This window comes from Hyperolius riggenbachi, chromosome 1 (genome assembly GCF_040937935.1).
Source record: "Hyperolius riggenbachi isolate aHypRig1 chromosome 1, aHypRig1.pri, whole genome shotgun sequence".
Classification (NCBI taxonomy): Eukaryota; Metazoa; Chordata; class Amphibia; order Anura; family Hyperoliidae; genus Hyperolius; species Hyperolius riggenbachi.
In genome coordinates, this window is record NC_090646.1 from 255,340,231 (window position 1) to 255,484,409 (window position 144,179).

The 144,179-nt window shown below is 44.4% G+C and overlaps 3 protein-coding genes across 4 annotated transcripts in view; 1 reads left to right on the forward strand and 2 right to left on the reverse strand.

Annotated features, from left to right (window-relative positions):
- The first annotated feature begins 4,898 nt into the window (after positions 1-4,898).
- On the forward strand, positions 4,899-68,507 carry LOC137547585 (17-beta-hydroxysteroid dehydrogenase 13-like). Its single transcript, XM_068271104.1, has 7 exons — positions 4,899-5,158; positions 20,459-20,566; positions 35,297-35,428; positions 47,657-47,763; positions 50,586-50,723; positions 53,659-53,775; positions 66,525-68,507. Exons 1-7 carry the CDS (start codon positions 4,949-4,951, stop codon positions 66,619-66,621), a joined length of 909 nt encoding a protein of 302 aa, XP_068127205.1. The 5' UTR covers positions 4,899-4,948; the 3' UTR covers positions 66,622-68,507.
- Positions 68,508-93,606: 25,099 nt separating this feature from the next.
- On the reverse strand, positions 93,607-115,358 carry ODAM (odontogenic, ameloblast associated). Its single transcript, XM_068271105.1, has 9 exons — positions 115,253-115,358; positions 113,265-113,306; positions 113,139-113,174; positions 110,658-110,855; positions 109,737-109,784; positions 107,745-107,831; positions 105,720-105,866; positions 102,783-102,815; positions 93,607-94,402 (listed from the first exon to the last, which is right to left on the reverse strand). Exons 1-8 carry the CDS (start codon positions 115,304-115,306, stop codon positions 102,786-102,788), a joined length of 642 nt encoding a protein of 213 aa, XP_068127206.1. The 5' UTR covers positions 115,307-115,358; the 3' UTR covers positions 93,607-94,402; positions 102,783-102,785.
- Positions 115,359-139,734: 24,376 nt separating this feature from the next.
- The window catches only part of LOC137504547 (SPARC-like protein 1), a 107,114-nt gene continuing 102,669 nt past the window's right edge, over positions 139,735-144,179 (reverse strand). For both annotated transcript variants that reach the window (XM_068233137.1, XM_068233129.1), the window contains 2 exons: positions 142,781-142,929; positions 139,735-140,142 (listed from right to left, as the gene is read on the reverse strand). In XM_068233137.1, the coding sequence (XP_068089238.1) occupies positions 140,114-140,142; positions 142,781-142,929 (178 nt within the window). In that variant the 3' untranslated portion in view covers positions 139,735-140,113. The remainder of the gene's footprint in view (positions 140,143-142,780; positions 142,930-144,179) is intronic.

Sequence of the window (144,179 nt, forward strand, 5' to 3'; positions counted from 1 at the left end):
GATACATCTAAATATCTTCAGATGTGATTCATAACATTAGAAGACACTTCAGTACTACAATCTCCCATATACAGGGTAGAACATATATTGGTATTTTCAAGGGAACTCAGAGTCCAAAACAATACAAGCCCACATGGTCCATTACCCCAAGGAATCACTCTGCAAACTGCCACCATTCGCAAAGCATGCTTGCCCTAATGTTGCAGATATGGGACTTCTCACCACACCACCTCTGGTACCTAGGAGGAGATGGGATTAATAGTTATGGTGGAATATTGAAGCACCTGTGTTATAAGGGGACCTCAAGATTTCCACTTGTTGAGAATGTTCATGGAAAAGTGATTTTTAATTCAACATAGATACAAATTGAAAAATAATCTAGTTTATGTACAGCTGCGCTTTGGCATTTAAAGATCCAGCATGCCAGATCTATAAGCAACAACAATAAACAAGAACATTGTTCCCGCTTACTCCATCTATTGGAAGCCACTCCATTGTCACTACTTCCCTCTCCATAGCAACAGCACCCGTTGCCCATCTTAAGTCATAAATGATGTACAGTATATAATCATGTTCGGAACTAGCCAATAGCTAGAGGCAATAGTGATTGTTAATGCACCTTAAGTTCTTTCATCTGAAAGAAGTATCACAGCTCTGGTAATCTCTATCAGTTATGAAGAAATGCAGCAGACTTTTGTTCTGTCCAAAGGTCTGTCTGTTTACAATCTTGCATAAAATGTATGCACTTAATATTTTCTAAATACACACAATAAAATAATTAGGTTAAAGCTGAGGCCCAGACAGGAAATCAAATACATATAGGAAAATCCATAGAAGTCAAACTTCTTTAGCCTTCTTTTCCACACTGTGGTTACAAACTGACAGAAATTTGAGGATAAAGAGTACTGCTTTGTAAATATCTTTATCACTTTTACTGGTATCAGGTAGAGCAGCAATCATTCATTCTACAGGTGATTTAATTGTCTCTTCAAATGCACCAATCACCGGCAAGCGGGTACTTGCGGGTGCGGGTGCGGGTGTACAGGGTAATACAATGCAGAACATAGACTATATGCTCCATAACCCATACCTCCCAACTTTTTGAGATGAGAATGAGGGACCCTTAAGCCATGCCGCTGCCACACCCCTGATCACACCCTCACCACGTCCCTAGTCATGCATACCATAAAAATTTCATAAGAAAAATATGTTGTTTTATAATTCAAACCACTCTGGTCCATTCTATCCTAGTTCATTTTCCTTCATAGTAACATTTTAAAATCAGCAATATATCAATTTAAAGGATGGGAATAACGTTTACTGTCAATTAAACACATTTTTAGTAGAGAAATATATATATATTTAAATAGAAAGAGGGACAAATGAGAGGAAAGAGGGACAGAGGGAAAGGGCTCCCAAAGAGGGACTGTCCCTCCAAAAGAGGGACAGTTGGGAGGTATGAAAAACCCACTGGGGCAGGGGCGTAACAATAGGGGATGTAGCCGCACATCAGCGGGGAGGGGGGACAGTCCCCCCCTTCCTCACCTCGGGCTCTCCCATCTGCGCTCCCCTCCAGCATCAATTACTGGCAGCAGCTGTACACATCTCCATCCATTGCGGAGGTTCCGATCTCTAAGGGCTTCACGCTACTTCCTGTTTAAACAGGAAGTAGCGTAAAGCATTTACAGATCGGAACCTCCGGTGGTGGATGGAGATGGAGGTATGTGTCCTGCCTGCCGCCGCTGCTGCCAGTAATTGATGCAGGAGGGGGAGCGCTGAGGGGAGAGCCCAAGGTGAAGGAGGGGGGACTGTCCCCCCTCCCCACCAATTTACAATGCTCTCCCCTCATGCTATGACCCCTCCTTCCCCCCCCAAAACGTCTCTGAGCGGGCACCCGGGGGGGGGGGGTTTCCGTCTAGATTCTTGCAGGGGGCCTGGTGGCTTCTATATACGCCCCTGCACTGGGGTCTTTTTGATGTACAATCTAAGTCCTAAATTATAATTCTAGTCACAGATTGCCAATTATACAGAATACTCAAACAGCTCATTGGTGACCATTGGTGACCCAGAATCAACAGGAAAGTGTTGTTTTCCATCCTAAAACGGAAGGTATTTGCAATAATTCAGCTTTAAGTGAGGAACGGTGATTTCCCATGATACATCACTCAAATTATCTTTCTATGCCCCTGAAATATACTACCGGTATAACAAATAATGACATGTATAATCATTTCTAAGTACTTCACTGATGGAAAGAAAAGAGTTAAGTGGTCATTTAGCATTGAGCACTCTGTCCTTTTGAAAAATGCATGTTTTGTATTCCAGTTCTAAGTTCTAATCAACTCTGTCCCACTTTTTTTTTTAATCTTGCCACACCACCTTGGACAGTTGGCTTCAGGCACAAAGCTGTGCATTAGACTTTGACTTCTTCCAAAGGTCTGTTTACTTGCTTGTGTGAACACACATTTACTACTGATAATCTTAAAAACAGTGAGTGAGCAGAAATGGCGACACCAGACACCTAGTTACATAGATGAACGGTATACTGTTTCTAAAATGTCCAGGCTTGCCAATCCCAGAGGTGCTCTGCTTGCTATAACTGAATTGCTGTTGTTTATCCCCTGCTTATTGCCTGAAGAAGTGGGCTGTGCCCGCGAAACGCGTTGCATCTTTGGGGTATTTTCAATAAATGTGTATATCTATGTATTTACAGTCCTTGGTGTCTGCTTTAATGGAGGCGAGTCCACCACTTCCTCCCAGCAATTTTTTAAAAATTTTATGTACTTTTATCCTTCTGGCGCCTCTGTTCACCTACCAATATATTTGAGTCCACCCTAGGTGGAGGGGTGATCTACCCCCTTTCTTCCTATCTACAGAGAGCGACTTCTTAATCCTGAGTGAGGACAGGTCTAATCTCCTCACTTACCTAATGAGTGGTTACCTAGGTGGTAACCCGTGTTTGTAAGTATTACCATCTCACTGTTTCATTTATCCAATCAATTTTGACATACTACACCATATTGGGCTCTCGATTTCTCTTCAACTTCTGCTTGTTTATTGTTCCCTATACAAGGGGAAAGGGGCATCTGTACAAGAAGCCGCTCGTGTGGGGAGGAGCAGCTTAATTTTGTTAGGCAGTAAGCATGGTGGAAAAGCTGAAAAAACAGAAAAATATTTAATAATCATGTCAATAGAAATGTATTATGTGTTGAATTCATTTGAAATACACCCAAAACTAAAACAGCAGTTCCTTGCTTGTATTATCTGCTGGTTTCTTCTGCTGCAGCGATATGAAAAAGATTCACAAACAGTAATCCCTGCCCTCACCCCATGTTAAAAAGCCACACCTGTATACCTTATTTTTATATTACTATACAGTACAGAGATACACCAGAGCAAAACCTGAAAAGCATGCCTGAGAAATATATACTTGGGCTTGGGTGCAACTGTTTTGGGTTGGACAACAAGAACAGCAGAATCCAAATCTGCTGAGTCTCCTCAGGTCCAAGGACCCAGGGAGCCCGTGCATCCAGATATTTATAAGGTCAGCCATCCGACCCTGACACAGGAAACCTGAAGTGAAAAAGGAATACCGAGGCTGCCATCTTTAGTCATGCTTAAAAAAAGTCAGTTACCTGGTTGTCATTTTGGCGTTTTAGTACATCCAGTAAAACCCGAGTAAGAGCACCTGATCTTCTGCATGCTTTTTCAGGGTCTATGGCTAAAACTATTAGAGACAAAGGATCAGGAATACAGCTGCCAGGCAACTGGCATTGTTTACAAGGAAATACATATGGCAGCCTTCATATCCCTCTCACCTCGGTTTCCCTTTAACTCCGGCTAGTGGTGGGGAATACGGCAGTAAGTGAAGCTTGAGTTTGACTATAGAGTAGCAGAGCTCTGGCTATAAAAGCAGCAGTGTTACCAGTGGTATTGCAGAAATGGGTGCTAAGCTATATTATAGCCAAAAGCCAGGAGGTTCATTTGGGCACCGGAAGTAGCAATGGTTACTGGGCTATACTATAGCCAAGTGCCGGAAATATCAGCAGTGGGGGTAAGTTACCGTGTACACGGATTTCGGCTATTGTGTAGCCATACCCCACTTCAGGTGTAGTAGGTAGGAGGAAGGAGCATAGTGTTAGTTGTAGGTGAGGTAAGGTTAGTATGATAATCAGGTTAGTTAGTTATAGTTAAAATTACAAATGTTCTACTATTAGCATTTCACAGTGCACAAATTCTCAGGCGCCTTTTTTTTAGAATGTACCCCTTCCGCAATTGCGGGTGCCAGGGGTCTAACCAGTGCCTGTCGTGCCGTCTATAGGGCAAGAGATTTGGGGCACTTTCCTGAATCTCCGCCCATGGTGCCCCGGTTGTCCAAAGTGCTCCCTCCATAGCTGGCCCGGCAGAAGATACAGTGCTTCACAACTCACCAGGCTCCGGTCTCCATCAGACATGCTGGCTCCTCAGCAATCCCGCTCATATCACTTTCTGATTCAGAGTGAGTGGAATTGCGGAGGAGACAGCATGGACCTGGTGGTTGGCACTCTAGCGTCTGATGGAGGCCGGAGCCTGGTGCACAGAAGTGTGATTGACTTGGAGATATATATTGTATAGTGTGCGTGCGTGCGTGCGTGCGTGTGTGTCAAAAGCCAAAAGCACTGCATGACAGCCAGGGGTCTTGCATTATTTATAACTGAATGAAGAAGTCAACCTCTGTGTATTTCTCTCATGTCAGGTTTGCAGAGTGGTTTGCTATTAACTCAATATTTCAGTATTTATTTAGAGCATTTTATACAATGGGATATAGAACGATCACACACACACACACATACACGTAGGAAGAGAATGGGTTAAAACCTGGGCATGCCTTTCAGCAGTGACGTCGTTTGTAAACTTACTATACTCCACACTTCCTAGAACAGCTAACAGCGTTTGCTGCCAAGTAACAATGAAGATTGTTTTAGAAATCCTTGTACTGCTGCTCACTATCCTGTACTCCTATTTGGAATCCTTGGTGAAATTATTTATTCCTGTCACAAGGAAGTCTGTGAGTGGAGAGACTGTGCTGATCACAGGAGCTGGCCATGGCATAGGACATAACACAGCCAAAGTGTTTGCTAAGCTGCAGTCTGTGCTGGTACTCTGGGATATCAATAAGGTGAGCCGTTTGTTTTGCTTTACACAGCTGCGAGCAATTAGAGGCTCTGCAGTAAAGGAAGAATTACAAATCAAGTAAATGGAAGAATCTCGCATTGTAATCTTACACATTTAGGCCCCGTTCACATTACAAACGTGGGCGGCCATGCGTGCGGACCGCAACGCGTACGAACGCATGCCATCCGCGTTTGTATGCGTTGCGAGGCTGATCCCATCACTGAAAAGTGAATGGGACAGCCGTGCGTTTTTGCAAAAAATGCGTGCAGCATGCGTTCCTGGACCGCACAGGTCCGGAACGCATGTAGTGTGAACATCAGACAGTGCACTCTATGCACTGTCTGATGTCGTGTGTGTCGGCCTCCCGCACGCGTTTCCAAAACACGGCTGGAAACGCGTGCAGTGTGAATGGGGCCTAAGGCCTCTTTTCCACGAACTGTTGAGCTGTGTGCTCAGCAAGCAGTTACCAGGCAGCAGTAAGCAGTTATCATGCAGGAACAAGCAGTTACCAGGCAGCAGTGAGCAGTTGTGAGAGTTTGAGAGGCATTTCACTGCCTAACAACAGTTCCTGGAAAAGAGGCCTCACACAGACAGGGGCGGACTGGCCAGAGGGGAAGGGGGCCATCTCCCCCTAGCAGGCCGCTTTTCATTCAGTCTCGTTGGAACACTGGTCTGGTGTATTCAGGTTTGTTGTAAGGCAATGTGAAACTTTAGGCTAGCTGATACAAGTGCAACTGGAGGGCAGGCAAGTTGGTAAATTTACACAGCATGATGCAGAGCTTGCCTGGAGGGTCTGTGGACAAATATCTGTCTGGTCTCTCCCATATGTTATAATGACTGCATGTGTGGATAAAGTGTTAAACAAGTTGTAAAGTTTTTGACAGTCCCTAGACTCCAGGAGGGCTGCTTTCTGACTTGTGTGAGAGACTGGCGTCAAATTACAGGCAAGTAGCCTCTGTGTGATGTGGGACTGCAATTCTGATAAGCTCACTGCTCCTTCTCAGTCTCTCTCCACTCCTCTCTCTGGGCTAGTGCAAGCCAAAAATCACAATAGCAATCGCTAGCAATTTGTGAGTGTGATTTTGTGAAGCGATTTTTAGAGCGATTTTTTTTAATGAATTGCTCCAAAAAATGCTTCATGCAGTGTGTTTGCGATTTTGAAAAAATCACAACGCTGCTGTGAGAACACCGTCATAGGGTAACAATAGCCAATCACTTTTCAAATCACTGTCGATTTGAAAAACGCTCAGACACACTGTTGGTGGGCACCAGCTCCCCCTTATTCACCTTTGTTTCCCCCCTTACCCTAGTGCTGGGTGTCTGTGTCTTCTTGTCATACAGGAAATCTAAATAAAAGTGCAATCCTGGAGAGGGTTGCTTTCTGACTTGTGTGAGAGACTGGCAGGGACAGGAGTCAAATTATAGGCAAGTAGTCTGTCTGATGTGGGACTGCAATACAGATACGCTCTCTGCTCCTTCACAGGCTATTCTCAGTCTCTCTCCACTCCTCCTCTCTCTGGGCTAGTGCACACCAATAGCAATCGCTAGCAATTTGTGAGTGTGATTTTGTGAGCGATTTTCAGAGTGATTTTGTGAATGAATCGCTCCAAAAAATGCTTCATGCAGTATACTTGTGAGAACACCCTTATAGGGTAACATTAGCCAATCGCTTTTCAAATCACTGTCGATTTGAAAAATGCTCATACGCACTCTTGGTGGGCACCAGCTCTCCCACATTCACCTTTGTTTCCCCCCTTCCCCAAGTGCTGGGTGTCTGTGTCTTCTTGTCATACAAGAAAGCTAAGTAAGGCCTCTTGCACACTGCACGCGATTCCGATTCCGCTTTTTAATCAGTTTTTACATCCGATTCAGATTCCGATTTGCAGTGTGCAGGGAGCAAACTGCAAATCAGAATCTGAATCGGATGTAAAAACTGATTAAAAAGCGGAATCTGAATCGGAATCGCGTGCAGTGTGCAAGAGGCCTAAGGCTGCTTTCACAGTGGGACGTTAGACTTCCACGTTACAGCAGCACATAACGCAGAACAACTCACAGCAATGAATAATCAATGGGCTGTTCACAGTGCACACGTTGCGTTGGAGTATGCACGTTAAATAAAAGTGCAGCATGCTGTGCGTTATACTCGTAGTTAGCTGCGTTAGACTGTTTGCACATGCTCAGTAATGTTTTGTTTTTTTTAATTTGACGCATGCACCGTTTTCGTAGTAAGTATGGAACTAAAACGGCACACCAAGAGACGCATAACACGGCTCTTTATAACATCTAACTTCAACACCACCATGCGTTGCGTTAGGGGCACGTTGTGCCACCTTAACATAGCCCCAAACGCAATGTCCTAATGTGAAAGCAGCCTAATGCTGGGCATAGATCGGTCGTTTTTGCAGCTCGATTAGTCGCCGGATTGACTCCCGCCGCGTCCCTACGGGCACCCCTTATCTTCCGCTCGTTTTTCTTCCATTTTCTGCCCGCGGGGATCGAGCGCGGAATCGATCCGACGGGCAATCGGACATGTCGTAAATTATCAATCGAGCCTTCAGCAGCTCGATTGATAAAAAAAAAAAACGACCTGTCTATGCCCAGCATAAAAGTGAAATCCTGGTGAGGGTGAGGGAGTGAGAACTGTTATGGAAGGAGGGATACCGAAACTTTGGAAATTAGCATTAAAGAGGCAGGGATCATGGTGCCAGCAGGAATATCAGTAAGGATGTGTCTGGTAAAGGGGGAGGGGATATCCGAGGTGGAAGAAGGGGCATATTTGAGGGTTAGTAGAGGACACAAGTGGGGGGGGGGGGGGGAGAAATGAGCTTTGGGGAATTAAGGTGGCCATACATCTGTTGACTTGACAGCCGATCAAACAACCGTTTTGATATTATCGAATCGGATAAAAATTTTGGGTGGAAATTGGTTGAATGTATCAATCTGAGATGTTGGGAAATCTCGGGCCAATGTGGTTGTCAGGTGCGATAATCACGGCATGCGATAACCACTAATGATATACATGATGTAAACCCTGGCCGTTGTCCCTCAAAATGTATTTTGTGCCCTCCCCTTCATGCCTGTACTTTACCTGTCACACTGTCCCTAAAGTGTGCTTTCTGTATTTCCGCATTGGCGCTCCACGTGACTACTAGCATATACGACATGGGGTGCGTGTGTGATGTCATTTGGGCTGGGGCTGCCATGATAATGGGCCTCTAGTTTGTGTTTCCCCCCAGGCCAAAAGGTCCCAGTCTTCCCCTGAACACAGAGGTACTGAATGCCATCATTTTCCTCAATGCAAGTTTTGAAAGCAGTGTAAATATATGCCTGTTGTGCCTGCTAATGTGTGGGAAGTTCTTACATAAGAAAATATACAGGATGTAATTAAATTAATTATTTTATACAGTAAGTCACAGTAGGAACTTTTAAGGTGCCTATACATCACACAATGGGCTTGATTCACAAAAGAGTGCTAACTGCACTCTTTTTCACTCGCGTTTTCGCACAAATTTTCGCATTGCGCGCGCTCGCGAATTTTCGCGCTAAACGATAACTTTTCGCGCGCAAATGCGAATTTTCGCGCGAAAACGATATCGATTTCGCTGTAAAATTCGCGTTTGTGCGCGAAACCGTTATCGTTTCGCGCGAAGATTCGCGATCGCGCGCAATGCGAAAATTCGCGCTAACAGTTAGCACTCTTTTGTGAATCAAGCACAATGTATGGGCAGATCGAACAAAAGAGCAATCTCTTCCTGATCGAGTCTGATTAGGGCCTGAGCCCACTAACGCAGTTGTGTCCACTTCTGTCCGCTTTTCTGCAACTGTAACATTGATGTGTAACTGAAAAGCGGACCCACTGCATCAGTGGGCTCTGGCCCTTAGAGAAAGATCTGTTGGCTGCCTGTACACCTTAGCCAATTCCTGATTGATTTCAGCATGAAATGTATCGGGAATCAGCCTTGTGACACCACATCCGCCACCTCGATGCCCCCACGCTCTTCCCCCTAATGAAAAATGTGGTCCCCCCATCGGCACCCGTCGGACACCTGTCTGAAGCTGGCTCCGGGTGAAGTCTGCAATCCGCATACACGCTCCCCACATGGTCGCAGAACTATGGGCCCCAGTGCAAGTTTTATATTAGGCCCTCCTGTCAGGAATATAGCCGCTAGTTATGAGGCTGATAATGTTAAGGATAATAACAGAACATATTTCTGTCCTGTTTCTGTCTACAGGGTAAAACCTCAGATGTGTATTGTGCTTGGGAGTAATTGGTCACCTGGCCAGAGTAAACTGAAGTCTAATGTATTCTGTATGTAGATGTCCATTACCCCTGCCGCATTGTCCAGCAGGGGAAACTGTGTCTACTGCTAATTAGCTGATTAGCTGCCAATTGAGGAAGAATAGGCTGGTCGGCATGGCTTTTGAGTCTGGTGTCAGCCATTGTCCCATTATACAAGGCAAGCCTGCCAGAGTCTTGGGGACAGGGGGGAGCTGACACCTGAATGTTTGAAATGTATTTGACAGCCTACTGGAAATGATTGAAGGGGTGAAGTCCTTTTGCTACCATTTTCTACCTGTGGAAATTAAATTATTGGTGGAGGTGCAAACTATATCCTTATCTTTGATCAGCTAGGAAATACTGTCAACAATGGGGTTGTCACCTGTAGCGTGGACTAGGGAAGTCTTTTTCATGTATGTGTATGTTAGATCTCTGGAAATCCAATTATGACTGAGGATGTAATTAAATCTAGGTCCCCCCCGTCCACACAGGCTTACAGCCTCTAGGCGAATATTTCATTATAAAAACCAGGGGACAGCTACCTCAAATCAGTCCCCTCCTGACGGTAGCGGCAGCTGGTCTCCTGGCCCAAGCTAGTGGACTCCTGGTCTAACCAGAATTGTGTCCGTCCACAAAAGTCCAAGGTTCTTCTATCTGGATTCCTGTATTTTGGTAAGCAAATTGCTTGGTGTGTATCTTTGTAACCTCTTATTTTTGTAACTTTTATCTTTGTAGCTTTTTTTTATTTTTGTACATCTTTTGTATATATTAAGTTCTGCATTGTTCCTCGTTTTTTATGGAATATTAAATCATTATTTAATAAGCTTGACTTCTGCTGTGCTAAACTAACACTCATAGCCTAGAAGAGATTGAAGTGCAACTGTGTATAAATCCATGCCCAATTGTATGCTTGAGCAACACTACCATATGAAATTGTAATTGCATAGTGTGTATGAGGCACTTCTGCGCTCGACAGCCGAGTGGGAAGTCTAACAGTATCGTTCGGAACGACTGTTAGTGGGTTTTTGCTTCACTACAGTGTAAGATTGCAACTGTGTGTGTGTGTGGGTGCATGGCGTTCCCGTAATTCGGCCTAAGCGCAAAGCTGACCCGAATACGAAAACGCGGAGTACGCGCTGAGGACTCGACAGCAGAGTGGAAGTGTCTAGCGAACCGCTAGTGGTGGCAGTGAGAGGTGTTCTGAGGGGTCCCAGCCTTGTTTTAGCTCGAATAAGGCTGCTCCCCGCTTGATCTGGTCAAACCCGCAGTCGGGAACCGTGTACGCAGGCGTGCCGCGGGCCGGTTCCTGACACCTCCCAGGCACTGTATACATAACAATGGATACGGCACACCAAAACCTGCCAAGGACAACCACAGTGTTAGAGGTGCAAGGAGGGGATTAGGAACAGTCATTATTTCCATCAAAGAGCTAAACTGCAGTTGAGGCAGGGCCTCTTGGGGCCCCTCTGGCTCAAGGGCACAACCTCTGCACCCCCTACAGCGCAGCCACTGAGTAAAGTATTCTGCACCGGGCACCCGGGGAATGGCACATTACACGTGGGGGTGGGGGGGGGGGAACAGCACCGGGGGTTTCCTTGTGTTTGTCGCTCGTCCTGATATCACTTGCTGTTACTGCCGCGCACCTGACCAACCATGACAGCCCGACATCTTACAGCATGTCCGATCGATACATGCAACCTATGTTGGCCTGAAATTGGTTGCATCGTCGATCGGGCATGCTCTTGGTGGTGCCGAGTTTAATTTCCATAATAATTATCAAATTGGATGGTCGATCGGCCACCAAGTCGATATATGTATGGCCTCCATTACTTATCTGAACAGACAACTCATCTGCAGCAAGTGCAGAAGTTTTCATTATACTAAACTAACAAGAATAAATCTGACTGCTCCTTCGTATTTTATTTATGTCATATTTTTTTCTCACTCCATATTTTTTGACTAATTATTGATGTATAAATGTGCAAATTATAATTATCTTATTCAGTAAACCCAAATGACTACCGTAGGTGAATTTTCACATCTTATCAATAAAATACTTTTTAAAGAGACTCTGTAACAAATTTTTCAGCCTTAGTTCTTCTATCCTATAAGTTCCTATACCTGTTCTAATGTGCTCTGGCTTACTGCAGCCTTTCCTAATTGCACTGTCTCTGTAATAAATCTTATCTCCTTTCCTCTGTCGTGTCTGTCGGGCGAAGGCTTGAATGTTTGGAATGTGCAGGGCTGCTTGTGATTGCATAGAAGAGATACACACCCTCTGCAGGCCCCCTGCACACTCTGTATGACTCACACACTCTGTTTATGTGAGCCTATAACAAGCTTGTTAGTTTGTTTGTAAACACTGCCTAAAACTGTTAATTACAAGCCAGGATTGCAGCAGAGAGTGGCAGAAACAGCACAGAGGGGCACAGGAGAAAATAAGGAATAGAATGGTATGCTTTTTAGTGTAAGAATATTAGAGTACAGATTCTCTTTAAGCCACTAACAAGCAAGCAAGAAAATACTCAGAACAATTTTGACAGTGCCTTTTCGGCTACTTTTTGGTACTTTTTTAATTGTAGAGTAATGAAAAGTTATTTGAACAGAAGATGAAAAATGATCTCCTAGGAAAAAACTTAGGAGAAAAAGTGAATCAGATCGGGCCCATTATCTGTTAACTTACAAAGGAACTTTACCAAAAATAGCAGTAGGGGAAAAAATAAATCAATATATTGAAAACTGAGGGGGGGGGGGGGAGAGATAAAAGCACTAATGTGATTGCTAAAAAGAGAAAGATTCTTTGACATCTCTGTGCCTGGCAGATATGCCAGTTATTTGGGTAGCTTTAAAGAGAACCCGAGGCGGGGTTCTAACAATGCAATCCACATACAGAGGCTGGGTCTGCCTATACAGCCCAGCCTCTGTTGCTATTTCAATCCCCCTAACTTCTCCCTGCACTCTGTAATCAGCCATAAATAACAGCCGCGCTGCTGGCACACAGCGTGTCAGAGCGGGCTGTGTTTACATCTGTCCTGTCAGTCTGCCGCTTCCCCGCCTCCTGCAGAGCTCCGGTACCCGCCCGCATCCCTTCCCTACAATCAGCGGCGAGGGAAGGGACGTGGGCGGGGACCGGAGCTCTGCAGGAGGCGGGGGGAGCGGCAGACTGACAGGACAGATGTAAACACAGCCCACACAGCGCGGCTGTGCTTTATGGCTGATTACAGAGTGCAGAGGGAAGTTAGGGGGGATTGAAATAGCAACAGGGGCTGGGTTGTATAGGCAGACCCAGCCTCTGTATGTGGATTGCATTGTTAGAACCCCGCCTCGGGTTCTCTTTAAGCTATTGAAAAATAACCTATACCTGTACTGAGTACTGAATTCCTGCTGACATTGACAGCATAAGTTCAGCACCATGGAGACCACCTGAACAACATTGGTGGAGGCGCCCCGGGTAGTTAATTGCTACAGCTGGTATATAGAAGGTAATGTGCCTTATCTCTCTAGATCCTAGGTTCTCAACGTGTGGTACCCGTACCCCTGGGGGTACTTCTGATAATTCCAGGGGGTACAAATTTAGAGTTTTAGAAAATGATACATCTTATTTAAACAACAACAAATTAGTATTTTAGCTAATTAAAAGCAATTGTAAATGTTTGGAAATTGTATAGAACCAATTATAATGTACTACAATTAAATATACATTTATCAAGGGGTACTTGTGATAATGTTTACTATGCTAGGGGGTACTTGGTGAGTACAGGGTTTTAAAAGGAGTACATACCAATAAAATGTTGAGAAACACTGCTCTAGATGACAACACCAATGAATTTGAAAAATGTTTGTTCAAGTACATTAGGGACAATGCCTTTTGTGATAACTAACCTTATACTGCTTAGATTATCACACTAGAAAATAAATTGTGCCAATGTGCAATGCACATTCATGTAGACACTAGAGCATGATAACTGAGGCTTACAAAAAACACATAATTACTTAAATTTAATCATATTTTGTGGCCCAGTAACTATTTTCACACAGTGCCACTCCTGCATATGTGGTCAGCCCAGGGTCGGATTTACCATAAGGCACTGTAGGTACGTGCCTACAAGCGCCTAATAATGGAAAGGCGGCTCACTCTGAGTGCCCCTCTCCCTTCTTTCCTATGCAGAGTCCTGATGAGAGTGTAAATGAAGGGTTACTAACTCTGCTTTTGGCATTCTACTGAAGAGATCTCAGTCAGGGGAACCTCTAGTTCCTTACTATAATACTGAGGTTCCTCTGGCTACCTAATACTTGGGGGCACCTCTAGCTACTTAATATTGTAAAAACTTCTGGCTACACAATACCATGGGACACCGGTAGCTACCTATGATAGGCAAGGGAAGTAAGGGAGAAGTGACAGCTGGGACTGCCAGGACACTTGCGGTACAGTTCGGTGGGGGTTTGAAGGTTCATGGAGGGCAAAGTCTAAAGTGCCACGACATTGTGCCTATAGGCTCCTGTGAGGTAAATCCAGGCCTGGGTCAGCCCGTCTTTATCAGTCTTACTCCATCTCTTACAGAACAGGATATACACAGACAGCAGTAAAAACCTGGCAGATATATGAGTATTAGACCTTCCCCATTCTATTCAGAGTGTAAAAGACTGTAAGTTTCCCTAGAGCTGTCAGCTTGATGTTAGTACTTGGAAAATATGCCTGCACACAGTTTGCTTCAAAACACAAGTATCCACATTAAAAAAGCCACTTACAAAAATATCCAAAGAAAGCCTCTACTTTACCTCTTCAGATTTTATGATGTAGTATTGCATAAAGTCCACATAGAGATAACTTGTTTTCTCAAGCTAGAGGAAAATTCATGCTGTTTATGGTAGTGTGGGGAAAGTTTTGAACATGCAGTCTCTGCAAGCTGGATGCTTGAGGCAGCTATAAAAGTCATGTAAATAACACCCACCACACCTAAAGTACCATATGCAGTAAAGCAAATCCAAAAAAATGTAAATCCAACTCTAGCTATAAAAAACGAAGGGTACAGGGGCGTAACTAGAAATCACTGGGCCCCCCTGTAAAACTTTGGATGGGGCCCCCACCGCCCCGCAAACAAACCCCACCCCCACTTTTTGCACAGGTAAACTGAAAACCAATGTTATTCAGTTGGATAGGGCACACTTGACTGTTTTCCCCATGCAGATAAAAACAGACAGCAGTGAAGCACTGGAGACATTTTCTCTATCAATTACATTAGCCTCTGTGATAAAACGTGCATGTTTTCACACATACAGACACACATGGTGTGCAGAAAATGCATACAGACAACTAGGAAGCTGACAAACAAGTGTGCTCCCAGCCTCAGCTTATAACACTCACTCTGTCCATCTCTGATGGAGCAGTATCGGCTCTGCAATCGTCTCCAGCATCCCTACAGTACACAGCGCTTGGGAAGGGGTAGAGAGGATGGGGTCTGGGCGCTGTACTCGAGAGCCTGCTGCACACTGAATAGGGACTGTTTACAAATCGTTGTCTGCAAAACTTTGTATGATTCCTTATCGGTGGCTGAGTAGATGCAGTCATTAGAACAATTGTGTAGAGAACAGAAAGCTTTTTCTCTCCGTGCCCAGACACCTCAATCATCACTACAGTACACAGCACTTGGGGAGAGGTAGAAAGGGCTTGGGGAGAGGTAGAAAGGCGGGGAGTAGAACAGTGCTGTACACAAGACCCTGCTGACCATGCTGAACACTGAACTGCTGAACACTGAACATGGGCTGTCTACAAATCTTTGTCTGCAAAACTTGGTATGATCAGTGGCTGAGCAGATGCAGTCAATAGAACAATTGTGCAGAGAGCAGAAAGTTTTTTCTCTCTGTGGCCTTAGTTGTCAGTCTCACAGGACGGGAAAAATACACTTTTTCTCCCACGGGCCCCTCCTGCAGCTTCTGGGCCCCCCTTGCAGATACATCCCTTGCAGGGTCTATTGTTATAACACTTTAAGGGTACATAAACATAGTAGATTTATGCAACAGAAGCATTAGCTTGTTTGTGATTCTTGTTGTCTCTTGCCAAAATCTAGAATCTGTACTGCTGTGCTATAGTTTTGTTTAGCAATACATCACAATGAATCACAGAAAATCCACGAGCGCTCAGTGTAGCAGCCTTTGCAATACACCATCAACTTCTCAGATCACATAACACCTGCATGAACATTACAAATAAACAAACATAGCGTAGACTGTATACATCATTACAAGCACCGTTAAAGTGTAGCCCCTAAACATGCAGCCCATAGCCACCAAGGTAGTTCCCGTCACCAGGGTGTCAGGGATCACGCTCCCCCCCTATATCCCCTGCTTACCGGATTTTGGCTTGTGCACTGACATATAATTGTGTCGCTTTGCCTTTAACCTCAGCTCTGCAGACTCAGCAACCCCTTAGCAGATGTCCACTCCGATTTGCCAACCACCCAAACAGCTTTTCTTGTATAAAACCACGTTTAATATAACTATCCCATTAAAATAATCACAGCATGTAGCAGCATACAATCACCATCCTTCAGAAGCGATCTCGGTCACTGCTGCACACACTTCCTGACTATCTTGGTTCAGCACTTCCTTCTTAGGCTCCGCCCTACCGGTTTCATCAGACCAGCTGACTCATCAGAGATCAGGGGTATGAACAGGTTAACAATGTATTATAATAATGGTGTCCCCCATCTCTTCGTGTCCAGTGAAAAATGGCGCCGGTTAAATAATGGCGCACGTTTCCGCCGATATTTGTTTAAAATGATATTTATCGTTTTAAAGGTTAAAATGGTGCAGACCTTGTGAACATAATTTATTGTTTTAAATCCTGCTTTTTTTGTCCTGCCTGAATGTTATTTATCGTTTTAAGCCCTGCTTTGCTGGCGTTTGAAAATATGTCTGCCTGCCGACTTTAACGTTTAATAGTAAAGCCCCCTTTAAAGCTAGAAACACCATTTTTTTATTCACAGGTGTTAGAGCCAGTCACTGGGCTTCTCTGTCCCATTTAAACAGAGATGGTGGAAGCCTAGTACTTTGTGCTTTATAGTTTGCACGCCTCTTTCTGGTCTGTCTTCTTCCAAAATTCCAACGGTTTCTGCTCATCAATTGCGTCCATGAGATTGGGTGGTCTGTGCGGTGGTCTTCCAATTAGAAGGCATTGTGCGGTTCGGCCACCAGGGGGCGTGTGACCCGGCTGACTTTAACGTTTAATAGCAAAGCCCCGTAAAAGCTAGAAACACCAAATTTGCAGGTTATGTTAAAAAGAACAGCGGGAACAAGAGGACATTTTTTTTTCAAAAAGACCTTATACTTTTTGAGAAAATCAATTTTAAAGTTTCAAAGGAAAAAAGTTACATTTAAATGTGGCAAATGACAGTTCTTAGAGAAACAATTCCCGCCGACTTTAGCAGTTAATAGCAAAGGCCCCTTACATCCTAGCAACGCCAAATTTGCAGGATATGTTAAAAAGATAGTGGGAAACAATATTTATTAAAAAAAATATTTATTTTTTTCTGTTCAGAGTGTGGGAAATTAAAAAAAAATGACGTGGGGTCCGCCCCTATAGAGCCTCTGTAACCTCTTGTCCCCCATGCAGGCTGGGATAGCCAGAATGCGGAGCCCCAGCCGACTGGGGCTTTGCACCCTGAGCTATACCATCCCACATGGTCCATGGTATGGGGGGGCTATGGGGGGAGGGGCGGCCAAGTCTTCCCCTCTCCACTGGAGCCCTTGCCCAATCTATGGACCAGGGGCCCTTCCCCACCTCCAGTGCCCCAGGAGGAGGAGGGGCGATGACTCCCTTGGGGGGGGGGGGGTTTCATGGCGGCATCTGGAAGTCCCCTTTAAGAAGGGGACCCCCAGATGCCCACCCCCTTCCAGGAGAAATGAGTATAGGAGTACAAAGTACCCCTTAGTACAAAGTACCCCTTACCCATTTCCACAAAGTGTTAAATGAAATAAAAACACAACGAACAAAAAAGTCCTTTAGTAATCTTAATTAACCAGAAATACTTACCTGTACCTTTAAGAAAATGTTCCCATGCCAATATGCCCGGAAAAGGTCACACGCCAATATCCTCTGTCTTGCGATCTTCTGAAGTTGATTGAAGATCACTGCGCACCGCCGCCACACACGTCGCTCCCCGCCACAGCTCTAAGCTTTACTGAGTATAGCACTGGGTGCCAGCATGGGTGAGGGTGATAGGCGTGGAAGGCAAGGAGGGCAGCAGGAGCCAGCGGTATAGCGTCTGCATAGGACGCGCTCTCAGCTATACTTAGTATAGATGAGAGCAAAAAGCATCTTTAAATTTCCCTCCAATGCTCCCCATGGGTTCCTTAGCGACCAATGGGGATCTACCTGATCCCAATTGGTCTGTTAAGGAACCAATGGGGAGCCTTGGAGGGAAATTTAAAGATGCTTTTTGCTCTCAACTATACTACAGCTGAGAGCAGTTCGGTGGGGGCGGCGTGTGTGACGGCGGTGCGCGGTGATCTTAAATCAATGTAACAGAAGATCGCAAGATAGAGGATATTGGCGTGGGACCTTTTCCCGTGGATATTGGCATGGGAACTTTTTTTAAAGGTGCAGGTAAGTATTTCTGGTTAATTGAGACTAATAAATGACTTTTTTCATGGTTGTGTTTTTATTTCATTTAACCCTTTGTGGAAATGAGTAAGGTGTACTTTGTACCACTATACTCATTTCTCCTGGGAGCGGGCTGGCGTCTGGGGTCCCCTTCTTAAAGGGGACTCCCAGATCCCACCATGAACCCCCCCCAGGGAGTCGTCGCCCCCACCTCCTCCTGGGGCACCTGAGATGGGGAAGTGCCCCTTGTCCATGGATTGGACAAGGGCGCCGGAGGGGAGGGAGCCCCCCCATACCATGGACCATGCGGGTTGGTATAGCTCAGGGGGCGAAGCTCCAGTCGGCCAGGTTCTGGCTTTCCTAGCCTGCATGGGGGGCAAGGGGTTACAGAGGCTCTGTACCCAAGTCATTGTTTTTTTAAATTTCCCACACTCTGAACAAAAAAAAACAACAAAACATTTTTTTAATGTTGTTTCCCACTATCTTTTTAACATATTTGATGTTGCTAGGATGTAAGGGGCCTTTGCTATTAACTGATAAAGTCGGCGGGAATTGTTTCACTAAGAACTGTCATTTACGCATTTAAATGTAACTTTTTTCCTTTGAAACTTTAAAATAGATTTTCTCAAAAAGTATAAGGTCTTTTTGAAAAAAATGTCCTCTTGTTCCCACTGTTCTTTTTAACATAACCTGAAAATTTGGTGTTTCTAGCTTTTACGGGGCTTTGCTATTAAACGTTAAAGTCAGCTGGGTCACACACCCCCTGGTGGCCGAACCGCACAATGCCTTCTAATTGGAAGACCACCGCACAGACCACCCAATCTCATGGACGCAATTGATGAGCAGAAACCGTTGGAATTTTGGAAGAAGACAGACCAGAAAGAGGCGTGCAAACTATAAAGCACAAAGTACTAGGCTTCCACCATCTCTGTTTAAATGGGAGAGAGAAGCCCACTGACTGGCTCTAACACCTGCAAATAAAAAAAATGGTTAACAGGCAATTCTTGGCTAATAACAACACTTTTCGGTAGTGAATCTTCAGAAAGCTAGGATTCGTTCTGTGTGGCTGAATAGTAGGTGTAGCCGAAAGAATAAATTACTTTTAGCAGTCTTTTATTAATAAATGCAATATAAATAATGAATATATAAAGAAAATCATTAAAATCAACAATTATACAGACAATAGTAACGCAGTATAAAAATAAAAAGGGAAAAGGTAAATGAAATCTTAAGTTCAGGTGAAAATGTCCTTTGTGAAGTCTGAGCACATGGAAAAGTCCTTTGTTCTAGTTCAGGAAAATGGCCGCCAGCCACATGGTCTTCTGGCTGGCTTGATCAGGTGATGTTAAACAAGGGAGGACAGCCCCTCCCTGTATGCATCCTGGTTTTATGGAATCTAGTTTTGGGGCGGGACAAAGCCGGCCCCCTCCGGTTTACAAACCAATCACATTTAATTTCCTTGGAGAGAGATTTTAGATTTACCTATAAAACGCTGCAATTCAAAAACGGGAAATTACAGATTCATATTCTTCAGAATATGATAATTCCTATGGCATCAGACTTAACTACCATATTATGTTTAGTTCCTGAGAGGTTTAATAGTTTATCGTGGCTTATCCCTGGCCCCCCAAGACTGGTATCAAAATGTCCATCAAGACACCACGAATCAAATGATATAACTCCCGTAACTGTCCTGGGCACGGTATTCCTTAGACACGCAAAAAAACATACATAGCATTTATTTTCCCTCTGCCCCAAGCGGAGTCAAAAAGTCTGATCTCCTGCTGGGTTTATTCTGTCCTTACAGGAAGCCAACAACACTTTGCCATGTGGGTTTACTGCTGGGAAGCTTTCACACCTAGGTGTCAGTGGTCCCTGATGGAACTTCTTTTGAACAAGTTAATTACACAAACATTAACTTCACTGGTCAACAAACATACTTCATGAAAAGAAAAAAATGTAATTCTGATTGCTGGAATGACTGTGCAGTCTAACCACAGTCTAACCGCAGTCTAACTGCAAGAAGCGATCAGAAAACCGACTGCGCAAATCTTCCCGATTCGCCTGCGCTTCTCACGGCTGTTCCGTGACAGGTGGGCAGACATATTTTCAAACGGCAGCTAAGCAGTGCTTAAAACGATAAATAACATTCAGGCAGGACAAAAAAAAGCAGGATTTAAAATGATAAATTACGTTCACAAGGTGTGCCATTTTTTAACGTTTAAAACGTTAAATATCGTTTGATAATGTGAGTGGATGGGGCGCCATTTTTATCACATTGGCGCTGTTTGCCATTTTTCACTGCTTCCGACCTCTGCTGCATTTAGAGTATATAGCATTAACTTTAATGAGGATTTAACTTTTATTTTGTTTGTAGTATTTTTCGTGACTCTAATAAGTAATGTTTCTTATGCATTTTACAGAAGGGAGTTGAGGAGACTGCTGCAGAATGCAGGAAGCTTGGAGCCAAAGTTTACACGTATGTGGTGGACTGCAGCAAACGTGAGGAAATTAAGACAGCTGCAGTAAAGGTGAAGTTATTGTTAGCTCTAGTGTACTGATTCTTAATTAATAAAATGTATTTGACCTCAGAAACACCAAAGCCCCTCACAAAGACAATTCCATATTTTCTTTGTGTAACTGATGCTGTTTTCAGGAGCAGGGCAGTTTCTAGGCAAAATTGTACCCAGGGCAATGGTGTAAAAATTACACAGTATAGGTTAACCAAGTCTAGTTGCCCCCAGTATAGTGAGTCAATAGCCAGCTATAGGTCCCCCCCCCCCCCCCCAGTATAGGTAGCCAGGCATAGTTTCCTCCAGTGTAGTTTAGCTAGGTAGGTGCCTCCAGTATAGGGTAGCCCATATAGTTGCCACCTGTATAGGTTAGATAGATAGGTGCCCCCAGTATAGGTTAGATAGGTAGGTGCCCTCGAGTATAGGTTAGATAGGTAGGTGCCCCAAGTAGGTTAGATTGGTAGGTGCTTCGAGTATAGGTTAGATAGGTAGGAGCCCCAAGTATAGGTTAGATAGGTAGGTGCCCTGAGTATAGATTAGATAGGTAGGTGCCCCGAATATAGGTTAGATAGGTAGGTGCTCTGAGTATAGGTTAGATTGGTAGATGCCCCCAGATGACATGCGGTCACGTCATCACAGAGAGTCACTGTTACTAAGGTGGTGGACGCCTGGGAGAGGAGGAGAGGCTGTGTGCATGCAGGGATCATGGCAGGTGAGTTGTAACTGCTATGCCCGCTCCCCCCACCGCTGCGCCCCCCCTCCTGCCACTTAATGCGGCGCCCCAGGCGATTGCACTATTTGCACGCCCATATAAACGGGGCTGTTCAGGATATATTGATTTTTCCACTCCACAGTCTCTATGCAAAGAGCTATGATGTGTCAACACACAAATACAGCAACAAGATGCCACTTTTGTAACTATCAGCTTCAGCTCCCCATTAATCCATTGGGGATTGTGCAGTGGTGGGAACGTAAGTAATACAGGCAAGGATTGATTTCCTTGCAGGTGGCCACTTTGGCTGGAAACCTACTGTATATTAACAGGAAAATGCCATCTTTATTCCCATTTAAAACATACCACCAACCTTAGGATCTAATGCACTGGCAAAAAGCCAAGAGGATCGGCTAAAAGGACAAGACAAATAACATTTATATTGCACTTTTCTCCTGGCGGACTCAAAGTGCCAGAGCTGCAGCCACTAGGGCGCGCTCTATAGGCAGTAGCAGTGTTAGGAAGACTTGCCAAAGGTCTCCTACTGAATAGGTGTTGGCTTACTGAACAGGCAGAGCCAAGATTCGAAACCCTGGTCTCCTGTGTCAGAGGCAGAGCCCTTAACCATTACACCACCCAGCCACCACTGGCTCCTCTATGGGGTCACTTTCTCACCTTTATGCTCAAGTCTGTTACCGCAAGTGTTGATACAAGTTTAGTGCAACAGATTTTAACCTGCTGGGAAAAATCAATAACTAATGAAACAGAAATGTTAATGTCTTTTGCTGCATAAAGTTTAACAGATAAAGCAGACCTTTAGCCACGAGACCTTTGAACTCCTATATCAGAATAATTTAGACCTGTTGCATTCCTTCTGATTACATGATAAGCTATAATCTTGCTGCTGGAAGACAAGATGCAAAAAATCCTTAATCAGATCAGAATCAACTTTATTCACAGAGAACAACAGAATTATTTCTGGTACAAGCGGCATTGATAGTAGTGCTTCTTAGGCATAAAGAATACATACATTTTAGACCTAGGTGGGGGCTAGAGTTCAGAAGGAGTTCCTGTGCCTGGTGGTTTTGGAGGGGATGGTAATGAACTGACAGCCTGAACGGAGACGGTTGAATTAGCGACTGCTAGGGTGGGAGGGGTCATTCAATTTCCTGTTTACCCTGGACCTCAGTCTGTAGGAGTGCAGGAGGTCCAGCAGCTGCAGGGGTGACCTGATGATCCTCTCGGCAGCGTTGATCACTCTTTGAAGTTTGAGACTGCCGCTAGCGGTGGCGCCTGCATACCAGACAACTATGGAGCAGCAAAGGATCGACTGAGTGGTGAATAAAATTAGCAATCACAAAAATGGTGAAGAAAAATTGGGCCTCTTGGAAAAACACTCCAGGGCACCTGATTCAACTGCAAACACTGCAGGCACCACAGGGGGTTGTATAGATCTTTCTTGCGTATACACAAATGGCAGATTCAAATGAATGAAAAACTACTATAAGAGTATATATACGTAATGCAGATGCTGGGCAACTTTCACACTGACACGTTGCAGTGCATTGAATATAATCACATGGCAAGTGCAATGCAATTATATTGTAACGGTAACAGGCACAATACTTGACAATGTGCATGTTACAGTTACTGTGAATCCTGCTTGTTATGCACTGTATGCTTTTCTGTATGCATCTCACATGTAAAGCATTATGCGACTTTTCCCTCTGTTGCATTATAATTCTACTGTATTTTTACAGGATGTGCAAGACAGCAGACAAGTGTGAAACTAGCCTTATTGTAGAGCGTACTTCATTGTAGCCAGCATATCAGATAAATATACACTGCCTGTTCTGGATTTAACAAAGCAAAAACATAGGAGCCTCCCACAGTAAAATTACTGCATTGACCATTATGTGACCAAAGAATTAGGTCAGCTGACTACCTGAATATACTGAATGACCAGGTAATTCCATCAGTGAATTTCGTCTTCCCTGATGGTACAGTCATATTCCAAAATTACAATGGCAGGATTTGTCAGGCTTAAATTGTGGTTCAGGCAGCATTAGACATCATTTTCACACACAGATTGGCCAACATGGATTCCAGACCTTAACCACATTGAGAATATTTGGGACATACTGGAAAATAATTTGTACAGAGGTCCAACTCTACCAGGTTCTCTATTTGCATGTGACTCTGGACAAAAATGATTGTTGAAACATTGCAATAGATGGCCCGAACGGTTCGCCCGCGAACAGTTCCCGGCAAACTTCCGTGGTTCGCGATCGCGGCGAACCGGGAACTTTTCCGGAAATTCGGTTCCCCCCATAGTGCACCATTAGGGTCAACTTTGACCCTCTACATCACAGTCAGCAGGAATATTGTAGCCAATCAGGCTACACTCACTCCTGGAGCCACTCCCCCCTTATAAGAGGCAGGCACCGCCAGCCATTACACTTACTCATGTGCCTGCAGTAGTGAGAGAAGGGACAGCTGCTGGCAGACTCTCATAGGGAAAGATTAGTTAGGCTCTTGTAGGCTTCTTAGCTTGCTTCTGGCTGATTCTTATTGCTAAAATAGCACCCCACAACAGCTCTTTTAAGAGCTAATCTTATTCTTGTGATCTATTTTTTTTTCTGTTTGTCCCACTGACACTTGTGTTGCATAGACAGCCTTGCTAATTCATACTGTGTGTGTGCCACTGCCAGGCCCAGCACATTCAGTGACACTACCTGTGTGACAGGTGCACATTGTAATACCCATTACTGCATATACCTACCTACCTGTTGTTCACAGTGCACCCACCTACCTAAGTGAGCGCACTTAGTGTCACTGTGCCTGTCCACTACCTGTCTGTGTGACAAGTGCACATTGTAATACCCATTACTGCATATACCTACCTACCTGTTGTTCACAGTGCACCCACCTACCTAAGTGAGCACACTTAGTGTCACTGTGCCTGTCCACTACCTGTCTGTGTGACAGGTGCACATTGTAATACCCATTACTGCATATACCTACCTAACTGTTGTTCACAGTGCACCCACCTACCTAAGTGAGCGCAATTAGTGTCAATGTGCCTGTCCACTACCTGTCTGTGTGACAGGTGCACATTGTAATTCCTAGTACTGCATATACCTACCTACCTGTTGATTAATTTCACATATACAGCAGAGCCTCGAAAGTCCTCCTGCATTCTTATTTTTGGTCACTACCCCGGGACGTGCATGCCATGCCTGCTGCCTTCCTTGGATGTGTGGTGGTAGCCGCTTCTTAGGCTCCCACTCCGGACCGAAATAGAACCCTGATTCTCCGGCCATTACCCGCCGTGGTCACTCACAATGGTAGACTTGTCCTCCATAACAGATTCTCTCCTCCTTGAGGAGGTGACCAACCTGGTGAGTCGCAGTGAAGGCACCATCAACTTGCCCTCCATAACAGATTCTCGTTAAAGGATTTAAAGTTGATTCATTTCACATATACAGCAGGGCCTCGAAAGCCCTCCTGTATTGTTATTTTTGGTCATTACCTCGGGACTTGCATGCCATGCCTGCTGCCTTCCTTGGATGTGCAGTGGTGGTAGCCATTTACTTAGGCTCCCACTCCTGGCCGGAATCGAACCAGGATTCCCAGGCCATTACCCGTGGTCACTCGCAATGGCAGACTTTCCCTCCATAACAGATTCTCGATGCAGGTACTGAACAGCAAGCAGACCAAGTATTTACAAAAATAGATGTAAGCTTTAACAATGGTAGGGAAAGAACCATCGAAAGTTGATAAGGCAGTCAGACATTTCCTGACATCACTGAGTGAGGAAGAGCTCTTTGGCCATGGTGTGCACCAGTCCAGCATGGCCGCCACTACGCAAACAGCTGTTTGTGGTGCGTTACACAGTGAGTTTGGTGTGTCAGTGTGAAGCAGTACTCTAATTACACTCTCTGATTGATGTATACACATGCAAGATGTTTTAAAGCACTTTAGGCCTGCAATTTAGCATTCAATGTGATTTCTGCCCTTAAAACGCTGCTTTGCGTCACATCCAGATTTTTCCCCGGGACTTTTGGCATGTATCCCACTCCGTCATGCCCCCTTCCAGGTGTTAGACCCCTTAAAACATATTTTCCATCACTTTTGTGGCCAGCATAATTTTTTCTAGTTTTCAAAGTTTCCCCTCCCCATTGAAGTCTATTGCGGTTCGCAGAAGTTCACGTGAACCGAACTTTTTGCGGAAGTTCGCGAACCCGGTTCGCGAACTGAAAATCAGAGGTTTGGGCCAACTCTACATTGCAGTAGCTTAGCCAGATAATGCGAGAACCAATGCTTTTAACATCTGCACTGAAAACACTATCCAAGCGTGACTCAGACAAAATATTAGTAGGGTTTTAGAAATGGTTTCAGATATCCTAGGTGCCCATACACGGTACAATAAAAATGGTAAATTTTCCCGTTTATTCGACCAAACCGATCAAATTGAATAAAAGTTTAAAAGAATCTCTTTTTCTATCAAAAAAAAAGAGTCAATTTATTTTTTCAATAAAAATCCGATCGAACATCTTAGAAAAATCTTTATATTTGATCTAACGGAATAATCAAACAAAATGATCTAATCGAAAAAAAAGAAAACATTGTACCATGTATGGGCAACATAAGAAATCACTAAATAGTGCAGATTCCTTCTTAAACTGTTAGGAATAGGAAGAGTTAGGAAGGTCTCTCAGGCAGTGCAGTGTGTGAGGGAAATTGCTGTTGCTGAGGTGACCAATACATCTGCTGTATTCCATCAATGCCTAGCACTGGAAGGGTTAAGCACAGAACAGCTTCACAGGACACCTGGCAGCAGGGGGGAGGAGCACTTCACAAATCATGCCTAGCCTGCACTGCTGCACTATCTGTAGAACTGCTATTAGGCACTTCTTAATATGCAGCAGTTTAGGGATGGATTTGCACTTTTCTTAACTGTAGTGCAGCTCTAGAAATCCACACTAAATTGTTACTATTATGTAGGATTTGAGAAGTTTCTTATTATCATTCAGAACAGTTCCTCTGCTGGTTAGAACAGTTTAAGAAGAAAAAAACTGTTGGTAATGCTTTGATAAATCTGGCCCTATATGTTTTCCATACACCTGAAACTTTCATTTAGAATCTACGTTGCTATTTAATTGCATCACTAAAGAGATGCGACTAAACAGCAACGTAATTCCTCCAGCAACGTAGATGGGATCTCCAAATTTTATACAGTGTGATATTATCACACCTTGTAAATAAAATGGTTTTTAAACAATCAGCACGGGAGAAAATACTCAAAATAATTTTGATAGTACTTTTCATCTAATTTTTAATACTTTTTCAACTGCAAAGTACTGAAAACTTATTTGAAAAAGAAGTTGAAAATTATCCCCTAGGAGAAAACTCAGGAGAAAAAATGAATTGCATATGGGCCCAATTATTGTTTCTGTTCACTTCAGAACACACAATAAACAAACATTGCCAGCAGTAAAGATGCCGCCACCAGTGATAAATTTAAAGTGTAACTGTAGCGAAAAAGTGCGCCTAGGGAGTTCTTACCTCAGGAGGGTAAAGCCATTGGATTCCTAAAGAAGGTTCCCTTGTCATCCTCCACAGCCCTGTTTCAGAGCTAGGAATCCTGAAACAGAGGTTGTCGACTCTTGTCGCCAGCTTGCGCAGGCGCACTTCTGTTAGATCCTGTTCTAATCACCTTTTTCCGGCACCAGCAACTTCTTATAGTTGCGTCTCACGGACTGTGAGATAACTTGACTCTCAACACAGCAAGCAGGAGATAGACTTTCTCAGGCTTCTTCAATATTCACGTTATTTATTCAGGAAACAGAAATACAGATATATACAGTTCATCCTATCCTAGCCACGCCAATCTTCATGTTGCGTTACAAGCTTCTTGATTAAACTTCCTGCTGAAGTCAATCAGGTACCTTCTTTCTAACCTACGTTACACTAGACTACCTATGTACAGCATACATTATATCAGATTACAGAAAGGAATGAACATACTTAGAGGTCCCAGTCAGCATTGCGAGCTAGTGTGGAAGTAAGGAGCAGAGTGAGCTCCCATCGCTCACTCAGGGTTTAATACCGACTAGGAAAGAGTTAAATATGACATCATCTTCGCCATCCCCTAGATCAGACTATTGGTGGACCCACTCATGGTGTCATCATACACACCTACTCGATTAATATTCAATGAGGCATTTGACATACATACAGGAATGTGGATATTTACAAAACATGGTTGATGTTTATTGTTCTACTGGCGGTACATGCCCAGGTCAGGGAGACCTGTGGCCTTGTCCATAGAACAGCTTCTTGGTATGTTCTAGTTCTGCTGACAGAACTGCAGATTTTCTCTCTAGAGAAAATCCCCTTAAAGGGCAGGTCTGCTCCTCAAGCCTTTTTGACTAACTCATTCCAAATAACTGAGGCCTGCTTAAATTCTAACAATCCCCCCTAAAAAGGCTTGACCCGCAGATCCCAGCTTCTGAACCCACCAGTACCTGGTTTCTTTTCTTTATGTTTCACTTTTCGATGTTCGTGCTCACACAACTTCTCTGCTCTCGGCGGTTATCCGTGGAAGAGAGAGAGCAAGACCTCTTGGTCTTCCTGTAACCAGGCTCTCTGGGGAGGCCCTACTTCTAAGTCCCTCTATACCACATGCTCAGCATTTGCGTCACTTGCGTATCACTCACAAACTTGCATGACCACAGAAAAGGGAAACTCGTTTGTTTGTTACTCAATGGAGCAGTGCCAGGTGCCTTCTAAAAGAGCGCCTTTATACAATCAGCTCCATCACCGGTACTACTGAACCTATACCCGTAACCCTGTATATCCCTTAATTTAAAAATATTGGTTCATGAGATTGTTTATGAGGCACCAATCTCTTGACCAGGTTAATTTGTTTTGCGTAATTTGACACACAACCTCACCTGGATAACGATGCCTAAAGTTGTCATCCCCATCCAGACGACCAGTGGGTGTAGGAAGAACTTTTGAACTGCAGAGGCCCAGTCCGAGTGTCCCTGGAACATCACCGGAAACCTTTTCCACCAGGTCAGACTGGAACTCACCTGCTTATTTTTGTGTTCTACCTCGTTAAGATCGCCTGGATCATGGTGAAATCTTACCTCTAACTTAGTGTACTGTTTGTTTAACCGTTGTATCAAAGTGTGGTCGTCTTGAATCAAACCCTGTTCCCCTTTGTCCCATGTCGTGTTCTCTTTCAGGATGGGAACTTCCCGTGAAACTTTGAACTTTAGAGTTCTCTTAACAATTTGAGAAATAACGTCATCAAACCTGGATGACTGGATCCATATGGGATTTCCGCTCACCCAATATGTTCCCCTTGACCGATCCCCCTTATCGGAACAATTATGAAAATGTACCTTGAATGTGTCCTTAGACATGATGCTAAAAAAACAAACCTTTCCTTCAACCACCGGAACTATCGATTTGGCTTCAGGGTGGATCTTTTGAATGGTAGCCTCGCCTTCTGTGTTATTGAGCCCGCAGGCTTCTTCACTAAATTTGACTTGCCCCGGCAAACACAGGTACCTCTGGGAGAATTGCCCGCATGAGGACAACTCTACTCGTTTCACCTCCCCGTCTAGCACCAAAAGTTTGACCTCTCAGGTCATGGTGTAAGACATGTGTTGAGGTGGGAACTAAGGAAGTGGCGGTGCCTAAAGGAATGTTGCACCGTTTCCATTTGTTCACCCAAACATCTTGAAGCTTCCATGCAAAAGATCCTTCTCCAGAAAAATCGATATACCTCCCCTTGTCCAATCTCAGTTGTACAGGATCTTCCTGACAAAATATGTCCTCAACTGTCCTGATTGGACCTCTTCCCCCCTTATGTCCTGAGGCACAATATGTACCTGAGGTCGGGAAGACGGTACTCTGCAATCTTTCAATTAAGAGTACCTCTTCACTTACCCAACTAGCATGAGGATAAGCGGCTGCATATGGACTGTGTAATATCGTCCCCTGTTGTGACCCGTGTAGTGTGGATGGGGTTCCCTGTGTTGGCTTTCCCTCCCCCGGGACCGCTCTCCCCACCCTCTTTGTCACCTGGAAATGTGGCTCGATCTCGATTTTTACTTCTTGTTTCGAGAACCACCACCCCTCGGCTTTCCAGCCTTTACGTGTGTATAGTTGTTTCAGAGGCACTCTCTGTTGGTAGTTCCAGAGTGTGATGTTGTCCCCTGCATCTCTCCGGCCGGAGAATTGACGCCTCCTGCTCGTTCCTCTCCAATTTGGAACCATCTCACTCTGCATAACCAAAACAAGGTACCCTTGAATCACACACTCCACCTATTGCATGTACCCATGTACCTTTTAACCAAACTTTGGATCGGTGCATCGATTCTGGGAGTGTGGCATTCAATAGCAGATTTACACTGCCATTCAATTCCCACTGCCCGCACACCTGACCCTTCAGACCTTTCACCCACCTTGTGCCCTGAAATTTGTTTTCTCCTGGCACAAGTGCTCTTTTCCTCCATCCCTGCTTAGTCCATCTGTGCCAAGCGGATGGAGGTGTGAAAGGATCAGTACCTTTGTCACCCAACATTAACATGTTTGGGCCTTGTATTCTCATTAACCCCTTATTATTCATGAGAATGTCCTCTCTTTGTTCTCCTAGGACGAAATGGCAACCTAGGATCACCATTAGCACGGTGCTCTTCATTATAAAAGCACCACCTTGGGAAAGAAAAACATTAGCAATTTGCACTATGCTTTGCTCAGTCAGTTTTTTTAGTCGTTTTCCGATCTCAGGGATCTCGTGTTTTAGTCTTTTTCCAATTTCAGGAATCTCGTGTTTTAGTCTCTTTCCAATTTCAGGAATCTCGCTGTTCTCCAACCTCAGATTGGCATCTGGAACCTTTCGCTTATCCGACTGACATCTCCATCTTTGCTGCCAGCACTGCAGCTGTCTCGAGTCCATATTGCCAAACTCCTGAAATCGAAATACAAACAAATCAATTCTTATTAATGATTTGGGATTCGCCCTGCGGCTTGTACTCTGTACACTTTAACTTGATCAATATATGCCGTAATTGATCTCGTTGCTTTATGGTTCTCATGAACTCTGTTTACTTTTTTTGGTAGATTGGAGTTAAACCTCTCTCCCCTACCTAAGTACTATCCGCAGTACTTACCTGTGTAAAATATGCTCCCGCGGACTTCACCTTTGGAAGCTCTCACCTCCTTGCAGGCCCCTTCCACATCCCCCCCTATCTGTCCATGCGCGGCCGTCGCATGCACAGATTACGGATGCCACACCTGTTGCTGCTTTGCAGGTGAGCCTGCAATGCTCTTACTCATTATCGCATTTACTTTTCTAGAACCTCATTGCGATACCAGCTCTGCTAGAAGTTCTGTGTGTTGTACCCTCTGACCAATGTTTGCCGTGCCACTACCCTCAGACTACAAAAAAAAAAGAAAAAATGGCTGCCTCCCTGTAGGAAGGAGCACTTTGCACTTAAACTACACAGGGTGTAGGGTGCAGGGCTAAGCATTCCAGCATCAAATGCCTGTATGCAGATCCCTGAATGCCCACTTGGTAGGTAGTCGTATGGCAAACCTGTCCTGATACACTGGAAACTGTCACTCTGTAAATGGCAATTCTTTCATTTGTAAAATTGCCCCATGAACTGCTGTCAGTTCTTGTTCTTTGTGCTACACTTGATAGGAGCTGGAAAAAAAACACATTTGACCAATCAGTGGACGGAAAAAAATGCACAAAAAAACAGCACCAGCCCAGCATAGACCTCTTAATCAAACTCTGGACCTGTCCACGACAAAAACGCTCTGCAGCAGCGGCGACGGACACCTGGATTGGTCAACTCCCTTTTTTCCAACTCCGGCACCTACTTGCTGCACTGTCCCCCCTTTTCTCTATTGGGAACTCATGCTGCATCACCCATAAAGGTGCCTCACTTAAAGGAATAATCCCATAAGCAACTCAGTACAGACCCTTTCCTGATCTGCGCTGTTCCTTGTCTCCCTGCACCTAGCTGGGAAACATTTCCTATCCGTGACCATGCTAGTCTCACAGCGACTGCTTGGTGCACGTATCCTGGCATTCCTATCCCTGGACTCAGGCTATGGGGAAATATACGGGATCCGAGATACTCAGTAGAATGTCTCATTATTTCTACCCCCCTTCCTTTCTGCTGCTCTGCCCGGAGCCGCGAGCACAGCCTGACGTGACGTGGATCCCCCAGCCCCTCCTCCCCCCCTGCCATGATGTGTGGGAGCCATGACTCTTGGGGGCGGGCCCTCCCCTATGCCGCCATTTTGAGTCCTGGACTGCCAGCTAAGATGGCTGCTCCCATAGCAACCTCTTAATCCTATAAACATTAGGAGAAAAAACAAACTCAAACAGAACAAACATTTTATGCATAATAACATATAGCATCAACACATATTGCAGAAAACCAGCATTCCGCTACCTACACTCTCTTGAAAACCGGAGAAACAAACCTTGTCCCAGCTGCAATTCAACATACTATACATCGTAGTATCACCCAGGGACATCGAAAGCTCTCTCTCTTCAGAACTATCTGATTAACACATACATAGCTCAGACCCACTAGAGCGTGCTGTGAACTCTAAACCACTTTAACAGTTACCATCCCAGCTAGAAACTTCTTCTGAGACGAACATTTAGCAGACGAAGCTGACCACACAACATTACACATATACAGACATTTAGAAACATTTTAGCAGCACTGACTGGAAATGCACCGAGGAAAGGCAAACAAAAAAAACAACTCACCCATTATCTCAGCTGTAGCTACAAACTTACTGTCACAGCCACCCAGAGCCATGGGCTATGCCTTCCTGTCTCCCCAGCTCCCCGAAGAAAAAAACATACATCTAAACTGCACGGCTTACAACTGTCTCTCTTCCCTCTCCCCCTCATCCACTACCAACAGAATGAAACACAGCTGGCTTCTCTCTGCCGCGGGTGACCCCCCCCCCCCCCCCCCCACACATCTGGCATCCTTCCCAGTCTCTGTAGAGAAGGGGAGGAAAAAAACAAAAAAACAGAGAGAGAGAAAGAAAAGAGAAAAAAACTTGTATACAGCCTACTAACAGAACGCAAAGGAGGAAAAAAAACCCAGTCAACTTGTGACCCGCGAAACAAACATTCCCGTGACAAATGTGCAAATGTGGATATAACCACCCCTGTAAGCTGTCACATACACCACAGGAACATTCAATCCCGTCCTATATACGCTTTACACCGAAGCTAAAGAAATACGCAGACTCCAGACTGCAATTAACACAAAACACAGAACACATTATCCTTTCCTTGTACCATGAAGATAATGCAATATAACAACGTAAATCATACATGCCTGATCTGCGGACTCTTCGCAATTCCTCAGCTTTCCGCAACTGTTTTCCCGCGAAACTAATAGGACCCCGGAACTTCTGGGGGGGGGGGGCCTCCCGCCTTCCTCCACAGCGGATCGACCTCCCGCAGCAAAGTTGCCAGCTGGCCGTCAGAGGGTTCCTCCCGATCCAATTTTGGCTGTGACCTGCAGTGCACATGCAGTCACAGTGTAACATCCAAGAGTTTCGCCGCTGATATCCTCGAATTGCAGCCGTGTGCTTGGCTCCCGCACACTCCCCACACCAGCTTATCCGCTTGATAAGCTTTACCGTCCGCCTCTATTCCGCTTGTTTTGCTGTGGAATATCTTGAAAACTTCGGCCCCTGGCCCCGTCTGTCTGTTTTGCTAGGCAGCGAAGGGTTTCAGCACCATTGTTAGATCCTGTTTTAATCACCATTTTCCGGCACCAGCAACTTCTTATAGTTGCGTCTCACGGACTGTGAGATAACTTGACTCTCAACACAGCAAGCAGGAGATAGACTTTCTCAGGCTTCTTCAATATTCACGTTATTTATTCAGGAAACAGAAATACAGATATATACAGTTCATCCTATCCTAGCCACGCCAATCTTCATGTTGCGTTACAAGCTTCTTGATTAAACTTCCTGCTGAAGTCAATCAGGTACCTTTTTTCTAACCTACGTTACACTAGACTACCTATGTACAGCATACATTATATCAGATTACAGAAAGGAATGAACATACTTAGAGGTCCCAGTCAGCATTGCGAGCTAGTGTGAAAGTAAGGAGCAGAGTGAGCTCCCATCGCTCACTCAGGGTTTAATACCGACTAGGAAAGAGTTAAATATGACATCATCTTCGCCATCCCCTAGATCAGACTATTGGTGGACCCACTCATGGTGTCATCATACACACCTACTCGATTAATATTCAATGAGGCATTTGACATACATACAGGAATGTGGATATTTACAAAACATGGTTGATGTTTATTGTTCTAGTGGTGGTACATGCCCAGGTCAGGGAGACCTGTGGCCTTGTCCATAGAACAGCTTCTTGGTATGTTCTAGTTCTGCTGACAGAACTGCAAATTTTCTCTCTAAGAGAAAATCCCCTTAAAGGGCAGGTCTGCTCCTCAAGCCTTTTTGACTAACGCAGTCCAAATAACTGAGGCCTACTTAAATTCTAACAACTTCTTTTGAAAAATCCAGGCCAGATCTGATTTGCACCTGCACTGTAGCATGGACTCGATTAAGCTTGGCTGTTCTGAGGGATGGAGCTAGTGCCTCTTCGGGGGGTCTCAGCATAGGGACGGGGCTGTGAAAGAGGACGAGGGAAGCCACTTTAGGATCCAGAGGCTTCCCCCTCCCGAGGTAAGTATCTGATTGTTACCTCTTAACCTCTTGAGGACTGCAGGGCTAAACTCCCCTAGTGACCAGGCCATTTTTAGTAAAATTGGCCACTGCAGCTTTAAGGCCAAGCTGCAGGGCCGCACAACATAGCACACAAGTGATTCCCCTGCCTTCCCTTTTCTCCCCACCAACAGAGCTCTCTGTTGGTGGGGTCTGGTCGCTCCTCCCATGTTTATTTTTTTTTAATAAATATTAGTGTTGCCTTTTTTTTCTTCAAAAAAACCCTGTTTCTTTAAATACCCTCCCTCCCCCCAGCCAGCCAATCATAGCGATCAGCTCTCATAGGCTTCACCCTATGAGAGCCGATCGCTCTCTTGTCCCCCAGGGGGACAGTCGTGTCACACGGCTGTCCCCAGGGCAGTGCTGCTGCTGATCGCAGCGCTGCACCGTGTAAATAGACGGCGATCACGCCGTCTAACAGTCTCCTGAGCTGCAATAGCCGCTCGGAGACTGAAGGCGGGGCGGAGCTCTGCCCCCCAAGCAGGAAATGCGCGCGCAGTCTGCGCGCGATCTCCTGCAAAACAGAGCCCCAGGACTTTACGCCAATCGGCGTTAGGCGGTCCTGGGGCTGCTGCCGCAGCCACGCCCATCGGTGTGACGCGGTCGGCAAGAGGTTAAAGAGTCACAGGTTTACTTTAACCACTTCAGGACCACATGCTTACACACCCCTAGTGACCAGACCATTTTTCACAATACAGGGCTGTGCAGCTTAGTCAGGTTGCTGCACAGCCCTACAACTTAGCACACAACTTGATCTTGCATCCTTTTATTGTCCTTCTTGCCTCCTTTTACACTCTGTCGGAGGTCTCTAATCGCTGCTGTGATCTTTGTTGTTTTTTTTCTATCTTAACAAAAGGGAGGCTTTTCCCTCCCTCCCTCCCCCTTGTGCCATTCTAAATCGCCATAGGAAAGCGATCGGCACTCATTCCCACCTCTCATAGGCTGATGCCTATGAGAGGGCTTCATTCCCCAGCCAATCCGGGGGACAGCCAAGTGTCTGCCGTACGGCGCTGCAGGAGATAGCAGTGCTGTACAAACGTAAACAAAGGGGATTTCTTTCCCCTTTCAGCGGAAAACAGCCTGCTAGCCACGATCGCGGCTGTACAAAAAATTGCACAAATTTGGCTACGATCAGTCGATCACATCACTTATAGGATGTCATAACATACCTGCATGGTGAAGATGTAAGGAGCAGAAACATGTGATTGTTGTTCTTTCTTATCCAGGTGAAGCAAGAAGTGGGAGAAGTCACCATTCTGGTGAATAATGCTGGAGTCATTTTCCCAGCTGATTTGCTATCCCTAGAAGATCATCAGATTGAGAAGATATTTGAAGTGAACATTCTGGCTCATTTCTGGGTGAGTTTACTTTAAAATAGAAATGTATACTCAGTCGGGATCAAAGGAAGATTTTGGACTGTAGTTAGGACTGCTGTTGTTAGAGCTTTCCTTTTAGGAGCTCTGTAAAACTGAGGAGGCCAAGCTTTGGCAGCATACATTGAATAAGCTCACACGTCACTCGCAATAGATGAAGATAGTTTACTGACATAGTGATTGGTATTTGGTGTAACTGTTCCAACTCAACTCACCCAAACAGTTGTGCAGAAACATTTGAATGAACAGTCTTTCTTCCATGGCACCGGACATGGACCTCCTTCCACTTGTTACACAGTCACTGTTGCTGTGTAGTGTGTCCATAAGTTTGTGTGGCCCAAACAGACATACAGTGTGACCGTATTGTGCATGGGCAGATCTACGTTTACAGATACGTAAACTACACATGCATGCATAGTTTACATACCTGCGTGTTGCCACGCATGTGCACAACAGACATGAATACAAGCAGAGGACGCAGCATCTTCAACATTTTATTACGTAAGATTTTTAGACCAGGGCAACTAGTCAGTCTCCATTGTATAAGGAAAATGAACGTATTCCTGTTTCTGGCATTATTATGCTCTTTATCTGAATACATACTATTTTTCAAAACAAGAATGACAAAGAACTGCATCAGAAGTCATTTGTACAAAAAAAATAAAAAATAAAAAAAATAACAGATACTTTAGTAGAGAGAAGCCTCTGGATAGTCCAGAGGCTTTCCAATTGTCTTAGATCCTACCCATCCAGCACTCCATCCCTCTTAATACATTCCACACATTTTCTGAATATATTTCTCGTTGCTGCACTTCCATCTAATGTAGCCACTTATGCACGTCTTTTTCCTCCATGCACAAGTGGCTTAATTCTACTGGGCCTGCACAGACTGTACTCATGCAGGCACAGGGCAGCCCTGCTCATACGGGGATGGGGTTGTGGCCACAAAAAAGAAGAGAGTCCCAGACAGCAGCAGTGGGGTCAAGGAGGATTAAGCAACAGTGGTGTAGCAATAGGGGGTGCAGAGGTAGCGACCGCATCGGGGCCCTTGGGCTAGAGGGGCCCCGCGGGGCCCACCCTCAACCACAGTATTAGCTCTCTGTTGGTCCTGTGCTGATAATATTCACTTCTATAGATGCTTTGAATAGTAGTGATCTTTAACATACTATTCCCCATCCCCTTCTTGCACTTCTGACACTGTGGTTGTCCTTGATTGGTTTGGTGTGTCGTATCAATTATCTATAGCATGCTTGGGGGGCCCCAATGCTAAACTTGCACTGGGGCCCATGGCTTCTTAGCTACACCACTGTTAGGGAAGCCTTTGGAACATCCAAGCACCATCAAAGTAATAGTATAAAGCAGCAGTTTATATCATGTCAAGCACAATACAGAATGAGCAGCATCGGCAGAACGGTGGTACAGTGGGTAGCACTCTTGCCTTGCAGCACTGGATCCCCAGTTTGAATCCAAGCCAGGGCACTATCTGCACAGAGTTTTTATGTTCTCCCCATGTCTGTGTGGGTTTCCTCCGGGCACTCTGGTTTCCTCCCACATCCCAAGAACATACAAAGAAGTTAATTGGCTTCCCCCCAAATTGCAACAAACACAATTGCTAACCTTCAGCCAAAGCAATATCCTGCCTCTGTCCGGCCAGCAGAGGCCAGTCAGCCAATCAGGTGCACTGTCATACACCCTTTGCCTGCTGTACCATACCTAGTAGGAATTACATAGATTAGCATTCAGGTGGGAGGCTTCGGTTGGACGCAATCGTGAGGTGCGTCGTTTACAGGGACGCCCCGTGTAGGCACATCTCCCACACGGTCCCCTCCCTAACCACTCACCTGTCAACCGCATCCTAGAAGCTTCAAAAAATAAATTTAAAATCACAAACACTGGTCCACATGACAGCCCAGGGGCCCCAGGTCTCTCTCACTCACTGGGGCCCCCGAACCACCATGCGACACCTAGAGGGAAGCGAGGGCAAGCCCTGTACCTCTCACCTCCAGGGAACTCACTCCACCACCTCTAAACTGAATGCCAACTGCAACAAACACGATTGCTAACTTCCAGCCAAAGCAATATCCTGCCTCTATCCGGCCAGCAGACGCCAGTCAGCCAATCAGGTGCACTGTCATACACCCTTTGCCTGCTGTACCATACCTAGCAGGAATTACATAGATTAGCATTCAGGTGGGAGGCTTCGGTTGGACGCAATCGTGAATTGCGTCGTTTACAGGGACGCCCCGTGTAGGCACATCTCCCACACGGTCCCCTCCCTAACCACTCACCTGTCAACCGCATCCTAGAAGCTTCAAAAAATAAATTTAAAATCACAAACACTGGTCCACATGACAGCCCAGGGGCCCCAGGTCTCTCTCACTCACTGGGGCTGGAAGTTAACAATTGTGTTTGTTGCAGTTGGCATTCAGTTTAGAGGTGGTGGAGTGAGTTCCCTGGAGGTGAGAGGTCCAGGGCTTGCCCGCACTTCCCTCTAGGTGTCGCATGGTGGTTCGGGGGCCCCAGTGAGTGAGAGAGACCTGGGGCCCCTGGGCTGTCATGTGGACCAGTGTTTGTGATTTTAAATTTATTTTTTGAAGCTTCTAGGATGCGGTTGACAGGTGAGTGGTTAGGGAGGGGACCGTGTGGGAGATGTGCCTACACGGGGCGTCCCTGTAAACGACGCAATTCACGATTGCGTCCAACCGAAGCCTCCCACCTGAATGCTAATCAATTTAATTCCTGCTAGGTATGGTACAGCAGGCAAAGGGTGTATGACAGAGCACCTGATTGGCTGACTGGCGTCTGCTGGCCGGATAGAGGCAGGATATTGCTTTGGCTGGAAGTTAGCAATTGTGTTTGTTGCAGTTGGCATTCAGTTTAGAGGTGGTGGAGTGAGTTCCCTGGAGGTGAGAGGTCCAGGGCTTGCCCGCACTTCCCTTTAGGTGTCGCATGGTGGTTCGGGGGCCCCAGTGAGTGAGAGAGACCTGGGGCCCCTGGGCTGTCATGTGGACCAGTGTTTGTGACTTACCCCAAATTGGCCCTAGACTACGATACATACACTGCACAGTACATACGCAGACATTTGACTATGGTAGGGATTAGATTGTGAGCCCCTCTGAGGGACAGTTAAAGAGAAACTCCAACCTAGAATTGAACTTTATCCCAATCAGTAGCTGATACCCCCTTTTACATGAGAAATATAATGCTTTTCATAAACAGACCATCAGGGAGCGCTGTATGACTGATTTTGTGCTGAAACTCCTCCCACAAGTAGCTCTGAGTACCGCGGTACTCTGGGCAAACTGCCACAATGTAACAATGTTCACAGACAGGAATTAGCTGTTTACAGCTGTCTGTAACAGCCAAAACAGCTAGGAGCAGCTACATAACCTGCCCACAGTAAAAATGTCACCATGTAATAAATGTCAGAATGTAAATCGGGGAGAGGAAAGATTTTACAATGAGCAAACACGGACTAAATCATTTATACATAATTATGGTAAAAAATGAAGCACTTTTTTTTACTACATAATTCTCACTGGAGTTCCTCTTTAAGTGACAAGACAAAATACTCTGTACAGCACTGCGGAAGATGTCGATGCTATATAAATACTAAATAATAATAATAATAGGCCTGTAATCACATATCAAAAACCAGAAAAGAAGGCCAATGATTGGCACCAGACTATAAAAATGATTAATCATAATTCCATTTTATTAAATAACATTCGATAAAAACACATAAAAGCAAAGAACTTTGCTGGGGCCATACAATCCCATAATAATATAAATGATGATCATATTAATAAGTATGGCAAAAAATCATATAGTCGGATAGGAGTAAACTACAGGTGTACTAGACACCAAAGTGCATGCTGTGCCGGCCACCAGTATAATAATAAAGATAACATGCTTGAAAACAGTTTAAAGGTAATAATTTACTTCAATACTGGAAACATACCAAAAGGTTGAAAATAATACAAACTTTTATTAATCATTTGATGACTTGTTTCAAAGGTATCGCCAAGCTCCTCCAAGTCAGTAAAAACTATAGTAATGAAATTAGAAAGGAGCTGATTGCCAACATGCTAAACATGTAATTGAAAAGAAAGCACATATTTTATCTATGGGAGCATTACATAGTTTATTAGAGGAATTATATGTCTTAAAAAAAAAAAATCCCCAGATAAGCCAGGCTGGTAAGAGGCAATCAAAGCATAGTATAATGTTGAAGTGTAAATATACAGGCCTAAACCCTATTGAGAATCTGTGGGATGTCCTTTAAACGGAAGGTGGAGAAGCCCAAGGTCTCTACCATCCAACAGCTTTATTATGGAGGAGTGGAAGAGGGTTCCACTGACAACCTGTGAAGCTCTAGTGAACGCTATGACGAAGGCAGTTAAAGCAAAGGGCCAAGGAAATTTTGTTTGCCTTGTTTTACATAACAAATACATCAATAAAAGATCAAAAATTGTGCTACGATATAAGTAGATGATCATCTCCATTTCAACACAGCGGATGTATGACAAGATGGATATTAATAACATCTTAATTATACAATGCATCACACTGACGAATAAAGGAGGACATCCATAAACAAAACCGTTTAAACCCCTTACCCTCCCCATCCTACCCCCTCCCCTGTCATCTCTGGTATACTTAACTAAATGAAAGCTAAACTTTTATGTCACCTCTAATTTGCCTAACGTACCCGTCAATTGTTCTGTTAAATACCACTTTGTATCTTTGAAAGGGGTCACTATTTCAACTATTTCTCTTTTGGAGAAAGACCTCAGGATAAATTGTTTCCAGGTTTTGAAGAACCTTTTTGTTTTTTTTAATCCTTGTATGTTAATGCTTCCAGCCTGTCTAGTCTGAAGGGTTTAATTAGTTCTTCCTTGACATCCCACTCCGTAAGGAGCACTTGGATAAATCCATTTATTAAAAATCACCTCACGGGCGGACATTATTATTAACTGAGCTAGTTTGAATATAGTGACACCAGCCGCTGAGGAGGTCCCCAAGGAGGATGTATTTGGTGGAGTATAATGGAATAGCATCAATAATGGATTCATTTCCGGTTTGATTTTACAAACTGAATCACTGTAGCGGGCGACTTTACCCCAACAGGCTAAAATTATGGAACAAGACCATAAACAGTGGAACAAGTCTGCATCTGGGAGGGTACATTTGGGGCATACTGGAGAATAGTGATGAGGGAGATTTTTGTATTTTATGTTAAATGCATACAGTATTTAGCTCTGTGAATGAGGTTAAGTTGAGATTCTCTCCAACTTTCTCCTGAAATTAGTTTATGGGATATACAGTAGCCTTCAATCATTTTTTTTCCTACATCCTCCCCAGGAATGTCCCTCGACTGCGTGTTAAGTTATTTAAACAAAACCTGTAATGAAAAAAAAACCTCCCCTGGGGGGTACTCACCTCAGGTGGGGGAAGCCTCCGGATCCTATTGAGGCTTCCCCAGCCTCCTCGGTTTTCCCGGAACGGCGGCGATGTAAATATTTACCTCCCTGGCTCCAGTGCAGGCGCAGTCTTGGCTCTCCGCACGGAGATAGGTGAAAATAGCCGATCTCCGTCGGGCCGCTCTACTGCGCAGGCACATGTCTCCTGCACCTGTGCAGCAGAGCAGACCCGATGGAGATCGGCTATTTTCGCCTATCTCCGTGCGGAGACTAGAGCCGCAAAAGAGCCCCCTGCTGGAGCCAGGAGAGGTAAATAAGTCAGCGCTTGTCAGGCTTGTAAAGGGAGGATTCCGGGACTTTTCGGGGGAGCCAGCGCTGGACTGCCTGCAGCTACAGGAGTGGGGGAAGCCTCACTGGGACCCTGAGGCTTCCCCCTCCCGAGGTGACAGGTGTTACAGGTTCTCTTTAAGGCTTTAGTAGAAATATACGAATTTGTTGTAAGATGGATTTTATTAAAGACAGTGACAGATTATCTGTCTGAGGGAATAGCAATTGATCAAGTTTGTTCAATTAGAATATCATTGAAGTTTTTCCCCCCTCATCTTGGACATATGACAGCAATTGACCATAATATAAGAAGGGGTGTTTGGGGATAGCATATTTGGAAGGGACCTCTAAAAAGGTCATTAACCAAACATTTTTTTTAAGGCAGTCTTACCTTAATCAATACTTCATTAATCGCACTTCTGAGCAGTGCGATTAGTTTGTCCCTGAAAGGCCATGTTAGGCTGTTTCTGGAGGAGGTCGGGTCCTCCGAACACCTGCGAACCCATGAAGGCGCAGTAAATCTTCCTCTCCTCTGTGGAACGCAGGCGCTGTAGTATGGCGTAGCGTGGGCAGAGCATGTGCAATGATACCTCTGAGAAATGGTGATGTCATGTCTGCCCTCCCTCTAGCCTATTAGGGCTATCAGAGGAAAAGAACTGATGAAAAGAGAAGGCTGACATGACGCGTACATTGCGCATGTCCAAAAGACAGAGAGAGACTGTGCCTGCATGCCGCAAAACAGGAAGTGTTAAAGGAACTTAGTGCACTGAACTACTTCCGGGGTCATGGGCCAGTAAAGGATCAATTTACTCCCGACCGGAGGGAGTAAGAAAAATACTTTTAATGCAGTTTGAGTCAGTGGAACAGGCAGAAGAGAACAAGGTACTTTTTATTGGTAATTTCATGACCATGATGTGTCCTTTAAGGCAGTGCTGAAAAATGATGGTGGGCACACAAAATATTAACACTTTTTGGCACAATTTTGCCATATTTCACTGGACACACACACAAGATAATAATAAGAAAGCCGGCACCATCCATTAATCTTCTGCTCTTTTTATTGCATAAAGAATTCCAGCAGATAAAGCAACGTTTCAAGGTTGCACACCTCTTTGTCAAGCTTGCTGAAAATCAAATTCACACTGAATACATGTAAACATCCTTATATATCATACATGGTTAACAGCAGCCAATAGAATTCAAATCTGTATGCCCAAATCATGAGAGTCCCTAGCTGATGGACCTGATGGACCTGATGGGGAACTACTACATGGCTGCTATGATAGGTTGCAGAGCTGTGGAGCCACCCACCTGTAATGCCCCTCTTAGCTCAGCCAATGCCGACCTCCTGGATCCACCGGACGTCACAGGGACTCCCATCACCCGCCGATGGCGTGCCTGATAGGTTCCCCGCGTGTAAACAAAACGCCGTCTCAGCGTGTCTCGGCGGACACTATAGGTGACGTAGGCGGCTAAACAGCCGCCCACGTCACCAGCTAGAATAAGGAGGGCGGCACCGCGAGCCAATCGGTGCTCTCCTACGTAGATACGACGTGATTGTCGCCTAGCAAAAAAGACGCTGCCAGAGCGGCTATGCATGGCTGCTGTGCATAGAAAAATAAACATCCTAAAAGGATGCTGGCATATTTGATCTCTACCTAAGAACGCAATACCTCAGCAATAGAGTTGGTGACAGGTACAAGGGAGGGAAGGGATGGGGGAAAGGGATAAAGAACAGGCATAAAATAAAAAATATATAAATATAGAGTCTAAGGAAAAAGAGGGAAGGGAAGGAAGGGAAAGGAAAAACAGGGGGGAGGAAAAACCTGTATCTATCTATCTATCTATCTATCTATCTATCTATCTATCTATCTATATATATATATATATATATATATATATATATATATGCAAAAGGCTAACAGTAAGACCCAATGTTCATACAGTTTTCTAACCATCCTAGTCCTCTAGGCTCCATTGTGTCCAGCCTTTTAATCCAATATGCCTCCCTCCACAGTAGTTTTTTCAAACGGTCCCCCCCTCTCCGTAGTGGTGCTATTCTTTCATTTACCATGAATCTAAGCTGACTAACATGATGGCCTGCATCTATGAAGTGATATGCCACTGCCTGATCCGTTAATGTTTCCCTAATTGCATGTTTGTGCGAGGATAATCGTTTTTTAAGTTTTTGTGTGGTCTGTCCAATATAGAGTAGGCCACATGGGCACTTCAACGCATAGACCACATAGTCTGAATCACATGTGTGCCACCCCCTGATTATAATTTTAGTGCACTGATGGGGATGTAACAATACCGGGCTCTTAATAACAGAACTACAATGGACACAATTAAGGCAGGGATAAGTCCCTCGCCTTTGTGTATGTGTAATATTGCTATTGGTACTCAAATCTGCATGTACCAACCGATCTCTGAATGTGGGTGCTCTTTTATACGATATGAGTGGGGGGTTCCTGAAATGTTCAACCTCAGGAAAGCTGTCAGATAACAAATGCCAATGGCGTCTGATAATCTTAGATATAGCTGGACTATGCGTACTGAACTTGGTAACAAATGGAATACGATTCTGAATCTGCTGTCTATTCCTCTGTCTTGTGCCTCGTGTATCTGCTCTAGTACGGGCCTTCTGTAGAGTTTCAGCTGGATACCCCCTATTCTCAAATTTACTCTGCATCTCATCAAGTCTAATCCTCCGCGTTCCCTCATCCTCAACAATGTGTAGGACACACACACACACACACACGCACGCACGCACGCACGCACGCACGCACGCACGCACGCACGCACGCACGCACACACACACACACACACACACACACACACACTCTATCTCCAAGTCAATTACACTTCTGTGAGATGAAACTGTTCACTTAAAGGGGAACTTCAGCCTAAACAAACATACTGTCATTAAGTTACATTAGTTATGTTAATTAGAATAGATAGGTAATATAATTTTTTACCCACCCTGTTTTAAAAGAACAGGCAAATGTTTGTGATTCATGGGGGCAGCCATCTTTTTGGTTGAAAGGAGGTGACAAGGAGCAGGAAACACAGTTCCAACTGTCCTGTGTCCTGATTACCCCTCCCAGCTGCACACGCTAGGCTTCAAATGTCAAATTCAAAATGTAAAAAAAAAAAAATTTGCACCAAAACAGCAGAACGAGAGCAACAACATCAGAAATCCCATCATGCTTTGCACAGCATCAGGGGGAAAAAGCCCGGGCAGTTTTCTTCTGTGCAGCTAAAAATGAGGCTTGGATAAGAGAAAGAAAGTTATGATGCTATGAAACTGTTAAAGAAACACCAGGCCTTTTCAGTGCTGCTGAGTCGATTTTTAGTCCGGAGGTTCACTTTAGGAAGCAACACTGATTGACAATCAGTTTCACATGCTTTTGTGCAAATTAAATAGACAACAGTTGAAAATTATAGGCCATTAGCAAGACTTCCCTAATAAAGGAGTGATTCTGGCTGATGTTTTGGTCACTTTTGAATGCTGCCGGTGCCTTCTCTCTAGTCATAGCATGAGATGGAGTGGCTCAGGCAGTGCAGCTCATCCAGCATGGCACATCACAGTGAGCTGTGGCAAGAAGGTTTGCGGTGTCTGTCAGCGTAGTGTCCAGAGCATGGAGGCACTACCAGGAGATAGGCCAGTACATCAGGTGACGTGGAGGAGGACGTAGGAGGGCAACAACCCAGCAGCAAGACCGCTACCTCCACATTTGTGCAAGGAGGAAGAGGAGGAGAACTGCCACAGCCCTGCAAAATGACCTCCAGTGGACCACAAATATCCATGGCTCTGCTCTGCTCAAACAGTCAGAAACAGACTCCATGAAGGTGGTATGAGGCGTACGTATTGCGACGGTGTTAAATTCTATTTCCCCTCCGAGCTGTAGCAGCTCGGAGGGAAATGTAATTCGCAGCAACCGCTGAAGCCCCAAATTATCCTCCACTCCGCATAACATTGGTGCTGTGGGGCACCTGGTTTTTGCGCCCGGTGGTGAGCTCGATGCACCAAAACCACCTGCTTCAGGTATGAGGGCCCAACATCCAAAGTTGGGGGTTGCGCTCACAGCCCAACAATGTGCAGGATGTTTGCCATTTGCCAGAGAACACCAAGATTGGCAAATTTGCCACTGCTCTTCACAGATGAAAGCAGTTTCACACTGAGCACATGTGACAGACAAGACAGAGTCTGAAGATGCCGTGGAGAACATTTTGCTGCCTGCAACATCCTCCAGCATGACTGGCGTCGCAGTGGGTCAGTAATGGTGTGGGGTGGAACTTCTTTGGGAGCACGCACAGCTCTCCATGTGCTTGCCAGAGGTAGCTTGACTGCCATTAGTTACCGAGATGAGATCCTCAGACCCCTTGTGAAACCATATGCTGGTGCGGTTGGCCCTGGTTCCTCCTAATGCAAGAAAATGCTAGACTGGCGCACGGAAGGGGGTGTTCCGGGTGTCTGGAACCCTCCCTCCTGCACCGAGACCGTATGTGTGTGCGGCGAGGCCTCACACTGCGGGGGCCTTGCTTGCTGCTGGCGGCGGGCGTACGGGCACCAGGCAGAGCTGCGGGGGAAGAGAAGACTTTCCACTTACGGTGCCTGGATCCTGGGCAGCTTCTATGTACTTCCTGTCCCGGCCGGCGTCTGTCACTATGGTAACAGCGCCCCCTGTGATGACTTAACCGCATGTCATCACAGGGGGAGCTCTTACCGATGTGATGCGCGGCGGGAGAGGCTGAAGATAGAAGTTGCATGCAGGATGAAAGCAGGTAAGTGGAAACTCCTCTCTCCCCGCTCCCCCGGCCTAACCTAACCTACCTATACTGGGACATATACCTATCTAATCTATACTGGGGACATATACCTATCTAATCTATACTGGGGACATATACCTATCTAATCTATACTGGGGACATATACCTATTTGATTTATACTGGGGACATATACCTATCTGATCTATACTGGGGGACATATACCTATCTAATCTATACTGGGGACATATACCTATCTAATCTATACTGGGGACATATACCTATCTAATCTATACTGGGGGACATATACCTATCTAATCTATACTGGGGGACATATACCTATCTAATCTATACTGGGGGACATATACCTATCTAATCTATTACTGGGGCATATACCTATCTAATCTATACTGGGGGACATATACCTATCTAATCTATACTGGGACATATACCTATCTAATCTATACTGGGGCATATACCTATCTAATCTATACTGGGGCATATACCTATCTAATCTATACTGGGGCATATACCTATCTAATCTGTGCTGGGGCATATACCTATCTAAACTATAGTGGGGCAAATACCTATCTAATCTATACTGGGGGCAACTATATGGGCTACCTATACTGGGGGGGAACCTATAGCTGGCTACCTATACTGCGGGCACCTATACCTGTCTCCACGTTGGGGGCGCATTTTACGCCCTCGCCCTGGGTGCAATTTAGCCTAGAAAATGCTAGTATTTGGCTCCATCCACACCATGTTTTGGCCACGCCCACACGCCGCTTTCAGAAATCCCCCCCCCCCTTGGAAATCCTGGATTTGCCCCTGACCTCATGTGGCTGGAATGTGTCAGCAGTTCCTGCAACAAAGGCGTTGATCCTATGGACTGGCCCGCCCTCTCCCCAGACCTGAATCCAATTGAGCCCATCTGGGACATCATGTCTCACTCCATCCACCAACACCACATACTGTCCAGGAGTCGATGGATGCTTTAGTCCAGGTGGGGGAAGGGCTTTCCACAGGAGACCATCCGACAACTAATTTGGTACATGCCCAAGCATTGTAGGGAGGTCATACAGGAACGTGGAGGCCACATACCACTGAGCCTCATTTTGACTTGTTTTAAAGACATTACATCAACGTTGGGTCGGCCTGTAGTTTTTTTTTTTTTTCACTTTAATTTTGAGTGTGATTCCAAATTTCAAATCTCCATGGGTTGATACATTTGATTTCCATTGATAGTTTTTATGTGATTTTGTTGTCAGCACACTCAACTATGTAAAGAACGAAGGATTTAATATGAAGAGAGAGAGAGAGTGTGTGTGTGTGTGTGTGTGTGTGTGTGTGTGTGTGTGTGTGTGTGTGTGTGTGTGTGTGTGTTTTTATGCCTACCGTGTATATATATATGCATTTATAGTCAGATGTTCGTTTGCACATTATTGAATGATAAGACTGCTTCTATTTATTTGAACGTTTATGTGTTATACTGTAATCTATCGCTGATTCAGATGCTCTGATGACAGGAGTGACTCAGAAAAGCTAATCCCATAATAGTATCACATTCAAGCACTCAACCTGTTGTGATACTGAAATAACACTTACGGTATATAGCTAAAGTCATCTGTTTTTTGTGATAGTTGTGAATAGTACTGTATATGCTAAGGAATGTTCCGTTTGTTACTGTAGACCACACGAGCCTTTCTACCTGCAATGATTAAGAGAAATCATGGCCACATTGTTACTGTTGCATCATCTGCTGCATTTGTGGGGGTGCCACGCATGATAGACTATTGGTAAGATTTTTTTCTCAGTCCTAAATGCTTATTTTAACATATTTAATGGTTTAGGGATTTCACCTCTAAGCAGGCTGGTGATTAGAAAATGTAAGTGCAATGTGAAGCTTACAGGACAACCCTCACAACAATGACATTTTGAAGAAGAACACCAAGGAGCCCCTTATAGCTGCAATTTATGAAACTGGTTATAACACCACACAGCATGTATAATATAACTATAGCTGTAACACTATACAAATAGTAAACAAGTTATATACTTAACCTATTTTGGTTCCTGGACGTAGAAACTACGTCCAGGAGCCATGCGCGCTGCTGCGCGCTCCTGCGGCCGATCGTGCGCGCGCACACGCACTCCCGGCCACGGATTCGGTAGTCACGGAATCAATGTATCGGGCTATGGTGCCCGATCACTGATTCCTCTCCCCCGCTGAAAAAGCGACAGCTTCTCTCGGAAGCTGTGCTTTTTCTGGCCGTTGCCTCCCCCCTGCGTCACTCTAAGCGTGTGTTACGCTTAGAGTGACGTTATGTAAACAAACTCATGGCAGCCATCTTGTGGCCAAAAAGTAAAACTACAACTAAAAGTAAAAAAAATTAAAAACAACACACAATTACATTATAAAACTATAGTTTACATCCCACCCTCCCAAAAATACTCAAACAAAATGTTTAATATAAAAAAAAAAAAATCCCATTACAATAATAAAAAAAAACATGTAAATATTTACCTAAGGGTCTAAACTTTTTAAATATCAATGTAAAGATGAAATATTTCTATATTTTTTTTATTTTAAACTTGTAAATAGTGATAGATGCAAAAAGAAAAAAAATGCACCTTTATTTCCAAATAAAATATTGTCGCCATACATTGTGATAGAGACATAATTTTAACGGTGTAATAACCGGGACATATGGGCAAATACAATACGTGAGTTTTAATTATGGAGGCATGTATTATTTTAAAACTATAATGGCTGAAAACTGAGAAATAATGATTTTTCTGTTTTTTTCTTATTCTTCCTGTTAAAATGCATTTACAGTAAAGTGGCTTTTAGCAAAATGTACCCCCCAAAGAAAGCCTAATTGGTGGCGGAAAAAACAAGATATAGATCAGTTCATTGTGATAAGTAGTGATAAAGTTATAGGCTAATGAATGGGAGGTGAACATTTCTCAAGTGAAAACGATGGAACGCGAATGGGTTAATTTGTCTTGTGTTTCCCCCACGGCCTCTACAGAATTAAACTGACTCTTTACATTAATAATTATCTCTGTTTAGTTGCTTGGAAGATCTGTAAACATTGCAGAGAACCAGGCTGCTGCTGAGTCATTTCTGTAGTGTCAGTAGAAGCAAGATGAAGTGTTATTATTTGTATTTATTATTTATTGAATGTATATAGTGCCAACGTATTACACAGCACTGGGCAGCATTGGAAGTAGAAGCAAAATAAGTAATGGAAATGTTAAGCACGCTTGGTTAGTACACTAAAGCGCACCTTGGTTGTACATAAAATCCTCAGAGGTACACTACTATTGGAAAGTTATACTGCCCTGGCACATAGTATATCTGACATAGAAAAGGCAGAGGCCAGATTTTGCAAGGGGGCAGAGATGCACACCAAAACCAGGCTGATACAATGCTTTGGTTAATCTTATATAATATATAACCTGTAGATTGTTGTACATTGGTATGTAATCCTGCCCTCCCAGTGATGTTCAGCCTGGGCTATGCTGTCATGTAATGTTCCTGCTCTCTTCACAAAGGCGAAAAATAAAACATTACCCACTGCCCAGTAGTAAAGATCCCGAAATCTCTGATAAATTTATATCCCTGAACCAGAGACAAAACACATGACTGAAGCTCATGGAGGACTAGAAGTGCGTTTTGTTCCCGGGGTCCCCCATTCCTGGCCCTTTTCATAATCAACTGAGTCCTCAAAGTTGAATATGAAAACAAGGAAGGGCAGTGACGACATGTGACTTGCTTTATCTCAGTGCGTAGGCGCAGTTTGAAACTGACTGTGCCATTCAGAATATCTCTGCGCCACTTAGAGGAACTTCTGGGATGTGTGGGAGCTATGAGGACTAGAGCTGGAGGATGAAGGGGACCCCAAGGACAATAAGCAGTGCCAGGATACTTCTAAAAAGGTAATCTAGCCCATCACAGGCTTCATTTAATAGATTTTCTGCCGATTCAGGAGAACTTTGAAGTGTACCTGAGACAAAGCTTTTACAAGGGTTTATACTTAGCTGAGGGCTCCACCTGTCTGCTCCCTCACCGTCTTCCTGGTCCTCTCCTTTGCACAACTGTTAACCCCAATAAAGACTACCTCTCATGTGCAACCCTTCCCCGATCATGCTGCCCTGGCTGGAAGCATTCTGTGCATGTGCAGCTTGCTAAGACTGTAACTGCAATTCCACAGAACGTACCCAGCTACAGGTGCATGATCGAGGAGAGGGGTTGTTGTTGGTGGTGTTGAGAATGGTGTCCAGACTACATACAGTGAAGAAATGTTTGCCATTGTACTGCATGCAATTTGCATGGCGACTTTGTACATTCTATGGGTTGCAGTGCATATTAGGCTGTCACCATACTGTTAGTGGTATTCTTAGTGATGCCACCATTTCCAAAACAGATGATTCATGCTTTTTATTTACCTCAGATATTTTTTTTACCTCAGGTTCCCTTTAATCTACCAGTGTGCCTAAGATTCATTGTGCACAAAATAGCTCTTAAAAGTACCATAAGGATACCACTTGACAGGTGTACAAATGTCCTGTCAGATTAATTGTATTAACTTTATTTGTATGAAAATCTTAACAGCTCCACAAAGTTTGCAGCACTGGGCTACCACAAGGCACTAACTGCTGAGCTGTCTGCTTTTGGATTGAATGGAATCAAGACAACATGTCTATGCCCTGCATTTGTAGACACTGGCTTTGTGAAAAATGCAAGCACAAGGTACATGCCTAAGAAATCTGAAATGCATTGTAGTTTTTGTAGTTTTATGTCATTCAAAACGGAACTTGGGTATGTTTTACAGATAAACACAAAATATTTCTTCACTATGCCATTTACAACTCACTGCAGTGTTTGGGTCCTTTTACCAGCATCTAATAGATACTTGCAGAAAACACTGCAATGGATACAAAGTCTGCATTCATTGGCTAACTCAGTAGATTCAAAGCAAGTTTTTGAAATATTATAATATTTTATAACGCTGCTTTGCACTTCTGTTCTATATACTTAACTGAATCTTAAAAGCACAAATTATACACACTTCTCACAAGTGACATTGCAATACTATGAAGGAATGCACATAGCTATATGCCAATCACTGTTCCGGTAGAAGAGAGAGTCATATGCAAATGATTAAAGAGTACCAAGATTAAAAAAAAATAAAACAATTAACATATAGCTCTATGTCTGTGCTGCCAGGATTAGCGGGTGGTAGGGTTAATAACTCACTTCCTGACCCATAAATTGTTAAAAATGTGACGCTCGACCCCCTACCCCAGCAAAACCGCTGCGGCAGTTTTTTTCTAAAGTGCTCCAAAACTCTATGACCACCCCCATCTGCATTGCCACAGCCCGTCATCAGCTCGGCAGCCAGATTGGTCATTGCTGAGCTGGGGTCGGGTGCGGCAACCCAGGTAGGAGTGGCCACAGAGCTTCAGAACACTTTGGCCAGCCAAAGAAGAAGGGGGGGGGGGTGTAGTATCTGGCATCTAATAATTTATGGACAAGTGGGTGAGTTATTAACCCTGCAATAGTATGCAAACTCTCAAACTGCCCTCAATCACCAATTTATCCACATAACTTATCCCAGGGAATCAAACCAGTAAGGTCTAGATCCCTGATGAACCAACAAATCCACATGAAAAAGAACTGGGATTGACGACCGAGACGCTGTGCATGCTGTTGCTGTGATATGTTATAAAGTAAAATTAACTGCAAGTTATCCAGGTAGAGTCCTTTTTTTTTCCTTCATACAGTATGGGTTTTTAACCGGGTGCATATTGATTCGGCACCTCTCAGTTTGGCGTGGTGAGAGCTGTCACTCCGAGGCGGCGTTAAATACTATTTCCCCTCCGAGTTGTCGCAACTTGGAGGGAGATGTAATTCAGGGTCTGACAGCTGCCAGAGCCCCGAATTACCGCTATGCGCCCCGTGCAGCATAGCATTGCTGCTATGGGGCGCCCAGTTTCGGCGCTCGGCTCTCAGTTCATCAGCTGATCCATTTTTTAACCCTACTACCCGCTGATCCTAGCAGCACCGAGCCTTACATTACAGGTTCTGTCACACATACAGTATCTTACACTCTTGGTCCTCACTAAGTTTTCATACAGTATGTATTGGGTCACCTGACACTTAGTTTCGGGCGAGACCATATCCTGGAGTTGCGTGACACGAATTTGTCACTGAGTGCAATTGCCACGCGTGTTGGGCTTGACATGAGGACCATCCAGCGATGTGCGACACAACAGGATGCAGGAACAATAGAAAACACACTGAAGAGGGAGTGGATCAAACATGACAGAGCGCACAGCCCAGCAGATTCTGTGAACAGCTTGTTGAGATCCATTTGCAATGGCAAGTAACATCTGACACAGCCTGTCACTTGCTGTCGGCTTCTCACTCTGACCCATATGCAATTAACTTTTCTCCTGAGTTTTCTCCTGGGTGATAAATTTCATTTTCGATTTAGAATAACTTTTTATCACTTTGCAATGGAAAAAGGACCAAAAAGTAGGTGAAAAAGTACTATAAAAATTATTCTGAGTATTTTTTGTCTTTGCTTGCTGGTGACTTAAAAGGCATTTTATTAGCAAGTTTGAAAATATTACCTGGGAGAAAACTCAGGGGAAAAAGTTAATTGCATATGGGCCTGTCTTATATTTCTAGAAAAGGTGATGATAATCTAATATGGGATGAATTGGGATTTTTTCGAGGTACTAACACAAATTCTCTCATGTTGAAAATCTTGCACATGGCGAGTTTTAAATAATAATAGTAATAATGTGATTACCTATTTTCTTCATAATATTGTGCTGAACTTAAAAATGAATGCTGGAAAATACTTACATTTTTGCAACATAAGCAGTAATGTGAAGACTTCAACCAAGTACTTCACCTACTTGTCACATAGAAGTAACAGATTGCCTCTTTCTTCATCACTAGCCTATAATACACCCAGGGCCGTTTCTAGACTTTTTGCTGCCTGAAACAATACATTGTGAGCGGGCACTTCCCCTCCATCCCGGAGTGTGTGTGCAAAGCTGAAACCAGAGAGGAGAGACACATGGGGCCGTGCATTGCAGGCACTGGCACTACGCTTATCTCCTTCTGCTTCCTCCAAGATAACATCTCCTCCTTGCTGGCTTCACCAGCGCCGCATTATTCACCCTCTCTCAGCAGATTAGCGATGGGATCACCAACCACATGTGAAGTCCTCTCTGACTACAGCGGTGCCTCATGTGACCCCGCAGCACGTAACAGGTCACATGAGACACTGTTGTAGCCATGGATACAAGACGCTGGATGGGGGGATGGAGATCCTATCACTGCAACCATGAGAGCAGGTGAGTGAAGCTGCGCTCCATGCATCTAGGGAGTGGGAGACGGGGAGTGCGAGGAGGCAAACATTAGGGAAGGGGAGGGAGCTGCCTCTTGCTGCCCTCTAATTGATGCCGCCTTGAAGCACGTGCTTCATGTTGCTTCATGGAAGAACCGCCCCTGGATACACCACAACTCCTCCAGAGCTGCAGGTAGTGGTCTGATAAACAACACTTTTTCTGCAAGAAGGGAAAAAATTCACTTATTTTTTAAATTAAAAAACAGGAATGAGCAAAAGGTGTAGATTAGTCATGTCCTCACAAACATGTTTATATTTCAGATTTGCTCCATTATTGGCACAAGAAGATGTAGCAAAGAAGCTGGTGGATGGAATTCTGATTGATAAAAAATTAGTTTGTATTCCACCTCATATACCTATAATTATTCTCATACAGATGTAAGTACAAAATTATTTTTGTTATTGGTAAAGCCCTAGTTAACCCTCTCAGATTTTCTATTCTTAGTACAGGTAAATACAGGACTGCACCATCATATTGATGGTCAAATAGATGCAAATAACTTTGAGTTGATGCAAATGTATGCAACTATTTATGCAAATTGATGCAGCTTGAAAACTAAACCAATCAAATCCTGCTGAGGTAAAATTGGATTGGTTCATTTTCAAGCGCATACATTTGCATAAAAATGTGCATACATTTGCATCAACTCAATATTTGCATCTACTTGACCATCATTACGCCATCATTCACAGAAAATGAATGATATGAACAAGGATGAAGATATGTACAAGGTTACATAAAAATGCTGCAACAGTGGCAGCCACTTGAGCAGCATTATTATGTAACCTTGTACATGTCTTTCATACAATATAAAGTGGATTTGATTGTAAAACAGCTGTGCTGGATTGTAGTGGATTCTGTTTGGAGGTGTGTTGATACATGGGTGAATCCTTGCACGCTCCAACACGCTGGCCATTTGAGTGCTGCTCCAATCTTGCGTTTGGGAGTGCATACGCAATCGTGACTTTTTATGTATATATGTATATCGTTTGGAACGGAGCTGTGAAATTTGCATAATTTTTTGCCCGGAGGACCTCCACTTGGGGCACCCTGCCTGTATAAAATATTGCATGTTACCTTGACAGCCCCATAAAATGGCCTTACCAGAAGCATAAAGAAGCCTCTTTTCTTGGCCTGTAGAGTGTTGTGCAGAGCTTTGGGAGTCTTGACATGCCTTTTTAAATGTACAATATACAATTCTATGGGCCTTTTCACAGTACTGCGGTGTAACTGATCACGCCATCCGAACTCGCTGTATGCAGGCTTTTTATTAAAGTCTATGTCCAGTCTCCATTTCAGTACAGTTTATTGTAATGCATGCGTTATGCAACGGACCACTGTGAACCTAGCTTAAGGCTTGAAACACCATGCAGATTAAAGACAGCAGAGAATTTATTGTATCAAGGTTCCAAAATATTGCTAACAGGAATAGCTTTTCACATCACTCTCTGAGGCAACTCTGTGCAAAAGTCATTTTGCCTCTATTTACCCCCCCCCCCCCCCCCCGAGATAAAATCTCTGACAGTTCATTGTATGTTAGATAAATAAACAATAAGGGTCCAGCCCTATTCCACTGAAAGTCTTAATCACAAACCTACTATGCAATATTTTCTGTTTGCACGATTTTTATGCGATCATTCATTCTCAGGGTGTGATTACATTATTTGATGGTTCATTAATATAGAAAACACTGGGAAATTGTAAGAAATTCACATAGCACCATGTGTACTTATGGTATTTTCTTGTGCACCCATTGACTTCAACCCTAGCGCAAACATAGGAAAAATGTAGCATTCCGCTGGGAGAAAATCAGATTGCATCAGTGGAAATGGGGCACTTAGATTTCCATGATAAGTATGGTGCCCTTGGAATCGGAGTAGCATGTGCGATCCAAAAATCGGATCAAAATGTGGTCAGTGGATAATGCATTGTGTTTATTGCATGATGCTCCAACAGTGATGGGCAAAGGAGAAGGGGCAAACATTCTTGACATTAAATTCATTAACTAGACGCAAAGGTTGATCTGATTCAAATGCCCTAAGTACAGATGGACCAATGGTTCAATAATATTATTACATGAAGTTATATATAGGTACCGTATATTCCGGCGTATAAGACGACTGGGCGTATAAGACGACCCCCAACTTTTCCAGTTAAAATATAGAGTTTGGGATATACTCGCCATATAAGACTACCCCTCTTCCAATGCACACACAAATAAAAAAAACATCATATACTGGTGCTATGTATGAACAGATTCTGGTGCTGTACTGTATATGTGGTACTCAGTATAACACAGTATATAGATTGACTGGTTGGATTGATCAACTCTCCCTCTCCCTGAGTGGATTGGTCAGCTCTCCTGGTCTGTTTATCAGAGAAGTATGGAAGAATAGATTGTGCTGTGCCCATAAAACACGCCTCTTTCACCCATCTGGCCTGCCCTTTTATCCTATTTATCTTCTTCTCTGCCTTTCAGATCTCGCACATGTTTGCCTGCGCCGCTTCACTACAGTCCTCAGCAGCAAGATCTGAGAGGCAGTAACAGGATAGGACGTATCACCCGGCATCAATGACATCCGGCGTATAAGACGACCCCTGACTTTTCAGAAGATTTTCAAGGGTTAAAAAGTAGTCTTATATGCCAGAATATACAGTATGTCCCTTTTAGCCCTCATAAGATGCTAATCTTGATATGGGCATATAGGGCTTTTGGGGACAACCAGCTTTACAATCTATTCAGAGATGCTAAAAAGAGTTTTGAGTCACATCATCTAATAATTAAAACGTATATTTTATTATAAACACATAAAACATATTTAAGAGAATACACATATAGCTAAAACAGACGAAAGCTGACATAGCCTTCACAGTAGTAAAGCAGAAAATTGAATACTCACCTAACGGTAATTTTCCTTTCCCGATGCATCCATGGCAGCACAACGGGTATTGGCCCCACCCCCAATACCCCACAGGACAATCCTATGGGACGTCCAGGAGGCCATGTGCCCTTCTGCGCGCTCCCGCGCGTGCACGCATATTCCCGACCCGCGGTTCGTTAGCCAGGGAATCAGTGAATCGGGCCATGGTGCCCGATCACTGATTCCTCTACCCTGCAGAAAAAACTACACCTTAATGTAAAAAAATATCAAAATAAACATATATTTACATTTAGAAATTACAATTTACGTCCCACCCTCCCAAAAATACCCACATAACATGTTTAATAAAAAAAACAAAAAAAAAATTACAATAAAAAAAATGTAAATATTTACCTAAGGGTCTAAACTTTTTAAATATCAATGTAAAGATGAAATATTTCTATTTTTTTTTAAATTATAAGCTTGTAAATAGTGATGGATGCAAAACGGAAAAAATGCACTTTTATTTCCAAATAAAATATTGTCGCCATACATTTTGGCAAATTGGCAAATACAATACATCGGTTTTAATTATGGAGGCATGTGTTATCTGAAAACTATAATGGACGAAAACTGAGAAATAATTATTTTTTTCCGTTTTTTTCTTATTCTTCCTGTTAAAATGCATTTACAGTAAAGTGGCTCTTAGTAAAATGTACCCCCCAAAGAAAGCCTAATTGGTGGCGGAAAAAACAAGATATAGATCAGTTAATTGTGATACGTAGTGATAAAGTTATAGGCTAATGAATGGGAGGTGAACATTGCTCGGATGCATAAAGTGAAAACGACTGAATGCGAAGTGGTTATGGACTCCATCTTGAACCTCTCGAGAAGAATATAGCAGTTTAATTTTTTTAGATCCAAAACTGGGCGCAGATTGCCCGACTTTTTCTGCACGAAGAATAGCTTGGAGTAGAATCCACGATGCCTTTCCGGAGGGGGAACTGAAACTATGGCTTGTTTGTCCACCAAGTTCCATGGATATGTCCCAAGTATGTCTCTCTTTTCCTGAGTGGCTAGAATGTTTATTGATCTGAAGTAATTCTGTGGAGGGCTTCTGTCGAATGTCCAAAAGTGCCCTGAGTTCACAGTTCTTAGTATCCAAGGTGACTCTATGTGCTGTCTCCTAACGTTGCTGAACATTTTCAGTCTGCCACCTACAGGGCCCTTTTGGACAAGTGATTTGTCAAAAAGACTTCTTGTTTCCCTGGATGGGCTGAGAAGGCTTTTGTTTTGACAATTTATTAATTGAAGCTTGAGTTAACTGCCAGTTATTTCTATAATTACGGCCTGGCCGATAGGACCTGGCATTCCTATACCTCGAATTCTGCGATCTTGGTTGTGAGGAATTAATCTGTTTCTTGGGACGTTTGTCCTGAGGTAGCAGACCCGACTTCCCGCCAGTTACTCTTGATATAGGTGAATCTAGTTTTTCTACAAAAAGTGCCCTCTGTCAAAGGGGATTTTGTACCATAACAGACGGGAAGTATGGTCCGCCTACCAGGATTTTAGCCATAATGCCCTCTTTCCTGTTACCGAATACAGCATCGATCTTGCTGTACCTCTGACTACATCAATAGCTGCTTCACCAACAAAGTCCGCTGAGACTTTTAGGTCTTCCAATTTTAGAATTAAATTCTTCTTTATCCATATCATTGATGATGCCCTGCTCAATCTTCTCTACCCAGATGCTAATCGCTTTCCCTACTGCTGTAAGGGCTATGGCTGGCCTGCAAGAGGATGTATAGACTTTTTTGAGATTTTGATCCAGCTTCCGATCTAGGGATTCAATAAAGGTTACTGAGTCTTCAATTGACAAGGTCACGTGTTTGGCTAGTCTAGCGACTGATGCATCCACACTAGGCGCCGTATCCAATAGTTTTGATTATTCCCGAGGTAATGGATATAGTTTTGTGAGTCTATTGCCCAGGGGAGGCTTTTTTTCAACCTTTTGCATAATATTCATAATTTCTTCCATCACCGGAAAGGCCAACTTTGTTTCATCCAAATGTATGTAATAGGTTTTCTTTGGTTTCTTTTTAGGACCATCCTCTTCTTCCTCTGAATCCTCCTATTCTAGTGCTTCTCTTACAGCTTTAATGAAAGGTTCCACAAGTGCGAAATCGAATCCTACATCGATATCATTGGCGACCTGTTTTGTCGCTGAAGTAGATGGTTGATCCTGTAAGGGATGAGCTGGAAGGCTAGCAAAATAATTGCTAACCGACTCCTGAACCACTTTTTGTATAATTTCTGTGATATCAATAGGATCCGAGGCTGATTCCTTTCCAATCTCCTTAAAGCATTTGGAGCACACCATCTTCCCGGGCATAACTGGATTACCACATGCCCAGCATAGCTTTTCTTTTTTATGATGTACTGGAGAATGGGATCTTGATCTCGATTTAGATCTTCTGTTTGATCTGTGTGGAGATCTGCTTCTGGACCGTCTTCTGTAAAAGTCCTGAGAGGCCGATCGATAGGATCTTCCATCTCTTCTCCATGTAGGGCTGAAAGTACAGCAAAGATGATATGTAAGCACTCCAATTTTTTATGCTGGCAAGAACCTACTTGTAACCCCCCTTACCATGATAATGAGCGCTGATCTGTGAAATGTAGTGGGACATCCATAGAGGTAGCCAAAACAGCTACACGCTGGAAGGAAGTATAAAGAAAGTCAGAAATGATGCCTACCAATAAACAGATAATACTGGGAGACAATCCTAGATGTAGTAGGGATGCATCCAGGCACCAGAGCACGCTGACTCCTCCGTGCAGCCAAGCCTGACTGCAACAAAACTGACAGTCGGCGAGCCTACAGCCTGACGCGCTTTATATAGCACCGGCGCCGCTCAGCCACGCCCCCCGAACCTACTTCCGTGCTCCAATGCGGCTCAACCAATAACTGAGAGCCGGAAACCGGAAACTCAGGGCGGCCATACTGGATCCTGCCTGTGGGACGCATACGAGCGTCCCTTGGAGCGCACGCTTGATCTAGGAAAGAGAGGGGAGAAAAAGTAAAGAAGGATACCCACATTAACCGCCCGGTAAACAAGGTATTTACTCTCCCAACTAGCCACAGAATTTAGTAAGGATCCAGGTGGGAGGAAAAATGTTTTGGACCCCAAGACCAGCAGAACAGGGTCCACCAGCCAGATTTACAGTCCTTGTGAGGTGGCAACGTAGCAGGGGAGGCTACCTGTGTGGAAGGCTACCTGATGCAGCTGGTAAGAGGGAAAAAATAAAACAAACCTGCAGGAATCTCCTGCGACAGTCCTGTGAGGTTGAGGGACAGGTAAAAAAGACAGGGATAGGAGGGTCAGTTAGAGCTTTATAGATAATTGTCCTGTGGGGTATTGGAAGTGGGGCCAATACCTGCGTTGTGCTGCCATGGAGGCATAGGGAAATGTTACATACAATTACAATAGTTCATCACACAATTTTTTGATTGCTCCCCAGTATGGGGGCTTTTAAACGGAATTCGCTCCCAAGTAGTGACCACCCACTGTATAAAAACAATAGACAGAAAAGTTGTTTATAAAAAAAAAAATGTTTTATATAATCTGTTATACAATGAATGCTTGTAAGGGATTTCTGCTGTTTCATGCTAAATTTAAGCATGTGTTCAGATTGAAATCATAGGACATATCCTTAAAATCTGGACCTGCATGGCATGAGTAAAAAACATACTGAAACCTGAGGAGTTAGGACTTCATTATGACCTAGTGCAAAGTGTATATGGTACTCATAAATATGTAGGGACATAATACATGGACTTTATTATTATTAGGATACATCAATAAAATGGGCAAATGACAGAGCATCAGTACCACTTTTCAGTTACAAAATTAATTATGAAATTTGGCCAGGACTGACCAAATGTATAACTGTATATGCTATACACTACGGAGCCCTTCAAACTTGTCCTTGCAAAAAACTGCATTGCGATTTTGGGCTCCTTTGTGATCGAACATACGTGAGCGTTTTTGCGATTTTTATGTGTGCGTAAGGGAAAATTCACATTGCCATTTTTCGATGAATAACAATGAAGCTAATGTACATGAAAAAAACATTTAATTAACTTCAAAATTGCATATAATATTTGAATGTTTAAGCCAGTTTTCTGTATTCCTATTGACGAACATCACACATGTAAAAAAGTAAACCCTCTGTCCAAATTTTAAAGATAGAAAATTTGAAAACACAATTTTGCACAAAAATTGGAAATTGTAATGATCGCTGCTGCAGCAGCTATTGCTGGAAGTAGTGCTGCAGCTCAGGCAGTTCTGATCTATTTCCATGCAAGCTGTATAGCTTTGTCTGTTTTTCCCTGCTGTCAGCTTGTGACTGATTATCATTCACCTGTGTGGGAATCTGCATGTCTGCTCCCATTGGATGACCTCAGTATAAAGATCTGCTTCCTGCAGGGTTTCCTTGGGTTTTCATAGCTTCAGCTTAAGCCTGTCTTGCTGTCGCTTTAGCCCCCGATCGTGTTTCTTGTTAAAGATACTTTGCTGGTCTTTGCATCATATATTGGTTCATTGCCAATATATATGCATACCAGCACGTTTATTATTTTCCTTGTATTTGTGTTACGTTAATATATCAGTGTTGCTGATATATACGTACACGAACTGTTTATTTCCTGTGTTCAGTTAGTCAGTTTTCCAGCACGTTTTGGTAGTTTGCGCGTACCGTGAACACCCGTGCTGAGCTAGTTATCCTGTTCCTGGTCCTGTTTGTGGATTGCGTTCATCTCTGCGAAGAGATAACGAATCCTTCTGAATCCTGTTCTGTTACCGTTTGTGGATTGCGTTCATCTCTGCGAAGAGATAGCGAATCCTTCTGAGTCCTGTTCCCTGCGTTACTCCATTCCTAGTCAGCGTTCCTGCTTATGTCATATATCGGTTCATTGCCGATATATACATATGTTAGTCAGACCTTACAAATAGTTTCATTGATAGCTGTAATTGTAATACGCTAGGAAAACATACTTATTGTATTTTTATCTGTGTTACGTTTATCTATCTTAATCCTGCTATTTTCTGACTGTCCTGTCCTGTCTTTGTGAGGCACGCCATCGCCGCAGCGCATTGGCTGCCTCATTCCAGTCTGTCTGGTTTTGGACGCTTGCTGTCGCTAAGTAGCCGCTGGCTAGCAAGCGTTCATTCTGTCTACCTGTCCTGATCTCCTCAGTTCTGGTTTGTGCGCTCAGCGCTACTTTGCGCTGAGACGTTATTACGAAAGCATTGTTTGTGGCTGTCAGATCTGCACCGGCTCTGTGCGCCACAATCTCCTATTGGAGTCAGTCCTCCCCTCCACTATACTAGGGATAGCCTGTTTCCTGGTGCTAGTGTGTGTACCTCCTCCACGCCAGCTCATGCGTTGCATGCTGACTGTGGAGAATACACCACCAAGCCTTACATTATGAAAACCCCATTACCAATCCCCATTGTGGGGGGGATTCCCAGAAAGTATGACACTGTTAATTATGGTTCCTGTTCCTTTAAGAAATTTGAAGAACTTAGCTCTGAAACAGAAAATGAGTTTTTCTCTGAATGTGCCAGGTTCCTGACCAATCCTGATCTCCAAGCGACTCCTGTTTCAACCTGGGCACTCCAACTAAGTTATATTTTGTTTAAAGGGGAATTATTCCAGTGGGCATTTGATGTTCTCAATCATTCCGATTTGAAAGATAGACCGCTGGAATTTCTAGCGTTTGTGATCCATAACTGGTTGCGCATAGATCCATTGCCTTTTCCTCTTAATGAACTCCTGGCAGCAGGCCAATCAGCTGCTCCTTCAATTGCTTGCAAGAATGAGCAGCAAGCAGAAAGTGTTACTGATAATTTTCCTGCAGCTTTGAATAAATCACCAAAAACCGCAAGGTCAAAGGCAAAACGCAAACGTTCTAAGAAACGTGTCCAATCTGCAGAATCGTTATCCTTAGCGACTGAGACCTATAATGAGATTCTGCCATTAACAGATAATGAAATGCAATTGTCTTTCAGGGGAGTTAAATGGACTTATGAAACTACTAATGAACTTTCCTCCCTGGCTAGGGAAAATAAAGATTTGTGTTTAAAAGAATTATCTGAGTATGATTATGAGGAGATATTACAGAGTATTGAACAAATCAACTTATTTGTGAAGCAAGGAAAGTTTGCATACACTACAGTTCAACACTTGCTACAGGTATTGGAGCTTCTTAGGAATAAGGAATCTGCCAATCACCTGCTAATTAACCCTATACATGTGCCTGCCACAATCATATCTGCAAACCATGATCTGCCTGTTAAGTATGCTTGGAATCCTCCATTTGAGAAAGGAGAGATGGAAGCTCTGGTCAATGAATGGAAGAATGATTCAAGTTCATTTTGTCAATTTTACAGTGCAAAAAGTGAATTGGTATTGAATGCATGCATTAAGTCTGCCTATAACCTAATAAAAACTGGTGTGTGTGAGTATGACTTTGTGGCTCCATTGATTGATGTGTGGGAACTGATTTTGGATGATTTTTTTGTGACTCCGAATTCGCAAATTTGGCGTTCTGACCCGCCTGCTTCAGCACCTTTGGCTGATTCAGCAGGTGATTCGGAGCTCTTTTTGTGTGAAATTGAAGTTCCTGCAATTCCACCCTGTACCATGGATAACTCAGTGTTACTTCCCAGTAAAACAGAAGCCACTGATACATTCTTAACCTTGCCCTGCGCAAATTTCTCAGCAGAGAATCCAGAGGTCCTGCTGACTTCCAAGTCCAGCCTAGCCAGTACTCATGACTCTTTGTTTAGTGAAACAGACACCAGAAAAATCTTGCCTGTCTCTGCAAACACTTCTGCAGAAATTACCTGTGTTAATAAAGTTCAACTCCTGTCTGATCCAGCAGATGCGCAAACATTGTGTCTTGATCTTCCTGTTTCTACACCTCGCTCTAGTTTCGTGAATAGCTCAGAGCATCTGCTATGTGAACCTGAAATCGCAGAATTATTACCTTGTTCAGAAAATTTTCCAATAAATTTGCCCTGTACCATGAATTGTGCAGTAGATCTCTCCAATGAAACTCAGGTCACAGAATCATTATGCTGTCCAGCAGGTGCTTCCATGGTTTTGCCCTGCAATATGGACTGTTCAGTGATCCTGTCCAGTGAAGCTGTGGTCGCAGAGTCTTATGCTTCACCCAGTATTTTGGATACTTTAAACCCTCTAGCAGAGGAGGCTGAAGCACTGCTTACCTCAGTTGGTGTTGCAGTAATATTCACTTGTCTAGCAGCTGTTTTGGAATTACAGTCTGCTCTAATAAAACTTGATGAATTTCTGCCCAGCAAAGCAGAAGCCATTGAAATATTGTCCTCGTCAGCAAGTGTGTCAGATACCTTGCCCTGTACACAGTCTGATTTAACCAATGTTGTTGAGTCCCTCTCCAGTGTTGTAACAGCCGAGGAACTCCAGCCCTGTCCTCTGAATGTTTCAGAAGTCTTGCCCTGTAACATGGATAATTCTGATTCTCTGGTCAAAATAATAGAAATCTCAGAATTTCAGTCCGGTCTGATGAGTGTTCCTGAAACCCAGCCCTGTATCCTGAAAGATTCTAGTTCTCTGGCCGCTGTGGCACAGGTTCCAGAGTCCCCTTCCTGTCCAGGGAATTCCTCAGTTTTGCCTAGTCCAGTGGGGGCTGCTGCAATACTGACTTGTTCTGCAGCGCCTCATGAGCTCCAATCCAGTGTATTAAATGAGTCTCTGTCCAGTCCAGAGGTAGTTGTGGAGTCCCTATCTGGTTCAGTGCATACATCAGAAGATTTGTCCTGTTTTGTTGGTGCCCCTGAATCTGATTTGTTACTGACTTTGCTGGAATCAGCGATATCTAAGTCTGATCCAGCATTCTCGTGTAAAAATCCAGTAGTTGCAAAGTCTAGTCATGATGATTTTTTTTTGGCCAGTCCTGGTTTTGGTCCTGTCTTGGCTGACCCTGAGGCTCACAGTTCCTTGACATGCCCAGAGGTTTCTCTTGTGCCAGTGTGCCCAGATGTTCTTTGTGTGCCAGAATGCCCAAGTGTGTTTAAGGTGTTAGCGTGCTCTGATGCTTCCTTAGTGGGAACATGTTCTGATGTTGCCAGTCTGCCTGCATGCCCAGAGATGGTTCTGGTCCCTGAAAGCCCTGATATTGATGTTTGTCCTTGTGGCCCTGACTCGGGAATTGCCCTAGGTTCCATAGGGGTTCTTGATATTCTCCATGTGAGCCTAAGGGGCATTCTGACCTATGGGGATCTCTTTGGAGCTTCAAGGTGTTCTGGGAGGTCTCTGAGAAAACTTGTCCTGGTGCCTTGGACTGGTTCAACAGTGGGTTTTGTGTTGGTAAAGACAGTACCGGTGGGCATTGCAAAGGCTTTGGCGTTTCTGAACTGTTCCTGGAAGGCGGTGGGTATCGCTCAGGGAGTTTCGGAGGGCTTTCTTCTGGAAATCATGGTTCTGATGGGTGTCACACTGGGGCTTGTAGTACTGATGGGCATGGTTCTGTAGGTTCTGGTTCTGATGGGTCCAGTCTTGTGGGGACTGATTCTGGAATTCGGTCTTGCCGGGCTGTCCCGGTCATCATGAATTATCAGTCAGACTGTTTTGTTGGAAATTTCAGTTTTGAAAAGCGTCTGGAATCCACTTTTAAAGGCGGGGGTACTGTAATGATCGCTGCTGCAGCAGCTATTGCTGGAAGTAGTGCTGCAGCTCAGGCAGTTCTGATCTATTTCCATGCAAGCTGTATAGCTTTGTCTGTTTTTCCCTGCTGTCAGCTTGTGACTGATTATCATTCACCTGTGTGGGAATCTGCATGTCTGCTCCCATTGGATGACCTCAGTATAAAGATCTGCTTCCTGCAGGGTTTCCTTGGGTTTTCATAGCTTCAGCTTAAGCCTGTCTTGCTGTCGCTTTAGCCCCCGATCGTGTTTCTTGTTAAAGATACTTTGCTGGTCTTTGCATCATATATTGGTTCATTGCCAATATATATGCATACCAGCACGTTTATTATTTTCCTTGTATTTGTGTTACGTTAATATATCAGTGTTGCTGATATATACGTACACGAACTGTTTATTTCCTGTGTTCAGTTAGTCAGTTTTCCAGCACGTTTTGGTAGTTTGCGCGTACCGTGAACACCCGTGCTGAGCTAGTTATCCTGTTCCTGGTCCTGTTTGTGGATTGCGTTCATCTCTGCGAAGAGATAACGAATCCTTCTGAATCCTGTTCTGTTACTGTTTGTGGATTGCGTTCATCTCTGCGAAGAGATAACGAATCCTTCTGAATCCTGTTCTGTTACTGTTTGTGGATTGCGTTCATCTCTGCGAAGAGATAACGAATCCTTCTGAATCCTGTTCTGTTACCGTTTGTGGATTGCGTTCATCTCTGCGAAGAGATAGCGAATCCTTCTGAGTCCTGTTCCCTGCGTTACTCCATTCCTAGTCAGCGTTCCTGCTTATGTCATATATCGGTTCATTGCCGATATATACATATGTTAGTCAGACCTTACAAATAGTTTCATTGATAGCTGTAATTGTAATACGCTAGGAAAACATACTTATTGTATTTTTATCTGTGTTACGTTTATCTATCTTAATCCTGCTATTTTCTGACTGTCCTGTCCTGTCTTTGTGAGGCACGCCATCGCCGCAGCGCATTGGCTGCCTCATTCCAGTCTGTCTGGTTTTGGACGCTTGCTGTCGCTAAGTAGCCGCTGGCTAGCAAGCGTTCATTCTGTCTACCTGTCCTGATCTCCTCAGTTCTGGTTTGTGCGCTCAGCGCTACTTTGCGCTGAGACGTTATTACGAAAGCATTGTTTGTGGCTGTCAGATCTGCACCGGCTCTGTGCGCCACAATCTCCTATTGGAGTCAGTCCTCCCCTCCACTATACTAGGGATAGCCTGTTTCCTGGTGCTAGTGTGTGTACCTCCTCCACGCCAGCTCATGCGTTGCATGCTGACTGTGGAGAATACACCACCAAGCCTTACAGAAATACAATGGAATGCCGTTGAGATTAAATCAGCGGCAAATGCCTTTTTCGCAGTTTTGCAAATTGCACACAGATTTTAATAGGCATGAACCCAGCCTATACCATTTGACACCCCTTTTATGTTATGTTGCCTAATAGAATGTATTACTGTTGGTTGTCTGGTAGAGATCGTTAGGATTCAAAATAAATATGTTTTCTTTTTTAACAGGATGCTTCCAGAACGTGCATTAAGTGCTTTGAATCAGTTCTCTGCTATACAATTTGATGCCAAAACACGGAGCAGGAGCATAGAAAAGGATAAATAACATCAGCAATACTTACAATTCACCACCACATTGTCAGACCATCAGCTTATTAAATAAGACCCAAAGAGCCTAACTGAAGCACAAAGATCCAAAACCTTGCAGCAAACATTTATAATTGTGTTTAATGGAGTACCAGGTGGCAGGCTGTAGTAACGGATAGTAGTGGTGTAAGTACAATTCATGCCCCCCCCCCCCCCCCGCAAAACTTTGATGGGCCCCCCCAATGTTCATACCCTTTCCATTACCTCCACTTGGTGCCTTGGGGTCCATCTCATACGGGCCATAAAACAAGTTTGGCCATTATGATCTTCACACCCATAACAAGTGTAGCCGCAAAAATCCCTGATCTGAAGTATAGTCTACAGTATAGGAGGAAGGGAAGGTTAGTAGTTGTCCCCCCCCACCCCCCACAGCTCTGGGCCCCCCTGTGGTAGTTACACACCTGATGGATAGCACTGTCACCTTGCACTAACTGCACTGAGTTTTTACATTTTCTAGTATATACATGGGTTTCCTCCGTGCACTCCGGTTTCCTCCTACATCCCAAAAACATCCAGATAAATTAATTGGCTGCTTGTGAAAAAAAAATTGGCCACAGACCACTATGGGCATTAATGTTTATGGTAGGAATAAGATTGTGAGCCCCACTGAAGGACAGTTAGTGACAAGGCTATGTACTCTGTAAAGTGCTGAGGAAGACGTTAGACGTTAAAATGTTATAACTGCCTACAAAATATTCAACCCCTCCAGTGTTTGTTCTGTTTGTCGATTTACAAGCTGGAATTAAACTGGATTTTTGGGGGGATTATCATCATTTGACCAGTAAAATGTGTGCTTTGTAGGCCTTCTGCTGCAAACACAGCTGTAAGGCTTCTGGTGCTAGGCCCTGTTTATCGTGGGGCATTGCGGTGTAAACTTAGAGAGGCATCTTTACACAGAAAGCCGCAATGCAATAGTAAGTCTATGCAATTTTCAGAGTATATGTGGTTCAATGTGATCCAATGGACTACAGTATCCGTTATGGCATAGCACGTGCGTTATGTGAGGCGATGAGGCATACTTTTCATTGACTGTATGCTTCACTGTATGCAACGCAACAGTGACATAACATTTGGTGCAACTTTTTTGTTCCGTTGCCTACTGGTTTTTACAGGAAATGCAATGCAGCTCCCACTGCGAACCCTGTGAACGTAATCTAATCCCTGTTAGCCTAGCACATCTAGCCACTGGGATATTCACCCACCCTCATACCAAAACTGCTCCATCTCAGCTGAAATGAAAGGATTATGGTGGCTTTTAGACAATACACATTACCTGATCTTCCTGATTTCTTTGGCTGCAGTAGTGTCTGAATCACACACCTGAAACAAGTATGCAGCTAATCTAGTCAGTCTTCAGTCAGAAACACCTGATCTGCATGCTTGTTTAGGGTATTGGACACAGAGGGTCGACAGAACAGCCAGACAATCAGCATTGTTTAAAAGCAAATACATATGTCTGCACCCCTATCTTTCTCAGTTCAAGTGTCCTTTAAATGGATTGCCTTTTGAATGTACTTGAAACTCTTTTCACTGACTTTTCAGATGTAAACTGACTCTTTGCACTCTTACTACCCCTCTGCTGATGCTGACATGCTGATAACCAGGGGCATAACTACAGGGGAGCAGCCCCTGTGACCGCAGGGGGACCCAGAGCTGTAAGGGGGCCCAACTACCACTTCACTCCCTCTGCTAAATGGGTCCATCCTTCAGATCAGGTGTTTTTGTGGCTATATTTGTTATGGGGGTGAAGATGCGTATGATGCAGGGGTCGAGTCCTGCGTGAAACACTTTTTCTTCAAAGTGAACGCCGTTCACCCTGGCTTGTGTGGAGGGGGGCAGAGCAGGGAAGGCGAGCTATAGGGACAGTGGGGATGGGCGGACATCTCCCCCCCCCATCCCTCACCTTTGTGCTCCCCTTCTTGCCTCTCCCCTCCAGCGTTTTTAAGTGTCGGGCCGGCGGCGAAAGTGGGCGGAGACTTCCTGCGTTCCAGTCGCATGGGACGCTCCGCTCTGTGTGCGGCTAGTCTGGTCTTCTAGCCGCACACAGAGCGGAGCGTCCCATGCGACTGGAACGAGGTAAGTCTCTGCCCACTTTCGCCGCCGGGCCGACACTTAAAAACGCCGGAGGGGAGAGGCAGGAAGGGGAGCACAAAGGTGAGGGATGGGGGGGGGGGAGATGTCCGCCCATCCCCGCTGTCCCTATAGCTCACCTTCCCTGCTCTGCTCCCTCCGGGTGGGGGGCTGGGGGAACACCTGGCTACCTGGGCACATATACACCTGCCTACATATACACCTGCCTACATATACTGGGGACATATACACCCCATATATACTCCTGCCTACATATACTGGGGACATATACACCTGCCTACATATACTGGGGACATATACACCTGCCTACATATACTGGGGACATATACACCTGCCTACATATACTGGGGACATATACACCTGCCTACATATACTGGGGACATATACACCTGCCTACATATACTGGGGACATATACACCTGCCTACATATACTGGGGACATATACACCTGCCTACATATACTGGGGACATACCCCTGCCTACATATACTGGGGACATATACACCTGCCTACATATACTGGGGACATACCCCTGCCTACATATACTGGGGACATATACACCTGCCTACATATACTGGGGACATATACACCTGCCTACATATACTGGGGACATATACACCTGCCTACATATACTGGGCATATATACCCCTGCCTACATATACTGGGGACATATACCCCTGCCTACATATACTGGGGACATATACCCCTGCCTACATATACTGGGGACATATACACCTGCCTACATATACTGGGGACATACCCCTGCCTACATATACTGGGGACATATACACCTGCCTACATATACTGGGGACATATACACCTGCCTACATATACTGGGGACATATACACCTTCCTACATATACTGGGGACATACCCCGGCCTACATATACTGGGGACATATACCCCTGCCTACATATACTGGGGACATATACACCTGCCTACATATACTGGGGACATATACACCTGCCTACATATACTGGGGACATATACACCTGCCTACATATACTGGGGACATATACACCTGCCTACATATACTGGGCATATATACTCCTGCCTACATATACTGGGGACATATACACCTGCCTACATATACTGGGGACATATACACCTGCCTACATATACTGGGGACATATACCCCTGCCTACATATACTGGGGACATATACCCCTGCCTACATATACTGGGGACATATACACCTGCCTACATATACTGGGGACATATACACCTTCCTACATATACTGGGGACATACCCCGGCCTACATATACTGGGGACATATACCCCTGCCTACATATACTGGGGACATATACACCCCATATATACTCCTGCCTACATATACTGGGGACATATACACCTGCCTACATATACTGGGGACATATACACCTGCCTACATATACTGGGGACATATACCCCTGCCTACATATACTGGGGACATATACCCCTGCCTACATATACTGGGGACATATACACCTGCCTACATATACTGGGGACATATACACCTGCCTACATATACTGGGGACATATACACCTGCCAACATATACTGGGGACATATACACCTGCCTACATATACTGGAGACATATACCCCTGCCTACATATACTGGGGACATATACACCTGCCTACATATACTGGGGACATATACACCTGCCTACATATACTGGGCATATATACCCCTGCCTACATATACTGGGGACATATACACCTGCCTACATATACTGGGGACATATACACCTGCCTACATATACTGGGGACATATACCCCTGCCTACATATACTGGGGACATATACCCCTGCCTACATATACTGGGGACATATCCCACTGGCTACATATACTGGGCACATATACCCCTGGCTACATATACTAGGCAACTATACCTCTGGCTACATATACTGGGGACTACTATACTCATGGCTACTTATACTGGGGACACCTATAGACCTGGCTACCTGGGGGTACCTATTTTGGGGGAACTGCTGTCAGATTATCTGCATTTTTGTGGAATCGCTGTTATGTATTTTGGGGAACAGCTGCCAGATTATATGTATGTTAGGGGAACGGCTGCTGCCAGATTACGTGTATTTTGGGGAACTGCTGCCAGATTGTGTATGTTTGGGGGACCACTACTGCCAGATTATGTCTTTTGGGTGTTACGTGTATTTTGGGTGATCCGCTGTCAGGTTTCGCGTATTTTGGGGAACTGCTTCCAAATTATGTGTATGTTGGTGGAACTGCTGCTGCCACATTGTCTATTTTGGGGGAACCACTTCCATATTATCTGTATTTTGGAGGAACTTCTACCAGATTATGTGTCTTTTTGGTGAAATGCTGTCAGATTACATCAATTTTTGGGGGATACACTACGGCAGAGCTCAAACTTCCCTGGCAGACCTTTTACATCACTGCTAAGGTCATGTATATTTGGCCCCACCCATGACCACGCCCACATTGTGCTTGACCACGCCCATTTTTTGGCGCGCTGCGCTTCGCGCGGCGCACAGGTTCTCCAGGTGAGCCCACTCACTTCTTTTCCCAGGACTAGACCCCTGGTATGATGTGTTTTATGACCCTTGTGAGATGGGCTCCCAGGCTGTGAGGGTCACCAGGTGTAGGCAAGGGAAAGGGTGTGAACATTGGGGGTCCCATCAAAGTATTGCTGGGGGGCCCCATGATTTGACGTTGCACCACTGCTGATAACATTTGCCAACAGTGAGCACAGAGTAATCAACCTCTGCTGATCATTCATTTTTTGTAATGTAAAAAATGACAGTGATAACCCTTTGTTTAGAACAGAAATAAAATCAGTGTGTTCCATTATTCATCAAGGCTGTAATTTAACCATTTGAGGACCACAGTCTTTCTACCCATTAAGGACCAGAGCCTTTTTCTCCATTTAGACCACTGCAGCTTTCACGGTTTATTGCTCGGTCATACAACCTACCACCTAAATGAATTTTACCTCCTTTTCTTGTCACTAATACAGCTTTCTTTTGGTGCTATTTGATTGCTGCTGTGATTTTTAGTTTTTATTATATTCATCAAAAAAGACATGAATTTTGTCAAAAAATGATTTTTTTAACTTTCTGTGCTGACATTTTTCAAATAAAGTAAAATTTCTGTATACATTTTTGTCCAAATTTATTCTGCTACATGTCTTTTAATAAAAAAAAAATCTATTCAGTGTATATTTATTGGTTTGGGTAAAAGTTATAACGTTTACAAACTATGGTGCCAAAAGTGAATTTTCCCATTTTGAAGCATCTCTGACTTATCTGAACACCTGTCATGTTTCATGAGGTGCTAAAATTCCAGAATAGTATAAATACCCCCCAAATTACCCCATTTTGGAAATAAGACATCCCAAAGTATTCACTAAGAGGCATGGTGAGTTCATAGAAGATTTTATTTTTTGTCACAAGTTAGCGGAAAATGACACTTTGAAACAAAAATAAAACAAAAAAACAGTTTCCATTTCTGCTAACTTGTGACAAAAAAAAAAATGAAATCTGCCACGGACTCACTATTCCCCTCTCTGAATACCTTGGGGTGTCTACTTTCCAAAATGGGGTCATTTGTGGGGTGTGTTTACTATCCTGGCATTTTGGGGGTGCTAAATTGTAAGCACCCCTGTAAAGCCTAAAGGTTCTCATAGGACGTTGGGCCCCTTAGCACACCTAGGCTGCAAAAAGGGGTCACACATGTGGTATTGCCGTACTGTAAATCTGTAAATGAGATTTTTTTTAATTTTGTTTACACACAATTGTCTATTTACGGAACGATTTCTCCCACCCAGCATGGGCATGTGTAAAAATGCACCCGAAAACACGTTATACTACTTCTCCTGAGTACGGCGATACCACATGTAACACTTTTTTGTAGTCTAGGTGCGCTAAGTAGTACCTTTAGGATTTCACAGGTCATTTTGAGGCATTTGGTTTCTAGACTACTCCTCACGCTTTAGGGCCCCTAAAATGCCAGGGCAGTATAGGAACCCCACAAATCACCCCATTTTATAAAGAAGACACCCCAAGGTATTCTGTTAGGAGTATGGTGAGTTCATAGAAGATTTTATTTTTTTGTCACAAGTTAGCGGAAATAGATTTTTACTGTTTTATTTCTCCGTACTCAGGAGAAGTAGTATAATGTTTTTTGTGGTGTATTTTTACATATACCCATGCTGGGTGGGAGAAATATCTCTGCAAATTACAATTTTTGATTTTTTTACACACAATTGTCCATTTACAGAGATATTTCTCCCACCCAGCATGGGTATGTGTAAAAATACACCCCAAAACAGATTATACTACTTCTTCTGAGTATGGCGAAACCACATGTGTGACACTTTTTTGCAGCCTAGGTGCGCTAAGGGGCCCAAAGTCCTATGAGTACCTTTAGGATTTCACAGGTCATTTTGAAGCATTTGGTTTCTAGACTACTTCTCACGCTATAGGGCCCCTAAAATGCCAGGGCAGTATTGGAACCCGACAATGACCCCATTTTAGAACGAAGACACCCCAAGGTATTCCATTAGGAGTATGGTGAGTTCATAGAAGATTTTATTTTTTGTCACAAGTTAGCGGAAATTGATTTATATTGGTTTTTTTCACAAAGTGTCATTTTCTACTAACTTGTGAGAAAAAATAAAATCTTCTATGAACTCACCATACAACTAACGGAATACCTTGGGGTGTCTTCTTTCTAAAATGGGGTCACTTGTGGGGTTCCTATACTGCCCTGGCATTAGAGGCCCTGAACCGCGAGGAGTCGTCTAGAAACCAAATGCCTCAAAATGACCTGTGAATAGGACGTTGGGCCCCTTAGCGCACCTAGGCTGCAAAAAAGTGTCACACATGTGGTATCGCCATACTCAGGAGAAGTAGTATAATGTGTTTTGGGGTGTATTTTTACACATACCCATGCTGGGTGGGAGAAAGATCTCTGTAAATGGACAATTGTGTGTAATAAAATCAAAAAATTGTCATTTACAGAGATCTTTCTCCCACTCAGCATGGGTATGTGTAAAAATACACCCTAAAACACATTATACTACTGTCAGAATTCCAGCGGTTTTATTTATGCAGGAAAAACTTTCATATGTGTATGTATATATAAATATTAATAATCAATACATTCCTTCTAAAGAAAGAAATAATTATTGTTAAACCCTATATAATAGAATCTATTACTCTGAAAGACATTTCAAAGCTGTAGTCTACCCGTGGAAGATGAGAAAGTAAAACTTTTATAAGATTGTTTTAACTTGTAAGCTAGACAATTGTTGACATGTTTCTTTGCTTGAAGGCCAAGGCCAGCAAGAAAAGATAAAAATTTCCCAGACAGAGAAAGTCAAAATATGAATGAAAGATAACACAATAAGGGGTTTTCCCAATTAGTTAAAGATGATTCAATGATGCCACCTGGCGGTTTCATAGTCTTATAATTATTATTAATAGATTGTTATTTATGATGAGATAGCGACATCTGCCAGTTAGACATATAATATTTATTTTATAAGAAAGACAAATATATGGAAAATGATTTTGTATTATTAAGATTTAATATGCAATTATTTCTTATATGATTAATTGTTTTAAGAAGAATTATATAATAAGCTTTATATTTAAATAAGTATATTAGAAGCCCTGTATGTTTCAATAAGCCTTAAATTGCTGAAGGCTCTTACAGATCTGTGTACAGTGTTATAGGGTCAGCCTGACCTGGGAAAGTACCAAGGCATTCCAACATAATTAGCAGAGAACACTTTATCAGAAATGCGTCATGAATGACATTGTTTAGTCTTAATGTCTGGGGCGAACCAGCAGACAAGATGGCTGGTGACGTCCATTTTTAATTAACTGCGTCAGAAATGACCTGATTAGAATGTGTAAACATTGCAAATCTACATAAATTACCATAAGATAAGGTAATTAAGAATTTATAAACAATAATATTGTGATTTAGGTATTCAAAAAGTAGATAGCGTTTGACGCACGGAAGCTTTAGCCAATCAGAACCTGGAATTCAGGGAAATTCCAGATTAGGCAGCCATATTGCTTCCTACCCCTATAAAGGTAGGGACTGAAAGCTCATAGTTTGCAGAAGCCCAACAATCTCCTGAGAAGACACATGAGGCAGAAGCTACCTTCCCACAAGTGGTTCTAGATGCTGAAGAGATGACAGAGAAGGAGTAATATGCTTAATATTCTGGTGATTTACTTTATTAATTTTTCAGCATTAAGTTTTGCTAAGATGTTAGCACGAAGTTTTTTTAGAAATTATTTTTTGTGCTATTTCTTTAAGAAGATTGCTACAAGTTTTACACAGCTATTAGATACACAGCTATTGATACAGATGAGACTATTTTTGATCTTATTCTACATAACACAACTGTTATATTCTTTTTTGAATGTACTTAGAAGATTGATGATCGCTTGGCTATTAAGCCTTGATGAGGTGGAATACTGTTAGAAGGAAATACTACTTAGAACTGTTCATATTTTGTATATATGCTGTATGATAAGCAAATACAATTTTTTTTATATAAAATCATATACTGAGTGCTCTGATTCATTTCAAGGTATACCGTCAATCTATAATTACTGTTATAGAGGGTTCAGACCCCACTATGCCGGATTTATATGATAGCAATGCTTTAAGGGCTGGTCCTTTACTGAGTTAGCAATCATGAAAAAGGCAAAACTGCTTAGATTCTCCTGAGTACGGCGATACCACATGTGTGACACTTTTTTTCAGCTTAGGTGCGCTAAGGGGCCCAATGTCCTATTCACAGGTCATTTTGAGGCATTTGGTTTCTAGACTACTAACGATTTAGGGCCCCTAAAACACTAGGGCAGTATAGGAACCCCACAAGTGACCCCATTTTAGAAAGAAGACACCCCAATGTATTCTGTTAGGAGTATGGTGAGTTCATAGAAGATTTTATTTTTTGTCACAAGTTAGCGGAAATTGATTTTTATTGGTTTTTTTTTTCTTTCACAAAGTGTCATTTTCCACTAACTTGTGACAAAAAATAAAATCTTCTATGAACTCATCATACACCTAACGGAATACCTTGGGGTGTCTTCTTTCTAAAATGGGGTCACTTGGTGGGGTTCCTATACTGCCCTGGCATTTTAGGGGCCCAAAACCGTGAGGAGTAGTCTGGAAACCAAATGCCTCAAAATGCCTGTTCAGGGGTATAAGCATCTGCAAATTTTGATGACAGGTGGTCTATGAGGGACCGAAGTTTGTGGAACCTGTCATAAGCAGGGTGGCCTCTTAGAGGACAGGTTGTATTGGCACTGAAGTGCAGAAAGCGCAGGATGTTCTCAAATCGTGACCTGGACATGGCAGCAGAGAACATGGGCATGTGATGTATTGGGTGCGTAGACCAATAAGACAGCAATACGTTCTTTTTGACTAGACCCATGTTAAGGAGAGGGCCCCAAAAGATGTTACGTTCAGAAACTTGGAGTGGTTTCCACTGAAAAGGCTGGGCATGGTAGCTTCTTGGATTGACGGTTGCGTATTGTGTGGCATGATGGTTGGTCTCAGCGACAATTAATTCGTAGAGACCAGCAGTGATCAGAAAAAGAAAATTCTGTCACTGCGGTGGGGCGGGTGAGGGTTTGGCCGGGTGATCAGAAGCCCGCACGGGGCAAATTATGGCCTGATCTGATGGATAGGAGTGCTAGGGGGTGACAGGTGGTGACAGGAGGTGATTGATGGGTGTCTCAGTGGGTGATTAGAGGGGAGAATAGATGCAATCAATGCACTGGGGAGGTGATCAGAAGGGGGTCTGAGGGGGATCTGAGGGTTTGGCCGAGTGATCAGGAGCCCACACGGGGCAAATTAGGGCCTGATCTGATGGGTAGGTGTGCTAGGGGGTGACAGGTGGTGGCAGGAGGTAATTGATGGGTGTCTCAAGGTGTGATTAGAGGGGGGAATAGATGCAAGCAATACACTGGGGAGGTAATCAGGGGGGTGGGGTCTGAGAGTGATCCGAGGGTGTGGGTGGGTGATTTGGTGCCCGCAAAAGGGGCAGATGAGTGTCTGATCTGATGGGTATGATGGGTAGCAGTGACAGGGGGTTATTGATGGGTGATTGATGGGTGATTAGAAGGGAGAACAGATGTAAATAATGCACAGGAGAGGTGTTCAGGCGGGGTCTGAGGGTGATCTGAGGATGTGGGTGGGTGTTTGGGTGCCCGCAAGGGGCAGTTTAGGGTCTAATCTGATGGGTAGCAGTGACAGGTGGTGACAGGGGGTGACGGGGTGATTGATAGGTGATCAGGGTGTGAATAGAGGGGAGAATAGATGCAAGAAATGCACTGGCGAGGTGATCAGGGCTGGGGTCTGAGGGCGTTCGGAGGGTGTGGGCGGGTGATTGGGTGCCCACAAGGGGCAGATTAGGGCCTGATCTGATGGGTAGCAGTGACAGGTAGTGACGGGGTGATTGATGGGTGATTGATGGGTGTTCAGTGGGTGATTAGAGGGAAGAACAGATGTAAACAATGCACTTTGGAGGCGATCTGAGGGCGGTCTGCGGGCGATCTGAGGGTGCGGGTGGGTGATCAGGTGCCCGCAAGGAGCAGGTTAGGGTCTTATTTGATGGGTGTTAGTGACAGGGGGTGATTGACGGGTGATTGACAGGTGATCAGTGAGTGATTACAGGGAAGAATAGATGTATACAATACACAGGGTGGGGGGGGGGTCTGGGGAGGATCTGAGGGTGTGGGGGGTGATCAGGAGCCCCTAGAGGGCAGATTAGGACCTAATAAAAAAATAGCGTTGACAGATAGTGACAGGGTGTGATTGATGGGTGATTAGGGGGGTGATTGGGTGCAAACAGGGGTCTGGGGGGTGGGCAGGGGGGGGGGGGTCTGAGGAGTGCTGTGGGTGATCAGAGGGAAAGGGGGGGAAGATCAGTGTGTTTGGGTGCACATAGGGAGGGATGCAGCCTGCCCTGGTGGTCCCTCGATTACTGGGACCACCAGGGCAGGAGGCAGCCTGTATAATACGCTTTGTATACAATACAAAGCGTATTATACGCTTGTATTGCGGCAGATCGGGGGTTAACAACCCGCCGCCGCTTCCGTATGGCCGGTGGGTTGACGTCGCGGGTGGGTGGAGCCTATTGCCGGAGGTTGCAATCCCCAGCAGGACAGCGCAGAACGATCCGCCGCCGATGTGCGTATTGCGGTCGTTCTGCGGTCCACTTTGCCGCCGCCCATCGGCTGTGGGTGGTTGGCAAGTGGTTAAGTTATTTTAAGCACGCTTAAAAGACCACTTTCGTGAAAACATGCAAAATATATATCGACATATACATATCATTGGTACATTTGTCCGAGAGTAAGACTGTCCAATATAATTCTCACCTATCACCACAACTGGTCGATAACTCAATTCAGCCGGTGCCTTGTCCCTGCAGGCGCACCACTCCTGCCAATCACCAGATTGTCATAGTGGAGACGGCACATCACCAGGTTGAAAATAATGATGTGTATTGTGTGAGCACAGCGGAATCACAATGGGGTCAATTCATAAAGCATTACCGCATGCGGTAACGCTGAAAACAGCTGACTTTACCGACCACTTAGCAAAATGTTAATTCATAAAAGCAGTTACCGCATGAAAAGCTGACATTACCGACTTGTGCGGTAAACACCTCCAACACATGTCAGTTAATGTCAATTCATAAAGATTAGAGCAGCCGGTAATGGCAGGAAGAATACCACCTGCTTTGAAGAGGTGATAAGAAAACGATAAGAGCAACGTTAATGGAGAAGCAGTGAGATCTCCCCAGGCAACAGCAGCGGGAACGGAACAAACAAGGCTTCCTCAGAATAACTTAGGCTGTGTGTTTAACCACTAGTATTCCTGCTTTTAAGATGTGTATTTCACATCAGAAAGTGTGCCTTGTGTAAAGTTTCCTGAAGTTCTTCTTAACTGTGGCAATTAAATAAATGGTTAAGAAAGACTAATAGACAGATTCATTGCAGATTCAGGGCAAACAGAGGCAGCATAGCAAAACATGTACATCTATAGGGAAGTTGGGGATGCCTCCTAATGCGGTCTCTGCACGGAGAACAGGAATGTAACAAAACTCTTCTCATTACCGACAGTTTTCTTCGGTAAAACATCGCACTTCTATCGCAGCTGTGAAATTTTTATGAATTAGCACACAAAAGTGTAAAATACCGAATGTGGCATTTTCCCAATTCAATTTTTTTACTGCAAAGCCTTTTATGAATTGACCCCAATATGTTTTGTGGGAGCCTTTCTCAGGTGTCCTATAGTGCTCAAGTACACAGAATTATTTCCAAGCCTGTGCTGTGCCATCTCCATTATTTCAAGAAAAACACTGTAAATTACTAATTGATACCTTGTGACCAAACAGGGAACTACGTTTAAAACGGATCCGGGATTAAAAACTAACTATAACAAGTAACTTGTCTATATATCTTATCTAAAGTTTAGATAGTTTACACAGCATATCTAGCTGCAAAGAGCTTCAAAAGTTTATGATTATTTATTCCTGTGATACAATGAGAGCCATGTTCTGTTTGTCACATTGTCACAGGCTGAGGGCTGGAGATGCTATCAGCTTGCCTGTGTGTAAATTCAGTCCTCTCTCCTCTTCCCCTCTGCCTCTGAAATCAATGGCTAGTAACCTTCTCCTGCCCAGACTGAGCTCCCATAAGCCCTTGCTACAGTGCCAAGGCACAAAAGGAGCTGTGGGTGAGGCTTGTTTAGTTTATAGGGAAATAAAGTATTAAAACAAAACAAAAATGTATTTGGCTTGAGGAATGCCCTATAAACTATATGAAAGGAACACAATTATGCAATGAGTAAAAGTTTATCTCGGATCCACTTTAACTTGACTTAAATACTGTACATGCATACATCCATCAGGCCTGGCAATGAGAGCAAAAGTTCTTATTTGTGTGCATAAAATAGGGGTGCAAGGAAAATGGGTGCAGGGTGAAGCCAGTATAAGTGTAAACAAAAAATACTGGCTTGAATTGGGCACCAAATTAAAACATAAATATTTACAGTGGTAATAACAATAGTAAAACACTGGTAAATGTTACTAATATTTTACTACAGCTAAATCTAACCCCCTCGATGCCTAACCCTAAAACCACCTTCCTGATGCCTAACCCTAAAACCCCCCTTCCTGACACTTAACCCTAACACCCCCTTCTTGACACCTAACCCTAAAACTCCTATTCCTGACGCCTAAACCTAAAACTCCCCTTCCTGGTGCCTAACGCAAAAACCCTCCTTCCTGACTCCGAACCCTAAAACCCCCTTACCTGACGTCTAACTTTAAAACCCCCCTTACTAACCTTATAATTTTGAAAATGATACATTTTAAAATGATAATTGTCAAAAATGAAAATTTGGTAAATACAATCCATAAACACTTCAAAAACGATAACATTCATAGTTTCAAAACAATAAAAAATGTCAAAAACTATCACGTTCTAATTCTCAAAACAATGTTTATCAGGTGCCAATAGTCGATATTTGCATTGGCACCTATGGGACATCCTGATCGTCCATTAGCTGTTGGGCACCCACATTTCCTACTTCCTCTTATTTAAATATACAGTACTAAGTACTTGTAAGGCCTCTTGCACACTGCAAGCAATTCAGATTCCGCTTTTTAATCAGTTTTTACCTCCGATTCAGATTCAGATTTGCAGTGTGCAAGGAGCAAACTGCAAATCTGAATCTGAATCTGAAGTAAAAACAGATTAAAAAGCGGAATCTGAATCTGAATTGCTTGCAGTGTGCAAGAGGCCTAAGGGAGATATTCCTTACAGGCACCAAGTCATATGCTTATCTTTCCTCAGAGAATAAATAAGGGGACATTAAAGCAAAAATGTATTACTTTAGCATAAATGTCCAAAGTCTAGAACACACCATTTTGGAGTCTGCTCAGAATAATAGTTATATGGGAAGGGGCAAGTTCTAGCTAGTTTAGAGTGACTTGGAAAATGACCTAGAAGAAATAAGGTTGTTGCAGTAAAACATGATGAAGGTTGTTCAATATTGTGAAATCTGTGTAAATCCCACCTTCATTCTGCAAAATCCTTGGACCAGCAGCAGAGGAATAATAAAATAAGTCTAAACGCAGAAGGTTTTGAACCTTTTAAAGCTTACGGTACTTACTTTTAATATTTGTAAGTTACGATTTCTGTTGAACTTTGTATCACAAGGTAGTGAAGTCTGCAGTGTCTCAAAACTACAACCCCAGCAAGTTCTAATTTATTTTTATTATTCCATCACATTCCCATAATAAAATAAGATATTGGCAGAGTAAATTTGTCCATCAGCAATAAGTTGGAAACTTTATCACCCCTGGCTCAGCTTTAACTAATCAATGATATTCCAATTTATTGCTATATATGATTAATACTTATTATTTATAAACTACACATCGAAGACTCACAGCCCTGTTGATAAGAAAACGTAATTTACCTGATTCTGTGCCTGGCAAGCTATTGTGCTTCAATGTGTGCAGGTGAATGAATTTGCAGTGACATCAGAGAGGAAGAAGAGCAGCGCATGTACCAGTAACAGTCTGGTCTGCATCTTTATACAGTTAATGTTATAAAGGTCACCTAGCAACTCTGGAGTTAAAGCAGTGTTCAGATGCTAACATTAAAAATAATTAATACCAACAGGAGAATAGACGGCAGAGGAGAATGCTGAATAAGTCTGTCTGATGCAATATGCATCACTAGAGGAGGCTGATGGGGAAAATTACATATTTACTGAGCATTAAGCTCTTGAAATTGATCTCCTATACTATTACTTTTAATCCAACTCCGTTTCAGTGCTATTCAAGAGGTAACTAGAATGAACATAAACAGTAGCAAAGCTAAGGCGCTTTCGGCTCCAGTGCAAATTTTACATGGTGCCTCCCAAGCATTTAGCACATAACAATTTATATGGCGAAACAAAACCTGCCAAGGACATCCACAGTATGAAAGGTGTAAGCAGAGCAGGGGAACTGTTTGTTAATGATTATCACTATTCAAAACATATATAGAAGTTATCATTACTAGTGTTGGGCGAACAGTGTTCGCCACTGTTCGGGTTCTGCAGAACATCACCCTGTTCGGGTGATGTTCGAGTTCGGCCGAACACCTGACCGAGCTAAGAGCGCATGGCCGAACGTTCCCCGAACGTTCGGCTAGCGCTGTGATTGGCCGAACGGGTCACGTGGTTCGGGCCCGAACGCGCTCTGATTGGCCGAACGGTCACGTGGTTCGGGTAAATAAATACCCGAACCACGTCATATCTCCGCCATTTCTCTGTGGGTTTAGCTTTGGGTAGGCAGGCAGGGTAGTTCGCTCTCCAGCCACGCTAGCCAGGGTCCCCCCCAGTCATTGTGTGTCGCTGCTGGGAACAGTAGTACACCGCTCGCTCAGCCACACTATATATATAGCATTGTTTACTGCCACTGTGTACCTCGCTCAGCCACGCTATATATAGCATTGTGTTTTCTGACACTCTGTGTACACGGCTTAGCCTGGCTATATAGCATTGTGTGTACTGCCACTGTGCACCTCGCTCAGCCACGCTATATATAGCATTGTGTTTTCTGACACTCTGTGTACACGGCTTAGCCTGACTATATAGCATTGTGTGTACTGCCACTGTGCACCTCGCTCAGCCACGCTATATATAGCATTGTGTTTTCTGACACTCTGTGTACACGGCTTAGCCTGACTATATAGCATTGTGTGTACTGCCACTGTGCACCTCGCTCAGCCACGCTATATATAGCATTGTGTTTTCTGACACTCTGTGTACACGGCTTAGCCTGACTATATAGCATTGTGTGTACTGCCACTGTGCACCTCGCTCAGCCACGCTATATATAGCATTGTGTTAACTGCCACTCTGTGTACACCGCTCAGCCAGACTATATACCATTGTTTACTGACACTCTGTGTACACCGCTCAGCCAGACTATATACCATTGTTTACTGACACTCTGTGTACACGGCTCAGCCTGACTATATAGCATTGTGTGTACTGCCACTGTGCACCTCGCTCAGCCACGCTATATATAGCATTGTGTTTACTGCCACTCTGTGTACACCGCTCAGCCAGACTATATACCATTGTTTACTGACACTCTGTGTACACCGCTCAGCCAGACTGTATACCATTGTTTACTGATACTCTGTGTACACGGCTCAGCCTGACTATATAGCATTGTGTGTACTGCCACTGTGCACCTCGCTCAGCCACGCTATATATAGCATTGTGTTTACTGCCACTCTGTGTACACCGCTCAGCCAGACTATATACCATTGTTTACTGACACTCTGTGTACACCGCTCAGCCAGACTATATACCATTGTTTACTGACACTCTGTGTACACGGCTCAGCCTGACTATATAGCATTGTGTGTACTGCCACTGTGCACCTCGCTCAGCCACGCTATATATAGCATTGTGTTTTCTGACACTCTGTGTACACGGCTTAGCCTGACTATATAGCATTGTGTGTACTGCCACTGTGCACCTCGCTCAGCCACGCTATTTATAGCATTGTGTTTACTGCCACTCTGTGTACACCGCTCAGCCAGACCAAATACCATTGTTTACTGACACTCTGTGTACACCGCTCAGCCAGACTATATACCATTGTTTACTGACACTCTGTGTACACGGCTCAGCCTGACTATATAGCATTGTGTGTACTGCCATTGTGTACCTCGCTCAGCCACGCTATATATAGCATTGTTTACTGCCACTCTGTGTACACGGGTCAGCCAGACTATATAGCATTGTGTGTACTGCCACTCTGTGTACACCGCTCAGCCAGACTATATATCATTGTGTGTACTGCCACTCTGTGTACACCGCTCAGCCAGACTATATAGCATTGTGTGTACTGCCACTCTGTGTACACCGCTCAGCCAGACTATATAGCATTGTGTGTACTGCCACTCTGTGTACACCGCTCAGCCAGACTATATACCATTGTTTACTGACACTCTGTGTACACCGCTCAGCCAGACTATATACCATTGTTTACTAACACTGTGTGTACACCGCTCAGCCAGACTATATAGCATTGTGTGTACTGCCACTGTGTACCTCGCTCAGCCACGCTATATATAGCATTGTTTACTGACACTCTGTGTACACGGCTCAGCCAGACTGTATAGCATTGTGTGTACTGCCACTCTGTGTACACCGCTCAGCCAGACTATATAGCATTGTGTGTACTGCCACTCTGTGTACACCGCTCAGCCAGACTATATAGCATTGTGTTTACTTCCACTCTGTGTCTGCTGGGCCTGGGAACAGTAGTACACCGCTCACCTGCCACTGTATAGCATTGTGCTCTGTGTCGCTGCTGGGAATAGTGGTACACCGCTGACCCCGCCACTGTATAGCATTGTGCTCTGTGTCGCTGCTGGGAATAGTGGTACTGTATAGCATTTCTGTACTGCCACTGTACTGCTGCCAGTCAGCGTGTACTGTAAGGATAAGTGAAATGAGGAAGAAATCCGGTGAAAGAGGAAGGGGCAAGGGAAGAGGTGTTTCCCCTGACGGTTCACGTACAGGCCACAGGGGAGCACCCAAGAAAACCCACTCAATACCGCCCATGTTGTCCAGGACAACAACCCTCACAGATCCAAAAGAACAGGACCAGATAATTACTTGGATGACCTCTCAAGCGTCCAGCAGTGGGTTAAGCAGCACAAGCACATCACGCACGAGGTCCGAGTCCTCAGCCAGTTACAAGGAGCCAGTGGGCACAAAGCTGACACAACCGGCAGCGACACCACGCACACAACTGCCAGATAACCAGTCCGATGAATTACCTCAGGACACAATGGGGTATTCGCAGGAGCTATTCCCAGCCCAACAAACTTCCACCTTTCAAAGGTCAATGGAGGAACAGCCAGAAATGTTGTGCCCGGATTCACAACCATTAACTGTGGGAAATGCACCGCGCACTGAAATACAAGGCGAGTCCGAGGAGGACTCGGAAACCCAAATCCCAGAGCAAGTTGGGCAGGAGGGGTTGCAATTGCAGGAGGTCGGCCGACAAGATCTGGAAGACGACATTGGAGTGAGCTGCGCAGAGGTTGTTCTGGGGAGCTCTACTCCACGGCGGCGGCCCCCCACAATGACATATGACGAGTTTGAGGAGATGGAAGAGGAGGGTATGGACAATGTGGACATAGACCCAGATTTTGTTTGTGAACGAGAACATCGCCGTCGTAGCAGCAGCACAGATGAGTCTGTTGAAGAACCCACTGCTGCACGAGTTCGCCTTGTGCCACAAGGTAGGCGGCGCGCAATTTCAGGCACCACAAGCGTGGAAGTTCAAGTGAGAGGCAAAAGAGGAGCAAACAGAAATCGCCAGCAAGGAGGCAGGTGCTCCAAAGTCTGGGCTTTCTTTGAAGACTGCACTGAGGATGTTACCATGGCGATTTGCAAGGTGTGCAAGACCCGCCTGAGCAGGGGGAAAAGTATTAACAACCTCTCCACCACCAGCATGAGCCGCCACATGCTATCCAAACACCCCACTCTGTGGGCAAACGCGGCAGGACAGGGTACCAGCAACACTGCCTCCCTTAGGTTCACCAGACTCACCACCAGACCCGCCTCAGCAGCAGCAGTAGCCCAGCCATTGCGTGGTTCACAACATTCACAAACATCAGACGACGCTGACACTGTCACTTTCCGGAGTAGTGCTCTTGAGGTCTCCCAGTGTTCATCAAACACAACAACCAACAGCCCTTCCGTGTGCAGCGCTACGGTTCAGTTGTCTGTGTCGGAGATGTTTGAGCGCAAGAGGAAATTGCCAGCAAATGACCCCCGGGCCGTGGCAGTAACAGCCAGCATAGCCAAGCTTCTGGCCTGCGAAATGCTGCCATATCGAGTGGTGGAGACAAACAGCTTCAAGGGCATGATGTCAGTGGCCATCCCACGTTACGTGGTTCCCAGCCGCTACCACTTTGCGCGCTCTGCAGTGCCTGAGTTGCATGAGCACGTGGTCAGCAAAATAACCCGAAGCTTGAAGAATGCCGTTGCCTGCAAGGTTCACCTCACCACTGACACTTGGACGAGTGCGTTCGGACAGGGTCGATACATCTCCCTTACCGCGCACTGGGTGAACCCTGTGGAGCCTGGCAGCGATTCCTCACCTGCTACGGCGCGGGTGTTGCCCACGCCGCAAACAGCTGCACCGCCGTCCCTCCCACTGGATAACAACAGCAGCACCTACCTCTCTGACTCCTTCTCCTCCAACGCATCTCAAAGCTGTACCTCATCCGGAAACGCTAACCCAGCAGCAGTAGGATCATGGAAGCAGTGCAGCACAGCTGTTGGCATGCGTCAGCAAGCGTTGCTGAAGCTGATCTGCCTTGGGGATAAGCAGCACACAGGGGAGGAAATTTGGAAGGGAATAAAGGAACAGACGGATTTGTGGCTGGCACCACTGGACCTGAAACCGGGCATGGTTGTGTGTGATAATGGGAGTAATCTCATTCGCGCTTTAATGTTGGCTAAGCTGACACACATCCCTTGCCTGGCGCACGTGATGAACCTAGTAGTTCAGCGGTTCCTGAGGACATACCCAGGCGTGGCCGATCTTCTGTTGAAGGTGCGTCGAGTGGCCAAACATTGTAGAAATTCCAGTACTGCTTCGGGGGCACTCGCCAAGATGCAGGAGCGCTTCAATCTCCCCCACCATCGCTTGCTGTGTGATGTCCCTACGCGCTGGAATTCTACGCTGCACATGCTAGCACGCTTTTGTGAGCAGAAGAGTGCAGTGGTCCAGTACATGACGGCACAGTACCGAGGCGCATCCGGACAGCTGCCAAGCTTCTGTGGATCCGATTGGGCCAACATGTTGGTCCTCTGCCAAGTCCTCCAAAATTTTGAGCAATCCACGTTGCTTGTGAGCAGTGACAACTCTTCAGTCAGCATTACCATACCACTGCTGTGTTTACTGAAGAGGTCAATGTTGAAAATCAAGGAAACAGCTGTCATGATGCAACTGGGGGAATCTGAAGGAGAAAACGATCAGCGTGATGGTACCAACATCAGGCCATCCGCCTCAGGGAACGCTGGCCCCAGCAGCTATGACGAAGAAGAGGAGGAGGAACAGCTGGAGTTGAAGCAGGAATTTCACGCCACCACTGACGAGGGCCAGAGCGGTGCACGTTGGACTTCCACAATTCAGCGCGAATGGTCAGCAGAAGCAGACCAGGAGGAAGGTGACGACTATGATGCATCACAACAACTATCACAACGCTCACAAGAGGATGATGAGGATTCTGGTAGGACTCTGGCACACATGGCTCAATTCATGCTAGACTGCATTGAACGCGACCCACGCATTGTGCGCATTCTGGACAACACCAATTACTGGGTTTATACCCTTCTGGATCCACGGTACAAACACAATGTTCCAAAACTGCTTGAAGAAAGAGTCAGACAGGTCAAAATGGAAGAATACCAGCAGGCCCTTGTGGAGACTTTAGAGAGGAGATTGACATCCTCCCCCTCCTCTAGCCAGTTGTACGCCGACAGACTGACTTCCGCAAACCCAGGACGACCAGGAGGGCAGCAAACAACGCAAGCCGCAGCTAGTGCCCAAAAGGGAATGGTATCGGCAGTGTCCTTGGAGTGGGAAAATTTTCTGACACCCATGCAGCAGCAGCCCACTGAACAGCAAGCGTGCAGATCCACCTCCAACACCGATCGCCTGGAGAAGATGGTCAAGGACTACATGTCAGATGACGTAGCTGTGTCGAACAATCCATCTGCACCCTTCAACTATTGGGTATCGAAGCTAGACACCTGGCACGAACTGGCAATGTACGCAATAGAGGTGCTGGCTTGCCCGGCAGCCAGCGTTATATCGGAACGCTGTTTCAGTGCTGCCGGAGGCATCGCCACAGATCGGCGTATCCGCCTCTCCACAGAAAATGCAGACCGTCTGACTCAAATTAAAATGAATCAATCCTGGATTGGAAATGACTACGCAACACTCCAGGACCCCAACCAAGTAACATGACCAATGAACATCTGGGATGGTGTAGCGTTTCCGGTCCCTGTTTATTGAACCTCTCATCTGTATTACATTTATGACTGCATGGCGGCAAAAAGCATTGCTGCTATATCCGCACGCTTTTTGTCCTCATGCAAGGCCTGGGTTGTTGTGTCTCAAAAAGCATGGCCTTCTCCTCCCGCGCCTGCTCCTGTTCCATCACGTGTGCTGCTGCTGCTGCTGGGTTAGCGTTGCCGGTCCCTGTTTATGGAACCTCTTATCTTTATTACATTTATGACTGCATGGCGGTACAAAGCATGCTATCCGCACGCTTCTTGTCCTCATGCAAGGCCCCGAGTTGTTGTGTCTCACAAAGCGTGGCCTTCTCCTCCTGCGCCTCCTCCTGTTCCATCACGTCTGCTGCTGCTGGGTTAGCGTTGCCGCGTGGTCCCTGTTTATTGAACCACTTATCTTTATTACATTTATGACTGCATGGCGGTACAAAGCATGCTATCCGCACGCTTCTTGTCCTCATGCAAGGCCTGGGTTGTTGTGTCTCACAAAGCGTGGCCTTCTCCTCCTGCGCCTCCTTCTGTTCCATCACGTCTGCTGCTGCTGGGTTAGCGTTGCCGCGTGGTCCCTGTTTATTGAACCACTTATCTTTATTACATTTATGACTGCATGGCGGTACCTCATGCAAGGCCTGGGTTGTTGTGTCTCACAAAGTGTGGCCTTCTCCTCCTGCGCCTCCTCCTGTTCCATCACGTCTGCTGCTGCTGGGTTAGCGTTGCCGCGTGGTCCCTGTTTATTGAACCACTTATCTTTATTACATTTATGACTGCATGGCGGTACCTCATGCAAGGCCTGGGTTGTTGTGTCTCACAAAGCGTGGCCTTCTCCTCCTGCGCCTCCTCCTGTTCCATCACGTCTGCTGCTGCTGGGTTAGCGTTGCCGCGTGGTCCCTGTTTATTGAACCACTTATCTTTATTACATTTATGACTGCATGGCGGTACAAAGCATGCTATCCGCACGCTTCTTGTCCTCATGCAAGGCCTGGGTTGTTGTGTCTCACAAAGCGTGGCCTTCTCCTCCTGCGCCTCCTCCTGTTCCATCACGTCTGCTGCTGCTGGGTTAGCGTTGCCGCGTGGTCCCTGTTTATTGAACCACTTATCTTTATTACATTTATGACTGCATGGCGGTACAAAGCATGCTATCCGCACGCTTCTTGTCCTCATGCAAGGCCTGGGTTGTTGTGTCTCACAAAGCGTGGCCTTCTCCTCCTGCGCCACCCTCCTCCTGTTCCATCACGTGTGCTGCTGCTGGGTTAGCGTTACCGGTCCCTTTTCCTGGAACCTCTTATATGTATTACATTTATGACTGCATGCCGACAAAAAGCATGTTACCTGTGCAAAGAAAACAGACATTTCCCGCATTTAAAAGACAGTTTTCCCTTTGAAACTTTAAAATCGATTTTCTCAAAAACTATAAGCTCTTATTGGTAATTTTTTTTCCTCTTGTACCCACTCCCAAGGTGCACATACCCTGTAAATTTGGGGTATGTAGCATGTAAGGAGGCTTTACAAAGCACAAAAGTTCGGGTCCCCATTGACTTCCATTATGTTCGGAGTTCGGGTCGAACACCCGAACATCGCGGCCATGTTCGGCCTGTTCGGCCCGAACCCAAACATCTAGATGTTCGCCCAACACTAAAATTACCAGCATAGCACCATTGAAGAGTTAATAGAGTGGTTGGGAGAGCCCCTTTGGTCCACGGGCCCTGGTGTGGTCACCACCTCTAAGCCTTTCAAACAAGGGAATATGTGCTAAGGCTGTTTCAATAAAAGATTTGCCAAGCTCTTATTTGCTGTAATTACTTTCTGCATTAGCACATGATCATGACTAGCAAATCAAAAGACTTGTAAACCTATCGACTATCTCCTATCAAATTTATCTCATGCTTTTCCATGAGTACTCAAAGATACCAGCATCACTAGTGCAGATGTTATATGTGCAAGCAATCCTGGAAACTGTCCATGGGTTTTATATTTCCACTAGCTGAGATAGAGGGAGTGGGACCCACAACCAGTGTATTTCCTAAGTGAGAAAACATTAATCACTTGTATTTAAAAAGCAAACAAACCAAGATGCAGTGCTTAAGCAGTAATTTATTACATACATGAAGAGTGAAGAGAAATATACATCATACAGTAAATCATATTTGGTAACTATTAAAACATTAGTATACAAGATGAGACAAATCTTGAGAACACATAAGAATAACTGCAAGATCAATATTCTTTTCTGAGTGTATGAGTATTTTTTACTTTTGTTTATCATCTAATACTCTAATACTCTAAACTGAGTGAAGAAGGAGCTATTTATAAAAATGTCCAATAAAACTGTGTCTGCTGCTTAGTTGGAATTGGCATCTAACGATATTTGAATCCATGGTCATTTGATGATGTTAGATTATTGTCTGTGCAGTTTTAGAGAGTAGTTTTTTTTCAGTGCCTTGTAGTGTTGGGCGAACAGTGTTCGCCACTGTTCGGGTTCTGCAGAACATCACCCTGTTCGGGTGATGTTCGAGTTCGGCCGAACACCTGGTGGTGTTCGGCCAAACTGTTCGGGTTCGCCCGAACTGCTGAATGCCCGGCCGAACAGGGCCCCTGTTCGGCCGAACAGGGGGGGAGCATGCCCCGATCGCGGGGGGGGGGGGGGGGGTCGGAAATTCCCCCCACCCCCTCCGCTAGCGCTCCCTCCTCTGCCCGCTTCCCCATACAAAAGTTTGACGAAAGTAAAATAGTACCGGTGGTGGTGGCTGGCTGCTGCAGTGGCTGGCTGGCACTATGAAGTGACTGAGGAGGAGGAGGAGGAGTAGGACGTGTTGAGGGAGGCCGGGCAGCGGGCGGTTCAGCGGTAGTACCCTTGTGGTACTTCCGCCCTTTCTCTGACCTCACGTCCTCTGCGTGATGACGCATACGAGGGTACGCGTGACGCGTACCCTCGTATGCAGAGGACGTGAGGTCAGAGAAAGGGCGGAAGTACCACAAGGGTACTACCGCTGAACCGCCCGCTGCCCGGCCTCCCTCAACGCGTCCTACTCCGACTCCTCCTCCTCAGTCACTTCATAGAGCCAGCCAGCCACTGCAGCAGCCAGCCACCACCACCGGTACTATTTTACTTTCGTCAAACTTTTGTATGGGGAAGCGGGCAGAGGGGGGAGCGCTAGCGGAGGGGGTGGGGGGAATTTCCGACCCCCCCCCCCCCGCAATCGGGGCATGCTCCCCCCTTATGCCTGCGACCCCATAGGGCCCCCAAAAGCGGGATGTTCGGGGAGTTCGGGGTTCGGCCCGAACATGCCGAACATCGCGGCCATGTTCGGCGAACGTTCCCGAACCCGAACATCCAGGTGTTCGCCCAACACTAGTGCCTTGTTGTTAGGCAGCTAGATACTTGCCAACTAACCCTGATTAATAACAAATTTACTCCCAGAAGGGTTATCACTTGGAGGAAAATTAACACAGGGGCTTCCACTGTCTCATCTAAACATAAAGTAAACATGTAATCAGTTAGGTACTTACAACAGTAGAGAGAAACCTATGGAGGGTTGCCTGATCCTTCACAACCCCCTACTGCTGGCCAGGACCCTTTTCATCTGCAGTGGCTGCACTGTGGTTTCATGGTTAGTCGTTTTGCACCTGTGCAGTAGCAAGGAGCCACTTGTGCACAGAGAAAAAAGCAATGAATGAGTGCCTCCTAGCTAGTGCACAGGTCTCACCATGCACCTGCGCAGTGTGGCTGCACTCATACATAAAGGGGAGCATGGCCCCAAGAAATCTTCAACATTAATATCAAAGATTGTCTAAGGGTCCCAATGCAGCGCAGGAAGGGTGGACGTGCACCATCCAGAGCCTTCTCCTTACTGCGGTAACTATTATTATTTAGTATTTATATAGCACCAACATCTTCCGCAGCAATGTACAAAGTATATTGTCTTGTCACTTAACTGCCCCTCAGAGGGGCTCACAATCTAATCCCTTCCATAGTCATGTTTATGTATGTATCGTATATGTATCATAGTCTAGGGACAATTTAGGGGAAGCCTATTTTATTATGTGGGAGGAAACCGGAGTGCCCAGAGGAAACCCACACAGACACAAGGAGAACACAAGGAGAACATACAAACTCCTTGTTAGATTCTAAGGCCCATATGCAATTCACTTTTTCACCTGAGTTTTCTCCTAGGAGATACGTTTTCATCTTCAATTTAAAATAACTTCCAAGCACTTTTCAACCCAAAAAGTACCAAAACGTAGGTTAAAAAGTACTATCAAAATAATTTGAGTATTCTCTTGCTTGCTGGTGGCTTAAAAGTCATTTTATTGACAAGTTTAAAAATTTCACCTAGGAGAAAACTCAGGTGAAAAAGTGAATTGCATATGGCCCCAAGTATCTATTCTTGTATCACCCTGACCACGAATACCATTCACCGGCTGTTCATAGTACACCATGTGATTTTGACTGTACAATCTAATTTAATCTTTACACATTTTCATAGTATGAAGGTGTGCCTAAACAATGTAGCCAACGTATATTCAGTCTGTCCACTGTTATATTACATGTAGGAGGTAAGATTTGTACAATCGCAGTTGCACAGAGTTTGAGGTTAAAATAATAAAGAAAAAAGGAGGTTTATGGAAACCCTTTAAAATGAAACTCTTAGTTTATTCTAAAGATTTTGACAAACACAGTCCAGATTTTCTGTTTTCCACTTATTAAAAATTAAGCTGTCCATACACTTTTCAGATTTTGTTTTCATTCGATATCATGATCACTATAATGATCAATTTTTTTTATGATCAACCAAAGAGCAACATTGCGGATCAGTCTTTAGTTCGATTTTATCCCTTAATATCAATCACAACTGGTTTGAATCCACTTCAATGTACAATTGACTTTGTCTAATCGAATGTCTAATTGGGCAGAAAAGTTGTACACTGTATGTCCAGCTTTAGATTTCCATTTAAGTCTGCTATTACTTCAAACATTTTGGTAGATTAGAAACTTGAAACTATGGCAGCAGTTCAGTATTTTATAGAGGAGGTTTCTCAGAATATGCATTTCTATCCCCATTGATGCACTGCTTTAAAACTTGCGCAGTTGTGGAGAATGGGCTTGATTCACTAAGACAAATAGCATGCCTTATCAAAGTTAACACGCCTTATCAAAGTTAACATGCCTTATCAGAGTAGTATAGGGAGCACTACAAACCTGCAGGGGCTCAGGGCAGGACGAGTGGAGCTCTCATCATTGCCAATTAGCAGGCATAAGTTCACTATGCTACTCTGATAAGGTGTGATAACTTTGATAAGGCATGTTATCTCTGATAAGACATGCTATTTGTCTTAGTGAATCAAGCCCAATAAGTCTATGTTTTAAATGATTAGTAGAGGTAACATTTCTAAAAAGAAGCTGAAGTTGCTGTATTCTTCTCTTCACAACCCTGAAACTGATGATTCCGGCTTAGCTTTCTTTACAGGAAGTTACTATGATGGCTTGTACTACTAACTTCAGGGTACAATAAAATGGTGTTTTAAGCTGGCTGTACTCTAGTTTATCGGAATAAGAGCATGTTGCTAGCAGCGTTTGATTTTTCGCAACTGATGCAGAGTAACAGCAGTACTCTCATCTGTCCCGCTGGCGCGTGTCCTCCCTTGTCTGGTGGTTTACTTCATGCCACAGGACTCCTCCTTTCCATGTCCTCTTCTTTTCCTGGTCATGTGACACAAGCCAAAGTTCAAGCACAAGAGGCCCTGCAGCATACACGTCGGAGCTCTAGTGTTTGAACTTCAGCATGTGTCACATGAGAAGGAAGAGAAGAGGACATGGAAGAGGACATGGACATGGAAGAGGTGGCATAAAGTAAAGCACCCTAGAGGACACATGCCAGGTGAGAGCTGTGCTGCTAACCAGGGGGAGCACAGATGGGTGGAGACCTAGGTGGCGAGGCAGATGGTGGCTCCATAGATTTTGAATGGATTTTGTGTGCAGTGTGTGGGCAGCCAATAGATCTCTCTCTGATCTCTCTGATCAGAGAGGGATCTATCTGATGGCCAATCTGCTGGTCATCTATAGGTGCATGGCCACCTTCTAAACATGGTTTAGCCACGTAGTTGCTAGGCGTAGGTCCCTTCCAGTTGCAAAACAATGCCACTAAATAGGAGTGTTTGTGACCCCACTGGTGTCAATGTTTGAAAAACAGTTGGATCAACATGGCAACAAGAAAACATGGCATGTTGTGTCTGAGCTTGGCTCAGATGTGACTCAATTGGGGGAGGGAGCCTCTCCACCGCCCGTGCTGAGTTCTTACAAGCACCTAGCCAGTGCAGCTTGCCTCCCGTGTAACGGAGACCTAATCTTACTGAAGTCTTTGACATGTATATCTGTAATTGATGTGGTAAGGATTTTTTTTTTTGCGGAATTGGACTTACACTTTAAATTATACTTAATTAAATGAACATCAAAGCATTGAGCGTTACAATATATTTACAATATCACTCAAACAGATGAGTTATTTTCAAAAGCGCATCGGCTAACACTATATCTTCTCTCCTGTAATACAAATAAAAACATGTTACTAGTTTACTGACAACAATAAAAGGATTCTTATTGTTCTAGTACAAAATGAAAACATTAAAGGGAATGTCCAAGCAAAATAAAAAAATGTGTTTTACTTACCTGGGGCTTCTACCAGCCCCATGCAGCCATCCTGTGCCCTCGTAGTCTCTCACTGCTGCTCCAGTCCCCCGCTGGCAGCTTTCTGACCTCGGAGGTCGGCAGCACGCATTGCGTACATTTTTATGCATTCCCGCTAATGCAGGAACATTAACACACACATTTTTACGCATTACTGGTTTAATGCGTAAAAATTTACGCATTAAACCAGTAATGCGTAAAAATGTATGTGTTAGTGTTCCTGCACTAGCGGGAATGCGTAAAAATGTACGCAATGCGTCCCGCCGACCCTCCGAGGTCAGAAAGCTGCCAGCGGGGGACTGGAGCAGCAGTGAGAGACTACGAGGGCACAGGATGGCTGCATGGGGCTGGCAGAAGCCCCAGGTAAGTGAAACACAATTTTTATTTTGCTTGAACCTTCCCTTTAACTGTATGTTAAATGTGCATGTGCGCCGTTACTTTTAAGATATGCATCCAAGTAACTGTGCCATGATAATGCACTTGTGTGCATCTTCTTCAATAAAGTAATAGATGGCAATGGTTGTGGGAAAGCCTCCTGAAGTAACAATTAAGGCATCTAATTACATTTATTTATGTTTGCTAAAGAATGTTTCTCCTCTGTATGTCAGTATATATAAGCTGTGTTTTTCAGATTTTGTCAGGAACTAAGTCCGACGAAAGCTTTTTATAAGCCGAAAGCTTACTGTTTATTCATCTCTAATTTAGCCAATAAATTGTATCATCCTGATTCAAAATTCCTTGCTTTTACTGATGGCTAGCACGGTACAACACTCTACTGCTTCTAGTAACATACAGAAACTGATTTACTAAAGCTAGGTGCACACATCAACATTTGTAACACAAAAAAAGCCTACAGCCTAGAATGGGTCAGGCAGCAGTTGAAGCATGAGTACTGCTGGCCGGGAGATGTAAACACATGAATGACTACATATCCCAGCATGCATTACGGTGGCTGGAGATGCTATACCTGCACTAGTGTCTGGTAACAAACTCAATATCGTGACCTGACCACCTCAAACCTCCGAGTCTGCGGCATTGACAGCTGGAAGAGGGATGCCCTCATATAGGCGGGGACTACGTACGGAAGTAAATGCTTGCTGCCCCCAATAAAGCACACATAATTTACAAACCTCCCTTTTGACAATGGAATTTCTCTGTTCACTTTTATTTTTTATTCACTGTCATTGTAATTTTTCTGTGTGTTGTAGTGTGGCATAGGTAGTATGCATGGGCGTCCGCACATATGGCAAAACCGGGCATCTGCCCGAGCCTGGCCGCCCGCTGCCCCCCCCCTGGCCGGGTGCCCGTGCAGCCAGCAGGAGGGGAACAGCGCAGAGAAGAGAGAGAGCTATGGGCACAGTGGGGAAGGGCGGACGTCTCCCCCCCCTTCCCTCACCTTAGGGGGCTCTCTCTCCCTCGCTGTCCCCTCCGGTATGAAGTGTGCAGTGGCTGGCAGCGGGCGGAACTTACCTCCTCTCGCTCCTGCGCCGGAAGTTCTGGTGCCGCACTCTGGTCTGGATCAGGCCAGAGTAGCGGCTAATCCATCCGGCGCATGCGACGAGAGGAGGTAAGTTCCGCCCGCTGCCAGCCGCTGCACACTTCATTCCGGACTCCGGAGGGGAGAGCGAGAGAGGGAGGGAGAGCCCCCTAAGGTGAGTGCCCATAGCTCTCCCTCTTCTCTCCGCTGCTCCCCTCCTCCTGCACACATGGCCACTTTTTCTGGGGACATATCCCCCTGGCTACATATACTGGGACATATACCCCTGCCTACATATACTGGGACATATACCCCTGCCTACATATACTGGGACATATACCCCCTGCCTACATATACTGGGACATATACACCTGCCTACATATACTGGGACATATACCCCTGCCTACATATACTGGGACATATACCCCTGCCTACATATACTGGGACATATACCCCTGCCAACATATACTGGGACATATACCCCTGCCTACATATACTGGGACATATACCCCTGCCTACATATACTGGGACATATACACCTGCCTACATATACTGGGACATATACCCCTGCCTACATATACTGGGACATATACCCCTGCCTACATATACTGGGACATATACCCCTGCCTACATATACTGGGACATATACCCCTGCCTACATATACTGGGACATATACCCCCTGCCTACATATACTGGGACATATACCCCTGCCTACATATACTGGGACATATACCCCTGCCTACATATACTGGGACATTTACACCTGCCTACATATACTGGGACATATACCCCTGCCTACATATACTGGGACATATACCCCTGCCTACATATACTGGGACATATACCCCTGCCTACATATACTGGGACATATACCCCCTGCCTACATATACCCCTGCCTACATATACTGGGACATATACCCCCTGCCTATATATACTGGGACATATACCCCTGCCTACATATACTGGGACATATCCCCCTGGCTACATATACTGGGACATATCCCCCTGGCTACATATACTGGGACATATACCCCCTGCCTACATATACTGGGACATATACCCCTGCCTACATATACTGGGACATATACCCCTGCCTACATATACTGGGACATATACCCCTGGCTACTTTTTCTGGGGACATATACCCCTGCCTACATATACTGGGACATATCCCCCTGGCTACATATACTGGGACATATACCCCCTGCCTACATATACTGGGACATATACCCCCTGCCTACATATACTGGGACATATACCCCCTGCCTACATATACTGGGACATATCCCCCTGGCTACATATACTGGGACATATCCCCTGCCTACATATACTGGGACATATACCCCTGCCTACATATACTGGGACATATACCCCTGGCTACTTTTTCTGGGGACATATACCCCTGCCTACATATACTGGGACATATACCCCTGGCTACATATACTGGGACATATACCCCCTGCCTACATATACTGGGACATATACCCCTGCCTACATATACTGGGCACATATACCCCTGGCTACCTGTTCTGGGGACATCTCTACCCCTGGCTACCAGTTCTGGGGACATCTATACCGCTGGCCACCTATTCTGGGGACACCTATAGACCTGGGGCTACCTATTTTTGGGGAACCACTGCTGTCAGATTGAGTGTATTTTGGGGAACTGCTGCCAGGTGAGAGGTGTCTACATATTAAGGGGGCATTCTGCCTATTTATGTGAAAAGCTGTCTATTTATGTGCCTCATGACTGCTGAATTTGTCTTGTTGCGGGCCTCATGGTTACTGACTTTGTCTTGTTGGGGGCCTCATGATTTGTTGGGGGCCTCAAGATTGCTGAATTTGTCTTGTTGGGGGCCTCATGATTGCTGAATTTGTCTTGTTGGGGGCCTCATGATTGCTGAATTTGTCTTGTTGGGGGCCTCATGATTGCTGAGTTGGTCATGTTGGGGGCCTCATGATTGCTGAATTTGTCTTGATGGGGGGGGGCTCATGATTGCTGAATTTGTCTTGTTGGGGGTCACATGATTGCTAACTGCGAGACTATGGAAAAAGCTGAATCATCATCATATGAGACAATAGCATTAAACCTACTTTTTCCGCTTTTTAAAACAGAAAATGAAACTGGGAGGTTCTAAAAAAAATGAATAATTTTTTTCAGGAGCACGATGGATGAAATTGTTTATCTTCACAGTTTATTTTCAACTTAATTTTCCATAATGTTCATGTATGAGTTAAAACGTTTGTATTTAGTTTAAATTGCTGTTGGCATTTTGTGATAGTAAAGTGACTTTGCAGTTTGGACACTCGACCTCCGCCACCACTGTCCTAATCTAATGTCCCACCATTGCTTAGTTCATGTAAACTTGTCTCCACCCACGACCACACCCACATTCTGGTTCATGACCACACCCATTTTTCGGCGCGGCGCGCGTAGCTCCATTTTTTGGCGCGCGTAACAGCAGCCCAAATTTGCTCCACACTTTTTGCCCCCCCCCTGGAAAATTTTCTGCGGACGCCCATGGTAGTATGCATATTAAAACGGTCAGTTTTAATGTTAGGTTCACTCTAATAAAACATGAATTGTGCAGATTGAGTTGTATCAGCATGCAAATGACTTGCGCTATACATGCTTACAAACCTCAACTTTACTTGGAAAACACTACATTTACCACCCTGTTCATGAATCAAAAATTTCCACATCTGTCGGAGTATAATATTGCCTTCTTAAAACAGAAGGTATTTGCGATAATTCAGCTTTAACCACTTGAGGACCCACCCTTTACCCCCCCTTAAGGACCAGCGCTGTTTAATGGGATCTGTGCTGGGTGGGCTCTGCAGCCCCCAGCACAGATCAGAGGGCACACAGAGCGATCAGATCGCCCCCCTTTTTTCCCCCTATGGGGATGATGTGCAGGGGGGGTCTGATCGCTCCTGCATGCAGGCATTTAGCGGGGGGGGGCACCTCAAAGCCCCCCTCCGCGGCAAAATTCCCCCCTCCCTCTCCTACCTGTCCCCTCCCCGGTGATCCGGGCTGCACAGGACGCTATCCGTCCTGTGCAGCCAGTGACAGGACGTCCCCTGTCACATGGCGGCGATCCCCGGCCGCTGATTGGCCGGGGATCGCCGATCTGCCTTACGGCGCTGCTGCGCAGCAGCGCCGTACAATGTAAACAAAGCGGATTATTTCCGCTTGTGTTTACATTTAGCCCCGCAGGCTATTCACGGAGCCCCCCGCCGTGAATTGACAGGAAGCAGCCGCTCGCGCGAGCGGCTGCTTCCTGATTAATCAGCCTGCAGCTGGCGACGCAGTACTGCGTCGCTGGTCCTGCAGCTGCCACTTTGCCGACGCACGGTATAAGCGTGCGGTCAGCAAGTGGTTAAAGTGACTCTGTAACAAAAATTACAACGTTTTTTCTACCATCCTACAAGTTCCTAAACCTATTCTAATCTGTTCTGGCTCACTGCAGCACTTTGCACTATCACGGTCTCTGTAATAAATCAATGTATCTTTCCCCTGTCAGACTTGTCGGCCTGTGTCTGGAAGGCTGCCAACTCTTCCCTGCTGGTCTGTTCCTCTATGCACACTCCAGTGTGTGTTTTATTTACATAAGCCAGCAGCTTCTCTGCTATCTTATCAGTGATAGAAGAGAGCTGGATAAAATCCTCCTCTGTTAGGCTGTGAAAGTAGCTGGCTGACACATACTGAGGAATTACAAACACAGGCAGAGCTGTCTGCAGGAAGCCTGTAATGTTCAGTGCATGAGAGAAGAAGGGGACAGAAGGTAAACACACAAATGATCTTTTGAGATTCAAAAGGAAAGCTGTATACAGCCTGCTTGTGTATGGATGTATTTTCTATGTGTGGACATACTGTACATCAATCTACTTTCTGTTTTGGTGGCCATTTTGTTTGTTTATAAACAAACTTTTAAAAACTGTTTTTGACTGCTTTTAATGCGGCGGGGAGCGGCGAAATTGTGACAGAGGGTAATAGGAGATGTCCCCTAACACACTGGTATGTTTACTTTTGTGCGATTTTAACAATACAGATTCTCTTTAAGTGAGCGACTGTGGTATCCCATGATGCATTACTCCTGAATATGCAAATGATCTCTTTATGCCCCTGAAAGCATATAGCTTATACATTTGACAGAGCCATATACATCAACATACATACAGCCTGTTTCAGAATTGCTGGTCCTTATCAATGCATGGCATGGGCTGACTTGGCTCTATGGGATAGGGCTTGGACCAGTAAAACAAGAATATCCAGTAAGCTCATTGTGACCCAGTCCCAGACCCACTAGGAAAGTGTAAGGGGCTAAAAGAGACCGGAAAAGCCCTCTTACTTGAAAGCAACATTGAATATAATTTTGCCATCTCCAAACAGAAAGTATTTGCGATAATTTTAGCGCTAAGGGAACTGTGGTTTCCCATGATGCACCATTTCAAATATGCAAAACATTTTTTATGCCCAGAAAGCAGGGCACACATCCAGAATCATGTTTGTCACATCAGTCTGCTCATCCTTTCTGAATATGAAATCAAATTTAAAGCAGACCTGCATGAACTTACTAGAATTTGTCAGAATCTAATCACCTCAATAAGACATTGCTAAATATATATTTAGAATAGCTGAGATTGCAGTTAAATGACACCACACTCTTTCTCTTGCATTACAAGACTATAATGTATCACCCTTCAGTGGCGTAGCTAAGGAGCTGTGGGCCCCGATGCAAGTTTTTCAATGGGCCCCCCCAAGCACTCTATACAATTGATACGGTGTACCAAACCCTGCCAATGGCAACTACAGTGTCAGAGGTGCGAGAAGGGGATGGGGAACAGTTTGTTAATGATTACCACTATTCAAAGTATCTATAGAAGTGATTATTATGAGCACAGGACCAATAGAGAGCTAATACTGCAGTTGAGGGAGGGCCTTTTGGGGCCCCTCTAGCTCAAGGGCCCGATGCGGTCGCAACCCCTGCAACCCCTGTTGCTACGCCCCTGTCATCCTTGTTCTATCTGCTGTATTCTTTCCCTTCCATCTCAGCTCAGTAATAGGGTCGTGTGACCGCAACTGTGAGACTTGAAGAGGATGAGAGACACTGCATTGCAGTCAGGGTTGAATAGGATACTTCATTTTCAGTCATATGACTACAGATGCCATCATCCTAGAAAGTAATTTAGCTTTTTTTAAAATATATTTTTAAAAGATACTGCAGCCGAAAGGCTGCTGAGAGATAAAACCTGCAATGTGTAGGGAAAGAAAAGTACATACTCACCGCTCCCCTCGCTCCCTGCCATCGGGTCCCGCTCGTCAGCCATAGCTCCCAGTACTCCCAGTCGCAGTATGTCCTGTAATCTTCGCTTCAGGCGTCGCATCATGACGCCAGAAGTACGGACGCTCCACTATAAAGCTTTAAAGTGGAGCCGCTGGAGCGCACACGCAGGAGGCGGGGGAGTGTCCGTACTTCTGGCGTCATGATGCGACGCCAGAAGCGAAGATTACAGGACATACTTCGCATGCGCGGCGCAGTATGTCCGGGTCAGGGGTCAGGAGAGTCGTCCAGTACCGGGACCTGTGGCTGACGAGCGGGACCCGACGGCAGGGAGCGGTGAGTATGTACTTTTCTTTCTCTACACATTGCAGGTTTTATCTCTCAGCAGCCTTTCGGCTGCAGTATCCTTTAAACAGGTGTTGAAACGGTGGGAGACGTGATGGAAATTCCCAGAGTTCCATTTTTATTAAATAGTAAATTAATATAGATAGTCACTGCAATAAAATTCAAAAGGACAATTAACTGTTATATCAGAAGAAAAGCTCTGACACTGAATGAGAAAGAACTGGCAAATATTTTTCACTGATTGTCAAATAATAATTATAATAATGGCAGTATTTGTGCAGCGCCTTTCTCCTGTCGGACTCAAAGCGCTTGCGAGGCAGCCACTAGAGCGCACTCAGTAGGCAGTAGCAGTGTTAGGGAGTCTTGCCCAATGAACTCCTTACTGAATTACTGGCTTACTGACAGTAGGGGAGTTATTTTTGTATCCAAATTTGCAGAAATCCATTGTATTTCTCAGAAATATTAAGACAAACAAAAATGCAAGAGACATTTTCAGAAAAATTAGAAATTCCTTGAAAATGTGTCATTTTCTTGAAAATTATGGAAAACTGAAAATTATTATGTGGATTTCTGATTTTTGAGTTTCTGAGCAGAACATTCAGTCATTTCATTTCCAACCTGGAACTTGCTACTCAGAAGTTGTATGTGTCTGAGTTTTAGTTTCAGGTTCCATTTTGGTGCCATGAGAAACCTTTTTGCAAAATAGCCTTGCACCCAGTACCTAGCCACACCAACATAGGACTTTTTCATACACAAGCACAATAAGCATGCTGTCTGCAAATTCTGCCATATTACAGTGAGCACAGTGTTATTAGCAATCAGGTTGGATACATCAGGCATGATGACCCAACTGCAAAATCCCCATCTGCGGGAGTACGAGGGCAGTGGTGGGTACGATAGCAGCAGCCAGGGCTCAGCAGAAGAAAGTCTTATGGTGCCCATACACGGTACAATAAAAACGTTCGATTTTCCCCTTGAATTATTTTACCAGAAGAGGCAATAATCATATTTATTATTCAATGCAGGCTTCTGAGAAAAACTATTCAAAAGGGACTAACACTAAATGCAGTTATGGCTGTTTGCATTATGAATGATAAAAATACAAAATAAACATATGGAACAACTTACTTCTTAGGGAGACTTCATGGCATAAGGGGTATCCTAAAAAAAACAAAAATAGAATATTAAATATTCGATCAGAGACAGTAAAATATTTGATGTTTCATAAAAATGTTTTAAAGTAACCAGTCCATTTACCTCCACCTTTATCTATGATATGTCAGTCTTAGAGGAAACTGAGCACCTGTGTGCCCATAAATTAAACAAATATACAACACAACATCCACAAATGGTTTGGGCTTTTTTGGGGGGCGAACGGGGAGGCAGCGCAGATTTAATTACGTAATGGGTGCTGCTATTTACTTATTTACCTATGGGGTACTACTACCTAGCTCCTATTCTATATGCAAGCCTCTTGGCTGTCCCTGTGCTGAAGTACCTTCAGCTCGACGTAGCCACGGTGATGTCATGCGTTCCAGCCTGCCGCACTGCATGATGGGAAAAGTAACCCACTAAAGTGATTGCATCACCCTTAGGGGTGAGCTCGTTTTATATATTTGTTAATTTTGCTGCTCGGACATAATCAACTTAGGTTCAATAATTTTTCAAATCGACTTGCTTGGTAAAAATATTGATGACCATCGATAATACAGTCAATGCTGTTGTGAGGGAAGTACCAGAGAAAAGTGCAGTGAAAGTAAGCATATGTGTGCATTCTGTTAAGTTTGATCAAACAGAAATTTGATTATCAGGTTTGTCAACCTACCATGAGATTCTGATTCAATGCTGACTTTTTTTCCCCAAAGGACAGGACATCCCTGAGACATTATATTTTATCTCTTATTGGTGTGGTTATAAATTACTGGCTGCTCTGACACACAATGCAGCGTATTCACTAAATAGATGAGACATTGGCAAGCAGCTGCTACTCTCCTTTGAAGTGAACAGGCTTCTTATCCCTGAATGTGGAAAATGTATTAGTTTGTATTAAAAGTTAATAGTTTGTAAAGTGGCAACTTTGTAAATAACCAGAAGCTCCACTTTAACATTCTGTAAACGATTGGTTACATTTTTTTTCAGTAATTTCAGTACATCATAAATTCAATACATCTTTCAATTTGGTCCTCTTGAAATCCAATGGCCTCATGTGACATGTAATTGTTTTCATTGGATCCTGAAACTGTTGTCTAAATATTGTTTTTTTACAGGGACTTTGTTATGGTGTCTGCCCCTCACAACTGCTTTTCAAGGCAGTGGATTAGAAGCATACGTTTAAAAGAAGCGCCTAGTAATTGGGGTGCTGGATGATGATGATACTTAAAATATCAGCAATGTTACCAGTAATCTACTATCAGCTTCTTTAACCAGGGCCGGGCCGAGGCATAGGCTGGAGAGGCTCCAGCCTCAGGGCGCAGTGTAGGAGGGGGCGCACAATTCATTCAGCTGTCATTCCTAATTGTGTTTGAAGCAGAAAGAAATAAGAAAAGGGGATACATAGCAGTGACTGCAAGCCAGATAACTAGATATTAATGTGGTGGGGAGGTTGTGGGCCCTGTGGCACCTCTTAGTCTAATAGCAATCAGTGTGTGACGGCTGGGGTGGCAGGGATGGAGGGGCGCACTTTGGTGTCTCAGCCTTGGGTGCTGGAGGACCTTGTCCCGCCTCTGTCTTTAACCTATACATCACTCTCACCCTCCCCTACCTACACCTAATACTAACCTCCACCCTTCCTACTTCTAACCCTAATCAATAGAGTGTGCATTGCTCAGCCAATGTGGGGCTAATTAATTGCCGAATCCAGGGTGCCTGATTACTCACCCCCTACAACGCCTCCACCAGGGTACAAAGTTTGGTTACATGATAGCTGAACTCTGTGCGCTGCTTACTATTCTCCAGTTCAGTTACATAAAAACTGAGCTTACTGACTCCCACCACTATACAGAGTTTGGCTACTTGTTAGCCATACTCTGTGTGTTGCCACATCCTGATCACTGGTGCTGCCTCCGTCATTAGCCGGAGGTCAGCTATATAATAGCCAACTCCTTTGTCTCTGGTGCTTAAATTACTCAATCCGTGCTGCCATAGCTATGGCTGTGTCCAAATTACGTATTTTGAGTAACATCCTTTGTAGCCACACCTTAGATCTCCTCTGGTTGTGACTACATAAACTCCTTGTGGTATTCACCTCATATGGCTCACCAACAGTGTCCACTCCACATAGGTCTACTTACAAAGCAAAAGGCTGCAAGAAAGAATTAACTGGTCACACAGGCAATGTCAGTGGACAGCTGGAAGGGAATAATCTGTAGTGTCAAAGGTAACAGAATCAGCAAGTACTCCTATTGGTTTAAGCAGTAAGAGGTAGTTTATTTCCAACGTTTCAGAGTCACCCAGGGCCCTTTTCTCAAGGCAATAGTTATTCCAGATGACAGCAACACCCTAGTTCTGAAAAGCACTACAATTTCAAGCAATGTGCATAGCACAGTTTTCAGCAGTAAAATGTGACATTTTATTGTTGTCAACTTTGCTATGCACATTACTTGAACGTGGGGTGTTACTATCACCTGGTGTTACTATTACTTTGAGAAAGGGGTCTTGAGTGGCTCCAAAACAATTTTCACCACTGACCACTTAAATCATGGGCAGTGGTTGATGATTCTTTTACTTTTGATGATATATGAGTGGTGCCAGTTTTGAAGCATCCCAAAACCTAGGCATTATGCTGAATGGTAAGTGAAAAACTACTTTAGCATGAATCTGTAGTGTTTCGCTGTGTGCTACTACAGTGAGGATGAGGGCACTCACATTGCAGGAGTTTACAATGGATTTATGCATCCAAGCCCAGGCTCTAAAACCATTATGTATAGTATCACAAAATCTTTGATCTTTATTATTAATATTAACAGATATTCACCAATTACCGGATGTAGGGAAGCAGACAGCCAAATACTACACTTACACTTTAGCAATGGGGCATGGAGTGACATTTTCCACAGAATCTTTTACCTTTTTCTCCATATATTCCATGTTATTTGGTGCAGTAGTAGGGCCTTCATCAAAGGTTATAGCATCTGGGCTTTTTGTTGGGAGTTGAAGACCACCTGAAGCCATCACTATTTCTCCATTCATTTGGGGAACAAGACATCCAAAAGTCTGTGAATGAGACAAGTACAGAACAATAAGTAACTGAACACAATATGATTTTCTGCACTTGTGAACAGTGCCAGAATGGACATATGCTAATTATCATAGAGATCATAGTTTTTCTTATTATATCAGCCTTTACATATAAATACATTTAAACAAAATTAAACTGGAGGTGACAAACTTACTATATACAATTGCTTCCCCTCATAAGGTGTGTACAAAACTGTGACCAATCCCCTTGGGTGACATCGCTAGGCCAGGCTGTACAGATGCAAAGTCAGTTGTATAGCTGAGGAATGCGTTCTGATGCTATGCAAGGCATAGGCAAACGCAGGGGGGGATTACAGCTGCCCAGAATCCCCCCTCAGACCAGGGCCAGTGCAGTGTCTGGGGACAGGCACAAGTTGAGACACCAGAATATCGGCAGGTATCCTACGGCTCACAGCACTGCACCCTTTCTTTCCCAGCTACAGTTGACTTTGGATGGAGCAGCAACGTGTGTACGCAGCATGGAGCAGCAGTGTGTGTACAAAGCATAGAGCAGCTCTGGGGAACTTAACAGAGTCAGGTATGAGCACAGCCTTGTGCCCTGCTGTGTGCATGCTTCATTTTCCTCTTCATTAGCAATGTCGGCTGTCCTCATTATTATCTGTATCCAAACTTCTCCTGATCAATCCCATTGTCGATCGGGAGCAGATCGGACATTTAGCAAATAATTGTCAGATCCTGTCAGTCGGATGGAAAAAATGCATTATGTGTACCCAGCATGACATCCTACTATATTATTATATTATATTGTGCGTGGCTGAGGGAGACATTTCAGGAATCCCCGCCCCTGAAAATCCTGGGTTTGCCCCTGCAAGGGGGGATGGAGATGGAGGGACCACATTGCATTGCATTCGTGACGTCAAGCAGCAGGTGGGGAAGTGGCGTGAACAAAAGAATCGGAAGTTGCTGAGGTGAGTTGATGTGTGGGGTGGATAGTTTGTGGGTCACCCATCAAGGGCTACTGTTCAGGAGATCGTTATCATTATTGCCCCCTCAGCTGACTTTAATCAAGCGTGTGTATGGGGCTATACTGAGACTTCCTTCTTGTTGGAATCAATATACAACACAGAAGTTCTGCATAGGTTTTGGTTTCCAACATACCAATAACAATATCTTTGTGGAAAAGATATAATAAAGAGACTACATAATCTGACCCCTACAATATGCATATGATTTTTTCATGAACATGCATATTCATTGAACAGGCAAGTATATTGTGTTACGTACATTGTATGAAGTACACAGTAAAATATACAGTAGGTATTAGGGATGAGTGAAAACACCTCTGGCTGTCTCTTGAGAATTTCCTCGAACCTTGGGTGGTACCCGAGCCCCCATACAAGTTATCAAGCTATAATTGCCAAAATAGCTAGGAGGTAGTGGGAATGGGAAGGGGGGGGGAGGGGTTAAAAAAGGCCTTGTAGTATTTTTGAAATGCGGTTGAAGGACACATAATATCTACCCATCAGTATTGAACATTTGCATATATCCCCAGAAACATCAGTGGATTTCCTAAGCAAGTTGTAAAACTTTTGCTGAGGATCACTGTACAGTTGCAATACAGAGGCGTCACGTCACCCGAGCACACTCCTAGGCCTGTGCAGTTACAGTCTTAGTGAACTGTGCATGTGCAGAATGCTCCCAGCCAAGAATGCGCAGTGGAGTGAGGGCAACTGAGGAATTCACTGGAGCTGACTGTGAGACAATGAAGCGGCCCGTGAGGACAGTGGGCTGAAGGAAGCCCCATGTAAGTCCACGTAAGTATAAATCTTGGGCTCTATTTTGTTTCAGGTAAACCTCAATGGACACATTTTATGTGATTAGTTTGGCAACTACCTGTTCCATTGGAGGATGGTTTCCAATCTGTTTTGGCAAAGTTGGAGCAGGTTGCTGCTGTGCTGGATACATGGAAAAAACTGGCACCTGTCACAACAGTTGGAAGGACATTGGTTTCATTAAAGCAGAATTTAAGGGCATAGCAAAGCACATTCACCTGGTAAATAAACAGTTATAAATGTTTGCAAATTAAAGTTTACATTTTTTAATAGTATTTTGAAATGGAGCCATATGCAGTAAGTTTTCAAATACTGCCACCTCCAGTATTACTAGACTGGATGAGTGGGTGTTACATCACAGATTAGTCATTTAATGCCCTATTAACCAGCTGAGCGGTCTGGACGAGCTCAGCTCGTCCAACACCGCCAGCGGCTGCCGCTCAGGCCCTGCTGGGCCGATTTTAATGAAATAAAAAGCAGCACACGCAGCCGGCACTTTGCCAGCCGCGTGTGCTGCCTGATCGCCGCCGCTCTGCGGCGATTCGCCGCGAGCAGCGGCGAAAGAGGGTCCCCCCAGCCGCCTGAGCCCAGCGTAGCCGGAACAAAAAGTTCCGGCCAGCGCTAAGGGCTGGATCGGAGGCGGCTGACGTCAGGACGTCGGCTGACGTCGATGACGTCACTCCGCTCGTCGCTATGGCGACGATATAAGCAAAACAAGGAAGGCCGCTCATTGCGGCCTTCCTTGTTTATTCTGGGCGCCGGAGGCGATCGGAAGATCGCCTCCGGAGCGCCCTCTAGTGGGCTTTCATGCAGCCAACTTTCAGTTGGCTGCATGAAATAGTTTTTTTTTTATTTAAAAAAAACCCTCCCGCAGCCACCCTGGCGATTTAATCAGAACGCCAGGGTGGTTAGCACAGATATAAAACAAGAAGTGTCCTAAGCTTCTGCAGTACTGTCCCAATTATGATGATTTGGCATTGGGTTTAGTTATATAAAGTAACCCTTTACTGAATTGACATGCTAAACCTTGCCCTCCCTTATGTGGCACACTAACTGTAGGTATAGTCAGCGCTATCCATGTTCTGTATTATTGTAGTGGATATCAACTTGGTCACTGAGCTTGACCTGGATATAGTGTATGTCTCCTCCCCTTTTCACCCATATTGTAACATCACTCCCCTGCCACATTCCTGTCACTATTCTGGCAAGGGGAAGGGGGGGTTGTCATAATGTGGACGCAAGGTTTGAAATGGTGACTATTTTAATTTTTGGCAACCACACTGATTGTCAGGGAGCTTGCCAGTAAGGGATACTTCACAATACCAACAGGTACATATCTGCTGTCACTACCTATCTATTACTACCATTCTTTTACTACTTGCTGATCACCACTCCCTGTTGCTACTTGCCAATGATTTTCTGCTGTCACTACCTACCTATCACTACCTGCCTAAACATCAAAACAGAGATACAGAGTTCATATTCTGTATTGCGCTACATCCATTAATTATGTAGCTATTTTGGTCATAAGAGCAAGGATTGCACTATCCATTGTCTGCCAATTTGTAGATCTTTTTGAATTACAAGAGGACTTTCATTTTTGACCTTTTACATAAAGACTTCAGTCATTGCCATTAGAAGGCTTACTAATATCTCACAATTTTTTTTCTTTTCAAAAAAAGTACAAGAATAAAATTCACCTGAAAAATATACATGATTACACAAGAATAAAGTTTGACCTGGGAGCAGCTAGCCATTAAGTAGAGGGGTGCAGTTGGGTGCATTTATGCCTTTAAGATGCTCTGCACACCTTGCTGAAAGTCTGGTTCAGGATGCAGCCTGGTTCTGGATGCACTGCCATATCTCTCTGCTGTGTAAGAATTAAGTCCTACCATGGCAAATTTAAGGCGTAGTTTTGCACCCATCCTGAAATAAAGTCTGTTTGGCCACAAATTGATTTCATTACCTGTCTAAATCTAAGGTTGGACACAAAACATACAGACACACAAAAGCAGATCAAGAATCATAATAATAGCAGTTACATTTCTAATACCTGTCCTTGTTTCTGAGGAATACCATATGACACCACATAAGACATGACCTGCACATACAAAAGTAATGAAACACATGAAAATATGATAATGTTCTACATTTATAACCTCTTCCCATAGATGGCACAAAAACATCTCTAGGACTACACCCCCTCTTTTAAACTTTCATCCTTTATCTATTAGATTTGCCCCTATCTTTCTCACATTCGAAAAGCGCACAAAACCTACACCTTCAAACGTACCCACCTACCTTCCTATTCATCCTAAACTTTTAGCACTAAGAGGACGCAGCCCTATTTCCCTCGCTATTGTAATGCATGTTTCTTCACCTGTTTTTGTTTTTAGCTCAATTAAGCAGGGTTCTCTTCTCCACCTGTGTCACAGTTATTACTTGCAAATGTATATCTTGTAGCCCGTTGTATTTATTATATGGTACTACATAATGTATTAGTTAAATATAGTACAGTAATGATAATAAATACAGATCTGCATCTATTTCATAAAATGTTAGCAATAATGGCCCTGTGGTTTATTTTCAAAATTTTGAACATGGCCATACATTGCACACTTACCTAAACAGTCTGATCAAAATATTCTCAGTTGGCCCTCATACAAAAGATGTGTGGTAAGAATGGTGTATGGCTACCTAAAACTACTGGTGACATAGTATCTGACCATGTTCCATTTTCCTCACCTTGACTAGCAACATCCATACTCCAACACCCCACAACCCACAGCACTTAAGTATTAAATAACCTTATTAATATAAGTCATGCCCTCATTCATTCTACTCCAATTACTGGTGCCCTGTAGAATGCCCGTTCAGCCAAGAACTCAAAACCTTTATTTATGTCAAATTCTGAATGGACCTAATGTACACACGACCATAGATACTGTGTACATGTAATAAGCTGCATACTTACTTGGTTTGGTTGCTGCTGATTTTGTGCAGTGGGATCTAGCAGTACAGACTGTGTGCCAACGTTTGGTAGGGATACCTGATTTGGTAGCTGTGCAGCCAAGCCAGTGCGTGCGCCAAAAGGAAGTTGTGGCAATCCTGCAATTTTTTGCTGTAACTGTGGTTTATACATGCCTGGTAGCAGTACATTTATAGCTCCTGCCTGTACGAGATAGATGACTTTATGTTAGGATTCATACTATATACTGTATGCACCACCATAAATAATTATGCCATCAGTGTTTGATTTTGAATTCAGTTCAAGCCGTAAATGCTTGCTGCTCAATTAATTCTAGATACATTTCTGAAGAAATCTATTGAGACAGTATTTGCAGTGTGGTGTAGGAATCTCTATCTGATTCACTTTACATCAGGGATGGAACAATTGGCTTGGCATATTAGGCCATCATTTTAGTATCATTCTGATTGGTTACTTTGAGTGTCCAAACACTTTGTAAAATAAAGACAGTAGAGTAATGTGAAAAAAAGATATTTGCTGATTGGTGGGCAGGATTGTACAAGGAAGAGTGCTATATTTCATCAGGGACATGTAAATACGTGTATTGCACATCATAGATACGCACTGTGGTTCAGAGGTCTAGAATTACAGGATTCATATTAGCTATTTACATGAGCCTATATTGCATCCATCTAGCCACTAACATTTACATAAACATAGCAGAGTGCAAAGCAATCAGAATAAAAGCGTAGGCAGAGTAGGCAGCGTGAACGGTTATATTACATTTGTACTTGTCATTTGTAAAATGCACATTTCTGCACTGTTTTCCCTACCTTAGTGGCCCTTTGATCAAGACAGTTTTTCAAACGTTCTCAGATGTAGAAAGTATAGAAAGTATAGTCTAACAACCATCAGTAAAGGTTTATATATGTGGATCTGCACCTCCTACTCTAGAGGGGAAAAATAGCAACTGGCTGAAATACACATTCACTAAACTTTATCAAACACTTTACCGAACATTTGATAATTTACCTCATGGGTAAACTCTCATTTTGAATTCACTAAGGTGTTATATATTTATCAAATGTTTTATCGATAAAATGTTCAATAAATCTATAACACCTTCGTGAATTCAAAATGAGATTTTACCCATGAGGTAAATGATCAAAGTTTGGAAAAGTGTTTCATAAAGCTTAGTGAATTGAGGCCAAAGTGTGTCTGAACATGGCTTGACTTATGATGTATACAGTAGTGATTCCTCTGTGCTTCACTCAAAGTATCACAAAAAGCTACTATTGAAAAATGCGTATCTCAAAAAAGTGTAAACTGAGATCCCAGCCAATGGGAGATAATATAGAGATTTCATCCATGTAGTTATATGTTTGTACTCTTTTTGTTGAACCTGAATTAAACGGAAACGGCTATTTAGCCGCAAGAAGAAATGGACGCGCAGGCGCCGTGCCTGAATTTATCGTTTTTTGTAACGGCTATGATTCGGTAGCTGCCCCCAGTTTCGGTTAGATTAGGTAGCTGACCTCAGTTTAGGTGAGGTAGATAAGTAGGTGCCCCCTCGTAATGGAGGGGGAGCCGCAGGGAGGGCAGCCCGACCTCTCCCTCCCCTTCTCTCCCCTCGCCGCCTTGCTCCCCTCTCGGACTCAGAGTAAATGCACACAGGGAAGCGATGTAAATACCTACCTCACCTCCAATTGCCGACGGTCTTCTCCTCTCTGCATAGCCGATATACACACGCTTTTCAGCGTGTGTACAGCGGCTATGCAGAGAGGAGAAGACCGGCGGCGAGTGAGCGGCAATTGGAGGTGAGATTTACATCACTTCCCTGTGCACATTACTCTGAGTCCGAGAGGGGAGCATGGAGGGCGGCGCGGGGAGAGAGGGGGAGGGTGAAGTCGGGCTGCCCTCCCTGCTCCCCCCCCCCCCCATATTACACTAAACACTAAACATACGCCCATATTACACTAAACGTACGCACATAGCCGCTATATAGGAAGGGAGAGGTCGCGGTACATTATACGGCAATCAACCGGCTATCAACCATGAACGTTGCCGTGACACATGAGATTTACGGCAACACACGCGTCCATTTCTAACTGCGGCCAGTATTCTCGTACCGGAATTAAAGTGTCCCTGAACTATTGCACAGGACAGAAGGAAAACATAGAGAAATGCACCCTGCATATATTTAGAGAGTTTAGCCTGTCTAATTGCCCCTTATCTGTGTCTAATCACAAGTTGTAATTTGATCTCTCCCTGGTGTCACCTGACTGCCACAGCAGATAAGCTCATTTGAAAGCACAGGCTGTAAACAATATGTCTGCTTCCATGAATCAGGAAGTATAAACAGTGCAGATTTATTTTAGGATTTGTATCAGCTGTAAAAAAGAAATGTTTTTGTTAGAAGGTTATTGTGCTATTGTGCATCTTTTAGAGCAGAGAGGACATTCTGAGTTAAGGTCCGTTTTAAGTTACCTGGGGAATGTTTGCATTAACTAGTCCCAGCAGCACCTAAAGAAAAAAAAACATACAAAATTTGAGTCACTAATAGATTAGATCACACTACAAGTAACATTCAGTTTGTAAGTAAACCAGTCATACCTCATTGCTGTTACTTGCCGACAGAAGCCGTTGTGCCACCAGCTGAATGAGAGTTAAAAAACAGCACAGTTGTTGAAGGAAATAGAAATATAAGCAAAAAGCATCATTGTCCTCATGCAATATAGAATACCAAACTTATATAAGCCATAACGCAGAGCAAATATGCATAAATAATAATTACATGTATTTTACAATCAGACATGTATTTTGTCTTGATAAAGCTGTGCAGCTTATTTGAACTAAATGGCCATATGCAATTCGAGGTGATAAGAAGCTCAAAACATGTAAGTATCTTATCACCTTATGTTGCTCAGTATCTACCAGCCAATTCAATTTCCTGCTTCACCTGAGCAATGTCCAAACAAAAAGTGCATAACTCAGGCGAATACTAGCTATTCACCTTAGTAATGCTTCTCTGTCCCATTCCATGGCGACCGATGTGGAGCAGAGCATTTGTACTGTGTAGCTGTACATCAGCACCACAGCATAGTTACATAGTTACATAGTTATTTGGGTTGAAAAAAAGACATACGTCCATCGAGTTAAACCAGAGAAAGTACAACACCAGCCTGCTCCCTCACATATCCCTGTTGATCCAGCACTGCTGCCTTGTTCCCCTGGGAGAGATTTAATCACCTGACATTCCCCTCGAGAGCCAGCAGGCTCCCAACCACTTACTGGACGCTCGCTGCAGTATGCAAAGTACTGCTGGTATTGTCGTTCTCCGTCAACTCCTGTCGCCCTGCACCCACTGGGACCGCCAAAGCTGGTCTCCTTTTTTTATCTAACAATGGAGCCCCAGCAAAAGCATCTTTGAAATTTCCACTGGGGCCGTCCATTTGTCTACTAGGTGGACCAAGGAGAATCATCCTGTGAATCCCATAGGGCCCAAAGAGTTTTTGTTTCATTGACCTGAAGAGCTCTTTTATTCAATTTACTAAGGGTGCACATTTTGAGATTTTAATACCATTCATTGGATAGTTTTAAAAGATTCATAGAGTAAGCTTTCAATCCAACTGGATTTCTTGAGACTCTGTATTCTTATGTTGAGTCTGAAGGAGACATATGAGATTGAAAGCCTCCTCTCTGAATCTTTTACAATTAGCCAATAATCAGCCAATAAATATCATCCTGTTTCAAAACTTCAATTCTGTATCAATAGATGTCCTCATTTGACGGATACAGAAAATGCCATGTGGGAAAGTAAAGGTGGCCATACACTGGTCGATGTGCCATTAGATCGACCAGCTGACAGATCCCTATCTGATCGAATCTGATCAGAGAGGGATCGTATGGCTGCCTTTACTGCAAACAGATTGTGAATCGATTTCAGCCTGAAACCGATTCACCATCTGCTGAGCTGCTCCTGCCGCCTGTCCCCCCCCCCCCCCGTATACATTACCTGATGCTGGCTCCGGGTCCTCTTCTCCGCATTGCACGGCTCTGTTCCGGCTCCATCCCGGCGCTTCCTGTGTTACTCCGTGACCAGGAAGTTCAAATAGAGCGCCCTCTATTTGAACTTCCTGGTCACTGCAGTGACACAGGAAGCGCCAGGATGGATGGAGCCGGAACAGAGCCGTGCAGCGCGGAGAAGACGCCCGGGAGCCAGCCTCAGGTAATGTATACCTGATCGGATCGGCCGCCGCTAGCGACGCGCACTTTACCCGCGGGCGATCGAGGGTAATTTCCCGCACGGCGCGATCGACGGACCGATCCGATTTCGGGAGGAAATCGGATCGGCGGCTGCGTTTACCGTGAAACGATTGGCAGCAGATTCGATCCCAGGATCGAATCTGCTGTCGAAACGGCCGCGAATCGAGCCAGTGTATGGCCTGCTTAAGGGTGGGGGGAGTATAAGGATTGCACACTAATCTTTACATTAGCAACAAAGAGGCTTCTGCTTATCTCAGGAGGACACAAAAGAAAATAGGTGAAATGATGTTTGCAAGTTAACACCAAACAGAACCAAAAAGTTATTATGAACTTACTGGCAGAGCAAGCGATGGGCCAAAAATGTGAGCAAGGATCAGGAAAACCTTCATTTTTAGGATAATCTAAACAGGAGAATATTATACTTTACACACTGCTATTTAGCTAACTTAGCTTTAGATATAATAGCATAAATACTGCAATTATCCACATGCCTAAGGTTATTGGTTCTACATGCTGCAGAGCAGAAAGCTTTACACAACATTTAGGACAGTTCCAAAACAGAGCTAGTTTTGTATTTTAGGGCTACCTTAATTTAACCATAAACAATACTTTTTTTTATTTTGTTTGAAATATGGAAATATTCTGCAATTGATAACAATTTTCATTTTCCCCATTTTGTAATATCATTGTTTTACAATGACATGGGATGGGCCATTTTGTTGCATGTGGCTGCTGTTCTTGCCTTCCAGGCCCCACCAAAAAACACCAGATTTTTTTTCCCATTGTGTGTTTGGATTTGACGCCCTAACAATGTCAAATATTTTGATGTCTTTGGTTGACCTGCCTGAAAATCACACCCAGGCATATTTGAGCAACACAGTTTATAAACAATAGCGATCTGCTGAATTCTTATCTTTTTATGTCAGCAAAATCAGTAATGCAATACATTTGCACTGTTGCCCGGGAATACTTTTTAGGCTGCTTACACACTAGCGCGGTGGTCATTAATCTCTATGATAGGCCACACTACCTATGGTGCAAAGTGATGTGACGGAAGTGCTTTGATCAACGTAGAGGCTGCAGTGTGTTGCCCAGCAGTATGAGTGGATACCCACGCATGCACATACCAGTGAAGTCATGTGACGCACTTCCTGTCTGTCTATAAGTGTGCACGTGACTGAGGGGTTAAACGCAAGTGTACACATTCGGGGGTTGGTTTCATAAACTGGATATTGAAACATGACATATTTTAACAGAATCCTTTCAGCTTCTGAATTGCTGCATAGTACTTGTACTTCAAGTGGCTTGTTGGTCATTTGAAAAGACAATTAAATCATATCAAAAGGAAAAACAGAATATTACCTTACATCCAGAACTCTTCCTTACTGATCAGAGGTTCCTGTGATGGATGAAATTCTCCCTGTGTTAGTGCTGTTTCTTTTTAAACCTAGTAACTAGACAACAGGGGACCAATGGCAGAGCAGGCAGCATGACTCATTGAGTTTTAGGGTATCATTAGATTAACCACTTCTGCTGATATTGTGATGTTTTGGGAAAGTAAGTATTACTTATACAATGTAATGCAGATACAAAGCTTATCTGGTTAGCAAGGTGCAAGAGCATCATATTTCTGACCCAATCATGCTACATTTGTGAATAGGTCAATAAATGTAAGGTGTGTGGCTCCGCCATTAGATTTCTAAAAATTGAAAGGACATGTAGACTGGGCATAGTATTATAGTCCAAATAACTTACTTGTATATCCCAAAACACAAACACTGAGCTTTAAGCAGGCCTTAAGTCAAAATGCAAAGACTTCATATACAGCCTTGTCAGCAATGAGCACAAATCGTGGAAAGTGCAATAATAACTGAGAAAGCAAACATACATAGTTATTACATAGTTATTTGGGTTGAAAAAAGACATACGTCCATCAAGTTCAACCAGAGTGTAAGAAACAGCGGGAACACCGCCGCAGCGGAGAGCGGCAGAGTCGCCGCTTCCTCGTCCCAGCTGGCGGTGGTCCCCGCTACTCCTACGATCAGTGTGCCCCATTCAGGTCCTTGAGCTGCACATAGAGTGCGGGCTGCGCGCGCGCACCCGCCCAGCGGCAGGACCTTTATGCTTCAAGGAGGGGAGTCAGCTGATCCTTCGGTCAGCTGACTCTGGCAGCCCTTCCTATTGGTTGAAACTAATGGGCGGCTCTGCTGAGTTATCCTCGGCATATATAGAGCCCCGCTGCCAGTTCTTCCTTGTCTGTTGTCGTGAATGCTTGCGTGTGAGCGCGCAGACCTTAGGTAGTTCCCTGGTGTTGATGCTACGGATTTCACACCAAGCTTAGGAATTTTGCAGTCTTGTTATTGTTATTTTGTTAAACTAGTTCCGGGGTGTTGTTGCCAAGGATTTCACACCCAGGCTAGGATATTATTATTGTATTGATCTCCTGTCTACGACTCTGGCTAGCACTCTGACTTTGAATCTGTTTTCTGATCCTGTACTTCTGCCCATCTGTCTACCTGTTGCTGAACCTCTGCCTGATTACTGAGTACTCTCTTGCCTCACGATTCTATACCGATACGTACCTTCCTGTTGCTGAACCTCTGCCTGATTACTGATTACTCTCTTGTCTCACGATTTTGTATTTACTTACCTCTCTGTTGCCGAACCTTGCCTGCCTGGCCATTCTATTCACCAGTGGGCCCTCGCCACTGGTGAGGTACTAGTTACACCAGCCCCTCTGGTGGAACCGTTCTGTTAAAGCTTTAGTACATTGCCAATTACCTACTCTTATATGGTATCTGTCATTGTACTATTATTGTATCTCCTAGGCTACTGTTCAGTCTGGGTCACCCCCCCCCCCACGGGTGTTCTCGTGCCTGCAGTACTATCTGAATCACCCGCTCCCCGGGAGATTCAGCCTCTTCGTTATTGTACTCTCAAGCCTGCTAGAACTTGTACGCTAGTGCATGCTTAGTGTACTGATAGTACCTCACCAGCCCCTCTGGTGAGGTCTGGTCAAACTATTAAAGTTACTGTTGCACCCAAACACTTACACTTTGCTAGGTGTCCAGAGGTTAGTCATACTTGTATTATTGGTGATACTGCAGATCACTAATAATCAGGTATACGTCTGTATTGTTGGCGATGATACTGCAGATCATCAATAATCAGATACTCTCTGTGTGCTGACACCAACCGTTACACAGAGAAAGTACAACACCAGCCTGCTCCCTCACATATCCCTGTTGATCCAGAGGAAGGCGAAAAACCCTCACAAGGCATGATCCAATTAGCCCCAAAAGGGAAAAATTCCTTCCCGACTCCAGATGGCAAACATTTTTTTTAAACTTTTCTTCTATGAACAGATCCTGGTTCACAGCAATAGTTACTGCTGCATTTTATGATATGGCAGCCCTCCTCCAGATACCACACAGAGATCATGCAGAACCCTCCTGGTGGCATTGTCAATAATATTGGGTGAGGGGAGGGCTTTCTTAAGGTTAGGTAAGAAAAGGAGTTGGGAGGGAAGGAAGGGAAATGTGGATTGGTGGACTTGGGTTTTGATATACAAACTGTTACCCTTCTTCTAGCCATGATTTCCACAGGCAACAGGTCAGGCATCTACATGACAACACTTGGGAACGTCGGAAATGCCAATTTCCGATTCCGCAGTAAATCCGCATTCCGCCATTGCCAATTACCGATTCCGCTTTCCGCTACCAATTTCCGCCTTCTGATGCGGAAATCGAGGAAACTCTGCCCGACTTTAACATCGATTTTCTCAACTTTTTTTGCATCTTGTTCACAAGGTTCTGTTTAATAAACCCTGAAAATTTGGTGTTTCTAGGCATTACGGGGGCTTTGCTATTAACCGCTAAAGTCGGCGGATTTTTTACTGTAATGTACAATGCAGAAAATGGGCAGATGCAGATTTTCTGCATTTTACATTACAGTAAAAATCCACCGACTTTAGTGGTTAATAGCAAAGCCCCCGTAAGTCCTAGAAATACCAAATTTTCAGGGTTTATTAAACTGAATCTTATGAACAAGATGCAAAAAAAGTTTTCAAAAAGACATTATAGTTTTTGAGAAAATCGATGTTAAAGTCGGCGGAAATTTCCACGATTTCCGGCGGAAATCCACCTACCGCACTTGCATTACCGATTTCCGCATTCTGATGCGGAAATGCAATTTCCGATCGGAATTTTGGAAATTGCATTTCTGCGGAATCCGAATGAGCATCCCTAGACAACACCTAGACAACTCAGTTGATTATATTGCTGTGTAGCATGACAGCAGGAAATGTGGCAAAGCCTCTGCCAACTGGAGAACTAATTTCTATGCTAAGTGTTACAAAAAAGCTGTTCTGAAGCCTTAAAGGATAACTGAGGTGAGAATTAAAAGTTAGCTTTAATTCCACGTTCTTCACCCACACTCTTGTACCCGTGTCATCGGAAGCGTATTGTGCCTGCACAGTATGCTCTCTGTGACGTGGGCATGAGAGTGTGCCATGCAGGCGCAGAAGATGCCAAACCATCGGGGGGTCAGTGATACTGCAAGACCGGAACTGCGGTGAGGGACACACGTGACCTCTAGGGGCTGGAAGAAACCCCAGATAAGTAAAGCTAACTTTTATTTCTCACCTCGGATATCCTTTAAAAAAGGGCAGCGCTAATGCTGAATAGTTTTGCTAGATCCTAAAACTGTTACCTGCGACCGCTATTTCCATAAGTAGGGTGAGACCTCCCTACCATTGGCAGAGCCAAACCATCTCTGCTGGAATCGCAGTGCTGCTTTCTGCATTCTGTGTACTGTATTCTGTGTACATCTATTCGTTAATGCTAGGAGGAGGCACATGTGCACGTTATGTAACATTAGTGATAGGATCACCAGAAAGATAAAGCAGATGTCTCTTATCTCCAACAATGGTTGCAGGGGCGCCTCTAGCCATCTTGTCACTCCAGGCGAGAAAACCTGTGGTGCCCCCTCCCCTCCTTCCCGTGGCACTCCAACATGCTCCCCACCGCCCCGTGGTGCCTCATGAAAATAATTGTGATGCGGCTGCCTGCCCTGTTCTGCCTGCCAAAGACTCCACAGGCTGAAGGTGAGCTGCGGGCTGCGGCTGGTGAACTGGTGCTGCGTCTATCACACGGCGCAAGCCAGTTTACCAACTGGAGGGACACACTATCTGGCTGGGGGGTGGCCCAGCCCCCCCGCACACCGCTCCAAGTGACCGCCTGTATGGCCTTGTGGATCAGGTGCCCCTGATTCCAGCATACTTTTTCACAAACATTATGAGATATGTTGCACTGTTAGGATAGTACTGGAGTGGGTACATCATGACATTAAAGGTTTGACATAGTCAGATGCTATAATAGTTTAGCAATTCATAACCCATTCTGGAAATAAGCACAGTGTGTTTGTAGTGTAAGTGAGACAAGATAAGAGAAGTAGAATGGAGGGAGGAAGGGTGGTAGAGGGTCAGAATTGATGACATGCATGAGCAGATAGATATGTGCAGAATAGAGGCATACTGGGTAGCACTATTCAGTGGCGGACACAGCCAGCAGTGGGCCCCTGTGCAAAATTGCAATTGTGGGCCCTTGTGACCTGCGGCGCGCGAAGCACGCCGTGGCAAAAAATGGGTGTGGACAGAACCTGCAGCGCGTAGCGCCACGGCAAAAAATGGGCATGGCAATGACCGGATGAGGGTGGAGCTAACTTTAATTTAAAGTGAACCCGGGGTGAGAGTGATATGGAGGCTGCCATATTTATTTCCTTTTAAACAATACTAGTTGCCTGGCGGCCCTGCTGATCTATTTGGCTGCAGTAATAAACTGATTTACACCAGCAACAAGCATGCAGCTAATCTTCTCAGTTCTGACAATATTGTCAGAAACCCCTGACCTGCTGCATGCTTGTTCAGGGTCTATGGTTGAAAGAATAAGAGGCAGAGGACCAGCACGGCAGCCAGGCAACTGGTATTGCTTAAAAGGAGAGAAAAATGGCAGCCTCAATATTATTTTCACCTCAGGTTCCCTTGAAAAGTGCAATGCAAAGACAAGTTTTGGTGACCCTTTCCCCAGTAAATTCACATAATTGTGCAGGTTTTCTCAAGAAAATACACATAATGTGAGCAGATATGCCCAGAAAATACATTCAATCATGTCGGCAGATATGCCCAGAAAATACATTCAATCATGTCGGCAGATATGCCCAGAAAATACATTCAATCATGTCGGCAGATATGCCCAGAAAATACGTGCAATCATGTCGGCAGATATGCCCAGAAAATACGTTTAATCATGTCGGCAGATATGCCCAGAAAATACGTGCAAACATGTCGGCAGATATGCCCAGAAAATACGTGCAATCATGTCAGCAGATATGCCCAGAAAATACGTGCAATCATGTCAGCAGATATGCCCAGAAAATACGTGCAATCATGTCGGCAGATATGCCCAGAAAATACGTGCAATTATGTCGGCAGATTTGCCTAGAAAATACATGCAATCATGTAGCAGATTTGCCCAGAAAATACATGCAATCATGTGGCAGACCTGCCCAGAACATACACCTGCTAATATAAATAAAAAAAAAACATTTACTCACCTGCAGCAGCAGACCTCCTGTCCCAGCCTCCATCCGGCGCGCAGCTCCCATGGGTGGTTGGGTGGATAGGTAGCCTGGTGGGTAGGTAGGTAGCCTGGTGGGTAGGTAGGTAGGCAGCCTGGTGAGTGGGTAGGTAGGTAGCCCTTAGCCGGGTGGGTAGGTAGCCTGGTGGGTGGGTAGGTAGCCGGGTGGGTGGCTGGGTAGCTGGGTGGGTAGGTAGCCGGGTGGGTGGGTAGCCTAGTGGGTGGGTAGGTAGCCTGGTGGGTGGATGGGTAGGTAGGTAGCCTGGTGGGTGGGTAGCCTGGTGGGTAGGTAGCCAGGTGGGTAGGTAGCCTGGTTGGTGGGTGGGTAGGTAGCCTGGTGGGTGGGTGGTTAGGTAGCCTGGTGGGTGGGTTGGTAACTAGCCCGGTAGGTAGCCTGGTGGGTTTGGGTCAGTAGGCAACCTGGTGGGTGGGTTTAGCTGGGTGGGTAGGTAGCCTGGTGGGTGGGTGGGTAGGTAGCCTGGTGGGTGGGTAGGTAGCCAGGTGGGTAGGTAGCCTGGTGGGTGGGTGGATTGGTAACTAGCCCGGTAGGTAGGTAGCCGGGTGGGTGGGTGATTAGGTAGGTAGCCGGGTGGGTGGGTGGTTAGGTAGGTAGCCGGGTGGGTAGGTAGGTAGGTAGCCTGGTGGGTGGGTAGGTAGGTAGCCTGGTGGGTGGGTAGATAGCCGGGTGGGTGGTTAGGTAGCTGGGTGGGTAGGTAGTTAGGTAGCCGAGTGGGTAGGTAGCTATCCAGGTGGGGGGCCCGCAATGTTCACAACTTTAGCCTAGTGTGGGCTTACCTTACTAGGCTGCCTCAGCAGCACTGCACTCCTAATGCAGCCACTTGTTTGGGGGGGGGATTGAGCGCGGAACACATGCAAGGCCGGCCAAGGGGGGGCTCAGCAGGGGTCACAGACACACAGTAGTGCAATCTCCCTGTCCCCAGCCTCAGCCTCAGGCATGCGGCGCCGGCCAGTAGAGTCACGCTGCCTTCAGGTGGGGGGCGGAGTTAGAGGCGGCGCCGCACCACACAGAAAACAAACTGCTGCTAGGGAGAGGGGCGGTGGGCGGGCAAGCCCGGCAAGGCCATTTGGAGGAGGTGGAGTGGGCGGGACTTTCCACCAAGTCTATTGGCTGGGCCGGCGGGGGGGCGTGCATAGAAGAGGCAGAGCACCACGTAGTGTAAATAAACCACGTTCGCCGACAAGCGCAGCTGCAGGTGATTTTAATAGCGGCGATCAGCCGCACGCACGTAGTCTAACCCCCCGCAGCAGCGCGCCCCCCTCTCTTCATGCCGCTTCAGGCACACGCTTGTAGTGCCAGCCGGTAAAGGCGCCCCTGAATGGTTGGTATACAGCCACAACAGTCAAGTGACCGCTTTCACAGTTTAGTAAGAGTAGTTTTATGCTTAGGGATTTGTAGCCTGCATATGTGCAGAAAAGTTGATCGGACAAAGTATGGAGATTTCTCTGCTAACGTTACCCAATGGTGATGCCGCCACAGAGGCGGCCTTTGGGGGTGGCAAGTGGAGAGATCGCCCCAGGCCCCACACATGAAGAGGGCCCCGCATGTCATGCCCGCCATACCATGCTCATTTTGGTGGTGGTGAAGGAAAGGTCTACAGAAGTCTAGCTGTTTGTGTTCTGAGCAGTGTGTCATTTACAAATACTCAGATTTTCCTATTTTGTTTTACATGCCTTATATTTTGCACCCCCCTTTTATTGCTTAAGTTTTCGTCTTCAGCATGCTTTACTGTACTATGCCGTTTGCATTTTTGTAATGAATTTCTACACTGACCTGAAGCTTGCCAAATGTCAGATTAAGGTAACGTGCAAGAGCCTCAGCCTGAGGGCCCCAGGGGCATTTAGGTCAGTCAAGCATGGACTGGAGCTAGAGGGGGCTCAGGCTGGAGCTTCCAGACTGGCTGGGGATTGGTGCTAGGTTTCATGGGGAGCTAGGGATAGGTAGTGGGTGGCTGGGGAGCTAGAGATAGGTACAGTTTGATTACATTACGTATTGTAATTGTTTCTGTATTGGTTGGCTTAGGGGCCTTTAACAAATTTTTAAACAACAATAATAAGGCATACTGCTTTAGAGGTGAACAAGCCCGTGACTGTGGTGGTACGGTACATGGCCTTCACTTATGCCTCTAGGCCCCACATATGACACTCGCCCCAGGCCCCGCGTACTCTAAGGCCGCCTCTGTGCTGCCAACTATGGAGCTGAGTCAGAAAAATTATTTGGTGCCTTTAATACCTGTTTGTAAATTATTTAGCTGCCTTTACTTTACTTCACATATCAAAACTTTTTTTAAACAGAGAAGACCAAAGTTTTCATGTTAATTTAGCATTTAATTATGTAAATAATTTATGAGCAGAGGGAAGGCCCATGTGCATGAGGTGTTACCTCAGCTTGTGTACCATTTTGTTACAGCCATCAGAAGAGTGTATGTAGGCAGATGAATACACAAGGAACACTCTGTTCAGCACCATCTCAAGGACAAGGACAGGCTTTACTTGTCTATGTTCTCCTAGCCATTGACCCACTACTAGAGGATACAGGACATCAACCAGTAAGGTCCTCTGTAATTAGGGGCCAGAGTTTATGCATGATGCTATTCAATCACCCAAAGATCAGGACAATCAGATCACCCCCCTCTCCCCCAAACTGCCCAAATGTTGGACTTCTGAGACCCATTACAGATTGGCCCTTAAGTGTGTAAAAAGTGTGTGTTAAAAGCACAGTGTGTTGAAGTATTGTATTATCTGTATCTTGTTATAACTCTTTTGGTGTTTTTCTCTAAAATTACCATTTTGATAGTAATCTGGCTCATTTCTTCTTGCTTACTGGCTTCTTATATATTCGTTGAAAAAGATGTGACAGCGCTCCTCTTCTTAATAGCTAAATATCTGTAATGAACAAATTCCACATAGTGCATTACCAACAGTACAGCTGTTTTGCATGCAAAAAACACCCAGTGAACTTCCGTGCTCTGTGTTTCACTCCTTGTGATATCCACTCCCTATAATGCAGCCGCTCACCGGATAAAAGCCACCTCAAACTCCAGGTGGATCTAGCGTTTTGCCACACGGCAACAGAATCCACAGCTCCGGTCTGTCACTTGTATAAAACTCCAGTTTATTCCATACAGAACATGTAAAAACAAATAATAGCACATTCTTATATATTGCTTGAAGAGTCTTTAGAAAAGCACACAGTGTGATGTCAGGGGAGATCAAAGTGTTGGACGTAGTCTGAACATTATGATCTGAGGGGCCTGACGCCATGTCAGAATAGATCTGATGGCAGTGCATGCAGAGTTAGCCCAAATGCACCTAACAGTCTGACAGTGGAGAGGAAAAGTTTAAGGCAGAAGTCAATGATGTTAACCTCCATGCTGCTCATACTACAGTGTTCCTTTATGTTATGGAAATATCATATGCATCAGTTACCTAAATAACAGTGATAATTCATGTTTGTTAGGCTGAGGATTAAATGCACTGGTTTGATGTAATAAGAAACACAGATTTAGTTGTCTGAGGGCAGAATAAGGGAATGATTATATAGTTATATGTCTGCATCAAGCACTTATTATGCAATTAAGGTAGATCTCGCCTTTTCTCTGTGTTCTCTTTAACATTACTTGACCTTAGTTTTGTAATACTAGTTTAGACATTTGTTGCTATGAATAGGCTATGCAGACAATAGCAAGGCAACAATGGGTCCAAACCAATTCTCTATTTCTCCAAGGTTTTATCCAAGAATATATTTTTTCCAGTAGCAATAGGGGATGCAGAGGTAGCAACAGTACCAGGGCCCCTGGACCACAGGGGCCCACTAGGGCCCTCCTTTTACCACTTCATTAGCTCCTTTTTGGTGGAATACTGGTAATGATCAGGTACCTCTCTATGTGCTTTGATTAGTTGTAACCATTAATAGACTGTTCTCCTCCCCAGCCTACACCTCTCTGACACTGCAGCTGTCCTCGGTAGGCTTAGGTGCTCCATATCAATTGTAATGCATAGAGCACTTGAATGTAAAACTTGCACTGGGACCCAAAGCTCCTAAGCTTCGCACATTGTTCATCTACTGTTTAAAATAACGTTTGCACTCTGCAATTGAAAAGGTACCAAAAAGTAGGTCAAAATGTAATGCTAATTGCTAATATTATTCTGAGTATTTTCTTGCTTGTTGGTGGCTTAACCACTTAAGGACCGCCCCCAGCCGATGGGCGGCGGCAAAGTCCGGGCCCAAACGACCGCAATACGCCCATCGGCGGGGGGCGGCTGCGGGAGTGGTTATGCGGCGATCGCGTCATTCGTGACGCGATCAGCCGCCAGGGACTGGCTCCGCCCACCGCTCGTAGTAACCCGCCGGCCGTTCGGAAGCGCCGGCGGGTTACTAGCACCCGGATCGCCGCACTTACATTGTATAATAGGCTTTGTAATGTATACAAAGCCTATTATACTGGCTGCCTCCTGCCCTGGTGGTCCCAGTGTCCGAGGGACCACCAGGGCAGGCTGCAGCCACCCTAGTCTGCACCCAAGCACACTGATTTCCCTCCCCCTGCCCCCTGATCGCCCACAGCACCCCTCAGACCCCCCCCTGCCCACCCCCCAGACCACTGTTTGCACCCAGTCACCCCCCTAATCACCCATCAATCACTCCCTGTCACTATCTGTCAACGCTATTTTTTTTTTATCCCCCCCCCTGCCCACTGCCCCCTCCTGATCACCCCCCACCCCTCAGATTCTCCCCAGACCCCCCCCAGACCCCTCCCCCCGTGTACTGTATGCATCTTTCCCCCCTGATCACCTGTCAATCACCTGTCAATCACCCGTCAATCACCCCCTGTCTCTGCTACCCATCAATCAGCCCCTAACCTGCCCCTTGCGGGCAATCTGATCACCCACCCACACCAATAGATCGCCCGCAGATCCGACATCAGATCACCTCCCAAATCCATTGTTTACATCTATTCTCTCCTCTAAACACCCACTAATTACCCATCAATCACCTATCAATCACCCCCTATCACCACCTGTCACTGTTACCCATCAGATTAGACCCTAATCTACCCCTTGCGGGCACCCAATCACCCGCCCACACGCTCAGATTGCCCTCAGACCCCCCTTTATCAATTCGCCAGTGCAATATTTACATCTGTTATTCCCTGTAATAACCCACTGATCACCTGTCAATCACCTATCAATCACCCCCTGTCACTGCCACCCATCAATCACCCCCTGTCACTGCCACCCATCAATCAGCCCCTAACCTGCCCCTTGCGGGCAATCTGATCACCCACCCACACCAATAGATCGCCCGCAGATCCGACATCAGATCACCTCCCAAATCCATTGTTTACATCTCTTCTCTCCTCTAAACACCCACTAATTACCCATCAATCACCCCCTATCACCACCTGTCACGGTTACCCATCAGATTAGACCCTAGTCTGCCCCTTGCGGGCACCCAATCACCCGCCCACACCTCAGAACGTCCTCAGACCCCAGCCCTGATCACCTCGCTAGTGCATTGCTTGCATCTATTTCCCCCTCTAATCACACCTTGAGACACCCAACAATCACCTCCTGTCACCCCCTAGCACACCTACCCATCAGATCAGGCCCTAATTTGCCCCGTGTGGGCTCCTGATCACTCGGCCAAACCCTCAGGTCCCCCTCAGACCCCCTTCCGATCACCTCCCCAGTGCATTGATTGCATCTATTTTCCCCTCTAACCGCCCCCTGAGACACCCATCAATCACCTCCTGTCACCCCCTAGCACTCCTATCCATCAGATCAGGCCCAAAACATCCTGTCATCTAAGAGGCCACCCTGCTTATGACCGGTTCCACAAAATTTGCCCCCTCATAGACCACCTGTCATCAAAATTTGCAGATGCTTATACCCCTGATCCGTCATTTTGAGAAATTTGGTTTCCAGACTACTCACAGTTTTGGGCCCGTAAAATGCCAGGGCAGTATAGGAACCCCACAAGTGACCCCATTTTAGAAAGAAGACACCCCAAGGTATTCTGTTAGGTGTATGATGAGTTCATAGAAGATTTTATTTTTTGTCACAAGTTAGCGGAAATTGATATGTATTGTTTTTTTTTTCACAAAGTGTCATTTTCCGCTAACTTGTGACAAAAAAAAAATCTTCTATGAACTCACCATACTCCTAAAAGAATACCTTGGGGTGTCTTCTTTCTAAAATGGGGTCACTTGTGGGGTTCCTATACTGCCCTGGCATTTAAGGGGCCCTAAACCGTGAGCAGTAGTCTAGAATCCAAAGGCCTCAAAATGACCTGTGAATAGGACGTTAGGCCCCTTAGCGCACCTAGGTTGCAAAAAAGTGTCACACATGTGGTATCGCCGTACTCAGAAGAAGTAGTATATTGTGTTTTGGGGTGTATTTTTACACATACCCATGCTGGGTGGGAGAAATCTCTCTGTAAAAGGACAATTGTGTGTAAAAAAAATCAAACAATTGTCATTTACAGAGATATTTCTCCCACCCAGCATGGGTATGTGTAAAAATACACCCCAAAACACATTATACTACTTCTCCTGAGTACGGCGGTACCACATGTGTGGCACTTTTTTGCACCCTAAGTGCGCTAAGAGGCCCAAAGTCCAATGAGTACCTTTAGGATTTCACAGGTCATTTTGCGACATTTGGTTTCAAGACTACTCCTCACGGTTTAGGGCCCCTAAAATGCCAGGGCAGTATAGGAACCCCACAAATGACCCCATTTTAGAAAGAAGACACCCCAAGGTATTCCGTTAGGAGTATGGTGAGTTCATAGAAGATTTTATTTTTTGTCACAAGTTAGCGGAAAATGACACTTTGTGAAAAAAAACAATTAAAATCAATTTCCGCTAACTTGTGACAAAAAAAAAAAAATCTTCTATGAACTCACCATCCTCCTAACGGAATACCTTGGGGTGTCTTCTTTCTAAAATGGGGTAATTTGTGGGGTTCCTATACTGTCCTGGCATTTTAGGGGCCCTAAACCGTGAGGAGTAGTCTTGAAACGAAATTTCTCAAAATGACCTGTGAAATCCTAAAGGTACTAATTGAACTTTGGGCCCCTTAGCGCAGTTAGGGTGCAAAAAAGTGCCACACATGTGGTATCACCGTACTCAGGAGAAGTAGTATAATGTGTTTTGGGGTGTATTTTTCCACATACCCATGCTGAGTGGCAGAAATATCTCTATAAATAGACAATTGTGTGTAAAAAAAATAAAACAATTGTCATTTATGGAGATATTTCTCCCACCCAGCATGGGTATGTGTAAAAATACACCCCAAAACACATTATACTACTTCTCCTGAGTACGGCAATACCACATGTGTGGCACTTTTTTGCAGCCTAAGTGCGCTAAGAGGCCCAAAGTCCAATGAGTACCTTTAGGATTTCACAGGTCATTTTGCGACATTTGGTTTCAAGACTACTCCTCACGGTTTAGGGCCCCTAAAATGCCAGGGCAGTATAGGAACCCCACAAATGACCCCATTTTAGAAAGAAGACACCCCAAGGTATTCCGTTAGGAGTATGGTGAGTTCATAGAAGATTTTATTTTTTGTCACAAGTTAGCGGAAAATGACACTTTGTGAAAAAAAACAATTAAAATCAATTTCCGCTAACTTGTGACAAAAAAAAAAATCTTCTATGAACTCACCATCCTCCTATCGGAATACCTTGGGGTGTCTTCTTTCTAAAATGGGGTAATTTGTGGGGTTCCTATACTGTCCTGGCATTTTAGGGGCCCTAAACCGTGAGGAGTAGTCTTGAAACGAAATTTCTCAAAATGACCTGTGAAATCCTAAAGGTACTAATTGAACTTTGGGCCCCTTAGCGCAGTTAGGGTGCAAAAAAGTGCCACACATGTGGTATCGCCGTACTCAGGAGAAGTAGTATAATGTGTTTTGGGGTGTATTTTTACACATACCCATGCTGAGTGGCAGAAATATCTCTATAAATAGACAATTGTGTGTAAAAAAAATAAAACAATTGTCATTTATGGAGATATTTCTCCCACCCAGCATGGGTATGTGTAAAAATACACCCCAAAACACATTATACTACTTCTCCTGAGTACGGCAATACCACATGTGTGGCACTTTTTTGCAGCCTAACTGCGCTAAGGGGCCAAAAGTCCAATGAGCATCTTTAGGCTTTACAGGGGTGCTTACAATTAGGCACCCCCCAAAATGCCAGGACAGTGAACACACCCCACAAATGACCCCATTTTGGAAAGTAGACACTTCAAGGTATTCAGAGAGGAGCATAGTGAGTCCGTGGCAGATTTCATTTTTTTTTGTTGCAAGTTAGAAGAAATGGAAACTTTTTTTTTTCTTTTTTTTGTCAGAAAGTGTCATTTTCCGCTAACTTGTGACAAAAAAAAAATCTTCTATGAACTCACCATACTCCTAACAGAATACCTTGGGGTGTCTTCTTTCTAAAATGGGGTCACTTGTGGGGTTCCTATACTGCCCTGGCATTTAAGGGGCCCTAAACCGTGAGCAGTAGTCTAGAATCCAAAGGCCTCAAAATGACCTGTGAATAGGACGTTAGGCCCCTTAGCGCACCTAGGTTGCAAAAAAGTGTCACACATGTGGTATCGCCGTACTCAGAAGAAGTAGTATATTGTGTTTTAGGGTGTATTTTTACACATACCCATGCTGGGTGGGAGAAATCTCTCTGTAAAAGGACAATTGTGTGTAAAAAAAAAACAAACAATTGTCATTTACAGAGATATTTCTCCCACCCAGCATGGGTATGTGTAAAAATACACCCCAAAACACATTATACTACTTCTCCTGAGTACGGCAGTACCACATGTGTGGCACTTTTTTGCACCCTAAGTGCGCTAAGAGGCCCAAAGTCCAATGAGTACCTTTAGGATTTCACAGGTCATTTTGCGACATTTGGTTTCAAGACTACTCCTCACGGTTTAGGGCCTCTAAAATGCCAGGGCAGTATAGGAACCCCACAAATGACCCCATTTTAGAAAGAAGACACCCCAAGGTATTCCGTTAGGAGTATGGTGAGTTCATAGAAGATTTTATTTTTTGTCACAAGTTAGCGGAAAATGACACTTTGTGAAAAAAAAACAATTAAAATCAATTTCCGCTAACTTGTGACAAAAAAGAAAAATCTTCTATGAACTCACCATCCTCCTAACGGAATACCTTGGGGTGTCTTCTTTCTAAAATGGGGTAATTTGTGGGGTTCCTATACTGTCCTGGCATTTTAGGGGCCCTAAACCGTGAGGAGTAGTCTTGAAACGAAATTTCTCAAAATGACCTGTGAAATCCTAAAGGTACTAATTGAACTTTGGGCCCCTTAGCGCAGTTAGGGTGCAAAAAAGTGCCACACATGTGGTATCGCCGTACTCAGGAGAAGTAGTATAATGTGTTTTGGGGTGTATTTTTCCACATACCCATGCTGAGTGGCAGAAATATCTCTATAAATAGACAATTGTGTGTAAAAAAAATAAAACAATTGTCATTTATGGAGATATTTCTCCCACCCAGCATGGGTATGTGTAAAAATACACCCCAAAACACATTATACTACTTCTCCTGAGTACGGCAATACCACATGTGTGGCACTTTTTTGCAGCCTAACTGCGCTAAGGGGCCAAAAGTCCAATGAACATCTTTAGGCTTTACAGGGGTGCTTACAATTAGGCACCCCCCAAAATGCCAGGACAGTGAACACACCCCACAAATGACCCCATTTTGGAAAGTAGACACTTCAAGGTATTCAGAGAGGAGCATAGTGAGTCCGTGGCAGATTTCATTTTTTTTTGTTGCAAGTTAGAAGAAATGGAAACTTTTTTTTTTCTTTTTTTTGTCAGAAAGTGTCATTTTCCGCTAACTTGTGACAAAAAAAAAATCTTCTATGAACTCACCATACTCCTAACAGAATACCTTGGGGTGTCTTCTTTCTAAAATGGGGTCACTTGTGGGGTTCCTATACTGCCCTGGCATTTAAGGGGCCCTAAACCGTGAGCAGTAGTCTAGAATCCAAAGGCCTCAAAATGACCTGTGAATAGGACGTTAGGCCCCTTAGCGCACCTAGGTTGCAAAAAAGTGTCACACATGTGGTATCGCCGTACTCAGAAGAAGTAGTATATTGTGTTTTAGGGTGTATTTTTACACATACCCATGCTGGGTGGGAGAAATCTCTCTGTAAAAGGACAATTGTGTGTAAAAAAAAATCAAACAATTGTCATTTACAGAGATATTTCTCCCACCCAGCATGGGTATGTGTAAAAATACACCCCAAAACACATTATACTACTTCTCCTGAGTACGGCGGTACCACATGTGTGGCACTTTTTTGCACCCTAAGTGCGCTAAGAGGCCCAAAGTCCAATGAGTACCTTTAGGATTTCACAGGTCATTTTGCGACATTTGGTTTCAAGACTACTCCTCACGGTTTAGGGCCCCTAAAATGCCAGGGCAGTATAGGAACCCCACAAATGACCCCATTTTAGAAAGAAGACACCCCAAGGTATTCCGTTAGGAGTATGGTGAGTTCATAGAAGATTTTATTTTTTGTCACAAGTTAGCGGAAAATGACACTTTGTGAAAAAAAAACAATTAAAATCAATTTCCGCTAACTTGTGACAAAAAAGAAAAATCTTCTATGAACTCACCATCCTCCTAACGGAATACCTTGGGGTGTCTTCTTTCTAAAATGGGGTAATTTGTGGGGTTCCTATACTGTCCTGGCATTTTAGGGGCCCTAAACCGTGAGGAGTAGTCTTGAAACGAAATTTCTCAAAATGACCTGTGAAATCCTAAAGGTACTAATTGAACTTTGGGCCCCTTAGCGCAGTTAGGGTGCAAAAAAGTGCCACACATGTGGTATCGCCGTACTCAGGAGAAGTAGTATAATGTGTTTTGGGGTGTATTTTTCCACATACCCATGCTGAGTGGCAGAAATATCTCTATAAATAGACAATTGTGTGTAAAAAAAATAAAACAATTGTCATTTATGGAGATATTTCTCCCACCCAGCATGGGTATGTGTAAAAATACACCCCAAAACACATTATACTACTTCTCCTGAGTACGGCAATACCACATGTGTGGCACTTTTTTGCAGCCTAACTGCGCTAAGGGGCCAAAAGTCCAATGAGCATCTTTAGGCTTTACAGGGGTGCTTACAATTAGGCACCCCCCAAAATGCCAGGACAGTGAACACACCCCACAAATGACCCCATTTTGGAAAGTAGACACTTCAAGGTATTCAGAGAGGAGCATAGTGAGTCCGTGGCAGATTTCATTTTTTTTTGTTGCAAGTTAGAAGAAATGGAAACTTTTTTTTTTTCTTTTTTTTGTCAGAAAGTGTCATTTTCCGCTAACTTGTGACAAAAAATAAAATCTTCTATGAACTCACCATGCCTCTCACTGAATACTTTGGGATGTCTTCTTTCCAAAATGGGGTCATTTGGGGGGTATTTGTACTATCCTGGAATTTTAGCCCCTCATGAAACCTGACAGGTGCGCAGAAAAGTCAGAGATGCTTGAAAATGGGAAAATTCACTTTTGGCACCATAGTTTGTAAACGCTATAACTTTTACCCAAACCAATAAATATACACTGAATGGGTTTTTTTTTAATCAAAAACATGTTTGTCCACATTTTTCGCGCTGCATGTATACAGAAATTTTACTTTATTTGAAAAATGTCAGCACAGAAATTTAAAAAAATCATTTTTTTGCCAAAATTCATGTCTTTTTTGATGAATATAATAAAAAGTAAAAATCGCAGGAGCAATCAAATAGCATCAAAAGAAAGCTTTATTAGTGACAAGAAAAGGAGGTAAAATTCATTTAGGTGGTAGGTTGTTTGAGCGAGCAATAAACCGTGAAAGCTGCAGTGGTCTGAATGGAAAAAAAGTGCCTGGTCCTTAAGGGGTAGAAAGACTGTGGTCCTGAAGTGGTTAAAGTGAACCTAAAGCAAAACAAAACCCCCCAAACCCCCCAAAAAACAGTTTAACTTACCTGGGGCTTCTACCAGCCCCCTGCAGCCGCTCTGTGCCTGTGCTGTCACTGCGTGATGCTCCAGTCCCCCGCAGTGCCGCTCTGTGCCCGTGCTGTCACTGCGTGATGCTCCAGTCCCCCGTAGTGCCGCTCTGTGCCCGTGCTGTCACTGCGTGATGCTCCAGTCCCCCGCAGTGCCGCTCTGTGCCCATGCTGTCACTGCGTGATGCTCCAGTCCCCCGCAGTGCCGCTCTGTGCCCGTGCGGTCACTGCGTGATGCTACAGTCCCCCGCAGTGCCGCTCTGTGCCCATGCTGTCACTGCGTGATGCTCCAGTCCTCCGCAGTGCCGCTCTGTGCCCGTGCTGTCACTGCGTGATGCTCCAGTCCCCCGCAGTGCCGCTCTGTGCCCGTGCTGTCACTGCGTGATGCTCCAGTCCCCCGCAGTGCCGCTCTGTGCCCGTGCTGTCACTGCGTGATGCTCCAGTCCCCCGCAGTGCCGCCCTGTGCCCGTGCTGTCACTGCGTGATGCTCCAGTCCCCCGCAGTGCCGCTCTGTGCCCGTGCTGTCACTGCGTGATGCTCCAGTCCCCCGCAGTGCCGCTCTGTGCCCGTGCGGTCACTGCGTGATGCTACAGTCCCCCGCAGTGCCGCTCTGTGCCCGTGCTGTCACTGCGTGATGCTCCAGTCCCCCACAGTGCCGCTCTGTGCCCGTGCTGTCACTGCGTGATGCTCCAGTCCCCCTGCAGCCGCCCTGTGCCCGTGCTGTCACTGCGTGATGCTCCAGTCCCCCGCAGTGCCGCTCTGTGCCCGTGCTGTCACTGCGTGATGCTCCAGTCCCCCGCGGTGCCGCTCTGTGCCTGTGCTGTCACTGCGTGATGCTCCAGTCCCCCGCAGTGCCGCTCTGTGCCCGTGCTGTCACTGCGTGATGCTCCAGTCCCCCGCAGTGCCGCTCTGTGCCCGTGCTGTCACTGCGTGATGCTCCAGTCCCCCGAAGTGCCGCTCTGTGCCCGTGCTGTCACTGCGTGATGCTCCAGTCCCCCGCAGTGCCGCTTTGTCAGCCGGGCAACTCGGCAAGTCAACAACCACTGCGCACGCATGGATTTGGGCACCATGGCCACCAGGGGTAGCACTTAGTCACCACTAGAGATGATCAGAAAATTCAACTAAAATCCAAATTTAGTTTCATCAGCCTAGTTTGCAGGGACTGAACAGGAATTATGCAAGAGGTGATATGGTTCTGGAACTACAGACATTTATATTGAGCCTAATAACTTAATCAAACTATCATTTAATTAATCAGCAGCATCTACTGTATATTATCCTCTGCAAAGTTTCTGTCCAGCCCCCACAAATGTATACCACTAAATAATGCAAAAGTGTACAGAAACGCATACTGCTGCTGGGATAACATGCCTTCTTTTATGCAAACGTGAATAACACAAACACCCTGTGTTTACTAGTGAGTAAGAGCCCTAGGGTCATGTCACATGGCCAACTTAGACATAGCCACAGCTATTACAAGGCTTCTGTATAATTAAAGGAGTCACGGTGACTAGTTGCTATAATTCTTTACCTCTCCATCTCTTCTTTCCTCTCTATTTCTATAGATTGTAAACTTGCAATAGAAGAGATATCTCAGTTTTGTGTCTCATAAAAAAAGTGAATAAAAATATATCTGTCACTATAACAAACATGTTTTCTACCAGCTCTGTATTATGTACCAATGATTAGAAGTGTATGTATAACAATTAGAGATGTTGTGAACCCGCGGATTTTTGTTTCCGAACCGCGAACACGAACTTGCTAAAAAGTTTGTCAAATGGTAAACATCGCAAACCGCAATAGACTTCAATGGGCAGGTGAACTACAAAAACTACAAACACTGTTTCGGACCACAAAAGTGATGGAAAAGATGTTTCAAGGGGTCTCACAGCTGGAGGGGGGCATGGCGCAGTGGGATACATGCCAAAAGTCCTGGGGAAAATGACGGATTTGAGGCAGAGCAGGGTTATAATCCCTAAAAGGCAGAAATCACATTGCATTCCTAAATTGGAGGCCTAAAGTGCTTATAAACATGTTACGTTTGTATACATGGATCAGCAGTTAGTGTAAGTAGTGTACTGCTTCACACTGACAGACCAAACTCACTGTGTAACGCACTGCAAACAGATGGCCGTGCTGCTGCGCACGTTGGTGATACTGCAGGCGATGGCGGCTTTCCTGGTATAACAATGTGCAGTCACACAGGTGTAGTGAAAATGGATGCACTGACTGCTGGTATATAAAGCAGCGTGCGGTCACACAAATGCAGTGAAAGGTATGCAGTGACTGCTGGTATAACAATGTGCAGTAACACAGGTGCAGTGAAAGGTATGCAGTGACTGCTGGTATAGCAATGTGCAGTCACGCCGGTGCAGCGAAAAGGTTGCAGTGACTGCTGGTATAACAATACGCAGTCACACAGGTGCAGTGAAAATGGATGCACTGACTGCTGGTATATAAAACAGCGTGTGGTCACATAGATGAAGTGAAAGGTATGCAGTGACTGGTATATAAAACAGCATGCGGTCACACAGATGCAGTGAAAGGTATGCAGTGACTGCTATATAAAACAGCATGCGGTCACACAGGTGCAGTGAAAGATATACAATACAATACAATACAATAACATTTCTATAGCGCTTTTCTCCCATAGGACTCAAAGCGCTTAGGCTCTCTCAGATTCAGTAATTGGTAGTAGGATGAAGTATTCACACAACAAAAGTTATATTTCTGCAAATGCCAAACTGAACAGGTGGGTTTTCAGTCTGGATTTAAACACGTCAAGGGATGGAGCTGTCCTGATCTGTTGAGGTAAGGAGTTCCAAAACGTAGGGGCAGCATGACAGAAGGCTCTGGGACCAAAAGTTTCCAAGTGGACTCTGGGTATGACTAGATTATTAGAACCTGTTGATCTGAGAATGCGGGGATTGCTACGCAGCTGCAACATATCTTTCATGTATCTAGGGCCTAAATTATTCAGGGATTTACATGTCAGTAGGCCGATCTTGAATAGGACCCTCCATTCTATAGGTAGCCAGTGAAGGGAGTGCAGGACTGGCGTTATGTGGCAGTGACGGGGTTGGTTGGTTAGCAGTCTGGCAGCAGTATTCTGTATCAGCTGTAGTCGGTACAAGACCTTTTTTGGAAGGCCAGTGTAGAGAGCATTGCAGTAGTCCAGTCGGGATGTGATAAAGGCATGGACTAAGGTTGGCAGATCTTCTGGGGGTATGAGGTGCTTGATTTTTGCAATGTTCTTCAGGTGAAAATAGGATGATTTCACCACAGCAGAGATTTGAGTTCTGAAGTTTAAATCCCCATCAATTAGAACTCCCAGGCTACGCACATGATCAGAGCTGCGCTAACAGGATATGCGGTGACCGCTATTATAATACAATGTGCAGCAGTCACACTAGGCACTGAATGTGCTGGGCCTGGCCAGTATGGCAATTAGCAAGGGCCAGCTTCGACAGACAGGGCTGTATATGCAGTGTCAGTGGACCATACAAAAAAAAAACATCACAAAAACATTAGCTCTCAAAAGAGCCGTTTTGGTGGTGCTTTTCAGCAACAAATATCAGCAAGGAGCAAGCTAACAAGAGCCTAACTAAGCTTTCCCTATCTCTGAGCAATCTCTCTCTCTTCTCTCACTAAAACAGCAGCACACAGAGTGAGAATATGGCCGACGCTGCTGCCTTATATAAGGGGGGGGGGGCTCCAGGGGCAAGTGCAGCCTGGTTCAGGGTTGCTCGTAAACTACGCCAGCGCGAATCTACGCGTCGTAGTACGCAACTACGCACCGTAGTTCGTAGGCGAAGTTTAAGAACTACACGTATGCATTTCCGCGTAGTCGTAGTCCCGCTATGCGAAACTTCGCACGCTACGCATAGTTGACGGATGTATTGCGAAGTCAACTATGCGTGCGGTAACTGCATCTATATGGATCATTGCGCATGCGCAGAAATATTATTGCCCTTTTATACGCATACAATTCCGCATTGGAAGGTGGAATGTACGCTTATATTAGTTTATATATGAACATAGGCAGCAGTTTATTGCAGAAATGTTTCCGCATAATGGCATAAGTGGTCGCATCAACTACGCTATGCACTACGCGAAGCTTGCGTATTTTAACGCGTAGTCTATGGAATGCAAACGTAGTGAAGTTTCTGATTACATAGCCGTAGATTGCGAAGCGTATTTGCGTAAAAATACGCGTAGTTCCAGCATAGCGAAGTTGGCTGACTACGACCATCCCTGGCCTGGTTGGCTGCCATGTGTCTGCTGACTGTGATGTAGAGGGACAATGTTTATCCCAATGATGTAGTTGTAGGTTGAACTTGCATAAAGTTCACGATTCGACACGATCGCGTACGAACCGTTCGGGACATCTCTAATAACAATGTCTGTATTTTTATGTACCCACATTTGTTTCTTACTTTGAACAGCATCACAGATGATAGCGCTTTATAAATATTAATAATAGCAACTCAGGCACCCATGTGACATGGTTCTAAATGAAATGCTGTCTGAATCCAGGATAAGGAGATCCCAGGAAGGAAAACATTTTAAAGCTCCATATCAGACTCAGAAATGAAGGCAATAGCAGGAGTCACATATGATGATTGGCAAGGGTAAGGCCTGATGAATGGTGAGTTACTGAATTAGGATCAGAAACAAAGCCCACCTTTTAATGTTTTTATTAAGTTTAGGTTTAATTTAAAAGATAATGGAAAATTATAAAAACACATTCCATCCAGCTTGGCATGGAGGAGTAGAACTGATCTAGGGGGCAGAAAGTATAAAGTTTTCCCTGTCTAATAATATTCAAGGCTTCTATCCATTACTCTGAAGCAGTGGCAAAGAAATCATAGACTTGTACTCCCAAGAGAGATAAGGCACACGACACAGTATTTTATGCCTCTGTCATTAGCATGAGAGTGTTCAGGCAGACAACAGTTGTGGAAACTTTACAGAAAATGAGGTTATTATTGTAAGGTTTAGACCAATAACTGGGCAAACTAAGCTATGAAGGCGGCCCACTGATAGGGAGGCTGCATTTCCCTCCTCTTTCCTTCTCCCTCCCACCATTATTTAAAAAATAGGCACAGAGCATGTACAAGAAGTAACATTAACTAATTGCTTGTTCCAGCAGCAATTTCTATAGCAATGGTGGCGTCATGTGACTTGCTGTCATTACGTACCAGAGCGCCACATAATGCCCCCATCGCCAAGAAGATCTCTGCTAAAATGAGCAATTGGGCAAGTTACACCCAATCACTCCGTGGTCACACAAGTCCGGAGGGAGGGAGAAGGAGCAGGCTCCATTCAAGAGGAATGTGGCCTGATTACAAAAAGTTTGCACTATGATATATAGCCTTTATGAAGAAAACAGAGACAGGCTGGAAAGTCAAACTTACAGAAGTCAGGCTGTACAAGAAATGGTGACGTTGCTGACAGTATTTTACTTCTTCACAGGAGAACTGTGCATTTTTGAGTTAAAGAGGCACTATGGCGAAAAATTGCACATATTTTACATTTTACAAACATAGACAAATAAGAAGTACATTTTTTCCAGAGTAAATTAAGCCATAAATTACTTTTTTCCTATGTTGCTGTCACTTACAGTAGGTAGTAGAAATCTGACAAAAGTGATAGGTTTTGGACTAGTCCATCTCTTTATAGGGGATTCTCAGCAAGTCTTTTATTCTTTATAAAGATATTCCCTAAAAAGGATTTAAACAATGATGCTGCCCAGCTTCCCTGCTCGATACACAGTTCTGAAATTTATCCCAGATGACATCTTTAGTCCTGTCAGGGAAGCTCAGTGGAATGTTTGTTTTTGAGAATTCCAAAGCCAGGGAAAATGATGTTTGGCCTCCCAGATAAGAAGTTGCTTTGATGCTGAAATCCCGAGAATTACTGTAAAAGTGGGTATCCTAAATAATTTACTGCAATATATTATGAGTCACTACAGTGCCTCTCTAATGCTATTTTGGTAAAAGCTGATATCTGGTTAAAAGAGCACCACATATATACTATATCTATAAATCATAGGTTTTATATAAATCGTAATTGTGGTCATTTCCACTCAACAAAGATTTCAGTAGAATGTCACTGAAACACAACAAGCTGATGTCTGCTTACAAATACATTTATTCAGTTTCAGTTGAGAAACAGTTATTCAGCTACAATCACCCTCATTGAGCATGGCTGTGCTACAAATTTAACATACCGGTAATAAAGAAAAATATTCCACTACAGTATAGCATAGTGCGTACTAAAATGCCATCAGCTATATTGCACTACCATCCTTGAAAACACATTAGAACTAAAACATACAAATGTATTAACATTAGTAAAACGGATATTTTATATTTTAATATTATTACTTGTGCTTCTAGGATAGTCTAAGATCAAAGGGGGATTTTTGTTCTGTTTTTAAACATTTTGGAATTTAATTGGAATTAATTTTGTAACCTGAGAAAGAATCTAAATTGAGTATAGCAGGCCTCATTCAGAACAGAAGGTCTTCATCAATATCGCCTGTAAGACAGAAAAAGAGTCATTTATTTAGAAATACACTGTTCATTTTTTGCAAGACATCTATTCAATACACAGCCCTTGGGGTGAGTCATTCCACTTTAAGGATGTCAAAATATGGAAAACAACTATATCAGTTATATTATTCAAAGGAAAACTTGAGAATACCTGGTCTATATTCTAAAAGTGCGCATATAATACATCTCCAGCTAAAAAAGGGTGTCAGATGTAAACAATATTGAAGTTAGCTGTTATTAAAATGGGTGCCAGGATATGCCATAAAATATAGTTTATAATACTGATATTCTACCATTCCCCACTGTAATCTCTATTTTTACGTTTACTAAAATGGGTACCAGTAAGTGATAAGATATCATTTAATTTACCGATATAGTACTACTTCTACTTCTATAGTACTACTACCCAGTCCCATGCACGCCTCCAGGACTTCTCAAGAGCTGCTCCAACACTATGGAACTCCCTACCTCCACCCATTAGGGCAGCCCCCTCCTTCAACATCTTCAAGAAAGCCCTCAAAACTCTCCTTTTCACTCTGGCCTACTACCCCTCACAAGTGCTCTAAACCCACAGCTGAACTCTGGTCCCCTACCATTCGTGTCCTTACCTCTCCCTCTAGATTGTAAGCTTTTGGTCAGGGTCCTCCTCCTTTTGTGTCCTACCTGATCATGCACCTCCATTACTGTGCACCCATGCTATGCATCTGAGTGAACCTAACTTGCCTAATCTCCATGCTCCATGCAGTGACTGACTAAGCATTACCTGGTACTCATACTGTGCTGTGTGATCTGGTTTTCTTGTATTCCTGTATTGTCATATTGCTGTTTGTCACCCCTAAATATTGTCTGTAACCTAAATTAATGTTCAGCGCTGCGTAATATGTTGGCGCTTTATAAATTCAATAAATAATAATAAAACTTCATTCATATAGTAAAATATCTTAAATACTTAGCAATATTTTACTATAGCCTAACCTTTTCCCTACTCTCACACAGAAACCTCCCCTGTTGGTGCCTAACCTAACCCCCCCCAGTGTTGCCTAACCTTACCTACAAAAGGATGTTAGGTATTGCACACCTATACTATATAAAAGCAGTACATATGCAAAAAAGTACAGCGGGTGCTGTGTCATAAATCAAGACCCAATTATATTTACAAGAAGACACGCACACAAGACTAATTCAATGCTCAATGCAGTATATTCACAAAGAAGGGGGAGGTTTGCATACAAAAAGTACAATTATACAAAAGCTGAACTGAACCAACAGTACCAATATGTGGATATGTACATCAAAATATACAGTAGTAGTAGACACACATGTTATAAACAGATGGTTGGAAGTGCACTCCATATAACAACATAGCCCATACGGGCAAAAGTCCTTGAGCTATTAGGCACATAGGTAGTTCAATGTGGAGTACATAGAAATTCCAAAACCTCAAAGTTTGGAATTTCTACCATCTGTTTATAACATGTGTGTCTACTACTACTGTATACTTTGATGTACATATCCACATATTGGTACTGTAGGTTCAGTCCAGCTCTTGTATTATTGTACTTTTTGTATGCACTTTTTTGTGATTATACTGAATTGAGCATTGAATTAGTCTGGTGTGTGTGTCTTCTTGTAAATATAATTGTGCCTAACCCTACCCCCTCCAGTGGTGCCTAACTTTAACCCCCCTGGTGGTGCCTTGTCTGAACCCCCCCCCCCCCCTGGAGGGCGCCTAACATTAATCCCCTGTTTTGTATGTGTAAAATAAATTAGTATATGAATGTTTATGGGTTTATGTAACATAGAATTAAAAAAATTATAATTGAGGAGTCAAAATGTGAAATAAACTTTGTTTTATATAAAAATTTAAGTAAGTTTTTTAAAACAGTAATTTGTAACATTGATTCGAGGCCATTCGGAGGCGGCCTGGTGATGCGCTGATCCACCTTTTGCGCAATTTTCAATTTTCGAATTTACTTGATTAGCTGCACCCAGGCTATGCATATACATAGGTTAGGATTTAGTTAGTGTTAGGCCCCTCCCATGGAGCATTGACTTCTTCGCAGTGGGAGGGACGAGTACTTAATAGATTGCATGCAAGCTGTTACGGAAACCAACATCCTCCAGTGGCAGACAGTTCATGTGTATGCTAGGTGTGTACTTTATCCCACAAGTGGGTCTTGCACTCTTTTGCAGGTAGGCACTTGTCTGTTTTTAAGTAGCGCTGTTCATTTCCTTGCCATGTAATAATTTGTAACATAGTTGAGCATTGCGGAAGCTGCTGGTTGTGGTGCAAAACGTTGAAATGTGAATTATTTTTTCCGAGACAGCACAAAATTATTTGTTAAATAAGGTGTTATTGATAAAGTTGGAATGGAAATTAAAGTTATAGATCACAAGCAATATAGCTGTTCTATATTTACGCTGTGCCCTTTTACAAGCGATAGAGTTGTTTTATATTTTGCTGCCAATAGAGAAAAGATTTGCATTGATGTGAATGGGGCTCCCTTTTTAATAGGCACCATTATTATGTTCTACCATCTTAAATACAGCTAATCATCTGTGGAGAGAACTACTAGGTAAGAGAGCTGCCTCTTATTTGTACATCTCTGGTGCATAATTCATACCATCTCTGATTCCAAAGCAATGGCACCATTCTCGCAGGGAAATGTATTTATCATCGTTCATGTTGCACCCCTGTAAAAATGCAGTCACACAGTGTTCCATTGGGATCAATGGGGCACGCAGTGGAGATAATTCTGATCTTGTAAGTAGCCTGCAATACAACAAATAAGAAACATAAAGCAACGAGTTACATACTGTAACTTCTATCCTGCTGATTGCATAAGAAAATGTTTAAAGAGAACATAGAAGCAAGAAAACTTCCACATTTTTCCCTCCTTTGCTTAAAAAATGGCATAACTTATGCACTGGCACAGAAGCCATTGTTTAAAGTGAACCTAAAGCCTCAAAAAAAAAATGAGATTAACTCACCTGGGGCTTCCCTCAGCCCCCTGCAGCCTATCGGTGCCCTCGCAGCTCCGGTCCGATGCTTCTGGACTCGCCGGCGACGACTTCCGGTTTCATCGTCACCGGCCGACAGGCATGGGAACACGAGTGATTGTTCACGTTCCCAGCCTGTATATCGCCCCCTATGCTGCTATTGCAGGGGGCTGAGGGAAGCCCCAGGTGAGTTAATGTCATTTTTTTTTCGAGGCTTTAGGTTCACTTTAATGTTAATAACTGTAATAGACTAATCTCTGACCTTTAATCACATGTATTCTATTTTAACTGGGAGAAAAATGTTCTACAATACATTATTTTGGAAAAAGGATCTGAATCAAGTACCACAGGGTAGAGTAAGAATCTGTATGACCGACTCTTATATCAGGCATATGAGATCTTTCCCATCTGTAATGCTTGGGGGGTATACTTTCTGTGTCAGCGTGTATGCTCAAGACTGGAGGGCTTGCTCTTCACCTGCTGACCCTGCCTGGCACGCTACTAGCTGACCCTCAACCTGTCCCTGCCTGGCACACCACTAGCTGGCCGTAATAGGACTTAGGCGAGCAAGCATACAAGCTGATGCAGAAAGCAGACCTACCACCAAGAGCAACAACACTATGTAGCTGGGTAATGGAAAAGGCTACACAGGTTGCCACAGGAGTAATGAACAAGGTAGCAAGATTGCCCAGGGCAACTGCAGCTCTGGGCATCCGATACCGCCACAAATAACACACAATGGTCGCGCAGTGGAATGCCGTACTGCCTATGATCTGAGTAATAAGACAAACAATGGACAGACAGACTGACTGACTGACTGTAGCCCAGGGCGGCTGCAGCTTGAGCTTCTGGCTAAGTAACATGACAGACAACAGAAAGACAGACAGAATGCTTGCAAGACTAATCGCTGCCCCAGCAAGCATCCACACTGGCACGAACAAGACAAACAGGAAGGAGTGTAACTAAAAGCAACCTCAGCCTATAGCTACGTCCCCAGAAACAAGACTAGCAGGAATACTACCA

Bases quoted from the DNA above. Each gene is read 5' to 3' on its own strand.
- ODAM (XM_068271105.1), bottom strand. From the start codon at position 115,306: ATGAAGGTTTTCCTGATCCTTGCTCACATTTTTGGCCCATCGCTTGCT. The intron at 113,307-115,252 runs GTAAGTTCATAA...ACTCTCATTCAG, and splicing joins GCCCATCGCTTGCTCTGCCA to CTGGTGGCACAACGGCTTCT. The intron at 109,785-110,657 runs GTAAGTATGCAG...TTGTATGTGCAG, and splicing joins ATCAGCAGCAACCAAACCAA to GTCATGTCTTATGTGGTGTC.
- LOC137547585 (XM_068271104.1), top strand. From the start codon at position 4,949: ATGAAGATTGTTTTAGAAATCCTTGTACTGCTGCTCACTATCCTGTAC. The intron at 20,567-35,296 runs GTGAAGTTATTG...TTTCTTATCCAG, and splicing joins TTAAGACAGCTGCAGTAAAG to GTGAAGCAAGAAGTGGGAGA. The intron at 47,764-50,585 runs GTAAGATTTTTT...AAATCTTAACAG, and splicing joins CCACGCATGATAGACTATTG to CTCCACAAAGTTTGCAGCAC.